Source organism: Camelus ferus, chromosome 6 (genome assembly GCF_009834535.1).
Source record: "Camelus ferus isolate YT-003-E chromosome 6, BCGSAC_Cfer_1.0, whole genome shotgun sequence".
NCBI classification, from domain to species: Eukaryota; Metazoa; Chordata; class Mammalia; order Artiodactyla; family Camelidae; genus Camelus; species Camelus ferus.
The window spans coordinates 55417731-55561909 of NC_045701.1; the positions used below are offsets into that span (position 1 = coordinate 55417731).

At 38.9% G+C, this 144179-nt stretch overlaps 3 protein-coding genes across 4 annotated transcripts; 1 reads left to right on the forward strand and 2 right to left on the reverse strand.

The window, feature by feature from the left end:
- The first annotated feature begins 5036 nt into the window (after nt 1-5036).
- FBXO34 (F-box protein 34) lies at nt 5037-72457 on the forward strand. The gene is given in 4 exon segments (XM_032482084.1): nt 5037-5153; nt 69239-69866; nt 69868-70593; nt 70595-72457. Coding segments are annotated over 3 exon segments (2142 nt in total). The 5' UTR covers nt 5037-5153; nt 69239-69248; the 3' UTR covers nt 71393-72457.
- A 6567-nt stretch (nt 72458-79024) lies between these two features.
- ATG14 (autophagy related 14) lies at nt 79025-113499 on the reverse strand. Of its 2 annotated transcripts, none has more exons than XM_032482086.1 (10): nt 112822-113499; nt 102697-102759; nt 101504-101546; nt 99550-99631; nt 94475-94712; nt 91420-91649; nt 90052-90169; nt 88596-88686; nt 88432-88517; nt 79025-81955 (listed from the first exon to the last, which is right to left on the reverse strand). In XM_032482086.1, exons 1-10 carry the CDS (start codon nt 113094-113096, stop codon nt 81649-81651), a joined length of 1533 nt encoding a protein of 510 aa, XP_032337977.1. In that variant the 5' UTR covers nt 113097-113499; the 3' UTR covers nt 79025-81648. The 2 variants fall into 2 exon arrangements, with proteins under 2 accessions (XP_032337977.1, XP_032337978.1); XM_032482087.1 differs by lacking the exon at nt 79025-81955 and adding an exon at nt 81968-87052 and having other exon boundaries at nt 112822-113073.
- Nucleotides 113500-114920: 1421 nt separating this feature from the next.
- TBPL2 (TATA-box binding protein like 2) lies at nt 114921-137128 on the reverse strand. The gene is made up of 7 exons (XM_032482088.1): nt 136535-137128; nt 133748-134205; nt 133043-133130; nt 130880-130971; nt 127407-127574; nt 122917-123011; nt 114921-115014 (listed from the first exon to the last, which is right to left on the reverse strand). The coding sequence occupies exons 1-7, from the start codon at nt 136586-136588 to the stop codon at nt 114938-114940; spliced, it is 1032 nt and encodes a 343-aa protein (XP_032337979.1). The 5' UTR covers nt 136589-137128; the 3' UTR covers nt 114921-114937.
- Between the last annotated feature and the right edge of the window lie 7051 nt (nt 137129-144179).

The following is a 144179-nucleotide window of genomic DNA, read 5'->3' on the forward strand; positions in this document are numbered from 1 at the left end:
TGTGTGCTAAACACACACTCTAACCCTGAGCTATATCCTCCCCCCTGGACCATCATGTCCCATCTTATTCCATTAGCTGTGGAGAGAACATTTCCTAGGGAAAATCCCACTTGGGAGATTCATCTAGGGGGAGGGAGATCCCTTTATTTTTTCTGCCTCCCTTCAGAAACTTCTTCCACCTCTCATAACTGCAGAATTAAGCCATTCTATAGATCACTGCTCTCCTTGTAGAAGAATCTTTCTAGTATTTAAAAAGAAATCACTGAAGTATTACTTATTGAGTACCTTTTAAGTCTCAGGCACTGGACTTGGCATTGGGCTAGAGCAAGGAATAAAACTCAGTCTCCCCTCCTCTCTTGAAGCTGTCCCTCTATGGGGGGATTATAGTAAACAACTACTGTAATTAGTGTTATGAAGTTTTGTGAAACAATTAGTATGAAAGAGGGTAATTTGGGAGATGTTATCCCAACCCAGTTTTGGCTGCTTGCTGCTCGAAAGCCAGTACTCAAAAGACATTGCTGGTCGGAAAGATTGCTTTATTCAGGAGGCTGGGACCTGGGGAAAAGGTGGACTTCTGTCCAAAAACCGACTCCGAAAATTCTGCTTGATCATGAAAGTTTTTAAAGGGAGACTCTCCATTTGGGGAAGGGGCCAGAGTCTTTGTTATCTTCCACTGTGTGCAGACTTTCTTCTGATTGGTTGGTGGTAACAGGGTGATGTTCCAGGAATCTTGTGCTCAGCCTGAAGTTACCATTCTCCACCTGGGTTGGGGCATAAGTTCCTACAGAAGAACCGAAAGATATTGCTACATATATTTCCTGAGGAGGAACCCGGACCCTACCTAATGACTGCACTATAGTTTCTTGACTGTTCTTCCTTTGTTTCTGCATTCCCTCCCGTCCCTGCTAAGCAACTGTTTGAATCTGCCCTTTGGAACTCAGAGAAGCTCCAGGAGGCTGAATCAAACCTACTTCCCACAAACAAGAAACGGAGGACGTAGAAAGGATTTGTCCCCGGGAGGGCCACGCAGGGTCCTGCTCCTCTTTAGAGAGACTAGATTCCAGGTGTAAAGTGATTACCTTAAACTTTGTAAAATTAACTTTTTTTTTCTTAGCAATTTTCAAACATGCAATATAAACTTTAAAATTTTCAAAGTACTTTCACTTTTTTATTTGAGATTCATAATAATAGTGTTAGTAAGGTAGGGAGAGGCATAATCACACCCAGGAGCCTAGTTCTGCAGCAAGGAGCAGCCTAGGGGCAAAGCCTGGTGGGGCCCACTTCTTACCAGCAGTTAAGTGGTAGGTTCTTAGTTTTTTGTTTTTTGTTTTTTCCTGAGTGGAGAGTCCAAGTGTAATACAAACAAGCCCATTGCACTGGGTTTCAATATAATATGATGTTGGCTGGTTTGAGTTGACCAAGTTCCAGTCATTGATGGAATAACCAGTTACGTACTATATGTACTTATATCGTCTCTGCTGCCCTGCCAATTTCATCTGTTCGGTCAGCACCTTATCAGTCCCATGACCTCACTGTTTCACAACCACGCCCACCCCCACCCTTGAGCTCTCTCCTGGGGCCTGTGGTCTGAGGCATTGCACAGGCTCTCCTGGCTTGTTTCAAGGCTTGCTCCCATTGCACAAATGGAGAAATAGAATCCAAGGAAGGACTTGCTCAAGTGATTTCACTGCCTCTTAGTCTGATCTTTCTCCTAGACCAGTGCTATTCAAAGTGTGGCCACTGGCCTGCTTTAGAACCAGTCCATGATAAGAACAGAAATTGAGGGGAGGAGTTTCAGAAACTTTACTAGCAATTTGACAGAGTAATTTTTTGTGTGCTGAGTCTAATAATCAAGAATTTGGTCTTTTATTTTGTCTTTTAAAAACATTAACTTCATATTTCTACTAGTTTTATTCAGTTTTACTATATTTCACAAAATTATCAGTTCACAATGTATTAAATACTAAAACAAAGAATTCCAACTGGTCCTTAACCAGAGACAGTTTGAGAAACACTGCGTTAGACCACACACAGTAGTGGGACTTTGACAATCAAGATGTGCAAGCCAAATGGAAACCATTGTCATTTCAGTTTGATATTTGTGTTGTTTTGTCATTTCAATGCCTTTAACCCATCTGAAATTCCCAGTAACAATACAATGAGTGATGTGGTAAGAGCTCTGGGGTCTGCTAAGTTTGGCTCTGTACTACCTGTTCAATCTTGCTCAAATAGTTTAACTCTTCAAGCCTGGGTTTCCTCATCTGTATGGAAATTTTATATTCCATATATATATACATATATCCCATACATACCATGTAGAATTTCATATGGCAACTTTAATATTATATTTTGATTAAACTGAAGAATGTTCATAAGCTCTTATTAGGTATACTTAGCTTTAAGTTTATACATTTTAAACCGTAGAGGCAAGGCACAGTACATTTTTTATTCTGCATGGTTAATCCATAAACTATCCCCATTTCTCTTGAGAAACAGTATCATACCTAAAGTACACTTTGATGAACACTGAATTTTAAAACATTATATAGTTGTCCATCAGTATCTGTGGGAAATTGGTTCCAGGACCCCTGGTGGATACCAAGATCTGGGGATACTCAAGTACCCTATATAAAATGGCAAGGTACATTCTGTGGATATGAAGAGCCAACTGTACCTACCTCATAGAGATGTTTTCCTGATTAAATGAAACAATGTATATAAAAGTTAACATGAGTCTGGATCATACATTATAAATGCAATAAATGTTGGATATTGAGGAACTACGGTAAACATTATAAAATGGAGATCATATTCATCTACTGTCATGAGAAAATGCAGATCACTGACATGGTTATTATTATTCATTAAACATTTAAGCAATATCAAGTGCAAAATCCTCTGCGGTGGATACTAGGGTATAATCCTTGTCCTCCAGCAGTTTAGACTCTAGCAGAGGGTATTAAATACACAAATGGAAGATGTCTGTGGAGTAAGGGCCATAAGGGAAGAGGAATCAAGTTTTGATTCCTCTAAATAATCCAGAGGTTTTGAGGACAGTGTTTGAGATGAACCTGAAAGGATGGACTGAACTTTTAGTCAAATATGGTATAAAGAAGTTTCCAATGATATATTGAGCTAATATTGACCAGACATACAATTTGATTCTAATATGTACAATAGGACCCCCTCTCCAATTTTTATTAAAAATATCTATATAGATAAAGGCCTAGATGGAGGTATTAAGTGATTATTTCTTGGTGGTAATATCATGGGAAATATTTCTCTTTATTCTTTTTTTTTTTTAACTTTTTGATATTTAAGATTTTTATAATATAAATTTACAAGAGTAGTTTTATAATTGGGCAAAATGATTTTTTAAAGGGTTGGCTAAAATCAAAGCTGCTGATTTAGATGAAACTTGGCAAGACCTTTTAAAAAGCATTTTGGCAATTTGTATTAGTAACTATACAAGCTCTGATACTCCTTCACCTAGAAATTCTATTTCTGGGCATTTATGTTTAAAAATCTACATTCAAGAAAATGCCCCATGATTTCTTTATAATGGCATAAAAAGAAGGAAATAAGTTATGTCCAATAATAAAGAATTTGGTAAATTTGGTATGCCCACTTAACATAATTTTATGCAGCTTTAAAGTGTTTATGAAGCTTATGTAGAAATATGAAAAAGTTATAGGTGTAAAAAAAAAAAAGCAAACAAAAAAACACAGCCACTAGGGTCCAAAATTGTGTCCACATTATGATCACAACATTGTGAAATAAATATGGGTGGAACAAAAGGTCTAAAATATGCTGAATGTTGAGTGGCTGTATTAGGGTGAGGATTTTTTTTCTTTGTTGTCCTCATGTTTTATGATGTGGTTAAACTTATTTTTACAATGAAAGCAATTATCATTTTAAAGGCTGAGAATAAAAGGTTCCTCACTGGCACTCCGATTTCAAAGTATTAAATTCATAAAGTATTAAAAACCTTTTATAGTCATCATGTACAATCCCTTAAGCTTCTAAAGATCACATTTTGAGACTGTCTATCTCAAAGTTTAGCAACTTGCTGGTAGGTATTCCTGCCATGATTTGCATAGGCAAGAGCTGCAGAAGGTACTCTCTCAACCCCTTCATTTGACAAATGAGAACTCTGAAGCCCAGCCTTCCAAGACAGTAGCAGAACCAACATTTGAACCCAAGTCTACTAGGTTATCTAACAGTAATCTAATACCATTTATAGCTCCACATCCACCTGTAAGTATTAATAGATTCGTCGTGTCTCTTGACTGAACCACTGGCGTTGATACCATTCTGGCTAGCCCGAAGGGTTGATTCCTTTCTCTACAGGTCAAGCTGGAGCTTTCACTCTTCACCACTTGGGGGCCCGAAGATGCCTCACCCGGTTTTCGCTTTTTAAGTCCCCCAGTCTTCCCGTCCCCAGCGTCCGAAGTGCCGCAGAAGCCCGGCAGGGGGCGCTGCGACCCACTGGCTCTGCGGCCCCTCCCCTGGCCAACCGTCGATTGGGCCGGCGCGTGACGTCACGCCGTTTGAGCCAAACAAATGGGTTTCGGGGCGAGCGTTGGGCTCAGCCGCGCCGTGCAGGGCGCTCGGTCTGCTTTAACAGTGGGGAGCGAGCCAGGCCTCCTGCCGCCGCCGCTGTATTGGGGTGTGCAGCCCGGGCCAGGCCCCGGCCGGGGCAGGAGCGCAGGTGGGTCCGGGCCTGGGTGGGGCGTGGCGCGAGAGCAGCGCAGTCGGGGTCCGGCGGCGGCCACCGTGGCCGCTCCCCGCCCCCTCCCGCCGCCCGCCTGCGCTCTCGGGGCGCGGGGCGGGTGGGGGCGGGGGTGCCGCCCGCGGGTCCAGGGCTCGGTTTGGGGCAGAGACCCGGCGGCCCTTACCTTTCCTGGGGGCTGCCTCTGCCTGCACACGGGCCGGGCGCTGAGCGCCCCCGCGGGGCACAGAGGGGCGGGAGCGGGTGCCGGGTCAGGGCTGAAGCTGAGGAGATCCCGGATAGGCCGTGAGGAGGCACCGGACCGGCTCTCCCACCCTCAGGACCCGCGGCCGGTGAGGAAGTCGGTCCCTGGGTGGGGGCCGCCTCGCCTGGTCGCGCCCGCCCGGGCTCGGCCACTCTGTCTTTCCCTGCCCCAGCGCAGGTGAGCTGGCGCCCGTCCTTAACCTTCTTCGGGGACCGGGCAGGACGGGGGTTCGGGAGCTTCTCTAGCTTCCGGGCTGGCGCAGGTCGACTGCGGATACCCCTTAGTCCGCGATGAAGTCATAGTGCTGAGGTCCGCGTGTCTGTGACGTCAGTGGTTTCCAAGAGATGGGTTATGATGTCACTGCAGGCCCGGGCGGGGACCTTGGCGCGCGGAAGGGCCGGGAGGACCAGGAAGGGAGAAAAAGGAAGTTCAGTCTTCTATCAGCGTCTGGAATCGGAGCGGATTTGAATCGAAAGTTGTTCGATATCAGCATTTTATAATTTTCTTGTAGTAGTTGTCAGGTTCTTCAACTTTATTTCAAACAAGCATTGTTAGTACAGTTCAATATGAGACTCATTTGATCTAGAAAAATCTAAATCAGGAGGGTTTTTTGGGGGGAGGTTGGTTGGGTGTTTATGCTTTTCAGGAAGCTAAACTCGTGGTTTGATGTTTGTGATCGGAATTGCTGAGCAGATGAACCAATTTGACTGCTGATTGTTGTTTGTCTTATCTTTTTTGCTAGGCAGTTTTAAGATCGTCTATCTGCCTGTTCGCATTTTTGTTAGAGAGTGGCCTGGAAGAGGGAGAGAGGGGGTCTTACATCAACGTTTTATGTTTTAAAGTGGGAAGGGGGAGGTCTGGATTAATCCAATATTATTCTTAAATAATAACAAGTGAGGATTTAATTTATCCAGGTTGTCTTTGTGCCCTCGATAATTGAGGGTTTCCTACGGTTATGGCTCAGCAACAAGCCTTTTTCTTGCTTTCCTACTAAGTCTGGGCTATAACAGTATAACATATCTCAGGACTGCTTGCCTGGACAAGTAACTAAAATTTTGTAGTGCTTTCAAATATGAAACTGCAGAATTGGAAAAAAAAAATTTTGTCTATGAATACTTGCTTTTCTCTAAAGCTTTCAAAAGTGATCAGGCCAGAAGAGAAGCTACTCATCTGCCATTACTGACTCTTCAAGTATTATAGCAAAAAACTTGCTCATTTCTTCCTCTCTATAAAATCACTTAAGTAGAATGCAATTTGAAAGGTAGATGGCTTAAAATGGAAGTGTAATTACAATTTAGGGTCTTTAGCAGGAAGCTTGGATAGGAGCTCTCAACAGTCCCCACTGACCTTGACTTGTAAATGTTAGGATTTTTTGTTTTTAATACTTCCTTCTCTCATTTGCTCTTTAAAGGTGATTGATAAGGTGTTGTCTCTCTGGATTTTGCTATACCCATTAACATAGGAAATGAAAGCAAACATTTACTCTTGTTAATTACTATTAGATTTGACTGGAAGTTCACAAAACAGGGCATTCCTGTAAATCTCATTTTGATTCTCACCATACTTTGGAAATTTGACAGTATTGCATGTACTACTGAAAAGTGTGTGTGTGTGTGTTTATCTATATATATATATGTTTATGTATATGTATATATTTCTTTTAAGAATGTAGGAATTGTGTGTTGACCATGTTGGTTGAAGGCTCTAAAGACAAAATCTGGATTTTTGGATCCGCAAGACTGATAAGTACCAAATTAACATGAAATTGCTGATACTCAGAGTGTTAATGTACTCTTTAAAATGAAAGGATCATAGCAAGGTATTATGCAATGAACTAGAAGGAGCTACACAGAGGACACTTGCATGTATCTTTTCCAAGGAGCCTTTCTAGGGGAGGCTACAGTGGTTCTATGTAAATTAAATGTACTTGTGTAAGTGGAAAGGGGTGAAAGTCAAACTACATGTGAGTTAAAAAACATATAAATGGTGATAATAAAATAGCTCCTCCTTAGTAGTACATTTTTCTCCTCTTTTCTGTTTAGCAGTTATGAAATTTTTTAAGGAAAATGAGTCAATACATTGAGAATAAATGTTGTGTATTCTGATGTGTCGTGTATTCTGAGGGACAATGACAGGTATAAAAAAAAAAGCCAGCTTTTGTGTGTAGCTGTATAACTAACAAGCCATAACACTCTGAAACATTTTTACAGTTTGTTTCTACTATTGGCAGGATGTTTTTCACCCAGGCCTTGCAGTTTTGGGCCTGGGAAGCAGCTTTTACACTTCTTATAAATGGAAATTTATTTGAGATTGGATGATTATTTTGAAATAGTTTGTCATTTTATCCAGTTACAACATTTGAAGGGACTAAATCAACCAGTCATTAGTGATATAGCATCTTTCTGAAAGATAAAAGCAAATATGAACAATGGAAGTGCTGTATTTTAGAAATTCTTTAGGATGTTTATTGGATCAATTCTGTTAACATAACATGTAGAATTTGAATTCTTATACACATTTTCTACTTTATTTTCTAAGTTTAATTTGCACAGTTTTGATATTCTAGTAAACCCAAACTTGTTTTCATATTTGTTGGGGAGAGAGCATACTAATGGTTAGAGACATCATTCAGTGTTACCTTCCCAAATTTGCAGCTGTTTAGAACCAGATACTTGAGAGAAGCTACTATGGTATAATGAATGCCTTCCTTGTTAGGTCATGTGTGACAAAGGGAAAATTCAGCAAGTGCATAATCTGCAGTCCTTTGGAAGCAACAATAACAAAAGAGCAGATTAACTCCAAATGCATTTAGGTCATCTGGAAATTGAATTCCTGTCGATTCTTATTCTTTGCATAATTTATCGTGTCCTCTTTAGTTCATATTTATGGTACTTTGAAGCTAAAGAACATACTGTATTATCTAGGAAAAGCATTAAAAATTAAAATGTGTTTCTTAATGTCTTTTGAAAGAATTTATCAGCCTTTCGTTTCCAACCCCATCTTCTAGTGAGCTCTTCACAGAAAGAGGATCCAGATCTTCCCTTTTTAAATGTTCAGCTTCAGAAACCTAGCACACACATTTTCAACCCTCAGCATAATGTAGGTATAAATGTGAAACTGAGTGCTTTTTTAATGTATTATGTTATTATCAGGCATGGATTTTATTTATCCAACAAACATTTTTTGATTACCTCTATGCTAGGTCCTCAGCCAGGAACTGACACAAATGAATTACCCTTGTTACAAGAATCCTTGACCTTTGTTTTAACATTCTCCATTCTCTTGCCCTGGAGGGCCATAGGTCTGAAGGGCAAGAATTGGACCAAAAGGTTGAATCATTTATGTTGTGCCAGATTGGCCAGAGGTTTCATCTAAAGGTCAGTCAAGGAGGTGTTAGGCAAAGAAATGAGGAACAGATTATCATAGCCCAAGACAGACAAAAGGTTAGGCTTCACATATTTAGATTGTCTTGGAATGAAAGGAGTTTAGTGAGTAAGCATTTTCTTTCAGGCAAGAAGGAGCACTGAAGGCCAGAACTAGTCTGTGTAGGCAGTCTAGGATTAGAGGTAGAGGGAAGAGGGACAGTCCAGACATCTTGCTCTCAGAGGCATTTATATACCTTCCTTTTTGTCTGTAAGGTTAGTCCTTTTCGTTAATTGACAAACTTCTGAAATACTGTGAGCCTCTCACAACCTCATTCCCACTATGCTTCTTTTTTTCCCCTCTAACATTTTATTATGAAAAATTTCAATCAGAGAAGTTGTAAGAATTGTTTGTACATTGATTACCTAAATATCCACAACCTAGCTTCTGTAATTCTTATTTGTTGTATTTACTTATCCTTTTATTCCTCCATCCTACTGTCTCCCTTTATACATTCATCAATCCTTCTTATATTTTGGTAGTATTTTGAAGTAACTATAGTTTACTGTACCACTTGAGCATGCCTATCATGAACTGTTTGTTAACTTGTTTTTTAGGTAACATTTATGTACAGTAAAATGTACAGATCTCATGTATACCATTCCTGTAGTTTGGACAAGTTCATAAATCCATGTAACCCATAACCCTGTCAAGATATAGGGTATTACCATCCCTACAGAAGGTTTCTTTGTGCACCTTCCAAGTCAATTTAATTAACTTTTTAATCTCCTGCAGTCTTACTTCCACCCTTTTGAAACTACTTATTTGAATGGCCTATTAGCAGCACACTTGAGTGGCATTACACTAGGTGTTCAGAATATAAAAAAATGAAGCCCCTGCTCTCTTTAAGCTTGTAATTTAGTTTTGGATTTTAGTTACTTTGGTTGTCTGATAAATAAATGTTAATGAATTCAGAAGAGGCAACTAGGACTGTCAGAGAAAGCTTCCTAGGTATGGGTCTTGGATTAGGCCTTTATTTTAGGATCCAGAGAAGAGTTTTTTTCAGAAATAGACTGATTAAAAGTTATGTCCAAAGGAATAGTAGCAGACAAGGAGGGAGTTTGAGCATCATTTTTTATCCAGTGACAATCTGAGAAAGGAAGTAATGTGAAAAACAGATGTTTTAGGTAGATTCTTGTCCCATTTGTCATCTTTGATATTTAGTTATGTAGAAGATGTCTTCATTTTTTGAATTCTCTCTTCTTTTGGCTCTTTGCCTATCTCCGATTTCTTCTGATTTGTCAGCTTTGCTGGGCATTCTGTCTCTTCCAGATCCATACTATCTAAAGCTCTGTTCTTTTCTTTCCTCAATTGAAATGTAGATGCTGTACAGTATAAGTTATAGGTGTACAGTATAGTGAGTCACAATTTTTAAAGGTTATACTCCATTTATAGTTATTATAAAATTTTGGCTATATGCTCTGTGTTGTACAGTATATCCTTGTAGCTTAGTTTGTACCTAATAGTTTGTACCTGTTACATCCCTGCTCCTATATTGCCCCTCCCCCCTTTCCTCTCCCTGCTGGTAGTCACTAGTTTGTTCTCTATATCTGTAAGTCTGTCTGAAGCTCTATTCTTGGCTCTTTATTGTGCTCCTTATAATCTAGCTCTTAGCTCTTAGGACTTCTCAATTAAAATGCTTTCCAAATCAAGCCTATATCTGTATCCATAAGCTGTTAACTATTCTTAGGTTTCTAATAGAATGCTGCTTTTTGTTATCCCTCTTTACTTTGTACTTATTGTTCAAGCATTTATAACAAGAACCTTTGCTCTGAGTAGCTGTAGCAATAGAGATTTACTAAGAAGAAGATAAGTAAATGTGGAGTGGGCTGACTAGTAAACAGATTAGACTGAGCTTCTAGGAACAAACCCCACACTGACACTATAGAACTTGCCTGTGAAGGGAGCTACTGCCGTTACGGGCCATGCTGTTGAATGAGAAAGCTAACAGAAGTGTTAACTTCCTTGGGCAGAATCATCATTACATGTTGCTTTCTGCCATCCATATTGAACGTGGTCTGCTTGGCCACACTTAGGTCTTTTGTGAAACCTTAGCTTCAAGGGCATCCGGAAAATATAGTTTTTAGTTGTCCAGCCTCTGTAAAACAAAAAGTCCATGTGATAATAGATTGGAGTGAGCATTGAGTGAGTCTTCAGCACACTCAGTTTGTGAAAAACTAAATTCACTTTCCCCAGGTATTTCCCTCATGGTAGCAGATTCCCTCGTGGTAGCAGAGTTAAGCCTTTTGTAATTTTGCTGTTATGCGAAAAAGGTGGATATTGTTCTGGTTTCCTGAGATAGAAACTGTTGAAATTAACTATACCATTTAATGTTGTGAGTATAACAGAAAACCCGCTTAAATTTATTGACTTGCAATATTGAAAAGACCAAAGGTGAAACTTGATCCACTTTTACTTATGTCTTCAGAACCTCATCTTTCTCTTATTTCCTTTCTTTAATGAGCTCTGTTTCCATGGTGTTGGTCCCTTTGTGGTCACAGTGTGTTTGTCAGCAGCTCGAGCACTACATCCTCATGTTATCAAGTCCAGAGGAGGGGAAGGAGAGTGCTTCTGCAGAATCTGTAGGGCAGGGCTCTTGACCAGTTTTGCTCCATAGACCCCTTTGGCAGTCTGAAGCCTGCAGGATCCCTTTTCTGAGTAACATTTTTGAATTACTTAAGACTACATAGAATACAAAGATGACTACCAGTTATATTAAAATAGTTATTGAAATATTTTTAAAAAATTGTGAGATCACAATATGTGCCTCAGTTAAATAACATGATTTAGTGTGGGTCTAATAATTTCCAAGTGGTGATGAGCATTATCACCATTTGGGGGTGACACCTGTGATTGTGTGATAGGAAAATACTTAGGATTTCTACTAGTGGCAGTGACAGATGTTGGTAATATTGCGGTCTATTGACTGAATTCACAGTAGAAGGAAATGCTAAATTTCAGTTGGAGATCAGTGAAAGTAAAGATAATTTTCCCCTCATCTGAGTTTATAGAAACCCCAAATTCTGTTCTCAAACCCTCTGGTGGAGGGGAATTTGTGGGCCTCAGCTTAAGAACCACTGCTAGAAGAGTTTTCTCTCTCCAGAAGCCCCAGCAAATGGCTTCTTGTACTTCATTGAATTCGTGTTATATTGATGCTTGTGAACCAACCACTAAGGCCAGATAAGGATATGCAAATTGGTTTAGCCAATCTAGACCTACCTCTGGCGCTGGGGGTGGGGTCGTTGCTACCCAAACAGCATGATGGGAGAGGAGTGGATTTCCAAATGAAATGCAGGGCTTGCTGGGTGCTGAGTAGCAAATAGTAGATGTTCAGTATGTTATCTTTAGTGTCTCCCTATATCTCCTCTCCTTTGCTCCCGTAGTCAGTCATCAAATTTTTGTGGCTCGAAATTTCGTTTGGATTTGTCTTTTCCTGATCAGTCTCTATGCTAACATCCTGGGCTTCCAGTGTGGGGTGTTTGTGGGATAGTCCACTGTAGTACAAAAAGAAAAGTATTAGAACTTGTGTTTTTTTTCTTATCCTTTTAGTATTGATTTTGGTGTGTATGTAAAGTATATCAGTACAGTAGTACAGGTATATATGTAAAATTTATAAATATACACATTTATGGATACATGTTAAAAATGTTTTGTAATTTTCAACTATCCAGTAAAACTGGAGGAGGAAGGGGGAAAATATTTTAAATCATGGGAATGGGAAGGTCTGAAAAGTTGAAATAATCATGGAGAAGTGCTATCCAATAGAAATATAATGTGAGCCACACATAATTTAAAATATTCTAGTTAGCCACATTTAAAAAGTAGAAACAGTTGAAAATAATTTTAATAATAATTTAACACAAATATCCCAGTTTCAATATGTAATCAATGTGAAAAATGTTGAGATAGTTTACATTCTTTTTTCAAATAAAGTCTTTGAAATTTGATGTGCATTTTACACTTGAATTTCATCTCAGGCTGGTGATATTTCATGTGCTCATAAGTGACTTGTGGTTATAGTGGTTTCTGTGTTGGATAGCACAGATCTAGACCAGTGATCATTCTGAGTTTAGATTTCTATAATTGTCTCTGTGATAGGTTTTATAAACTTGTTATTTGCTCCCTTCAGTCTTTTTATACAGTTGCCAGGTTAACTGGACAAAATTTCTACTGGGATATTACTCTCCTGCACTAGGTGTCTGTGACATGATGTTTAAAAGTAGCTTTGAAGACTTCCCATAAGATGGTCCCATCCTTCGTCACCTGTCTCTGGGACTGCCTGCAACAAACCTGGTGCTCTGTTAGTTTCCTCAGCCTTGCCTTCTCCTTTGCATTTTACCAAATATAAGCATCCGTTATAAGAAATCTGTTCCCATAAAACTTCTTTGGACTCTCTTGTCCCTCTGCAGTCTTCCCATTTCCCCAATTCCTAGTGTATATTGAGTACTTAGCCACTTAGCATGTCACTGAATACTGTTGTTTATTGCTTTTTGTTTCAGGTGTATTAGTCTTATCTCCCCTACCAAATTCTAAGCTTCATATCTTATATCCCCAAATTGTAGACACATAGTTGAAGGCTTGGCTTTTTTCTCTTATCTTTAAGGACATACTTGGGCTGTTTAAATTTGTACCTTTAAATTTTTAAAAAATTCTGTTTTATTGTCTGCTCTTCTCATTAACTTAGGCACCTTCTAGCAGATTCAACTGTAAGAGTTTGTATATTAAAATGTTCATTTGATTCTTGAAAATTAAAAAAATTAAAAAATTATATATTTTAAATAATAATATTAAAAAAGTCAATTTGAAGCTCTAAAACCACTCTTGGAACTACTGTAGGGAATTGCTGATTAGCTGGAGTTTCAAGATGAAATTTGAGTTTGATAAGGAAGTCTCAAAGAACACATTTGCTCTATTGTCCAGGAACCAGGAGAGGCAAACTTGTTTCCAAAGTAGGGCGAGGGATTTTATTTCAAGTTTAGTCGTCAGGATTATTCTCTGGAGGTTCTTAGTCCTTTCTATACTCCACTCCTGCCCTTGGGGATAGGTTTCTCTGGTTCAGGTAGTCTTCTAGTTGAGGAGCTCTACTATCATCACAGTATTTTAGCTTATTTTGGGGTACGACAAAGAGGACTGTGAAAATGGGTCCTGAAAATAAGTCCAGAGAAGGTCATGTAGTTTTATGCTGTAGGAATCCTGTCTTTTATTTGCCATTTTCTTTGCTTGTGTTTTAGTTGACATCTTATATGGTTAGCTTGATAAAATAGTTATATAACACCATTTTTAACTTGAGGAATTTCAAGGCCTGTGCATTTATTCATTTACTAAAAAAAAAAAGTGTAGTATGTTAATGTATGCCAGGCAGTATGCTCAGTATTTCTTTTTCTCTTAGCATTATTTTACAGATCTATATATTCTTTGGCAAGTGGCAGTCTTTAAGAATTTATTCTTTATTTTATTGTTTATCTTATTGCTTTGTGAGTTTCCCCCATTTGTGGCATGTATCATTAATAAAATTGATTATTAAAATTCAAGTAAATACTGGCTTTTCTGGAAAATTCATTTTTGTTTGTATGAGGTGGTTTTATATCAAAACAAATGTACATTCTAGTTACATAATTTTTTTTGCTGTATTTTGAGTGGGGGAGGTTATTAGGTTGGTTTACTTATTTATTCATTCATTCATTCATTTATTTTACAGACTTAACAGGAATTCCACTGGATTATAAAACTGTGGTTTTATACGCTAGGCTATACCCTCCCTGCCTTTTAAAAATTAAAAAATTTTTTTACTTTGTCTTTTTTAATGGAGGTACTGGGGATTGAACCCAGGACCTCATGCATGCTAAGCACATAGCTTTGCCACTGAGCTGTTACCCTCCCTTAGTTGCATCTTTTTTTAAGTATAGAGAATAACATAGTTTTATACTTAAAAATTACAGTGTAATGTATCTTAGAACTGATTTTTAAAAACTTCATGGTCTTGAAATTTAAGTGAAAACTTTAGCCGTGATAGTTACTGTTTTATTTCTGAATTTAACACATTATTTTCTCCTTTCTTTATTTGATCTAAGGAGCTTAGCTCTGTATTACACATGTTCGCAGTTACCTAAAATATTTTTGTGTATATTACTAAAAAATTACTAGATTTTTACTGTGGTTGTTACCTTGTTTTATTTTGTGAATCTACCTTGTCTATCCTGCTTAAATTTTAATTACTCTATTTTGGTAGAGAATAAGGAGTTGTAAAGCTTCTTTTAAGAATTGTTCCTTTATGAATATGTCAGATTTTCTCTTTTTAAGGGACATGAAAAGAAGGGGAATCTGCCTCTTTAAAAATGTAATTAATTTTGTAGATTAAAATTTGCTTGCCGACTCATTTGTAGGACTACTTAAATATTTTGGTTTCATTTTATTAAAGGTCTTTTCTTGTATTCCCAGTGTTACCAAGCATTTCTTTTAGCAAACACTTGTTGAATCTTCTCTTGTTTAATGGCTCTGATTTAAATACATGTTACCTCTTGACTGTAGTTTTATAATCTGGTGGAATTCCTGTTAATTCTTAAGATTTTGGCTTTTTGAGTAAGTCCCTTAAAACTGGTCTGATAGTTACTAATCTTTGTTTCCTCTAGAATCAAGTAAAAATTTGTTAGAATTGGATTTGAGTAACCCCTGTTCTTGTGTTTATGTTGCTTATTTAGTGCTCTTTGAGAATACTCTGAAATTAATTGATTCATTTTTCTCCCCTCCAAATTGATAATTTAGGAGAATTTAAGAGGAAATTAATGTTTACATTTTCCCTTTCCAATTTTTAAAAAACAAAGAGCATAACTTCCCACCTTTCTGCTTGCAAAGGATGTTAGTCTTGTTGGATTATTAAAGCAATAGTAATACCACTCTTGAAGCTTCATTGTGATTTCACATTTAATGTTCTTGGCATATAGCAAATATAGCTTTTTTTTTTTCCTCCTTTTAAGAAAGAACCATGTCAAGCCTTCATTAGTGAACCCTAGTATAATTACTCAGGTTTTAAGGAATTTTCCTTTTGTATGTTTTTAGTAGATATCTTATTCAGAGAAGTAAAGCCTACTTTTGTTTCCCTCTGCATTGTATTTGTTTCTAAACTGTTAATGTTCAGTTCATTCACCAAATGTTAATTCTTTGCCTACTTTGAGCCTTCTACAGTTGAATGTTCGTTTAGTCTCTTACCGACATCTTTATAGGATAACACGAAGTACTATTTCGGAAAACATAGTCTTTGCCCTCAGAAGCATTTGCTTTGAAGTGCTTAATGGTGATTGTCTGTACTTACCTTTGTTCCTGAGGCCCCAAATGAAACTTCCACACTAGTTACTAGAAATTTCTGAAGGGTTAGTGATTTTGTTGATGACCTTCCAACCCTCTAACAATTTTTATGTTTATAATGTTATCAGCAAGAGGATATAAATGATGTTTCTGGGTTTAAATGTTCATATTTATCATTTAATAGGTTGTTGGTAATTGGAATCATCAGTAAATGGTTAGTGGCCTCTACCCTAGGATCTTAATAGTCATCTTCTGGCACTGAGGCAAGAAATAGAGTTTTTTTTACTGAGTGACCTTTTAAAAATAAAAATCCAAAACTTTATGGATTTTTATAAAGTGAACATTTTTTATTTTATGCAACTTAATATTTGTAGAAATAAGTATGTGAAATCTGCATATAAAATATATACACTAATCATACACAAAAATACATGTATGTATAGGCCAAGACTCGGGCAACTGACATGAAATTAAATGATCTATTTAGGAGTAGTAGATTTTGATTAGTTCTTTTTTATATTGTATATACCATGAAAAGTTAACAGGGTTTATATATATACATTATAAAATAGAGTTGAAAAAAGAAAACTACCTAAGGTCAATTTGGTAAATTTCTGAGAAATCCTCATTTTATTTCAACCTAGGAACTGATCCATAAACTTTAACATTACTATTTGTAACTCTTCGGAATCTGCACTAACAGGAAAGAACCTTTTCCACAACATTGTAAACTGACTATACTTCAATTAAAAAATGTATATATATGAAAGAAAGAACCTCTTCTGTGATTCAGAAGCCTTGTTAGCCTTTTTGATTTAGCGAGCTGCTTTTGTTTATTTTTCACTAAAAGCAGATAATGAGAAATTAAAAGATATATAATATATATTTCCAGCAGTAGAATGATCCCAGTGCTTCTCTTTTTGGTTAAAATATTTTCTTGCCTTTTTCCTCAAAAGAGTTTTCAGCACTCTCCTTCCCTTTTTCCCACTTATAACAATTTTTATTCTTTTGTCATTTTTGTATCTAGTGGTCTTGGTAATTAAATTCATTGTAGGGTCATCTTGAAACTAAAGTCAGTATAAGTCTTCAAATCATTAAAATCTGAACATACTAAAATTTTAAAAAGTTAAATGAAATATTTAATAGGACTAAAGAACATTTATTTTTTGAATGGGAATGTGTTTGTATGGTTCAAAATGCAAAAGGTGCAAAAAGTGAGTAGTTTTCTTCTCCTGTGCCTTGGACATACTTTTCCCTTACTAGGGCAACCATTGGTACTTGTTTCTTGTATATTCTTCTGGTATATATTCTGTCTTCCCTGTGTTTAAAAACATAAATGGTACCATATTCTATGTACTGTTATCTTGCTCTTTTTTCACTTTCAATTTTGTCATTTTTTTATGTATTGGTATATAAAAAGTGTATTAGTGATAGGAAAACTAAACTAGCAGTGGGTTAAACAATGAAGTATTATTTCTTTCTCTTATGAAAGTTAACATAGGCGATCTAGGGCTGGTATAGCACTCATGACATTGCTCTTTTCTCTTTTTGAGGTATAATAAGTACAGTAAAATGCACAGGTAACACATGGGTAGTTCGCTAAGTTTTGACAATTAGAAGTACCTATATAGCAGACACTGCAGTCAAGATAAAGAGCCCTTTAGCAGATCCTCATTCCCCTTGAGGGCCCTCGCTGTCTCCCTTATGATTGCCTGAGTTCTTTCTGTACTATTATGTCTTCACCTTGTGTTGCCCTTGTCCTCATTGACCTAGGTGGATTTCCAGCTATTGCAACCCATTCTAAGCAGCAGGATGCAAGAAGGGGCAGCAGTATACAGGCTAGCCTTCTTACAGCACTTCCAGTCATGCTTCTTTAGCCAGAATTTAGTTCATGGCCACATCTGAATGCAAGAGAGGTTGAGAAATAAGAGTCTTTACTCTTTTTTCCTATTAGAAACAATGTTGCAGCAAACAACTTTCTTTGAAGTTCTTCTTTTGGGATAAATTCCCAGAAGTGGAACTCTGCTGGGTCAAAGAGTATTTGCAGTTTAAAAAAAAAAAAAAAAGAGTATTTGCAATTTGAGAGTACACCTATCTTTTCACATCCTTGCTGACACAGTTTTTTAATATTTGCTAATCTCATTGGTAAATCATGATGGCAAAGGGTAGCTCTAATATGCCTGAAAGGACATTTAAGTAGAGAGAGACAAAGTACTTCTACCCTAGACTTTGATGCCTCAAAAGCATGTACTGCACAGCCAGCTAATATAATGCTAAGTTGGGTGAAGCATATTAAAGCTTGTTACCATTTTATTTAGGCCAGTCATAAGAGGAGACTGATGGTTATGGTTAGAAGAAAAACCCTTCCACCCGTAAATACGCAGGAGTGTTTTTTCAGGAATTGCGCTCTTAAAAACTAGATTAGGACATAAGGTTAAAGTGTTAATTTTTTTGTCTTCTTTTTATTTTCACTCATGTACATTCCCTAATACATAGAAATGTGTTTTCAACTAATCTTAGAGTACTCTTTAACATAACTGGAGACCAAGTAATAAATATATTCCATTTGTTTCTTTTTATATATTTCTTGTTGCAGTTCTCTTAACTTTTCTAGCCTTGCTCTCCAGTTGCTCAGATGAATGATATAAAATATGTTCTGCTAAAATTGTAATTTTTAATAGGATAAGTGTTTGTAAAAATGTTTTCAACTCTGTAAATTCTAGCTTTTGGTTTGGGCTTGAGGGAAAAATTCATAGTATTTTTCTTGGCAGCCAAGTGCTATTATGAGCTATACTTACGTTTGAAGTAGGAAATAGCATAAGAAGGGTTTATAATGCATATGTTTTCCCATACCACAGGATGAGGTCTTGGAGAGACCTTTCACTTAGCTACCTTAGTGCATGGCATAGCACCTTGTACTTAGTAGATGGCATTTTTTTCTCTAATTGAAATGGGTCTTGAGAAAGTGTTAGAAAAATTATTAGACTCCCAGTAGCAATATTTTGGCCTGTTGGGGGCAGGGGAAGAAAATATTAATATAATGTCACTGTTAGTACTTTTGAAATGATCAGCTCTTGAGGTGAAGACACTTAAGGGACCAATATCTATTCTCTATAGAGTGGAGAGTTTTGAGGTACTTTCAGTATAGTATCATCCCACTTTATCTGAAGGACAAATTTCTGTGAATCTCTTCTGTATTTTTTAATAAGCCTATTAAGCCAAATAACTACAAAATACACTTACTGAATGAACTTTGTAGTCAATCTCAGGCCTCTCCCAGAGGTCTTCGTAAATTTGGAATAGAAAGTGTTGCCCATCATACTCTTTTCTCTGTCCTTAGCATGTTTTCTAGTACATGGTTGGTATTCAGTAAATATTTGTTGAATGAATGAGTTGATATTTATAAATTTTTTTGTGGTTTTGCTAGCACAGCTTTTTTGGTGGGGGGAGAAGATGACATTGTTGAGAGAACAGCATTTTTGCTTATTTGTTAGCTGGTGGTGGTGGTGTGAATCAGGTAGGCAAGTGCTTGCCTTGGGCTGTTTCCTGTGCCTAGATAAATCTTCATGTCTAACTTGCTTGCCTCTTCCATATCTCTTCTTAAATATCATCTTCTCAAGGAAGCCTACGCTGACCACCCTGTTCAAAATAGCTAAACCAACACTCTTCCCCTACACTTCCAAGTCCCCTTGCTCTAGTCTATTTTGCCCTTATATTAGTTACTTCCTTGAAACGTACACCGTATAGCTTACTTACCATGATTATTTATCATCTTTCTCTCCACCAGAATATTAGTTCCTTGAGGATTTCGACCGTTTGTTCACTGTATTCCAAGAGCCTCATAGATGCGCAACAAACATTTGTTGAAGGTAGGAAAGAATGTAATGTGAGAAAGTTGGCTATAAAATAATTTACATTAAAAATTATATTAAAAGTATTTTCGTTACTTAGAAAGTTTTGCTTTTGTCCACTACTGTGTTCCATAAGGATACCAAGGCAAGTAACCTGTGCAAAGTTTAAGGACTCTGTCTTTTGGTGGAAGAGGGACTGAGTTTGGCTTGCTGAAATGTGTTACCTGCTTCAAGGTTCTAGCATCTTTTTGGTGAATTTGCTTTTCATAGCCTTCGATAATGATTGAGCTAATAAGAAAGAGTCTCTGGGATTGAGTGTGTTCCATTGTGTGCAGATGGAACATCTTTTTCCTGCTGGAGGTGGCTTTCCATGAAGTGAGGCATGACAATATTAATAACTGTCTTCCTTCCTTTCTTTCTTTTGACTAGGTCTCATGGTAAACATTTTATGTGTATTTTTAAAATAATCTTTATAACAACTCTATAAGGGAAGTATTCTTGTCCCTTTTCTCTTGGAGAAAACTGAGTCTTAGAGGTTATTAAGCAGTTTGCCTAGGCAGGGTGTTGGAACTGGATTTCAAACACAAGCAGTCTGCCCTATAGAGGAACGTCATTACACAAAAAGCCTTCCTAGTGAAGAGCACCCAGAAGTGAAAAAGAAATTAGCAACAACTTAGTGAGACTCTAATGTCACAAAGAGACCTTTATCTTTCATTTGCTCCAGCTTCCCATGACTTAAGTAGATTGAATGAGACCACTGTGATTGAAGCAGTAATGTTATGTTAAGTTAACCAATACTAATTTAAATAAAGTATGATTTAGGTAAAAGCAGAGCTGGCTCCTAATCAGATCCTCTATTACTTAGACTTGTAGTTTAGCTCAAGAACAGTTTAGCTTATCTCTGGGGCAGAATTTGTATGCTCTTCCTTCATCTTCCCTAAAAAGTAGATTCAGCAGGAAGGCAAAATTTACCATGTGGCTGTATAGGAAGTATAATTTAGTGGAGAAGTAGAAGAGTAGACAGTAGGTAGGTTTTGCTGTTCTTCTGGATTTTTAAGGAAAAAAACTTCCCTATAATTTGTATAAAATTATACTAAATGGAAATAACCATCCACCTGCCTACTGTATAAAATAATTTGTAATTTCAAAATTTGATTAGAAAATTCTGATTCTTTAATATGAATTACTTTTTGAACCTTAATTAGCTGTTTTGTCTTTTTTTCCTAGTAGGATCACATATTTCATTCCCTGCCAAAAAAATATTTCTTCTCTGCCCTAGGAAGCCTCAGACTATACCTGGTTATCTCTAGTATCATAAATTAATTTTAACTTCAGTTTTAAAACAATGGTGATTTAGCGGGTAACCTAGAATCTATAATTGCAGGAAGTTATGCTTAAGGATACATATTTATATGCTAAAGCCAGTGATAACGCTTTCCATAGAAGGTGCAGGGGCACTATTGTGTACATAGCTAGTAGAATCATTTTATTTAAAAATAAATTCTCCAAAGAAGACATGAGGTACTTTTTTTTGGAGATGCGTTGAGATTGTTTTGTAGCTCAAGATGATTATTGGTGAAAGAGTCTTTCCCGTCTAGATTTCTAGAACTGTGATGAGAATATCAAACTTAATTAGGTACTTTTCTCAATGCTCTCATCCAATTTTAGTGGGATGAAAGCACTGACAAGTTTTTTTCTTGCACTTTTTTTCCCCTTTAAAGGAACCAGCAAAGGCTTCTTTCTCAAGTACATGTTTGTGGAGGGGGGAAGCATAATGGTTCAGAAGAATTTATGATGACAGTGGTAATCCCGTTGTCCTATGTGTCCCCACCCACATCCCTCCCCAAAGGAACCACTTCAGTTCCTCTGTTTGATTTTTCTAGTGATAATCCCCCATTATTAACATGCTTATACTTCTCTTTCTTGATTTGTCAATTTTATGCATTATCTATTGACTTTCTGGAGTGATAGTCAAGATTTAGATCCCATTTACCATCTGTCAAGAATTATAAAGGATCTGAGAGTTCACTTGAAGCTAGCAAATTAGCCTGCCACAATTTCATGGATGCTGGTAGAAGATACAGACTCCTATTCTGGTAGAAGGCAGAGTCAGAGATGAAGTACAGTTTATTACTCACAGCAATAACAGTAACCAGAGTATCAGCATTCATTTGTGCCAGTGTCACAAACCTCAGTTGCCACAGGGCACTGCAGAGAGACAGCCTGTTCACATAGTGGGTTCTGATACTGGAGAAAAGTCTGAGTTTAGGGATTCCAAATATTTTGTAATGGGCTGTAAGCATGCCTGCCCTTTATTCCAAAGGGAGACAATATGCCTTCTCTTTGCTCTGAAAGAAGACACCTTCCATGTTCTAAGGTTGTTCACTATATGAATATACTTGAAAATATAGTCCAGAGCAAAAAGCAGACAATGCCTTGCTTGCAAGAAAAGAAAGAGACCCTTGAATTATTTCCCAGCACCACTACCCTATTCCCTACCTTCTTTCTGATACAATTATATATCATTATTTTTAGCTCTCTGGTCACCTTAGTAAATACTTTATATCTATCTTATTTTACTAGCAATAGATAGTTTCTTTTGGCTTCCTGCTGTGAAAGAGGAGTATTTTGTTAGGGATGCTTATAAATGTTAGAAAACCAGTTCAATCAGAAAGGAAATTGGTTTTCAGAACTAAGAGTCCAGAAGGATAGAATAGAATTGGAGCCAGGTGCTCAAATGTTGCTTTGAAGATTTGGTCTCTCCCTATCTCCAGCTTCTTTCTTCCTTTAGTTTTGTTTTCAGTACCCTCCTCTTTCACCCTTCTCCCCCATCCGTACTGATTCTAGGCTGTGTGTTTATTTCTGAACAGCTGCTATGACAAGGTGGAGAGAACAGATTAGAGTAGTTAGAGCCTGGTCTCATGCCCAGATGGAGATGGGGATGGACTCAGCCTCATTTGAATCACATGTTTTGGGGTGGGGAGAAGGTAGTTCTGCAAAGATAAAACAGGATGCCATAACCTCTCAATATCAGAGTTCCCAGTTGTATTGGGGGGTGGGTTAACTAGCTTTTATAACTTTCTTAATTTTTTCATTTTCTTAAAGATAATATGAAATTTCTGGTATCTCCCTTTTTCATAGTTACCCCTCTCCTGATGCACTGTATCCTTCTGCTCCAATCTGCTTTATTTAGTACTGCTCAGGTGACATGGTGTGAGTGGCCTTTGTTATATTCCTATTTCACATATATTCCTCTTTATTGCTTTATTGCCTTGTTTTGCTGGGGTACATACTACTGTAAGATGTGTAGGAGGTAAATTTTTAGTAATTCCATGTCTGAAATGTTTTTTTTATTTTATTCTTTAAAATTTTTTTTATTTTTTAATTTAATTTAAAATTTTTATTCTTAAAATGAAATGTTAGTGTGGCTGGGGATAGAATTCTGGGTTGAACATAATTTTCTGTCAGAACTTTATTGCTTCATTGTTTGCTAATGTTCTTCAATATTGATGAGAGAAATCTTAGACCAGTTTGATTCTTTTTTCTTTGCGGATGAGCTGCCTTTTCTCTGAAAGCTTTTACCATCTTTTTTGTCTTTGTTGTCTGAAATTTCCCAGTGATGTGTCTTGGTGTAGTTATTCATTTGAGCACTGAGTGGACCCTGTTAATTGGAAAACTCTGTCTTTTAACTTATTAAATCTTTTAATTGTGGAAAGTTCATATTTCTCTGGAAACTTCCTCTCTTCAATCTTCTTTCCTTTTCATTCTGTATTTTTTGTTAGTTAAATGCTGACCTCCTGGACTTATGTTTGTGTGTCCTTCGGTAATTTCTTGTCTCTGTTTCCTGTTTTTGTCTACTTTCTAGATATTGTGTCCACAATATAAAACCTTATATACTGCCTTTTTTTTTAACTTTAGAAAATCTTTTCTCATACTTTTTTTTGCCTTTTCACAGCCTCCTGTCTTACTTTATAGATGCAACATCTTGACTTTCTGAGGTCTCAATTAGAGAGCTTTTAACAGGTTCTGTTTTGTTTATGAATTGTTTCTTCCTTTGTCATATTTCTTTCAGTTTTTGTTTCCTTGTCTCTTTCATGTAACAGATGTTTGATTCTGATTTAACCAGTCAAATGAAAAAAATGAAGCAATATGATATAAAACTGATTGGGATCTCTGTACCTAGACAGGGTCTATCGATTGGTGAACTTTGCATTAGGATGAGCAGTTAGGGGGTCTTATTATCCTTGGTCAGTGGTGTTAATGCCTATAATAGCTGCCACTAATTCCTTCTAGACTATTTAATTTCATTAAAAAAGAACCTTCTGGGTTTTTTTGGTTTTATTGTTTTCATTTGTTGTTTGTTTATTTTTTAAATAATGTAAAGCCTCAAAGGTAACTAGGAATGCGAGGAGAGTCAATGATCTGGGGTCTAGAAATGTTCAAGTAGTTATCTTTCCTGTGTTTCAGAGTGAAATTTTATGGTACAGGGTAGTATAGCAGAGAGTAGCCCAGATGTTGGAACCAGACTGCTTGGGTTCAAGTCTGATTCTGCCACTCAAGTATATGTAAGTGACTTAACAAGTTACTTAACCTCTTAGTGCCCCACTTTTTTCATCTGTAATTTTTGGACAATAATAGTATCTACCTACCTATTAGAGTTGTTATGAGGATTTAGTTTAAAAAATGCTTATTAAATACCTGGCATTTAGTAAAATCTCAGAAAGTGTTAATTTTCCTTCTCTCCTTACGAATAATAACAATTATGTGATTTAGGTATGGTGGTGGTTGCCCACAGCAGGAATTTTGGTAGGATTAGGTAATTTTAGATTATGTTTTTCTCTTTAAAACCTTAAAGAATACTTGGTATCGTTACTTGAAGTGCTGAAATGTATATGTGCAAATGTTTTCATACGGGTCCTTCAAAGGTCCTCCTCTTCCCCACCACAGAAGGATCTCACTAAAGATAACTTGATAAAGGTAGTCTTGGAGCACAACCAGAAAACTCAGAATGAAGAAATACTATTTTCATGCCCAGAAACTTTATGTACAATCAGAGTCATATGTGCTCAGGATGTTAGGGAAGCTTTGTTCCCATACAAAACACACACTGACATTCCTACTTCTTGAACTTGAGAAACGTTGAAAGTTTCTTTATAAGTGGATATCTAGAACAGGACTGGCAGGAGGAAAATATTTCTTGAAAAAAAAATTTTTTTTTTTGCCTCAAGTGGAACACCATGTGACTTTCCCTACCGTACTCTCTGTTGACTGTTTGTAAAAATCAAGTGAGTTAAATGAGTAAAACTTGTGTAGTGGTTCTTGCCCTCCTCCCCCCAAACTTGGCCCTTTAGTTTAGATTATTTATATTGTTTTTTTTTCCTTCTCACACATAGTGGAAGTCATCCTTGGAATCTATAATTGTTACTTTGTTATTATAATTATTGTTATTTACTTTTAAAAATGGAAACACATTTTTAGTCACTGAGCTGCCATGTATTTACCAGTTAGTTTCAACATTTTGCCATACTTGTTTATTTTTGTTACAATTTTAAAAGTTTTTTAAAATAAATTCTGTACATCAACTTATTTTAACCCTAAATATATCAATACATGTCTTTAAAAAAAGGCATTTTCCCCCATAACCACAATGCCATTATCCTACCTAACAAAGTTAACAGATTGACCTAGCTTCTGAATTTTAATCTCCATCTTAGTATCATCAAATTCCTGTATGTCATCTAAAACCCAGATATATTCAATTTAGTGGTATCTGATCTGGTTTCATTTACATAAAATATATTTTGCAAATGCTTGACTTTCTAACTTGTACGGAAATTTTTAATCACATAAAAGTAGGTGATATTCATTAGTAAACTCCCATGTACCTGTCACCCAGCTTTGGCAGTAATCAACTCTTGCCCAACTTTATTTCATTTATTCCCTTCCCACTTCTTCAAGCTGAATTATTTTCAAGTGAATCACAGATATCATTTCATTTGTAGTCTAGTGTATCTATAAAAGATAAGGACTCTTTAAAAAATAATATAGATGTATGTCATCCCCCTTTAATTCCATAATATCACCAAATATCCAGTGTTCAAACTTCCAGTTGTCCCAAGTGTTTGGATCAGTATCCATGTAAATTTCCTAATTTGCAATTGGTTGGTAATGACGTTTAAGTCCCATTTAATCTAGTGGCTTCCCTCACTGCCACTCTTTTTCTCTTTCTCTTGCAGTCTATTTATTAAAGAAATCAGGTTTTATGTCCTTCAGAGTTTTTCAAAATCTGGAGTTTGATGATTACAGTGGCTTAGCTTAACACGTTCCTGTGTCTTCTTTATCTCTTGTAAATTGGTGATTGAATGTGGAAGCATACTTACTTTCAGAATATATTACACACACACATGTTATAGACTTAAAATGATACAAAAGGGTATATATTGAACAGTCATTTTCCAACACAGTACGTTAGGTATCTTACCCAGAGGAAAGTATTGTGTCTAGAGTGAATGACCTGTTTTTATTAAGCTGTCACATCATTAAGCATACTGAATATTCTAGTAATTCTGAAGATACAAAGGTTATTATTTTGTACATTTTAGAATTTGATTATAAGTATATGACGGCATTTAAGATGCGGCATTTTCGTTCTGGCAAAGCAGAATTTGTAAGTGAGATGATAGCTAATTGGAAATTGTAAGTCAGATTCCTTGGCACTGCAATGGACTACTTTTCACACAATGAACAACATGAACAGTAGCTCTGTTAAGGGAAACATTAAAAAGAGCCTTTATTAGCATTACTCAATATCTGGTACAGTTAGCTTTATTTTCTTAAATATGGAGTTCTATGGTTTTTTCATCCGTAAAAGGAGGGCAGTATTTATATGAATGGCCTTTGGTTGGTCTTGAGTGAGAAAGTACCTAGCACGGTTCCAAGTGTGGTAGAGACACTTGAATGTTAATTTCCTTTTCTATAAGCATGGCCAGAATTAACTATGAGACTTCTTTAAAGTCTTCAGTAGAAAGTTTTAGGTACAAGTTGGGTGGCCAAGGGAAACCATACACAGTTTAAAGGGTTAAGTTGGATCAAGAACCTGTCTGTCAAGAGGGAGCCAGGGTATACAATCTGAGCCACTTGGTCAAGACAGGTTGTGGGACAGCTGGTTAGAACAGGTGAGTTATGCCACATGTATCCATGTGGTTCACTACTGTTTCTTGTGTCAGCACTCCTCTCCGGGTTTGCTCTCTGGCAGATAACTACAGTTCAGAAGATAGGTATTAGATCAATTCTAGGAACATAGGAAGAATGATTATTGGATCACTAGGAAGACAGAGCAGCAGAGGGGGCCATGGGGAGTCAGGGACCAAGCAGGCTGACTGGCCAAAAGATGTAGTTGTAGCTCTAGCATTTTTAGACCTCCTGCCTTCTCTTATAAAGCATAGGCTATTAATTCTTTTGATAAAATTTATGTGTTATCACCATTACACGAGTTGCCCCAGCTGTTGAAAAATGATTATACTAGAGTGAGCACTAATTTGATTTGCTTTGAACAAAGAGACATGACCTATCTGCATAATTATAGTATAAACTGGGTATTGCGCTAAGTGATCTAATCTCTTCGCAACTCTGAAATACCAGACTCAGAAGTAGTGACTTGCCAAGGCCATAGAACTAAGAAATGGTTACTCCTAGAGTGGAATCCAGGCTTTACATAGAAGTGAGGTGATATTTTGCTTAAAAAATGGGGGGAGGTATCCTTGAAGTAAATTACTATATCTAAACTAAGGCCATAATACCGTAATTTACTACGTTTTACCAAATTTCACAAATTAGAATTTGATAGCTGGTACATCCCCCAGCCCCCAACATGTAGGTAAACTAGAATTGGAGTCTGTAGTTTCGTAGGTGTTAGCCTGTGGGGAGCTGTTGGGAAGGGAAGAATTTGGATCCTCTATAGTTGTAAAGTTTCTAGGACTTTTGAAACCTTGGGAACATTTTTTTCCCCCTTATTCCCTTAATTTTCTTCTCCCTCATTTTGCTTCCCACCCCTATTCCCCAAGAAAAGTAATCATATTTGTGAAAGAGAGCTGAGGGTGTTCTGAACCCAGCAGGTTCAGACAAGTGTTAAGTGTGAAGGACAGGGAGCCATGCTTGCTAGGAGCAAGTTACTGCCCTAGAAGAAGTGTGTCCTTATTGGAGAGAGCCTGGGTACAAGGGTAGTAAAGAGAGAGATGATTTCAGTTCATCTTGAAAACTGTCATTCATGTGGATCCTGTGGGTCTAATGTAAAGAGCAGTTGTCTCACTAGACTGCTGGAAGGCCCTCCTTGTTCTGTGTCCAAGTGCGTGAGAGGTATTTTTTTTTTTTGAACTATAGTGAGGGGTCTGTTGAGCACATAGGAGCAGAGTTTAGAGTCTAAGAAATAGTCAAGGATATTGTACATTCATTGCCTGGAGAAGAAGTTACCCACAGTGGCCTGGGTTGTTCTCATACAGTAAAATATAAAAGAACAACAAAAACAAAATGATTCTCAGTTCCCTAAATTTCAGCAGTTTGTTTGGAGATTAATTGATTCATAATTTAGTGGGAGGTAATTAGGTTTATTAATTTATTTTTAGGGGAGGTACTGGGGATTGAACACAGGACCTCTGCATGCTAAGCATGCACTCTACCACTTGAGCTATACCCTCCTACCTTGGAGATCCATATATAATAGTAAATTTGTAAGTGAATTGAATTAGTAACTTTTTGCTTGGTCGGTGTTGCAACTCTCATGGTTCCTTTCCCTACTGGGAATCCAGGTCACCTGACGTGTGTTCACCTGGCATTGGTGATCTGCTGAAAAACACTTGAGATGTATCTCGTAATTCCATGAACTTGGGACCCTGAATATACCAGGGTCTAATACTGTGATGGTGTTAAATAAATAAATTTCATCCTTTTGTGTTTAGGTTTTAAATTTTGAAAAACATGCGATTAGTTCTTTGGCAGTTTTTTTTTTAAGAATTTTTAATGTGTTTAATACTCTGGTGGTATTTGCATACACATTTTAAAAATTAATAGCTAATTTCTAATTCATTTATAACATAAATATACTACTCATTTGTTCAGCTAAAGCAAACAACCATCAGATCAAATAAAAACAACCCTTACCCTTTATTCCAGTTGAAATTTTTGTTAGCTTTTGTTCTTTGGTTTTCTGTCATAGTTCAGGCTATTTGCAGGGTATCCTTTTATGCTAAAGTTATAGTTATAAGAAACTGGCCGTCTTGGGTGAGAGTGGCAGAATTCTACAGCCTTAAATGAACTTACTGACTCACCATCTGCCCTTACTGCTCACCGTTTTCTTTTCAAAAAAAAGTAGACAGATTTGCTAACATCATTGGGCAAGGGGCACAAACATAGCATTATACTTCGGAAGATAGCGGCTGTGTTAAATCCTTCGTCACTCTCTTTTGAAAATACTCAAAATACAAAATAGCCCTAAAGAGGAGAGGTACAAAGGTGCTTTGATATCACTACAGAGTTGAATGTCTCATTTGCAAACACTTTTAAGTAACATTGTATTGTATAATCGGCTTCTCCTATTAGCTTGTTTGGATATATTGGTGTCCCTTTTCTTCCGTTTATGGCTCACCAGTGTCTGTGTGAATGGCTCTGTGAACAATAGACTTTACTCACTGTTTTGTGTTATCTGTTATCCATGGGCCAAATCCATAGTTCAAGTGATAAATCTATTTAACAACTTTTACTCTTCCCTTTATAAATCAACTATAATAATCTGTATACCAAAGGATATTTGGAAAAAGCGGGAATATGAATTTGAACCTAAGTTTTTAAAGTTTACTTTAGGGGGACTCATAAACAGTTTTTCTTTTGTTTTTCTATTTTTGTTTTGATTAATAAAATAACTTAAATGTTGATTCTGATCAGAAACTTCAGAAGAGATCTCAAAAGAGCTGAAATTTGAAGTGTTTACAAAGATAGCTCCCTTCTCTTAAATACTCACGAGCGTATTTGCTAAGCATTTTACATGCATGTGTGTTAAGGACATAGAACAGGATTATTGTTGTATTACTAGACCCATGAATGAGATACTATTTTTAGGCTCCCTGAGAGGTTCTAATATGCAGCTAAGGTTGAGAACAGTTGCTCTAGGAAGACTCACAGATTTCTGGCTTGTTCCTCTGGGTGGATGGTTGTGCATTTTGAAGAGAAAATGTGGAAAGAGGCTTTGTGTGTAAATACACGGTGGGGTTGGTGGTTGGAAATAGGATCTGAGGCCCAGAGACAAAGTCAGTTCTAGAGATGTGGTGTGGGAGAATTATCGGCAGCTAGATGGTACTCAAATTTAGGGGATTGAGTGAAAATACCCTGGGAAAGCTTGCATGATGAAGACAAGACCCAGAATCCTGGGGAACCTTGAAATGTTTTGAGTGGGAGGAAGGAGAGAAACAGAGTAAGTGTTCAAAAAAAAAAAAAAAAAAAAGCAGCCTTAACAAGGGAATGTGTGGTATTTCAGAAGCCAAGGGACAAGATAGGGTCAGGGTACAGGTTGCCTGGCATATGATAGGTGCTCCATAAATTCTTGTTGCAAGTAGAATTTTGTGAATTTTAAGGGATTATAAATTTCCACTGGGTTATCAGTTAGGATGTTGCTGGTGACCTTGGTTAAAACTAATTTAATTGGAGTGGTATTTCTCCTTCCTTACTCTGGGCTCCTCTTAGTCTCCTTTGTAAGTTCCTTATCCTCTATCATTGTTCTGTAGAGCTTTGCTCTAGGCTATTGGTTCTCCAAGTGTGGTTCCCCAGACTACATCAATATCAGTATCACCTGGGAACTTGTTAGAAATGAAAATTCTCAGGCCCCACTCAGAGCTACTGAGTCAGAAGCTCTGGGGATGGGATCCAGCCATCAACGCTCCAGGTGATTGCAGTGCTTACTGAAATTTGAAACCAATGTTTTAAGACCTTTTCACTGTCCATGCTTTCTCCTTAGGTATTTAGTCTGAAATCATGGCTTGAGTTACCATGCTGTATGCCTAGACTTTCAAATTTGCCTCCTTGGTCCAGTTCTTCTGAGGACGAGGTCCACAGATCCAGCTGTCTGTTACTTGTTTTGACCTTGGAGTCTCACAGTCATAGGCACTATCATCCCTGCAGATGTTCACACTAGAAACCTGAGCTTGATCACTTTCCTACACAAATACTGACAAGTTCTAAGCACATTTCACTTTACTGGCTTACACACACAAATGAAATAGTGATAATTTAAAAATGAGTAAATGGCTTCTAAGTTGTATGAAACAAGACATGTTTTTCAGGAAGTCTCAGTTCTCAGAGCTGCCAATGATTCATCAGCCTGTCTTGTTCAGTGTGATTCCAGAGATTAATGGTTAAGTATAGATATTATAAAGCATGGTCTCTAAACCCAAGTTAAGTACTTCATCTGGTGCTCAACTGAAGAAACGTGTGTAAATGTATAACGTATCTGGTTACTGTACAGGATTGAATATACCAAACTATGTCATAATTTATTGATAGGCAATTTCCAAGAAAGGGTGGGTGGTGAAGAGTGTGGAGGACTCTGGGGCCAGAATGCTTTCGTTCAAGTCATAGTAGCACCGCTTGCTGTGACCTTGGGCAAGTTACTTTTCTCCACTATGCCTCACTTTTCCTTATCTGTACCTCAGTGAGGCTAATAACCATCTATACCTCAAAGAGCTATTAGGATTAAATACAAAAATTAAGGGTTTGGTGTAAGTGGTGCCTAGCACACAGGTAAAGATTCAATAAATGTAAGCTACATTATTACTGTCTCTTCTGCTTCACTCTATTCCAGCCATTTTTGAATTCTCTTAGCTACTAGTAGCTATTCAGACATGCCATGTGCTTTTGTTTTAAAATACTTAGGCATCCAGGTCTTCTCTAAAGTCTCCTCTGAGTCCCCAGATTAGGTTACCTTTCCTTTTATGTTTCCTAATACCCTCTGCTTCTTCACAGTGCTTTGTAAACTTTTTTTTTAAGCAACAGCTTTATTGAAATTTATGTGTTATTTATTCACATACCACACAATTAACCCATTTAAAGTGTGCAGTTCAGTGCTATTCACAGAGTTGTTCAACCATTGCCAAAATCAATTTTAGAACATTTGATTCAAGTCATGAGAGTATCACTTGCTATTATGAAGATACCAAAAGGAATCTCTATACTCATTAGCAGTCACTCTATATTTCCTCCATCCCTCCCAGCTACTGGTAACCACTAAGTCTGCTTTCTGTCTCTCTAGGTTTGCTTATTCTGGAAATTTCTTATAAATGGAATCATACATTATGTGGTCTTTTGTGTTTGGCTTCTTTCACTTAGCATAATGTTTCCAAGGTTCATCCATGTAGCACATATCAGTACTTCATTCCTTTTTAATGGCTGAATAGTAAAGTATTTCATCATATGGATATACACTGTTCATAAATTGATGGACATTTAGGTTGTTTCTACTTTTTGGCTATTATGAATACTGCTATTATGAACATCTACATACAAGTTTTTGTGTGAATGTATGTTTCCATTTCTCTAGAGGACATACCTAGGAGTGGAATTGCTGAAGCATATGGTAACTGTAGGTTTAATCTTTTGAAAAACTGCCAAACTGTTTCCCATAGCTCCTGCGTATTTTACATTTCTAACACCAGTGTATGACGGTTCCAATTTATCCATACTCTTGCCAACATTTATTATCTCTTTTTGATTCTAGCTATCCTAAATGGGTGTGAAGTGGTTTTGATTTGTGTTTCCCTGGTGGGTAATGATGTTGAGCATCTTTCCGTGTGTTTACTGGCCATTAGTATATCTTCTTGGGAGAAATGTCTATTCATATTCTTTTCCCATTTTTTAATTGAGTTATTTCTTCGTATTATTGAGTTACAAGAACTCACTATGTATTCTAGATACAAATCCTTTATATAACAGATACATGATTTGCAAATATTTCTTCCATTCTGGTAGATTGTATTTTTCACTGTCTTGATAGTTAAAGTTAAAAGTTTTAAATTTTGGTGGAGTCTGCTTTTTCTTCTGTTGCTTGTACTTTTGGTGTCATGTCTAAGAAACCGTCTCCTATTCCAGGGTCAGGAAGATTTACACCTATGTTTCTTCTAAAAGTTTTATGGTTTTAGCTTTTAAATGTTATATAACTATTTTTCTGTCTTCCTTGTTAGAATGTCAGCACCATGGGAGGGCTGGGATGGTGTTTATCTAATTTATTTGTTCTTTGGGCCTCACTTAAGGCTTGGAAAATGCTAAGTGTTTGATAGTAATTGTTAAAGTTTTGGAAAGACAGACTTTAAGGAGCTATTATCAAATACATTAAAACATGTAACTCAGTCCCCCTATACTCTCCCACCACTTTATTTTATTGTGAACTTGAATAATTTTATGTTTCCGTAAGATTTTTTTTTTGATCCATAGCATTGTTAATTGCAAAACAAAAGCATAAAACAAAATACCCCAAACCTGAAGCTTCCACAAATGCCAAGTGATTAGTAGAGTTTCTATACTTCAAAGCAGTGAGAGTGAGGTGAGGTTTGATTGAAATGAATTATTTATTAGTCTTCTATGTTGTGTTCAGTTAAGCTGTTTTTTTATTTTGACCTTTACCTAGGCTCCAAATACATACAACAGATTGAATTTTCTTATTTATATATATATTTTTTATTTTAAACATACTTCATTTATAATAATAGTTTAGGAAAGATTTGCAGCATTTTCTTGTTTTGGGCAGTTTTTTTTGGAATGCCATTTGAAGACATGAGCTGAATCTCTGTTTTGGCTTTTTACAGTGCTTTGGGCAAAGTGCTAAACTTCTTGCTTCATTCTCACTGGATTTGCCAGATAGGTTTAAAAGTATGGTCTCAGTCTTAATGATAATGATTTTGCCTGAAGTCACTGTAAATAGTGAATAGTTTAGGTGGCCAGCCTGTTTTTATTGTGATCATTTTTCTAGGTTTGGAGTTCTGGGTGAGGCTGGTTTTCAGTATACATATATTTATAAAAGATTTATTAAAAATGTGGGTTTTACCTACTTTGGTTTTGTGATTTTTGAGCAGAAATTGTAAATGGTTCCTATCATTAGAGCAAATTAGGGCAGTAGGTGCTGAATCTACTGAGAAACTGCTCAAGAAGAGCTTAAATGCTTTGGGGTTCTTTAAAAAACAGCCTGAGAATATACTCAGCTTTCAGTTTAGAGTGAGCAATGGATTTCTCTCATACTAGGTCTTAACCTAAAATACAAGTTCTAATTAATGAGTTAGAATTGTATCTGGAAATAATGTCTCAAAAATATGAGTCTTAAAAGCAAGCTATTAAAGTTGTTTTATTAACGTTTTTCACTGAATCAGTTCAATAGTGAGATTTCTCCCAAGACCTGAATTTTATCCTCCATTTCCCCTCCATTTTACTGCTGATAGTACTACATCTGTTTGTAAGGCTTCATTTATGTGATTGTAGTCATGTCATTGTTTGAGCTCCTTTTTGCTCCTCTTCTGATTTTTGCCTTGAAGCCAGTTAACAGAGCATTAACTCATGCAATTAATTTAGGCTGAATACATTGAATAAAATATTGACATGCCACAATGACACATAAAGTGCTGCGTTTTAACCTGTGTAGTTTAGTGGTAGAGTAGCTTTCATTTTATCAAATGATTATTACATTCCAGATGAAAGGCCTACTTAAATGCGTGTGCTTGTATATAATACATATTCTCTTCCCAGTCAATCATTTAAAAAACAATTAGTTTATTGTCTTCTTGAAAGTGAGCCATGAGTTGAGTTTTATGAATACCAAACTTTCAAAAACAATTGCTTAATATTTTGGACTTCATTATGATTAGAAAAATGGAATCAGGAAAACCATATGGGAGAACAATTTGTTTCCTGAGGAATAAGAGCAGTAGAATAACCACAATAAACCAAGTGTTAGGCTTTATACTGTTACTTATTTTCTTTATGAAGTTTCTACTTTTATTAAATGTGAAACACCTGGGTTTCTCTAGCGTTCCAGTGCCTATATTTAAAGGTTTCCACTATAGTTGTTTCTACATAGCCTCCTTCTGAAAATTGTATGTCAAATCTAATATCTATTGCATATATAATCTGCAGATTATACAAGGAGATACTAAGCATCTTTGTGCTTAAAACAGGTCATATATAGATCTTAGTAAACAGAAACCTTCTTCGACTAGTGCTTTTCAAATAGAAAAATTTTTTATTGTGTAAAGGAGGAGGAAACTTAGCATCTGCATTAGGATCATTTTTTCCCATATCCTATTCGCTAATTTGAAGATTGTTTAGTATGGTATCCACCCATTTCATTTGGCTGCAACCTTTGCTCTTATGAAAGTAAGACTGATTGTTCTGAATTGCTGTGTATATGTGCTTTGGCAAAGCATGAAGGTACCCTTAATAACACTGCCATTGTCTTTAAAACAGCTTGCAGTTATGACTACAAATAAAGAGGGATGTGACAGGAGGGCATGACAGATAATGGTTCTTTTTTCCACCCCTAGTGTTTAATAAATCTGCTTTGGACTGTGAGCCTTTTGTGTTCTCTGGACTACCTACTGTATTTTCTATATGTTGTTCCTAGTCAACTTAAATGTTTGCATATAACTTTAACATGTCTACAGTCGACCACTTTATTTTGTGGAGGCAAGCAAAACAGTGTGTGGGGAGAAGTTGAGTGGCCTTGCCTCTATTGGCCTTTTTTCCCCACTTGCACACTTAAATACTTACGTACTCAAATTATTTTGTGTAAGTATTGTCCTGCAAATGTTTGTTTACTTCTGTCTGGTTTAGAAATTTGGGAATGGCCTTCGGTTTTAATTGACTTCCTTTTTCAATGCACAGTAATACTGTGTAATTTGTTTTTGAACAAATAGTTTCTGTGGAAAAAAATTGCTGGCCATTTGGGTGGCTCTGTTTTAGATTCCGGAGAGATTCTGTACTGACCGTGAAGTAAGGATATTATTTGTGCCATACTTTATTCTATTTTAAATAACTTTGTCAAGTGATAGGGGAGAAAGTAAATGTCCATAATGCAGAAGTCAGAAAAACTTTCATACTGCTTTACACAGTTATCTTTGAATCATATATTCCTCATTGACTCTTTTAAGAAAAGGGACTGACATTTAATTATGGCAACCTCTTATGTTGTTAGCATTTATTCCTATTTTACTGATTCAGAAATGGAGGATCAGAGAAAACAAGCATTTTGCATAGAGTTCCAGGCACCTATCTTGTAACAGTCTGACTCCAAAGCCAATACTTTCTGTTCTAAACATATCATTTTCTACTTCAAGTGGTTTATTTCTAGGGTCAGCTTGTCCTTTGGGAGATCTCCTTGGTAGCATGAAATATTTAATGTAGTGAAGAAATCAGAACTTGGTATTTAAGGTATGCCAAGGGACAGGAATAATGTGCCTTTGACTTCTCATGGAGTTGGTTGATAACCAGCCTCACTATTGAAGGTATTGCTATAGTACTTTAATGTGGATTTTTAAATTTGATTTTTACATGAAGGTTATTCCATAGTTGGGTTATTATCTTCATTTTACAGATGATCAAACAGAGGTGCAGATTAAATATGCCTATATGTGAGGTTCAGATTTTTAGAAGAAAACAGTGGTTTACTTTAAAAAGAACTCAGTGATTTGAAATGAAGATACTTCAAGCAGTATCATGTGTTCCTCCTTAGTTCCCTTATCTTTAAAATGAAGAGGTTGAACCAAGTGATCTCTAAATGCCTTCTTATATGTTCCAGAATGATTATGCTTCAGAAGCCTCAGGGGTCCATGAACCTGAGTGAGAAAATGTTAGGTACTTGTTTTCACTAATTAGATACTTGTTTTCACTCATCTCTAACTGAAATTTACCATTTCCTTCAAAACCACAGCAGGTTAGCAGTCCTTATGATATTGTCATCAATTGGGAGTCTCACATATTTTTACAATCACACTGCAGTTGTTGTAGATATCTTGAAAATATCATTTATGTTGGTCGTAATTTGGAAATTATGGTAGTTGATAGATTTGCCATTAGAGCTTATTTTGTGTACTAAATAGGAAATAAGTGTATTGAATATTATATGTTTTAAATACTTTGATAACTGTATTCTAATGTAATTGGCTTTCTTCGTGTGTGTATTTTTGCTTTAAAAAATTTTCTGGAGTCTATAGTCTTTGCATACTGCCCGAGGAGTTTATGGCACTAAAAGGGTTACATACTCCTGAGCTATGTATTCTTTGCAGTGACTACAAAATGGCCCAGGTTGATTCTGGTTGATGTGAAAAAACTTGGTGGACACTTTTTTTGGAGAGCTGTTTGTGGATGGGGGAATTATCTCTGTATTACTCTCTCAGGTTTCCAGAATGATGGACCCTGATTATGTGACTTTCCACTAATACTGAGCAAGCTAGATGCAAACAAAATGGTGATGATAGAAGTAAATTTATGATCATCTCTATTTTGGATGTCCTTTTTGCAAGAATTAAGTTTCTAAGTAGTTGTTGCATTTGAGAGATATAGAGAAAGATCTCTCATTTTAGGTTATCTGCTGTTTTCCAAGCCAGGAGAGGACTAGCTTGCCAAGAACAAAAGTTACCCACACAACACATGTGCTGCACAAAATATTTCTGAAACAGAAGATAAGTTGGAAGGCTGTATAACCTTAAAAACTTGAGGGTATTTGCTGCTGAGTTTTTGTGTTGTGTGTGTGGTGATTTTTCTTTTAACCTTTTTTCTTTTGTGCTTGCTTGGCTCTTAGTAATTTACGTATTAATGAGGAAGGAAATAGTAAATTCTTCATATTAGTAAGAATTAGGATTACATACAAAATTCAGTAGCTTAATTGGAACACAAAGACTGCTCCAGTTCTGTCCTGTGGTGAGTCTTTTATTCCATTTGTAACGCATTTATCTTTAGATTGGGTAGGGTGGGATTTGCATTCCCAAAGTTACAATGAGTTTCCAGATTCTTATCAGTCAGCGTTAGGAGTGACTGTTTTTAATAGTGATAATGAGGCTGCTATTCCCAGGAGGAGACTTAGTCACTGGCAGAATTGTCAGAACCCTGAAATAGTTTGGGAAAACTCAGAATGGAAAAAGCAAACTGTTTCAAAAACAAAACATAACAAGAAAGCTGCTTTTTGGCGGAGGGTTAGATGGGGTTGGATGGAGGTGGCAAGAAATGAGATGAACTTTCCTAAGGCTTTGAGCTGTCTAGAAGCCGGAAGAGATTAGTATTATTTACCTAAAGTAGTCTAGTGTGAACATGACTTTTTGAGTGTCCTAAGATTAAGTTGGTTAACAGCCACTAATCTGAGAGTAGGTTCTCTGTGTACATTGGCAAAGTTTAATTCGACTTTGAGAAAAAACAAAACCCTTCTGGTAGCAGCTTGTTTTTGTTGCCAGTTTGAGAAAAATTTAAGTTTTTTTTTTTTAATGCCAAAGGCATATTTTACTGACATTGGGGTGTGTGAAGAGTGTTCATGATCCTACATTACCATGATCGAGTTTACTAATAATGAAGACAAAATAATCTTTGCCATGATTAGGCAGAATGAAGATGAGAAATGTAGACCATGCCTTAGGTATGTCTGTCCCACCTCAATTCTAAGTACAAAAGGAATCCTTTTTAGATTAGGGTTTCTTCATGGCTGCCTGCCTGCCAACATAACAAGCTGTAAAACCTTGTTTAGTTTTCCTTAAATCCAGAAATGATTCTATACCAAATCCAAACAAATCAAATCGCTCTTAAAGGAGTAAGTGAAAACATGTGTAGCTGCTTTGGCTGGGCTACATCTGTCTGCAGTTTGGCTCAGTTCTCTCTGCTTAAGCAGATTCCCCCTTAAACATCCTATGAGGGCTGTGACCATCATCATCATTCAATCTGGAGGTTCACAGAGGATGTGACAGTATTTACTTACCTGAACTGTGTTTTGTAAACTGACTGTAATAACTTTACTAGCTCAATAAGATTCAACCTGATAGCTATATAAAGAAAGAATAAAGACAAGTGCCATCCAATTGCGTTAAAATAATGTATTGTACATTGTAATTTATATGTACTGAAAGCTTTTAATTTAGAAAGAACTTGAATTTGTTGCCCCTTAAACATACATTCTAGAGTTTGTTGTGTTTATTCTTTGAATTTTTCACAGGGTTAAGTGGAAAGTCTCTTTATAGTGTTCTGAAAGAATGTAAGCTTGCAGAGGGAAACCCACTGTGAGATAGGGGGTCACAGCCAAACTGCTGTGGTAATCACCTTTTCCTGAGCTGGGCCAGATTAGGTATCCTATGATATAGGAATACCCTTACATAGTAGTTGGAGTTATAGATAATTCTGAATATCAGACAGAAGTAAGATGATTACTAGATTTTTATTATATGAGTAATAAATTGTAGAAAAACTGGAAATACAAAAAATGAAAGGAGAAAAATTTCTTGAGAAAACTTGTAATCTGAAAAAGAAATCCTGAACTAAATCAATCTGAGCTTCTGCTAGTTTTTCTCATATTTTTATTTTTTATTTTTTCTGTCAGAGAGTTAAATGTGCGTAGTTTAAAGATTCAATAGCTCTGTAAGATTTGTTTTGGAAAGCAGCAGTTCTCCTTCCATTTCATCCCTCACTTCTCCCTCCCTAGAAGCAAAAACTAATTTCTTATAGCTAAGTCTTACCTTTGTGTTCTTGTAGGGGATTTTCCTACTACCCTCCTAGGTTCTCCAGCTAGGGCCCTGTAAATTGGACTGACAAAAGACACGCTAATAAGAGAAAAGCATACATATTTATTTAATATAGGTTTTGTGTGACATGGGAACCTTCATAAGGAAATGAAGACCTGAAGATGTGGTTAATCCTGAGCATTTTATACTAGGTTTGAAAGAATAGGGAGTCATGGAAGAATATGAGCTAAGGGTAGTAAACTGGGGAAACTTAACAGGGCCAGTTCCTTTGGATTTCTGTCTCTGTCCTTCCATTTTCACATGTAAGGATGTCCCCTTCCTCCAGGTATAGGGAGAACATTTATTACATGAGGATCTTAGGACCTGCTTCAGGGTGGAAGAGGTCAGAGAATCCTTCTTGCATCTGCCATTACTCAGATTTCTTCAGCTTAAAATATTTAGTATGTCAAGGCACCATATTTGCAGGGTAGTGAGTTCTGAACCCTGTCATTCTCAACAGCATTCTTGTATGCTGATTTCTTGATTTCTCAGTTTCAGATATCTCTTGATTTTCCATTATGGAAGATGAGGATTTAGTTTTTTTCCCCACACCCCCAGGTTCCCTTTTTGTTTCCCATCCTGTATAGGTGTTCATAACTTTGCTTAGCTCAGTATTCAGTGTTTACACAGTTAAGGCTGAATGTGCTATTCACAGTTAGGCCATGTAGTAATCTGTGAACATTTTTACTATTCTGTACAACTTTTGATTTCCCCTGAAATTTATATTTTTCTTTGTTGTTATTTACTTTTATATTAGCTTTTTACTAGTATAGTTCAAACTGCAACTTGTCCAGATTTCCTTTCAGGAAATTTGTACACTTTAGGCATTCTATTAGCTTCTCATATTCCTGAAGATGTGCTCCCATCTGGACTGGTTGCCCACTGTTTTTATGCACATTTCTTAACCTGGGGCTTACCTTTACTAGCATCTTAGGGTTACTCTTTGCCTCTTTCTATTGGATTTCTTGTTTTCTAGATATCTCATGTCTTCCTGTTTCTTATTTTGTCAGAGTGTATTCTCCAGTAGCTGCCCAAGAAGGAGGTTCATGGGATTTAAACCTTGAATGACTGAAAATGTCTTATTCTGTCCTTATTCTTAAATTGATTGTTTGTCTGGGTATAGAATTCTAACTTGCAGATTTTCCTTTTAAATTTTCAATGCATGTCTTTATTGTCTTCTGGTTCCCTCCAGGCTTACTGCATTGCTCTTAAAGCCCAAAGCCATTAGGTTCCTGATTAATTTATGCTATCAGTTCTTTTCTCAGTGTTTGAAATTGTACAACAATGCACCTTCGTGTGAGTTTGGTTCCATCTATTGTGCTGAGCACTTGATGAACCCTTTCAATCAGAGAATGATTTTGTTGATGACTTTCTTCCCTCCTTTTCCTTTTTAGCCCCTTTTGAACTCTTGTTATTCAGATATTGGACACCCGGGACTGATCTTCCAGTGTTATTATGCTATTCTATGAGTTTTTCATTTCAGTTATTACATTTTTAATTACCAAGAAGGCATGCTTATGATCATGCTTACTTTCTGACTCTCTTTCTTTCTTTCTGTTTTTTTTTTAGCATACTTTTCTTGTTTCGTGTTTGTAATATTTTCTTTTATGTTTCTGAAAATATTCATGGTATCTTTCTCCCCAGAGTTTTCTTCTGCCTGCATAGTCTGTCAGGGCTAGTTATATAATTTGCAGGGCTGAGTACACAATGAAAATGGGAGATCCCTTGTTCAACATTAATCAATTCCAAGACAGCAAAGCAGAATAGTAAACCTAACATGGAGCTCTTCCAAGTACAGGGCGCTGTGTGACTGCCCAGGTCACAGGCCTATGAAGCTGACCCTGGTCTCTCTTACAACTTGCTTTTTCTGTTTCCATTTCTATCTTTTATACTAGAGATGTCTAACAACTTGGCTTTTTGCTAATATTTAAGAGTGGGATCCTAAGAAGCTGACTGGAAACTCTGAACATGCAAGTGGGACTTACCAGTTTTGGGTTTTGAAGGAGGATGATCTGGCTGATCAAATTTAGTTTGTAAACTTATCATTATCTTTACATTTGTCGTTGTGAACGAATTGCTGGTCAGATTCCCCAGAGAAGTCTCTTCTAATCTCCACTGCTTAGAAGTAAAGGCCTGACTGTCAGCTTTTTGGGAAAGGTATTGATAAAGGGGCCTGGGGTTAGTGGCTAGTACTGGCACATCAGAGACAGTTAAATTTTTAGAAACTTTTCAAGTGAGTTGCTAAATACAACAATTATTAAAGATTATGCAGACTTTATTAAAATCGAATACTAAAACCTCATCACTTCCTGTTTACTTTATTACATCTTGTTATTGTGGATGCTCTTGAGATTGTGTATATTCTATCTATATGATAGGAATACTGTGAATTAATAGGCTACTGTGCGTCTCTTCTGAACTCCACATTCAGTGACATCATTTGGTAGCTTGAAGCAGTTGTGGAGTCAGCAAATATTACAAATAGCTACCCTTGTCTCCCCCGATGCCTCCCTCCCCAACCCCCAGCCAGTTGTTAAATATTAACACACCATAGGCTGGGATCTAGTACATATGTTAACTTAAACTGCCTTCACATTACCCTGGTGATCCCTAGTCCCTTTAAACCTCTGTTTATTCATAAGCCTCCTTAGATTACCTTCAGCCTTTTGCAAGGGTGAGGGAAGGGCATTTTTCTGCCTGCCTGAGAGTGTGGATCTGTGAATGGCATTTCAAAAAGATTTTCTGTTAATTCTTCTCATTTTATTCCTGCTGAGCCTTTTGGGGGAGTATTCCCTGATGCTTACTTGAGGATTCAGTTTGCTTGTGCCTTTGAGTCCTTTACTTCTTACCCATTTATCTCCCAGCTTTCAAAAATTTGTGGCTGTAATCTATAGTTCTTTTCATCTGTATGGGTTTATATCTTTTCTGGTAGGCTCCAGTCTTTTTTTTTAAATTGAAGTATAGTCTGTTTACACTGTTGTGTCAGTTGGTTCCAGTCTTTTTTATGATTAGTTCTTCTGTAGTTATTTTGGTGTGTTTATGAGAGGAGGTGAGCTCTAGCTCCTTCTACTCTGCCATCTTGGCCTGCATCCTTATCCAGAAGTCTGGGATCTGATTCTTGGAAAAAAAAAAAAGAAGGTAAACAGACTCAACAATTTAAGGGAATTCTTAGCAGGGTTAGCCAGTCTCCTGTTGGTTTGCAAATCATATATAAATGCAGTCATGAAAAAGTTTTACTTATTCTAGAATATTTTTTATTTCCAGAAAGGAAGAAGTAGCCATCTATAAGTAGGTGTTGAACCAGGTGATCCATTGTTAGTTTTTCTGTTGGATGTGTGGGGACATAAACACATAAAACAGAACAATATCAGGTTACATAGTTTGGTCTTGCAGAGAATTGGAACGATTGAACCTAATTTTCTTAGATTCTGTAGCAATTCCAGTTGCCTGTCAGTGGCTAGATCTGAAGACCTGGTCAGCTCATCCACTCTGCAGCAGGCGTTTATTACTCCATCATCTAGTGAATCTTGTGACTTTGTCTTCACACTTCACCAAAGAGTATTCAAATTCAGTGTCCTCCTCCCCCTGTTAGATTTGATGTGTTTGGGTTGATTAGTCTCTCCTACCAGACCACCTCATAGTTCACTAAATTCTCCTTGGTCTATTCATTGATGGTTCCTTTTAGATAAGGCCAGAGTAGAAAGGTATATTAGGATACCATTGTAGCAGCTGAGGTGGAAGAAATTGCCTGTAATCTCTGAGAAGGGGAATGTGGGCCTCTCAGGCACTTTTCCTAGATTCCTCTATTGAAGAATGTATATATTTACATATATTTGAAAAAAAGATTTTTGTCGCTTAAGACAGTGACAGTTGTGGCTAAAAGGAATAAATATCTGATAGGCTGTGAAAGGAATAAATATTTGACACTGTGCATGTGAAATTAGATGTCCAGGTGAGCCTTCTTGTTCAAAACTGAAGATGTTAATAATTTCTAAAGTGTACAGCAGTATCCAATTGCTAAATTAAATTTTTCTACTAAAAGGTCTTTTGGCAATTGCTGCTTATTGCCCCATTTCTCAGTCTTAAGTCTTTTCTACTGCCTTCACCATCTTTTGTGTTTTAACTGGAGGGTTTTTTTCCCATCTGTTTATGAGATCCAGGTCAGACTCTTTGTATGTGCTAATGGCAGTTTTAAAATTTTTGTTTGTTTGTCTTTTGGTTATTTGTTTGTTTTTGTTTTTTAAAATCTTTTGTAATTTCTGGTGATCTCCTGTCTGGGAAGAAATGCTTCTCTTTCTCAGGATTGCTAGAGCGGATTAGCCGAAGCTTTTTCCTAAGATTAAACGCTCAGGACCAAAATTCTACAGAATCTGAAAAGATTTTTTTCTGGGTTTTGACATTTATTTGTGTTGAAAAATCTTTCATGAGTATGACTATTAAATCATCTTGAATAACACATTTAACAAATCACCTTACATGAAAACAATAAAATACTATGAAGTTGGGACTGTCTGAGGGTATGTAGGTCTTGTGACTGTCATGCTTGCCGTAAGCTCTTTCTTAGAAACTGACCTTCATTTTCCTTGGCATTGCCCACAGCATGCATTTGAAATAGAAATTCTAAAATGGTTTGGGGAGAATTATGGTGGTGTCATGGCAGGTTTAAGTAAAGCTCATTCAAGCAGTTGACTTTGTCAAGGTGATAGTGATTGCCTGCTTGACCAGCAAACCTCAGAGGAGCTCCTTTCCTCAGTCCTAGATGATAAAGCAGTTAGCCCTAAGGTAGTGGTATATCCAGGAGCTACTGCCACACCCTTCACATTTTTAAAATGCCCTAAGCTAGATGGCAGGGTCAGTTGTTTGCCAAAGTTATCAGCAGATTTTTTTTCCCCTACCTCCCTTTACTTAGTGGATACTTTTTTAAAAAGTGGATTTTAAGGTGAGAAAGTTTAAAAATTAAAAATTATGTGCAGTCGTGGTCTTTAACTTTTGTTAAAACTGGCTTGCTGTTGAAAGAGCAGATGGCTGTGATAAAATGGGAACATGTCAAGTGTAAAAAGAAACCAGTGCATATTAAATCACAATTAAAAATATCTCTAATATGATTCACTAAAATATTGTTCCTTTAGGTTAACTTAATATTGTGTCCTCTTCATAGTCATCTTTTGACAAAACCAAGGGATGAGAAAAAAAAAACAAAAACGGACACAGAGAAAATGACCTTGATGGCTTTGAAATTCCTTCAAAGATTTTTGGGACCCGGACTTTCCAAAGTCAGAGAATCTTAAAATAGGACAATTACTTGTAAGAACAAGGCTGATACAGGCTTTGTGCTTTTTCTTTCAAGTGAGTTGTCAAAAATGGGTTATGCTTATCAGTAATATCTGGTCCTCTTGTAATATAAAGAGTATCAGAAGGATATTATCCACAGATGACTTAAAAGTGACAAGGGCTTTATCTATATCCTCACATTCCCTCACTTAAAAAACAAAAAAAATTGTCTTCCCTTCCCTGAAGCCCCTTGCACCAGTGCCCACAGTATTATACACCTTGTATACATGACCTTTGGGTATATACCTAGTGTACATGACTTTTTGCTGAGACAACTTGCAACATTTCTAACTGGTCCCTATGCTTAGCTCAGTGCCAAGCCCCAGCAGGTGTTAAGCATTTGTTGAATAAAGAAATAAATCAATACCTGTTTCCAAACTGGTGCCTCTCATATCCATTTTTTGTGAAGCTGCTTCAGGGATCTGTCAAAAATACTAATCCAACCATGCTAGTTCCCTTTTAAAAATACTTCAGTGGCCCTCAGCTACTTAAAGTTTGCTTCTCAGACTTTTTTCCTTCTAAAATTGTTTTTGATATTATAAAATTAACATATTATGGTCAGAAATTCAAACAACATTGAAAATAGATGCAAAAAAAGATATGTCCCTAACTCACCTCCTCAAATATCCAATTTGCTGAGCATTTTATATTTTTCTATGTATCTGCAAACTATACATAGTCTCCTCAGTTTTGTTTGTTTTACACCAATAGTATTATGCTGAAATTTTGACACTCCACCTTCCCTACTGGCTGGGGAGAACTATTTCATGTCATGGAAATTAATCTTTTGTGTATTATCACAAATATTATTCTTCCAGTCTTTTGTTTGTTTTTTAGCTTTATGGTGTCTTTTCCCTAAACAGATGTTTAAAATTTATATTTAGTCAGATATGTCAATATTTTTTGTCTTTTGCTTAGGAAAAAGTTACTTACAAGAAAGATTTTAAAATCATTTTCTCATGATTAACATTATTCAATTTTACATTTTACTCAATCTGGCACTTTTAAGTTTTGATGGTGTAGTAGGTATCTACCTTTTCACTCAGATATCCAATTTTCTCAATTTATTCAAATATCTTATTCTCCCCACTTACTATGCATCTTTAATCATTTAGGATGCTATTTTCTTGAATTACTTACCTGTTTTCTGCTCTACTGCCATACTGTTATGGTCACTGTAATTTTAACATATGTTTTGGAGTTTTAATGTTTTTCCCAACTCAAATCTTACTGACAGTTTTCTTCCATTTACTTTTAAAATTTAGTTATGAATCACATACCATAAGATTCACCTTTTTTAAGTATACAGTTCTGCTGTTTAGTATAGTCACAAAGTTGTGCAGCCATCACGTCTATTTCTAGGACATTTTCATCACCCCCAAAAGAAACTCTATACCCATTAGCAGTCATTTCCCATCTCTGCTCTCTCTCCCCTCCATCCCTCCCCACTCCCAACCAGCCCTAGGCAACCACTAATACTTTGTCTCTATAGATTTGCATATTCTGAACATTTTCTACAGTGAAATCATATAATATGTGACCTTTTGTATTTGGATTCTTAGCATAATGTTTTCAGGATTCATCCATGTTGTAGTATATGTATCAGTACTTCATTTCTTTTTATAGCTAATTAATGATACATTTTATATATAGACCCCAATTTATTTATCCATTTATCTAGTGATGGAAATCTGGGTTGGCTGTTTTTAATAGTAGAGCCATAAACTAGTGTACAAGTATTTGTTTACCTATTTTTAGTTCTTTTAGGTATATACTGAAGAGTAGAATTGCTGGATCATGTTGTAATTCTGTTTAAAATGTTTTTTGTTTTAATTTTGATCTTTTATCTGGTAAGTTTCTGTACTATTAAACCAAGTAATTTTTAATTTGATTATTTAACTTGAAAGCCCCATAACATGTAGTTTGCAAATAATGACAGATATTTTGTCTCTTCCCTAAATATTTTAATTTTTTTTAATAACATGACAGCTGGCATCTTTGTTTTATTCTTGGTTCTAGGATGGGTATGTTTTCAATAGTTTGCTATTGTGTGTGCTATTTTCAGTAAATTTCTGGTAGATTTCTTTTATTAAGGCAAAATCTTACTCTATACCTAGTTTGCTAAGAACTTTAAAAAATCAAGAATAGGTGCTGAATATTATTTCTTTTCAAGAATTTATCATACGGCATCCCTCTTTTACACTGTGGGTGTTTCAGGAGCACTGGGCTTGCACTACTGTTTGCCTTGGTTGATCCCAGGTTACCTCAATGGGTTTTTCTTCCCATCCAGACCAGTCTGCCAACCAATCTGAGAACTTCTGTTCTGGAAAATCTGTAGTGCCGAGTTCAGTGATGGTGTAGAGCTGTACATGTTAGAATATTGTTCAACATGTTTATTTTCTTCAGTCCTCATATTCCGTTCATTTTTCTTGAAAACTGAACAATTTAAAATCTTGTTATTCAGGGTTAAGAAACACACTGCTTTACATGTTTATAAATATACTCCATAATTGGTTCTGCAGCTCCTCCTTTGTCATTCCTGATAAAAAACAAAGCTACTGAATGCTTTGAATTTTCAGTGAAGTGCGCAAATTATCTCTGTTCCTAGGCCCTCATCACCATAGTAACAAGGAGCCAACTCATTCTTGAAGATGGGACAGGAGGCTGGTCCATTACTTTTCAGAAGGACTTAAGACAATCCAAATATCTTTTTGTAGATTAGACAGCAGGCCAACTAAATGTGTGTCTAAACATTCTCAGCGTATGCAAAATACAACTGAGATAGTTTGTAGAGGAAGTAAAATCCCCTGAGTTGTGGTCCAGACGGGCTTACTTTCTGCCTGAGGATAATCAAGTAGCTTCCTGTTAAGGCTCATTAACATGACCACCTCATGACCAGTCCACATTGAAGATAACTTTTGTAGAGAAGGTCTGGGGGACCAGAGAATCAAATGAGGCAAAGGTAAGAAAAGTGATTGTTAGATTTGGGCCAAATTGTGTTAGGTGAAGGCCACAGGTACATCTTTGTTTAAATATGTTGCAGTTAGATTTATTTTGGAGTGTCTTGTCTTGGTTCTTGCTAAGGGACAACATTGTTTGGGGCCTAAATCTTAGAGATTTTCCTTGACAGTTGTGTTTAAAACTAAAATTTGGGGAGAGGGTCTGTGGGGAGAAAAAAAAATAGATCATGATTTGAGATTTGCCACCTGAAACATCTACCCTGATTTTTTTTCTAATCATTGAGTTTGTGAATAGAATTAAAGAGTTTAGGAAAATCAAAGTATAATTCATGTTGGAATAGCCAAATAATTTTCTGTATGGATATTGATGACTAAAAACCCCATAAATTTAATTATTATCAGGAAAACAGGAGAGTTTGAGATGCAGGATAGAAAAACTCCCAATGATACAAGCTCTATGTGTATTCTGATATTAATTAAAATATCAAAGACCTCCTAAATCAATTGGTATAATTTTTATTCAACAGTATTGGGTGTCTGTAACATACTGTTTGGGGCTTGGTAGATACAGCAGTGAACAAAACTACATCTTCTCCTAGAGCTGTTCAGGCAGACAGAGGAAGATGCATCAACATGGACACATGTCACGAGGGAAAGAGGAAGTGCTGCAAATAATACAGAGAAGGAATAAAGGGAATAGGGAATGCAGGGAGTAGTACTCCTTTATGTGGGTGGTCAAGGAGAGCAGAGACATGGAAGAAGTCAGAATGACACAGATAAATATCTGGGGGAAGAAGCAGAGGGAACAACAGCACAAGTCTAAATGCTCTGAGGTGAGAATGTGCTTTACATTTTTGGTGAAGAGCAAGAAGGCCAGTCTCGTTGGAGCAGAATAAGCAAATGGGAGACAGACAAGTAGGAAAGGAGAAATAGTGGGGGGCATCTTACGTGAAACCATTGATGGGTATGGCATAGAAAACGATATGGTCAAATGTCCCTTTTCCTTATAAGATCACTCTGGCTGCTGAGTTTGAGAGTATGGGGAGCAAGAGTAGAAATGGAAGAGACCACAGGGAGACTAACGCAGGCAAGAAACACTGGTGGCTTAGAACACAGGGTAGTAGCACTGGAGGTGGTGAATGGTAGTTGGATTTTGATTATATTTTGATGGTAGTGGCAATGAGATTTGCTGATATGGTTGTAAGAGGGAAAAGGGGGTCAAGGATGACTCAGGTTTTTGGCTTTTAGCAGTTATAAAAACAGGATTGCTCTTTACTAAAATGGGGAAGATTTTGGGAGGGTAGAGGGGACGTTACTGAACTAAACTTGGGTCTACTTGTCTGTGTGCAGTAAAACCAATCTACTGACATCAGGTTTTGGTGAAGGAAAGTGTAGCCTTTATTATAAGTGAAGGTGCCAATACAAGGAGAAGGGGTGGTTCGTGCTCTAAAATCCCGACCTCCTCAAAGGGTTTCAGCAAAGCATTTTTAAAGGCCAGGTGATGAGGAATGGGAGTTGCAGGCTGAATGATCAGCTGGTGCACAATGCTCTGATTGGTTGATGCTTAGGTAACAGGGTGGTACCACAAGGGTTAACATGATCAGTCCTTAGGCTCCAGTAGGTAAAACTGTAAAACAACTCAGGAATACGCACCAAATATTATTATATGGATATTTCAGAGAGGAGCCAAAAGAGGATATGGGGGAGGGGTCTGCCCTTGGAAGGCTCCATGGGGTCCGGCCCAGTTACAGTGGATTGTGCACAGGGAATCAGGATTTTATTTTGGATATGTTGAGTTTGAGATGCTTGTTACATATCCAAGTGGAGATTTTGAATAGTCAGCTTACGGATCTGGAGTCCTGGAGAGAGGTTTTGGCTGGCCACTTTGCACGACATGTAGGTTGTATTTAGAACCATTAGAGTGGGGGTGAGGCACTTAGGGTACCAGTTCCCAAACTGAGGATTCCTGAGGCATCACAGCAAACCTGGGTTGCTACAGGATATTTTCAGATTTCTAGGAAAACAGTACAGACGGTGCATGTGTTTGACATGCGTTTTAAAAAAGTTTTTAAGTTGAGATGTGTACCTGTGTGTCCTGTACTGCTGGGATCAGTTGTGTGCAGTTTTGTATGTGCACTTGGTGTTTTATCAGTCAGCCCCACATAGCAGAACTGACTGTGCTAAGTTAGAAGTTTCTGGAGGGTGTGGTTGAGAATCTGCCCTGAAAGATAGAGAACCACTACTTGGAGGGCCAGGAAAGGGCTGAGGAAAATTTGTGCAGAATGTCTTTAAAAAGCAGTTTATTTCTAAGATTCTTGCATACTTTGAATTCTTTCTGTAATATATTATCCCATTCTTTAAAAAAACCTTAAAAATGTTTAAAATTAATTTCATGAAATAACATTTGTTGCAAGAAAGAATGGTGAAGTAGGCTCTTTAAAGTGAGTATACTCGATGGGGAGGGTATAGCTGGGTGGAAGGGTGCATGCCTAGCATGCATGAGGTGCTGGGTTCAATCCCCAGTACCTCCATTAAATAAATTAATAAACCTAATTACCACCCCCTCCCAAATAAAAAAAAATACAAAGACTAATATACTATTCAATTCTGAGATAAGATGACTCAGAAAATTAGGGAGAGTTGGGTAGTTTTGGATGCACTCAGACATCTTTAGAAGGAATATAATCTAGTAAATGAGCAGTTAGATAGATTTAGAACAGTCAATGGAATTAGTTGAAACTCAGAAGAGTATGAACACCTGGGAAGTTAAAATTCATTTAATTATATCAGTGAAGAAAGTTGTTGGGTCAAAAACTGACTATAACTTGGTTGAATTCTACCTTCGATTTTTCTTTTCTTTGCTTTTTTTCATGTGTAACCCAAACCTTCTGGTTTAATACTTTTGGTATCACGAAGAGGGGACAGTGTGAGTGGAGGACTCAGGTATTCCAGTTTCTGAAGTTGGAATTTTGATCCCCATTATGACTTAAGAAATGACACAAATTTATAGTATATGAACTAGCCTTGGAAGCCTTGTCAACTCAGAATGCAATGATAAAAGTGGATTTCTGGTCCTGCATCAGTATGTGAAGTCATGACTAGGTGGTCATCTCGTGCGTGATTCCTTTATGATACTCAGGGTTTATAATTCTAACAGGAAGGAGGTGTCCTATTCAGTAAACCAAATAAATATCACATGTTTTTTGAGTATGAAATAAAAGGATTCCATGATGTTTAACCAAGTTTTATGTGTCTTGATACTTCTGAATCATTCTATTTCTAATTTTGTATTGAGTATTGTTTCGAAGAGTCACTGAATTTTCTTTGTTTCTGGGATTTGTGGGATGTGGTTAGAAATGTGATTGCAGGATAAAATTAAAATACCTGTATAACTTTTCTTAAAGAGGCATTTTGGTATTAAAGTCCTTTTTTAAGACCAAAAATAAAATATGCCTGATAAAATATGCCTGTTTTTTAATGTGTATGTATATATATATATATTTTTTAATTGAAGTATAGTCAGTGTACAATGTTGTGTCAATTTCTGGTGTATAGCATAATGCTTCAGTCATATATGAACATACATATATTCCTTTTCATATTCTTTTTCACCATAAGTTACTACAAGATACTGAATATAGTTCCCTGTACTATACAGTATAAACTTATTGTTTATCTATTTTATATATATATTAGTATCTCCAAATCTTGAACTCCCAATCTATTTCTTCCCATCTGCTTCCCCTCCCCTGGTAACCATAGGTTTATTTTCTGTGTCTGTGAGTCTATTTCTGTTTTGTATATAAGTTCATTTTTTTTTTTTTTTGAGTCCACATATAAATGATATAATATGGTATTTTTCTTTCTCTTTCTGGCTTACTTCACTTAGAATGACATTCTCCAGGTCCATCCATGTTGCTGCAAATGACATTATTTTATTATTTTTCATAGCTGAGTAGTATTCAAATTTTTAAGGAGATTTTCTCTTAGTCCTCTTGAGCCTTCTCATTTCTTCTATTCCTAGTTCCATGCTAGGAAAAATGTTAATTTCAGTGCTGTTTTTCTTTACCTTATGGCTTTGTTTTCATGTTAAGTTTAAAGATCATTTTTTCCTGTTTGATTTGCCTGTCTTTTGTTTCTTTAACTACTTATGATCCTCCCTCACCTTCCCCATCTTCCCATATAAAAGCGTGTGAAATACACTTATCTGTAGTTTTGATTTGTGTTTTCTGTAATAATGTAAGAAGTTTAGAGCTGAGTGGCATCAGATAGCCATGATGTCACTTTCTTCCTTCCATCCAAATTAGTTTTAATATTGAAAACTTAGGAAATATTATTTGCTTATACTAACAGTGAGTGACCTACAGAATATTCTACCTTTTCTTGTATTATCTCAGCCTCTCTTTTAAGTTGTGTGTGTGTGTCCATAAATATTCTTCTAAAGTTAGTTTCAGATCTGGAGTATTTAAGTAATGGTTTGAACGCACCCCAGGATCAGATTCATTTCCAAAAAGATCTGTTTGTGCCGTTTTGTTTCCGTGTGTTGTTCTGATGTTCTCATCTCATTTCTGGATTTGTTATGTAAGTGGGCACTCATATTCTTTCTAATGGGCTTTTATTTATTAAATTTGTTGCTTCATGATACAGTGACTGTAATATAACTTTCTGAAATCTTATGCCTAAATATATCCTTTGTGTATATGACACATACACTCCTTGCTTCCTTTTCCTTCCATAGATACCTCTGATGTACCATCTGCTTTATTAGTCTGTCTCCCAACTAGAACATAGGTTTAATGAGAATGAGGATTTTTGCATTTGCTTGCTGCTGTATCCCCAATCCCTGGGAGAGTTCCTGGTATATTGTAGATGCTCAGTAATAGTGAGTTAATGAAAGATCTGTTCAGTAACTTAGTTCCCAAACTATGAGATTTGAATAGAAAGAAAAATGATTGCTTCAATGTTCAAATTAGAGACTAGAAATTGTTTTAAACCTGTGATGTAAAATGGAAGAAACTTGAGCAAGGTTTAGGATGGGTGAAAATTCCCAGTTAAGGGGTCCAATCTCTTTAGGCCCCACAAGACAGTCGCAGCTTGAGTGCAGCACTAGTGTTGCAGATCTGCATGAGGGTGGGCCTGCCTTTTTTGGTAGTTTTAATCAAATCTCTAATACAAGTGATATACACTTACATTATAATATCTTAATAGTTTTTCTTGTGTCTCATCCTCTCTTTCACTGAGTAACTTCTAGTCTTGGAGCAGTATTTTGTAAATTTGAGGAACATTATGAATCCTATCCAAAGGAAGAAATTTATTGAGGCCCTTCAATATGAATAGACATAAATTTTTTTTTTACATTACATTATAATGTAGTTAAATACATATGAACAAAACCAGTAAATCTTGTACGCTTTTAGATCTTATGCAACTATAAAGAGAAAATAAATACGTAATATGAACAGTACTTCAATGATTTTGATGTTTGAATAAAGTTTGAAAAACTAAATTGATGCATGCAATATAAACTGTGCTGGCATGCAGTCTGCAGACTATTTTGTGTTTGTCATGTTTTAAAGATGCTGTGATAACTCACGCTCTCTACTTTTTCTCCATTTGAACTGGTGCTGAAACCTTTGTTCACACATTGGCTTTCATTTTGCCCAAATTAAGTTTGGGTTTCAAGCACATTGGAGCATATCTGTAGGTATTAAGCCATTATTTTCCAAGTGAATTCAGGGCCTGGAGAATATCCTATGTGGTTATCCTTTGGTGTTTAATATTTTTTTGACCTATAGATTCCACTCACAGTAGAAATAAGAACTATAGTGAATGTTACTCTCCTTGAGGGTGCTGTTATGTGCAAGACTGAATGGATTGATTTAAAGGGTCTATTTATGTGTGAACTTAGGTCTAGCTCTGTACCTCTCCAGAAGATCCCAGCTAATCCAGGTTAGCTTCTGGTTTGCCTCTCGGTAATTTTTAGTTCTTTGCTAATCACTGTAGAAGATTTTTTTGGGTTCAGAGGTCTTTGTTGGGTTGTCTTTTACTTTGCTGTCTAAAGCTGGAAGGGAAATGTTTAATATAAAACGGGACTGAGTGTCAGTTCCTGAAGTTAAGACATATCACAGAATGTTTTCATAAGGAGAACTTGGTGTACCTCTTTACCTATTTAAATATTTTATAACTTAAAATGTGGTTTAAAATTTACATTTACATTTTTAGTGTATCAGAAAATGTTGACCTCTGAAGTAATGTCTGCAACACTACTGTGGTCTTGAGCAAGTTTCAGTATCTGAGCTTTTATCTCCTTCTTGGCACAGTGGTTGCATACTGTAGGCTACAAACTGTTGAGGAATATTAAGTTTGTGGTGGCTTGAGGACCACAAGGGGATATGTATGCAGAGATTGAGAAGAAAGAGAAGAAGCAGCTGGTTCAAAGGCCCCAAGATGCAAATGAGCTGAGGAACAGAAAGGGGGCCAGTGAGATGTTGTGAAAGTGCTTTGTAGATACAGAACATTCCTTACAGCTCAGGTACCCTTAGTTTAGGGAAGATGTTTTCTTTTTCCAGTGGGCTATGGTTTGTTAGCTCCAGGGCTACTTTGCCTAGGAAGTGCGATCCTTCTTTGAGGATGGAAAGGAGGAGTTGGACCCAGCAGTTTATGAATTATGTTACTATTACTTATTTGTACTGATAGTCTTTTTCTATAAGATTGGGCAGTAGGACAGAGAGGCATAGGCTTATTACTAGAAATTTTGGATGAGGGAGTTTTGCGTCATTTCTAACTCCCTACCATGTTTGGCTTTGCTGTTTGGTATGTATAGTTCGGCATCTATTAACCCAGCCCTGAAATCTGATCTTGGGTATCAGTTTTTCCTTTGTGGTTTGGTTTGTTAATTGAAGTACTGGGTTCTGGGTGTGAACTATGCGTATTCAGAATTAATTTAGAACCAGGGAAGTTAGGGTTTTCTATTGAAGTAATTAATAAAGCCTATACATGTAAATAACTTATACAGAAATAATCAAAGCATGATAATAGGACAATAGTTTGTTTTTATATCCCTTAAAGATGAAGTTTTACAAAATTTCTGGGTATCCTCTTCCTTTCTAGTTTGGGTGTATAGGAGTCTTTATCAGAAATTTTGTTAGTGCTGATGTTGGTTTGGCTTTTTAAAAATATGTAAACATGACCCTAGACAGCTAAGTTTAATATGGTAAAGAATCATGGGGAGACTTTATAGTGTTTCTTGTTGGGACTTAGTGTCTGTGTATTTTAGTATTTAAAGGATGTGGTTTGGGGCTTGAAAATGAGAGCGAGGTTGCCTAACTGAATACCTGAATACCTGCATGTCTAGATTATTCTGTCCTGGAGATTACTAGTAACATAAAAGTTGTTTTCTTTTAGCTAAAGTGTTATTATTAAGTTAAATAGCTTTATTGTGGAAGTGTGTGTTTGTGCATGGCTAGTGAGTAGGATTTTCTTTAAAATCTGATACTGCACAGGAATGTTTTAGGTAACTAGAGTTACTTAGTGTGGGGGAAAAGCTGCTGCTCAAGCTTAACTACTTTTTGCTTTAGAGAAAAGTAACCAAGATTAAAAGTTACTATGGCCTGGGGATCCTCTGTGTCTCCACCTCATGCACCTCATCTCTGAGAGAGCAGGGTGCTAGATCAGGAAATGATGGGTGGAGTTGCTTAATTGCATCAACTTCCTGGGCTGCTTAAGCATTGTTAGCCAGACACTAGTGTTATTTAAGAGATTCTTGCTGATTGGTTTCTTTTAAGTCCTTAGGTTTGACATTGATTCATGCTTAATGAACGTTTGCCATGGGCTAGGCACTTTGCTGCATGCTCTATGAGAGATACAGAAAGGAGTAAGATTACTCATACCTTTCAGGAGCTTACAGTAGGGAGATGAAGACAAGATAGACCATGGTAAGTATCCCAAGGGAGGCACTCAAACTAGGCTTATAGTACCATTGATGAGTGGGGATGGGGCTGTAGATGAGACTTGGGCAGGGAGGGGACCAGTTGAGGGATTGGTTTTAGTAGCTCCTGTGGGTAAAGAGTAATAAAGATGTTGATAGGTAGGGAAGAAAAGTCAAATGGCCACTGTGATGTAAAGGGCAAAGTAGAAGGTACTAAAGCAAGAGCTATTAATCAGATGCCCTGAGATTTCCCCAAAATTCTGTGCCAAGTTGTTTATGTATGTAACCTGGTTTTTTTCTGGGGCAGAGAACTCACACCTTTTCTAAGATTCTGAAAAGGATCCAGGGTCCAAAAAAGATTTTGAGAACCTTTATCAACTTTAGACAACTGAGAGGGTACCCAGATTGATGAAGATGTGGGAGATTAGGATGCTGTTGTAGAATAGTTCCTGGCATTTGCTTTTCATGGAGCTCCTCTGGTGTGTAAAGTATTCTTGCTTGATCCTATGGGGGATTTGTAAAATATCAGACAGGGGTCTGCCCTTAAGGAGCTGATGGTATGTAATGCTTTCCTTTGGCTTTTTGTTCAGCTTGGATCTTTGTATGTCCTGTTGTCTTTGGGTCTTTGACCATTTCCTGGGCAAAGAGAAACATTTCTGTTAAAATGAACTTAAAGTGACTTTGGTCCATGACTTTTATTTTTCCTTTAAAAGAATGGAGAACCACTGGAATTTGAGGGTTGAATGATAGGCATGTATATGCTACTTTTCCCCTTCCTTCTCATATACTATATCCAGAATAGGCACATCCAAGAGACAGAAAGTATATATGTGGTTGCCTAGGGCTAGAGAAGTTGGGGACAAATCAGGAGTGACTGCTAATGGGCACAGGGTTTCTTTCTGGGATTATAAAAGTGTTCTAAAATTGTAGTAATGGTTGCACAACTCTGAAGGTACTAAAAGCCATTGAATTGTGCTCTTTAAATGGGTGAGTTGTATGGCATGTGAGTTATGACTCAATAAAGATGTCATTAAAAAAATACAGGTGGTAGGGTGGGGGGAAGTGGGAAGTGTTAAAAAAATAAATATACTGTGCTTGTAATTAGAAACTGCTGTACAGCTGCTTTAGTGAATTCTGGACAAATCATTTGACTCTTCTGTTAATTGTTATGTAAATGTGTGTGTGTGTACCCACACACTGGCCTCATTTAAAATACTATGAAGCATTTTCAAAAAATGACCTAGCACTTAGTAGTATTTATTACACTTTAATTGCTCAGCTTCACATTTGTGAAATGGGAATTAATAATAACAACAACAACAATAATAATAATAATAATAATTCTGTGTATCTCATAGAGTTGTCCTAAAGGTGAAATTAAATAATACATATACATATGTAATCAAGCTCTTTAGAATAGTGTACAGATTAAGTGCTCAATGAATATCAATGGCTACATTATTATTAATAATATTAATATTTTAATGTTAATTCTGTCATTTCCACCTTCCCAGTGGGTGAGTGTGAGGGGGTGACTATTGTTATAAAAGGATTTATAAGAAGGTATCTTTAAATAGCAAAATTTCCTGTGTGTTTATTTAAATATTTTTATTTATCTTTAAAGTTGTGAAAGTTAAGTGCCCTTACACAGGGCAAACTCAGGTATTAAGCCATTCATTTAGGTTACAGAATGAGAAATTGAAAGCCGGATCTGTTTAATTAAAAAAATGGATTGATTGGTCTTGACTACCATTGTCTTCCAGATCTTTTTAATTTGATTGTGTGTTTGTCTCCCTTTTCTTATCTTTTTTGTTGCTTTCTGGGTTTATTTCCTGTTCAGTTTTCAGTAGAGGGTGTGGAGTAGGGCAAGAACGTTGGTTGGTGCCCCTTGACTGAACCAGGAAGGAGTGATGCATCAGACAGCCTGGGGCTTAGTGGGGAGGGACTTAAAATGAGCCCTGCAGAGCTGCCCTGCCCAGAGAACCTGTGAATTCCTCAGTTTTCTCACTCCAAATGGTATGCAGTTCCAACTGTGTGTGCATAATGAACATTTCTGGGTTCATTCATCCATTGTTTCCAAATGCAGTCCAATTTTTATTTCTCCTTTTTAAAAACCAGTAATTATGGGAAAATTTAGTTATGTAGAAAAATGAAGAAGTAATAAAATGATAAATCCCCACTTTGCCATTTCCCAGCTTCAAAAGTTTATCATCTCAGTGGCCAGTCTTGCTTGATATATTCTAGGAACCACGTCTCCCCCAAAATGTTTTGAAGGAAATCTTGGACATTGTTATCATATCAGCTAAAAGTATTATAGGATCTATATCCAAGAGATGACAACTTAAAAATACATACATACATACATACACATATTTTAATTTTTATGGTATGTCTGACTCAAGATCTACATATTAGATTGATTAGTTTGTTAAGTATCTTAATTTACCTCTCTCTCTCCCTCCCTCCCTCTCTCTCCCCCCTCCCTCTCCCTCTCTCTCTCCTTTCTCCACCCTTTTACCCCCTCCCCTTATCCCATCTTGGAATTTGCTTGAAGAAATCACTTACTCTGTTCTTCAGTTTCCCCACAATCTAGGTTTTGATATTTATTATTCTTCAGATTTTTAGCACATTTCTCAATCTCCTGTATTTTATGTAGGTTGATAGCTGGCTCTAAAGCATTGACCAGATTAGAATCAATTTTTTATAAGTTTTTTTTCCCCCATCAAGAGCATGTAACGTCTAGTTGTGTTTCAGTTTGTGATGTTAGCAGCTACTGATGATCAGTGCTTACTTAGATCCATTAATTCAGTAAAATTTGGAAAATAGTGATATCTATTTCTATCATTCTTTCTATTTATTTTGAATCAAAACTGTCAGGAAATAATCATTTTATTTAAGGCATTTAATGGCTTTAAGTATATTTTATTTTGAATATTCTCTCTTTGACTTTGTTGCGATGATTGAAATGTAGTACATGATTTGTGTTGAGATGTGCAGTATGCAATTTGGGTAGCTGATTACTTTAGAGACTTCGTATCCTCACAGTTCATCTAGTTAGGAAATTTGTCTTGGAGTGCTTCCTGGTGGTTATTTCCCAACTCGAAATAATTATTAGGGGTAAATATGCTTCTAATTAGTGTATACTTCCCTGCTTGTATAGTATTATTAATTGCTATTTTAAAGGCTTACCTGCTTATGTAAGTTATTATTTCTTTTAATAAGCTTATGCACTTAAATTTTCTAAAAATCATTCCTAGGCTTGATTTGGAATGAGGAGCGGTAAAGTCTAAATTGTGTCTGCTTAGTATAGTCCCGTGGGCCCTGAGGAGCTTCAGGGATGTGTGGTTTGTAAATCTCCAAAGCAGTAATGCCAAACTGTAGATAAGTGCCCTTTACTCAGGAGGGGCCAATTTGCTTTCATCAGAATTTCAAAGGACTAAGACTGCAAAAAGATTAATAACCACTGTATTCTGTATAAATGAGATTTTAATTAATAAGAATACTAACACTTTCCCCCTCCAGAGATAATTTGTAAAAAGTTAGAAAATTCTTGTCATTTTTTTCTTGTTGTTTTTCTTTTATGTCTTCTTGAAACATCGAACTTTAACCTGTGAGTTCTTACATTAGCCCCGTTGTTATGGGCTGAATTGTGCCCCTCTCCCACCTTCATATTTTGAAATCTAACCCTCACCTCACCCCCCAGTACCTCCCTCAGTACCTCTTAATGTGACAAAATTTGGAGAGGGGGCTTTTAAAGAGATACTTAAGATAAAATGAGGTAGATAGGGAGGCCCTAATCTAACTGGTGCCCTTAGAAGACGAGGAAATTGGAACACAAAAGAGACACCAAGGGCATGTGTACACAGTGAAACATCCATGTGAGGACATAGGGAGAAAGTGGCCATTTGCAAGCCATGATCTTGGACTCCTCGCCTCCAGGACTGTGAGGAGTAACTGTTCTGTTGTTTAAGCCGCCCAGTCTGTGGTATTTTGTATGGTAGCCCTAGTGAGTGACAGCATAAAGTATAGCAAGGCCACTATTTCTCTTTGCTTCAGTGGTTTTTTGGGGAACTGAAGTGTCGTATATAGCTTCACATCAGCTAGTTTCTGAAAGAGATGGTAGAACCTACAAAATCTAGATAGAACATATTAATTCCTATTATTGGTCTTATTTTTTATTGATTTGTTTTATTGTTTCACAGTTTCCCATTTGTCTGTGGTTATATTTATATGTCTCTTTTGTTCTCTAGCAGTTTTCATTTTATGGAACTAATTTTTGTAAATAAGTCTATTTTAAATCAATACCAGAACAGTATCTGTGTGTATTCTGTGTGTGCTGTATAGTCATTCCAGCCCAGCCTTATTCGCGAGTAATGTCATCTTTCCTTAAGCCTCTGTTCCAGGCTGCTATACTTATATTCAATTTTTGAAGTATCTCTTTGCCAAAAATAAAATTTAAATATTTCTAATGATGCCTGCTTCTGTTGCTAACTTGTTCAGTACATTGGAAACTTAGATTTGGAAATGAATGAAAGGCCAAGGAATCAATTTTTGTGCCTCACATTTGCCATGAGGGCAGGAATTCCATCAGTTTTGTTTAGGCTGAAGCCCTATGGTCTAGCACAACACCTGACTTCAAGAGAAGTTAAATATTTTATAAATGAATAGATTAATTTTAAGTAAGGTAAGTATCAAACTCAAGATATCCAAAATTGAACCCATAGCTCAAATTCTGCTTCCTTTCACAGTTAAACTTGTCAGTCTTCATGCATGACATTTAGAATAAGCTTGCTAAGAAGTTCCCATGCCATCCAGGTGGTACTCGTCTGCTCCCTTCCTCACCGCACAATGTGGTAGGTAGGAGCTAGCCTTTGGAGCCTGTGTGCATGTTCAGGCTCCTTGATGTTCTAGTTGTGTGTTCTTGGCAAGTTCCTTAACTTTCCTCTGCTTTTGTTTCTTTATCAACAATTGGTGATAATAAGAGTATACAATTCTTATGTTTTTTAGGTGGTGATTATGAGCTTAGAACAATGCCTGGCACACAGTAAACATTTTAGAGCTGTTAGAGCTATTATTATCCCAGAGTGAGAACAGATTGTTCTAGTTTCACTTGTTTGTATCTTTTATCTCTAGTTCTACACTGGTTTCTTTCCTTAGGCATAAAAACAATGCCCAGAGTTTACCCTGAAATTGTTCTGTATACCTTGTTGTAAACCATTACCTTTCTTCCTATTTGGCTTTAGAAGTTCCAGGTTTAGTTACATTCTACAGAGTGGGATTGGCTACAGAGTTAAAGATGAAGACAGACCTACTGTGTACTCAAGGATTAGTTTTATATGAGAAGTCTTATACAAGTAAATAAAACCCAGTATGTGATTTTTGTCCAATTACATGACAGTTTGAGCTCCTTAGTGCCTAATGTTTGGTTTTCTGTAGTGTAGATTTCTCACATTTACTCCTGGGAAATACTCATTTTTAACTTCAATATTTAGACTGGCTTTGCTAAGCTCTAAAAACAACTCCAAAGCAACAACTTTTTCAGATTTCTGTTGAACATAAACTTCATTTCTTTACGAGTGGTAATTCTTAACAAAGGGAACCTTAACCACTGAGTGCAGACTGCTACTTTAGTCTTGGTTCAACAGATTCCAGAGGAATGTAGTAGAATGGAGAGTAGTTACTAAGCAGCTGGGCACAGTCAAGACTGTAATTTAGGATTTATTTCTTTGATAAACACCGTGGTTCTATTTCTGAAGTAATCTCCCACCTCTTCCACTCCTGCCCAGGATTGCTGACAAAAATCTTAACTTGCCAGCTCATTTGTCTGCATTGATAATGCAAATAAACTATTTTGTTTGGTGCTTTAATATTTGTTACCTTGAATTTTTACTTTTTTACCTTTTTTTTCCTTCCTGAGGGACAAGCCATTTTAAAATTTAGTTGTCTCTAATGGTGTGAATGGGCCAGCTTGTGCCCAGTGGGCTGTGTTAGGTGCTTGGCTAAGATCGAGGCCCAACCCGGTGGTGTGAGTACATTGGCAGACAGCACGGTGTGGGGTTGCGTTTACATCCTAGAATTAGTAGCTGTTCTCTTATTTTTCATATCAGATGTTATCTGGCACCTAGTGGATTTTTGAACTGTGTTGATGGCTGGCCTCAAAATCTTTAACATTTATTCCCTAAAGGGTATGACATCTTAATGTCCGAGTTACATTTTGGTGGAATAGGGCATATGTTAAAGCTCTGATTAGTTCTTTGAAGGTACTGTACTGCATGTGCAAAAATGTTAAATATATGTATATATATCCATTTATATAAAAGCATATATGGAAGAATGGTTTCAAAATTTAAAAAAAAAAGCATCAACTCAAGGAAATAACAGTTGTCTTTGAAAGAGTAGATTTTCTTTTCCTTTGTTTTCTGTAAGAAATACTAGAATAGGAAAAATAAGTGTAAACTAAGAATGCTGCTGCCATTCCCCTTCTACAAGATCAAGCCGCTAGCCACTGCAGTGCACCCTGAGGGGAATTAAGGTTAGAGAATAACAGGAAGCATTCTGTGCTTTGGATGCATGGCCCTGGATAGTCAGTGAACACAGATTCTTACATCTTCCCATACACAGAAAAGCACTGAAATCATTAACTTGAGATGTCTTTTCTTTGGGATTAGCAGTAATCTTTGGAAGTTCAACTGTGCATTTGTTTTTTTCCAGCAGAAAATCTTACACACACACACACACACACACACACACACACACACACACACACAGAGGAAGCAAAATTTTCTTGGTAACACTCAGTGTACTTTATTTAAAATTTAACAAAACCTAATACTTCAATTTGTCTATGTTCCCAACTGTTATTTAATAATTTATAACAGTTTGAGCAAATGTTCTTTCCTCCCTACCCTAAGAAAAGTGGGGAGGAGTCCCATGTAAACTTGAATAATATCACTAATGCAGCATTTTGCAGTACTGTTAAATTGTGTGAGGTGTTGCTTCTGTTGCGATCTTAGTAGAAGAGCGAACTAGCAGCTGCCCTTCCTGACTTGTAATACTCCTTTTCAGGATGTCTTAGGTACTTTGTTGTCCCCTCAAGCTGTCACAAACCTGTATTATAGATAACTATAAAGCAGGTATGTCCAATATTTAAATACTGTTGTGGATTCTAAGGTTGATGAAAGCTGTGAGCAGTGAGTTCTTGAAAACCATGCATATGTGTTTCCAAAGGCTATTCTCTGTATTCAGTATCCGTTAATGGACAGTAAAGGATTTTTCCATTAAATTGTGCATCACTAACTGTCCAACCCTCCTGAGGCAAAGTTCAAAGTTCCCATGAAATGGTTTTGGATATTCCTCTAAAAAAGGAGTGAACTCCCTCCAGAAAAAAGCTAGTCCCCAATATTTTGGAGCTGTTTGAAAAATACCATCTTTTCTGGCTTGGTTTGTTCTGTTCTATTGTTAAGGCACTTTGGAGTTGGATGTAGTCTGTCAGTGCTTAGAGGCTTATAAGATTCATTTCTTATGCCTCTGCCTATATTCACAGCCTCCTGGTCTTAGTGTTTTTTTTTTTTTCTCTTACTTTAATAGCCATAGAAACAGTTTCTACATACTTTTAGATTAGTGCGACTTCTTACATGGTATGTTATGTCTGCTTTAATTCACCACAGTTCTGTGTAGAAGTTTTATGTAGCACTGAAGAAAAACTGACCCAATTTGAAAGATAAAAGCTCTTTGAATAGATGCTGTCAGAATTATTTAATTTTATTTGTGTCATAATTGAACCTAGAATTTTTACATGCTTTCCTCCCCTTTTTTTGAAGTAAGGAAAATATAGATCCAGGAGAGCTTATTTAATTCTGCTCTTAATTCTATCACTGTCTACCTGTGGGGCTTCAAAAGTCATTTTAGCTCTGCCACCTCACTTGCAAAAAACAAGTATTTCATTATATTTATGTGCAGTACTTTGCTGAAATTTCTGTAATGGTCCAGTGAAGAAGGCGGTCATAAGATGTGCTTCGGAAGCTTTACATTTTTAAAGAAACAGTGAATTTTTATTTGCTGTATACTTTTTTCCTCCCTCTGAGGTATCAACTGATGAGTCTTTCAGGGACTTTTCTATTTTTATTCCTCTGACCTTTTGTAAATAAAGAGTAGCTCCTGTTCTGGCAATAAAATACTTCTCTTTGAAAAGCATTCCTGTACCTTTAATACAGCAGAAAAAAACAGGACAAACCTTATCTTCTAACCTGTTTGGACAGGACAGGCCATAGTTGAAGAGTGACAAGTTAGAAAACAGGCATCTGCCTTTGATGTTGGGCTGCCTTTTTAGCACCATGCCTATTAGCACTAGAAGACTCGTCCTCTCCCCTAGTCTAACCCCTATTGCCATTTGAGTCCTCATTGAACAGGTTCACTCCTCCGTAGACTAAAGTTAGTATGACTCTTTAGATTTAAGGATTTATCCAAGCCCTGTTTTCTCCCCCTAAGCAAAGTTAAATTCTCTTCCATGGTTTCACTTGGGGATTGTACAGTATATTTAGAGTTTTTCCAGCTTTTTTAAGCCAAAATCAGAAGTTAAGTGTCAAAAAAAGAATACTGGAATTATTTGCAAGCAAGATTTTGTCCTTTACTGGTGGAAAGTTGTTCAAATTTTAATTGATTCACTGTTGTATCTCACCTTATTCCTGGGGAGGATTTAAGATGACAGACAGGTACAGACTTCCTCATTTACAGCCACACTTCATTTGCTCAGGTTCACTTTTTTCAACTTCCATTCACCCCTAAACCATGAATTTTTGGCTCTGCCCTACTCACACACTGCAGTTCTCACAGCAGAGTCGCCAGGCGTCTCCATCACTAACTGGACCTTGTTGTAGGGTATAAAAATGATTGCTCCTTACTTTTATATAAGTTTTCCTGATTATAATAGTAATATATGCAATATATGTTCATTGTGAAAAATTTGGGAAAAGACATCTGTAATCTCAGTCCAGAAAACTTTTTTCTCATTGAATTTCTGTCCCAGCTATCTTGTTCCTTTCCTCTTATTTCTCTTGGCCAGCCTTGTGTCAGTCTGCATACTAGATATCTCTGTCTTGCATGCAGCATTTCTTAAAACTGACCTTACGTCTTCTTCCTCTGCTCTACATCTGCTTAGCTTCCTTTGTCACCATCTCACTAAAAGGTACCACTTCTTCATGTTGCTGCAGCCATGAGGACCCATTCTTGACGACTCTCCCTCAACTTTAAAAATCAGTAGCTAAAATCCTGTCTATTCTTCCTTACTAATCCGTTTACTTGTCTGTTCACCTTAGCTGGGACTTTGATTAAATCGTATACTTTTGAACCTCTTAAGTCTTTGTTTATCTTCCTTCAGGGCTTTTCTGACCTATTTCTATACCCTCAAGATTAATCTTGGTGCTGGTGGTCCCCTCTCCTCCCTTCACACACGCCTTCCTTTCCTGTCCCATCCCGCCCACCTGCTCCCCTCATGGACTCTCCCAGCACCTGTACTATCCTTATAGCTATCCTTATACATCCTTTAATTTTCTGTCTACTTAAGGGCAGCAACTATGTCTTATTCATAATTGCACTGGTAATATCCAGCCCAGTGTTTAGTAAAGTTCGCATAATAAATGGGTAGGAAGAAATGGGTGGCAGTATGAAAGAAATGTGAATCTATTTTGTTAGTTTTATGGTTCTGACTGCCTTATAATTTATATCTTAAGTCATATGATTGGCCTTCATCTACCTAGTCCTGTGGTATTAGTTGTGAACAAGTTTCCAAATGAATTATGGTAGTATGGCAGGAGTAAAGCTGATAGGTTGGCTGAGGTGGGCTCCATGAACTCGCCTCTCATTGATAAAGAGGTTAGGCTTTCCTGTAGGTAACAACAGTGTAGCAGAGATAAGATGTGGCTGCTTAAACTGGAGAGGTTGTGCTCGGGATGAACAGGATGAGGAAGCCAGCCATTTTGGTGACTTGGTGATTGGATGATGGGGGTCAGGGAGGAGGCATCGAAGTGACTCGACTTTCTGACTTGATTGACTAGGTACTTGATGCTGTCATTAACTAGTCATGTTGTTTTTTGGGATCCTTTTTGACATCTAGGCTATAGGATGTGTGGATGTGTCTGTCAGGCAGGCTGTAGGATGTGAAGTTTGAGAGAGCACACTGTCAACTGAAAAAAAATGCACAACCTAAAAGTCGAGAGTTACGTTTTATTCAGGTGGATTTTCTGAGGACTTCAAGCCAGGGAGGTAGACTCTCAGATCTCTCTAAGAGACAGTTCTGAAGAGGTCGGGGAGAAGCTGGGACATAGGAGTCTTTGCAGCAAAGACTAGGTAGTTGAAACATCAAAAGATTACTGCTGTTAATTAAAGAAAACCAGATATCTCAAGTTAAGGAATTTAGCGGTTTTCTATGTATGGGAAGGTGCAAAAGTCTGGGCTCATTGAAATCGTTCCTTTGATATGCACTTTAGCTATCTAGGGCCAGTATCTTGTTCTTCCCCATCCTGAGTCCCCTCTGAATGCACCCCTAGGGGTGGCTGTAGAGGCTGAGGACTTGGCAGTGGGCAGCCTGCTTGTCTCCGTCCTGAGTTCCTCCGGCTCACCGCTGGTAGTGGCTGATGACTTGGTGGCTGCAACGTCCTTTGTTTACTGTTAGGGCAGGGACATTTTTTTTCCTTTACAACACCACTGCAGAGTCATCAGTGTGTGGATCGTTCCAGCTATGGATCACTTAGATATATCGCTCAAGAGTAATAATGGTCTAGAAAAAGGAAGAACTCTGAGGAACACAGCAGTGTTTCAGAGCTGGGGAAGAAGAGAAGAGAGCTAGAAAATCAGTGTCAGAGAAACTGAGGAGTTAGTTGGAGTTGAAGAGGAAACTTAGCAATAAAATGGTTATTGATTTTTATTTATTTTTTTTTTTGGTGTGTATTTTAAAGAGAATAACACATAAGAAAATGGGTCTGTCTTTACCCAGCTGTTAAAGAGTAGATGCTTCAGTGTGGACGATGTGCTTGGCTTTTTGTTGGGCAGTTCCTCCTCACCCCTGTCCAGAGCTCAGTGCCCCAGCCCATATCCAGAACCCTACAGACACTTACGAGAGGTCTAACACGTGAGCTTTAAAAGCCCTTTCCAAATTGAATCTAAGGTTCAAACAGATTCTTGGCCCATCCCAGAAATTCTGATTCAGTGGGCCCAGGGATCTTGATTTTTTTTTAAAGGAGATTTTTGAGCCATCTAATGAACACTCATGTGTGGGTAGGTGCTATAACCCTGCATTTTATTTAATTGCAAAGAAGTAGGACTTTATTATTGTGAACTTTTAAAATACAATTGTGAGAAGAGATTGGCAACCATGGAAACCTGGCTGGAGCCTTCTGCAGTGCCTGTGTGAGGGACTGAGGGGGCAGTTGGGGGGGGGGTGAGGAGGGTGAGGAAAAGTACCACCATGTAGTGTAATCTGTTAGAGATGTGAAGTTTTTTATTTTATGGATTTCTGTAGTAGATGCTCCTGATGCTCTGCGTCATGTCTTCCTGGTCCACTACTGATTTCAACCAAAACTCAGATTTTTGCAATGTCTCTAAGTGTTGCCGGCACTTTTCTATTTTCTGTCTCAGGGCCTTTAAGCCCAGCAAAGGAAGGGAAGAGAGGGTAATATCCCAGGCATGCTTCAACCAGCGGGTTATGCGAGTCTGCCTAGAGGTTCTGCTTTCTTCAGGGCCTGCCTCCACAGTCACCCTGGTTGTATCAAATGACCTTACTGGCTTTTTTCCTTCCCTCTTGTATCCTTCCTCACTTCTGTTCCTTGGGATCATCTATTTTAATCCTGCTAAAACCTTGTCTATTAGTAATGTGTCAGTTGAGCTTACTTTACAGGTTAATAAAAGCAAACAAAAGCTTTCTGTAATCACATTAGTTTCTTCCTAATGCCCCTGTCTATCAATAATAGCACCTAAAATAATGTGTTGGGGAGGAAGGTGAAGAGAACATATTGTGCAATGCAGAATGGCACACACATTGCTAAAGTTTAAATTTATTCACAGACATTCTGTTATGAGATCATTATGTGAGAATTAATTGGATTTTTCAACAGCCTCCATTTCTTACATTTCACTTAGAGAAGGGTTGAAGGGATATGAAAAACCCCGAAAATCATCGACACAGACAGCACTGGATGTGTCTCTTTTATTCATTTATTCGTTTATTTTAGCCATATACCTCCATCTTGTTCTTGAAGAAATCTGGGTGGCTCTTTTTGTAAGATTGAATTATAGAATGTATGATTCTGTATTGTGTAGAATATAAAGCTATTAAAAATGCTATAGTGCAGAAAGGGGGAAGATCTCTAAAGATTAAGGATATAAATCACCAAAGATCAGAAACAAATCAGTCTGACCTATTTCAGAGTTATCTTCTTAAAGATACTTGGTGTGCCTTAAAAGTAAGATTTCGCTTTACCTAGCTAGAAGGTATTCGTATCCATATTTCTCCTTTTAGCTGAGACTGGACTCTAGGAATTAAAAGTTGAAATGAAAGGTAAATTTGTTACGGATAATTACTTTCACTCTTGGTGATTAAAACTGATACCTGAAAGCAGTTACTGCATACCATGCAGGCTGCCACAGTGTGCAGGCACTGGGTAAATGCTATGGAGCGAATGAAAAGGGAATGTGCTGGATTGCCCAGTGTGTGTGTTTTAGACTGTGTCACCAGGAGCCAAGAGTAGGTGGAGCCCATGGGCTTAGACCTGTGAAAGCTCTTGCTTTTCCTTACTCCCACTAATCTGTGACTGTAGATGTTTATTTTGGTCTGTAGGTTTATTTTGTAGACCAGGCATCTCTACAAAACACTTTTTCCTCAGTCTGGGGTGTTCTGTGTAGCAGTGAGATATTTTGACAAAATCATTAGGTAATAGTATTCCAACCCCTCTGTTAACATTTCATCTCAGACCCAGAGAGGAAGTGACTTGTCCAAGGTAAAAATCACCATGTCTAGCTGATGAGTGATACTGTGGTTTCTGTATTTGATTTAAGATATTTGCAGAAAAAAAGATATTTGCAGAAAATTTGACAGCTAAGAGCATATACAAGTAGATTGGTTAGAAAATGAAGGCTAATAGATGGGCAAAGTACATAAGTAGATAATGAGAATTGTAAACATCTAAATATTCAACAGTATGGGAATAACTTGGAAAGCACTATAACAATTTTGATAGACTGTTTTGAGATCAATAAAATGCTAGTTGTGATGACTTAGAAATAGTGTTAACCTACTAGGGATTCTGGATGGGTTCCTCTTATATTTTCATTTCTTCTATACTGTGCCTTGTACTGACTGGAATGTTTTCAGTGAGTTCAAATTTCTTCACATTTAATGGACAGATTTTATGTATAGAATGTTAACTAATAATCAGTTTCTAAAATTCACTTGGTCTAGTCAGTTTGAAATTCACCTATTTATCTTCTAGCCTGTACTCCATGGAAAGAGGTTATTTTGCTTTTGTTATGCTTGATCTATATACATTAAAACTAGCTGAAATGAGAGTTGTTAAAGATTTAGGGAACTGGTAGAAAATGTTTCTGTTATTTCCTAGAATCATGAGAATGTAAGTTTAAAAAAAAACTTTTCTAAAAAATGAAATCAGTATCTTAATCAAATGTGTATTTCCTTCCTTAGAACCTCTGTTATGCACCTAAAGCCATATTGGAAACTGCAGAAGCAAGTGCGACCTCTGGAAATCAGCACGGAAACTCTGAGAACTCCTATGAGCCACCAGGAGGCTATACATGATGAAAAACTCAAAGCTAGCTGCATGAAACCAAGTGTCTTTGCTTCAGCCTCTCTTGGTAAAGCATCATCTCGAGAGCCTTTTGGGGTCCTATCTCCAAATGTTCTGTGCAGTATGAGTGGGAAGAGTCCCGTAGAGAGCAGCGTGAGTGTTAAAACCAAGAAGAATGCACCATCTGCAACAATCCACCAGGGCGAAGAAGGGGAAGGGCCACTTGATATCTGGGCTGTTGTGAAACCAGGAAATACCAAGGAGAAGATCGCATTCTTTGCAGCCCACCAGTGTAGCAATAGAATAGGATCTATGAAAATAAAAAGCTCCTGGGATATTGATGGGAGAGCTACTAAAAGAAGGAAAAAATCAGGGGATCTTAAAAAAGCCAAGATACAGTTGGAAAGGATGAAGGAAGTCAACAGCAGGTGCTACCAGCCTGAGCCTTTTGCGTGTGGCATTGAGCACTGTTCTGTGCATTATGTAAGTGACAGCGGGGACAGTGTCTATGCCGGGAGGCCTCTAGTCAGTCATCCAGATGGTTGCCTTCCTCGAGCAAAGAGCCAGTGCTCTGCTAGCCAGTTGTGCGAAAAACTGCACTAACTCAGCTGCCGTGGTGAGGTTTTCTGGCCAATCCAGGGGTGTGCCCCCAGCCTCTGAGCCCTTTTCTGCTCTAGGGGCATGTGAAGAACCCACGGAAAGGAGGAATCCTGAGGTTGGTGAACCACAGAGCGAGCCGGTCCGCGTCCTCGACATGGTGGCCAGGCTGGAGTCCGAGTGCTTGAAGCAACAGAGCCAGCGGGAGCCCGGGAGCCTCTCGAGGAATAACAGCTTCCGTCGCAGCGTAGGCCGCATGCTGCTTGTGAGTGGCACTCAGGCTGATGAAAGCAGAGCAAACAAAGGCGCCTTGGAGGTGCCTGACACTCAGGCGAATCCTGTGGGGTCTGTGTCTGTGGACTGTGGCCCCTTGAGAGCTGACCGTTGCTCTCCTCAGGGGGACCAGGCCTGGGACGGCGCTCCTCGGGGCTGTGCCCCACTGCCTGCAGATGTGAGTTTCCACACGGACAGTGCAGGATTGCAGCCAGATCAGCAGACTGCCGGGAAAAGCAGCAATAGATACGACGTGGAAATGACAGAGGAACCTGTCGGGTCACTGTTTCCTCCTCGCACCTCTCCCCAAGCCATTGAATTGCCCACAGATGCTGTTGATTGTATGAGTCAAGAGCTTGTGCCACTTACTAACCAAAATCCTTGGTCAGAGAAGAAAAGAATCTTTGTGTATTAGCATCACTGTGTCCAAGGTAGAGAAAGAGCAGGCTTCTAGTTTAAAATCCTGCGAAGACCCACTTCCAGGGATGTTGTTTTTTTTGACTCCTGGTCAGCACCAGTCGGGCTGTTCCCAGTTGAGCGAAAGCACAACAGAAGAGCCTTCTGGGGCCAGTCAGCTTGAAGATGCTGCTGAGGGTGACAGTGCGTCTGGGGAAAAAAGGCTTTCAGCGGATTCATTTGTCCCCCCGGCCTCTCCTGTGGAAAGTACGTTACCAGTGCTCGAGGCGTCCAGTTGGAAGAAGCAGGTGTCACATGACTTTCTGGAGACCAGATTTAAAATCCAGCAGCTTTTGGAGCCTCAGCAGTACATGGCGTTTCTGCCCCACCACATTATGGTGAAAATCTTCAGGTTACTTCCCACTAAGAGTTTAGTGGCTCTTAAATGTACCTGCTGCTATTTCAAGTTTATCATTGAATATTACAATATCAGGCCAGCAGATTCTCGCTGGGTTCGGGATCCACGCTATAGAGAGGACCCGTGCAAGCAGTGCAAGAAGAAGTATGTGAAAGGGGATGTGTCCCTGTGCCGGTGGCACCCTAAGCCCTATTGCCAGGCGTTGCCCTACGGGCCAGGATACTGGATGTGCTGCCACCGGTCTCAGAAGGGCTTCCCTGGCTGTAAGCTGGGGCTTCATGACAATCACTGGGTCCCGGCTTGCCACAGCTTCAATCGGGCAATCCACAAGAAATCAAAAGGGACTGAAGCCGAAGAGGAGTACTAGAGTCCGTGTGTGAGGTGATGGGCTGGTTTTTAAAGCTGCAAGACACCGCCCATTGCAGTGGGTGCTGCCTGTCTGAGCCCCACTCCAGGAGCCTCCGCTCGCCCCATCTGGACGGCCGCCGCTCAGGTGTCTGACGAGCTGTGCGGGAGCATCACTCTCGTCGTTTTACAGCAGTGCCGCGTGTTTGGTCCAGGGGGTAGCCCGCAGTGTGAGTCACTGGGCTGTGAATAACTATGCTGATTTCCCAGATCACATCCTTCCTCAGAGGGTGAGGACTTGCCACCGTCCAGAATGTTCAGAAGAGTTCATTGCTGAATATGCAGGCAGTCCCCCAGAAGGGGTTCCAGGAATGTTCTGAGCACTGTCATCGTGTTTGAAATAAGTGAACAGTGTCCTGTGAGAAGAACAGCAGTACTCTTGGATGAGAAGTGTGCTTACAGAGGAAGTCGGGCACCTTAACTTGGACCTTGTGTGCGTGATTTGTGAGATTGATATTTGTGGTTGGAGGTGGATTTCATGCCCTGTGGTGTTTACAGTGTATATAATGGTTGTGTTTTCATAGGGCTATGAAAGTGCACATTAAACCCGAGCGCCTTTACTTTAGATGAGTGCTTTTGGCCCCTCTGTAAATAACACTATTAAAATCCAGTTGTAAATAGTGGACGGCTGACTGAACAACATAATCACCACAATGCAGCTAGGATAGTGTTGCAGCTACAGTTGTGTGGTTTTTGTTTTCTTGTCTCGTCTTAAATTTGTATATCCTGCGTAAGATATGAATGTTTCCCAAATAAACTATGAATGTTTTCTGTATAATATATGAATGTTTCTGAGAAGAAACTCTAAATAGTTAAGAGGTTAACCTGTTGAAAGGATACCAAATAATGGTTTAACTGGACAACCTTAAAATTAGCATAGAGAACAATCCTTGGTTATATTTTAGTGATCTACCAAGAATGAGAGAATATTATATAGTCAGAATATAACATTCTTGCCTATTTTATTCTTCCTGTCTGGTTACAATTTTTTTTTAACTTCAATAAAAACATGCATCTTAAAATGGGACCTGAGTTTTGCAGATTTGTTTTCCTTTTTGAGGTAATATTGAAGGAGGATGTTGTGAATTGAGTCCTAAGAATTAAAAAAATTTTTTTGAGTTGTTGAAGGGAGAAGAGAATTCTTTTCTGCCACTGAAAAGAGACCATCTTCGCTTAACGTTATGATCTCATGTTTTTGCAACCCTTTAACGCATTTTGAATCTGTTGTCTGCTCAGCTCCCACTGTATTTCCTGTTGGATGAGGTATTACCTAGGCATAATTGTTCAGAAGTCATTGAGGATATATTTAGGCCTGTGGTCTTGTAACGCTTGGTGGGGCTGGAAGGTAGCAGACCCCAGAAAGCTGCTGTGGAGGACCTAAAAACTAGGTTGGCTTGAAGTTGAGTACCCACCCAAAGAGCCTTGCAGCCGCATCAGCTGTGTGGGCTGTGGAGAAGCACTGGTCAGTGCTCTAGGGGAGGGGCTGGGGGGGGAGTGCTGAGTGAGGAAGGCTGGGATGGTCCCACAGGAGAAAGATGTAAACGGCTGAGGAGGCTTTTGGCCAAGTCTGCTCGGTAGAGTGGGGCAGGGCCGGAGTCAGGTGGAGCCAGGGTCACCTGTAGCCGAGGCCTTGTGTGGCCACAGAGCAGCTTCAAACTGCACTCCGCCTGGGCTGCTCCTGCCCCCATCTTAAGCAGTAGGTGTCCCTCCATGAAGAGAGGGGACTGAAACTGGGAAGTGTCTCTGGGTGCTGAACAAGTCTGCCTGGCAGGCCCACGGTGGTGGTACCGCTGCCGTGCTTGGCGGGAGCCCGCAGGCTGGTGGATTCGTCTGGGACCCAGGATGGAGAAGAAGCTGCGAAGGCTGAGGCGTTCTTCATCGTGACTCACCCTGGCCGAGGTATGTGGGAATGCTGTCCGTCCGTCCTCTGGGCTCCAGCTTCCAAGGCTTGTCCTCCTCCCCTGTGGTTTGCTCCAAACTGGTGATCTCCGTATATCTTCCTGGTAGGTTTGTTGTGACTCGTAACTTAGGATTGAAGGATATGTATGCGTGCGGGACTTAGAAAAGTGTGGTGTGTGGAAAGTGCTGGTGAATGTTAGCTTTCATCATCAGTGGCTTGGCTCTCCATTTGCCCAGGGTGGGCACACTGGATAAACAACTCTCTTGATTTTCCCAAGTCAGCCGTTCTGGGTCTGGGTTTTGTATGGGACACAAAGCTGGGAGTCTGAGGGCCTGAACTGACCAAGAGCAGAGGACACAGGAAGAATGCCCCAACCCCATCTTGGCGTGCAGTTCTTGGGGTCCTCAGAAATCCCTAAAGTCCCTTTTTGAACTACGTGGCAGGACCCAGTTCCCAGGGTTGTCTGAATGATAAAGGATTTTAACAGGTGGCGTCAGAGGGCACTCCTCCCCTTCCCTGGTCTTCATTTCTAGACAAGCGTAGCTATTCCCCTTCGGAGAAAGATGCTGTGCTTCGGAGCCCCCTAGTGCCAAGCTGGGGAAACCAGTTTACTTTTAATTTCCTGCAGCAGTGCGGTGCTGCCTGCCTGCATCGCTGTGTAATCCTTAACTCCTAAGAACTGTGGGCACAGAGGACCCTAGGCTCACCCCTACCCGGCTCCAGTGGGGACCCAAATAAAGAAAACTTCCCCTTCAGCTTTTGCTCTGAGGCTCTGATATGCTTGGCCTAGTCTCTCTCTCCCACCCCTCACTTCACCATTTGAAAGAAAAACCAGAGAAAATGTGGAGGAGTCAGCAGCTCCTCGCCCCGTCCCATTGCTGGGGCAGCTTGGCTTTGTCCCTTGCTCAGTGGATGAGACCAGATGTCCAAGGCAGGGACGAATTGGAAATGGGAAAAAGGCCAAGATTAAAACTTTCCGTGAGCCTTGTCAAAATGACTGGCATTAAAGCGGCCATGTAAAAGGACTGTTCAGTTGACCACCTCCCCTGCCCTCCTACGCTGGTAGCTCTGTGCTCAGGAGGCACCTCCTTTGGGGCCCCCACCCTTCCTGCATACCCTGTTTGGCTGGATGCCTTTTCGGTACCTTGTGCACATCTACCGCCACTGCCCCTTTTGTGTATGAGGCTTGCACTCCACTCCACTCTGGGCTCAAGGAGGGCAGCTCGGTCATGCCATCCCTTCAGTACCTTCTTCACAGTGCACGCTCCATACGATGTTTGTATTCCTCTCTAGTGATCATCTTGACGTGAGTGGTGCTGGCAGGTTCTGATTGCTCTGGGCTCTGCTGTAAATTTTCCATCTAGTGTGAGAAATGTGAAGAGGGGATGAAGGGACCTGAGATGATCTTTTCCTCTGGCCACAGCTGGTCCCATGGGAGCTTTCTTGGTTAGGGTCGCTCCCACAGCAGCCCAGTTTTGCTGGGTAACTGTCAGTTGTGCGTTTGATGTCATCTGGGCTGTCTATGCCGGTGGCTTCCCTGGCAGCAGGCTGTTCTGCGCTTTCTCACTGCAGAAAGGCTGCAGGGGCTGTGAGCTGATGGCTACACATGATCTAGGAGGTCTCTTCCTGCACTCTGGCCACCACCCTTGTAACCTGCACTTGTCAAGGCCTCCCTGCCAACCTTTACAGACCCCTGGGGCACTGTTTTTCTTATGTGGGTCTTCCAGGGTGTTTTCCATGGCTAATAGCCCTCATTCTTTCTTTACTCAGCAGACTGGCTATTCCTCCTCTCTTGCATCCCACATCTGGCCTCAAAAAAAAAAAAAAAAAAAAGAATAAAGCCAGTCTGCGCCGAAGTCCCGCCAGACACCGCACACTGCGTCAGTAGCGAGAGCTGATGTTATCTGTCAGGTACGTGCTGCATTTACATAAAGTGTTCACTGCTGTGAACAGCATCTAGCACTTGGGGAATCTAACAGTTTCTCTCCTGGCTTTTCCTTTGGGTTCAAACAAGCTAGTGTTGCAATCTCCATGACTTGGTGAAAGTACCTTTGTGGGAAATGTGCAGTCCCTTCTATCGATACACACTTCAGTTTGTGGCCATAGCTGGTGTTTGCATAACCTCATGGGAAGAGCAAACATCATTGTGGTTATGAAACCTTGGGGGACTTCCAGTGTATTTACACCTAATTGATTTAAGCCAAACCACAGTTAAGACAGCAGCCCTATTCTAGGTGGTTTGTTTGACTGTGTTATTTTGGAGGAGCAGAGCCACTGGAGTTGGTAGTTGGGAAGGGAGTGGGAGCAGAGAGATGGCTCTTGCACTGCAGCAACCCTGGTGAGAGGTGGTGTTCCTGTTTAAAAAGTAAAATGAAACTCTTCCCCTCAAAGCCCCCCCCACCCAATCCTCTCTATAGTTATCAGAGAACAGGCCTCAGAACAGTTAGTTTTGGGACCCTTTGTCTCAAATTCTTGGATTTAAGATTCTTTCTGAGCTATAAAAAATTTAAAATTAGAAAACTCTACTAAATGTTTTGCTTTTCTCTTTGGAATGATACAAGCACAACAGGAATTAGTTTCTAAAGTTAGCATTTAGGGGGAAAATGGCCTACAGTTGCAATGACTCTTGATGTCCTACATGTCCATCACCCATCCACTAGAGAATGATACACGTGGTGTCGAGTGGTGGGAAATGCTAAGTCCTGTAAGAGGACGTGCTCTTGCTGAGTGATGAGCACTGTGCAGAAACTAAGACTTGGGGAACAACAGATCCCAGCTCCCAGCTGATTGGGGCAGACTCATTGTGCTATTTAAATTATTTCCCTTTCTGTCCACTCCCTACCCCCAAAAATCAGAGACTAAGACGGTTGCTTTACAAACTGGTATTTTCAGATGTCTATTAAGTAATCTGAAAAGGTCAATGCACCTTTTCAAAAACCGGACTCAAATTCAATTAGCTGCTGGTCAGTAAAATGTAGAGCAAGGTTGTATCTAACTGTGTTAGTCCCCTATCCATCATGAGGGGAAATGGCCCATTGGTATAACTGAGTGTTTGCAGTCCAGTGGAGCCAGGCCTGGCCTGCCCAGCTTCCCTATTCTGGGACTGAACTGTTGGCCTCCTGTGTGGGCAGCCAAGCACGATTCAGTGTGCATGACCTGCCATGAACAATCCTCCTTCCACCCCAGCCCTGATGGACTCTTCTTTCTAAGCAGAGATGGTGTCCTGGCTGCCCTGGCATCCAACCTGGGACCCCTCTCGCATGACCTTTTCCATTTCCAAGGCCAGTAGTCTTGGTTTCAGGCCCTTCAACTTGCTTCCAGTGTGTGCTCTGCAGAGGCTCTTTATTACACACCTACTCAGCAGGAAACTGCTGACACACTCCAAAAGAGCAAATTCAAGGAGGGTTTATTTAAAGGGTGTAGATACAGAGGCAAGCCCTCCCCAGTATGTTTGTGGCCCAGGGCAAGAATACAACTAGAACCCTCCTGCAGCCCCTTCCCCCCAACTTTATACTTTACTTATTGATTACATGTGAAATATTATTTTGGGGTATCGAGTTAAAATATAAAAATATACTTTACCCATTTTCTTTTACCTCTTTAATGAGACTACCGGAAAGTTTACAATGACATGGGTGGGTTAAATAACTACATTGAACAGCACTGCTATAGATCAATGCTTTAAAAATGTTAATATACATATGAATTATTGGAATGATTATGACCCAGTGTGTCAAAGATGGCACCCAAGAGCCTGCATTTCTGACAAGCTCTCGGGTGATGCCAGTGCTGCAGGATCAGGGACCACACCATGAGTAGTCGCAAGGCTCCAGAGAAATTTAGGAGCTAATGGGTCTTGGGCATGGTGTACCAGAGACAACGCGGGAGCTTTCCAGCTCTTAGCACGCTTTTCCTCAAAGACTATCAAAATGGTAGCTGAACTCGCAACTTAAACCAGTATCAATGCCCTTCAACCAGAAAATAAGGGGTATTTCCCCCTGTGGGTGGGTGTTAGATGTGGTTCTACTCTGAAGGCAACTATATTAAGTTGTTAACATGGAAGGTAATACCCCGTCTATGTTAATCAACCTTGGATTGGGCGGTGTGTCTCTCCCACCTACTACTTCCAAACCACGTGGCACTTTCTTTCTGAAATCAAGAGTCATGTACTTATACTCTAGAAATGTTTTCCTGATAATGTTTTAAATTTAGGGAATAAGTTGCTGGGAAAGGTAGGAGAGCCTTTTCCTCAAAATCCAGGTGTCTTCTGAAGTCACACAGTAAATGCTAAAAAGCCACACCCAAAGGGGGAGATAATGAACAATCTGATATGGACCTGGAGGTACCAGTGCCCTCATGACTGAGCTGCTTCCACTCCTCTGGCTGCTGCCCATCTTTCCACACTTACCCAATGCTGTCAGATACCTTCCTGCCTGTTTCTCACTTTTTAAAGGGACCAAACTGTCCATCAGATTTTCTCCCCACCACAGACTACCCCACCCCTCACTCTCTCCTATAAAAAGCACAACAAAAAAGTCACTGATGTGGCCCTTGCTGTTTTACCATCCCTTTTCTTCTAGACAAAATGGTCCCACTGGTGGTTTCTGGTTTAAAAAAAAAATTCCACTTCATCTATGTAACTCTAGGCAGATGGTAAACCCTTTTCCAGGATATTTTTTCACCATCTCCTTGGAATGGGGTGTTGATAGCTTTCTCTCATTTAATGTTTCATGTCTGAAGTTCAGATGACTTACCCAAAAGTCAAATTTCCTGGTCCATTTTGTTGAAGCAATTTTCAAGTGACCTCCCAACCACTAAGCACAAACTGATCATTAGTTCTTCCATCTGCTTCAACCTGATTCCTGCATCAATCGTGAAGTAACTCTGAGCGCTGGGAACCTGTGTGCATACACTAGACAGGAGCATGTTTTTAACTGTTACCCAGGGAGACTGAAGGACTCAACGAGAGGCACACGCCCTGTTTGGAAACCCTTCAGTTCCCTGGCCTGTTCTGCTGCTGCTGGCTGGTCTCCTCCTGCAGGTGAAGGAGCAGGACGACCACGGCAACAGCTTCTTGGCATTTCTCGGCGTTGTCTTGGAGGGCCCACAGTAATAACCACTCTTAGTACCCCCATCCACCTGCATGTGGCTCCTCCCCATCATCATCTAGCCTGAAAGGTACAGATTATCCACCTTTGGGGAGACAAAAAGAAAACAAAAAGGAAAAGGAAAAAAGGGAGGGATTCTCTAAAGCTGCTCTGTTCTCCTTTCAGTTTGACAGATCCCCTCTAACATTTCCCTTTCTTGTCCTGAAGAAAGTCTAGGCAGATTCCATATGGTCAACCCAGAGGCCACACCCCTCTCTCAAAGGGCTGTTGCAAGACAACAGAAGTCACTGTTGGACACCAGCATCACATGATGGCTACAAAAGGAAAATGCATCTTTAGAGAAAGTAACTGGTAAGCAGCTGGTTTTTGGCTTACTTAAGATGGACCTGTAAGTTTTAATACACCCATGATCTATAATTTTAAAAAGAGTGTTAACAGGCATTTTTTATTACCTGGCCAAAAAAAAAAAATTGTCAAAAAAATTATTCTATAAGTTGTATAAAATACTCCATAGTTAGATCTTATTCTTGCTATCCTCAGTTTATCAGTAGAAATGAGTAATCGGAGCTTGAAAAAGACATACATATTTGCAAAGTACTGTTAAAAGATTTATTGCAATAATACAATAAAAGTTTAGAAAACATTTTTATAACTCAAACTGGTTTGGAAGTTGCAGAGCAATGGGGGCTCCCTGCAACATGGCCCAGCAGAGAGATTCTTGGACACTGTAGTTCTTTTAACAGCATGCCACCAAACGTTCTTCCCCAAATCATCACTACAAGAATCCTGAAATGAATCCTGTCCGCTACTCAATGCTGACACTGTTTTCTCCCTTAAGTTACAGATGTGCAAAACTTTTAATTAATTATCTTCTATTACAAAAAAAAAAAAAGTCTTTAACAGACTATTTTAAGCAGCCTATTTGGTGCCTATGAATTTTTTTTTAGTATTACCTTGTTTCAACAAATCATTTTATTATGGAGAACACAACCAAGTTCTATGGCTTTTTGTTTAAAAAAAAATACCAGCTTCAATTTATTAAAAAGCTGTTTACATATGGTTCTGGCACCTACATGAAAGATTTTAATGAGCAGCAAAGAGAATAGAAAAAACAGTGGTTGAAATGTATATTTAAGAATATTTACAGGGTGGATCCAGTGCAAAATAATGAAAACCAAACTATCTCAGCAGTGTAAGCCAGTATGTTGGTGTTCAAAACCACTGAAGGTTTGATTTAACCCTAAGTAAAGTGCCTCTAGTTGATATTAACAAAATATACCCTATCAGTCCCTACATTTCCCATGTCCTCGTGAGTTTTGTTGAATTACTCTAGTCTGTGATGTCTGGGTTTGCTCTTCAGCTTCATCTCACATTCATGGTTTCGTAAGAGGCTTGGGAAAAACCACGACTGTCGGGCATCTTTCAGCTTAAGTCATCCTCTACCCACAAGCCCCAAATCCCAGTCTTCCAACTCTTGAATCTAAGCTCTTCTTTCTGAGGGTTTGAAGTGCCTAAGTCCCTCTTATCTCCTGGGATTTTAAATTCATTTGGTATTTATTTGTTCAAGTCCACCACAGCCACTGTCTATGAACTACACTACAGACTTGGGCGGGACAATGAAACCCAGCAGTCATGAAGTGAGTACTTAAAGCTGATATCGGCTGTGTGAGAACCCACGAGGGGAAAAGCCTGCTTCCTCCAAAGTGAAAAATTCATAAAGTCAGGGAACTTGGGACTCCTGGATAGGAGTAGACACCCTTCTTCTGCAATTCTACCAAACACTAACTATCCAATAGCAAGAGCTATAGCACCTCGGATTTGGAGGCAAAGTATCAAGTCTAATTACAAGGAGAAAAGAAGCGAGGGCAGGGCAAACCTCCAAGTGATTCATCTGAGGTACTAACATGCTAATCACACTAACAAGATATGATAATAATGCCTGTTAGGAATTTTTCATAGGATTTCTTTTTGTAGTTGTTACATAGGACTTTCTCTGCAGTTATTAAAAATAAAAACTACTTACATATTTGTACATAATGCCTCTCTACAGTTTTCTTATAAGATTGTCACTAAGAGAATGAGAAGACACATCAGCTGAAAATGATCTCTTGGTGAGGGAAAATTCTTCCCATCGGAGATTTCCCAGGACAGAGGAGAGCAGTATCAGCCTCAGTGAATTGCTCTGCACATCTAAGCAAAGGTAGTGTCCACAGAGCAACAGAGACCTCTAGGAAACAAACAAGCAGGGCAGTTTTCCCTGGAAAAACCTGCCACCTACTAAAGGCTTCAGAAAGAAACTGGACACCAGAAGAATGACCAGAGGCCATTTAAGTGGCTTTTAACCAGTGCCCAGGCAGGCATTTAGCTTCCATAAGGGAACAACCTTAATGACTTATTTGCCACTAATGGAAAACAAGTTCAATTTCAAAATACACATAGTGTGGATGGTAGGAATTCAACAGTCTAGGTAAGAAAATTTAAAGAACATTGTTTTAAAATCTCTAGGACATTATTGCAGCCAGGATTTTTTCTGTTCACGGATGTGGGTCCTAAAGAAAAAAAGATCTTGGTTTCTTTGGTGTGTGGGGAGAAAGAAAACAGGAATGTCCGACGGGCCATGACAGCAGCACAAGTGAAATCATTTGTAAACTACGTTTCCCCCGCCAAGAAAAATCACACCTTCCAGACAAAACAAAAGCCCTTGACCTAAAAAACGAACGTGACCAAATCATAAAGAAATCAAGTGTTTCAAATTGCCTGTGGTTCTCTGTACAGAAAATAATGGCATAAAAACAAACTCATAACAGTTTTCTATCTTTCAAGTCCTAATGATCAAGAATCACTTCCTCGTGATTCAACCTCTAAAACAAAGTCTCGGCTTCACCGGGACCAACATGTCAGCCATGTCTGTGGGGCCCATGGCCTGTGATCAGAGGAGCCCAAGTGCATTTCTGCCTCAACACAACTGGCCACACTGGTCTGGAAAGGACCTGGGACCCCTCTGTCCTGTTAATTACCATCAGCACCCCGGTCACCACCGTTGGCCATTTGACAAAGGGAAATGCTTGTTTCCCTGCTTTAAAAAACCCAAAAGTATAACAACCTCTTTTTGTTCCAGGCACTATCTTAACTAAACACGTAACATTTCCTAGGGCGTAGTGGAGGAAGAACCTTCTCGATGCAGATCTGGTGTGTCTTGGTCCCTGCTTATTAACGGTGTCCAGTGTAAGCTTTAAACCAGGAGGTGACGGAGGCCGCGGCTGAGGAGATCATCCCGCCGGCACTGCTGCTTGCGATGGGTGGGGACGCCTGGGTGCTCTGGCTCTGGGAGACCTCCACGGGCTGGGAAGGGATGTCACAGAACCGGGGGCTTGGCAGGTTCTCCCAGTCTGTGCCCAGGTCAGTTTCCTCATCACTTACATGCTCGTCTCCACTCTCGTCTGATTCTCCAGCAACTCCTGGATCCACAAACTCCATGGACTCCTCTAGGTCTGCTCGTACTTCAAAGGGTCCTGACCTGCGTTCAGACAGTGAAGGCCCCTTTAGGACAAGCACCACTCTCAGGACACAAGACAAGATGCTATGGGATGGACACAAGAGACCCAGAGCGGTCACTGCACTCACTGCTGGTCTAGAATTGAGTTTTTCTTTACATAAACAATAACAGCATCCAAGTAATGAATAAAACCACCATACTTTTCCTCAATTCAACCCTATCTATTTGTGAACACGCTGGATGGAAAAAAACCATCCACTGAAACTGCATGCTGGTCCAACATATGATTTCCTGCTTCAAACAACTGCAGTATCTATTTATTCCAATGAGAGATTTCTGACAAAAACAGCCACCTGATGTATATACACTGGTATATTAGTGTAACATAAAACTGTACAGGTGTTCTCTGCCTTATGGAAACCCTCAATTATTAAACTCTTAAGACTCAAAGGGGCTAAATGATAGGGGTTGTAAGCATGTTAGCAAAGCTTCCTTGGACTGGTGTCAACAGCAGGCTCCTGCACACATTTTAAGGTACCATTACATAATCTTCTAAGGACACATTGCCACCGTGGAACCCTGGTCAGCAAACCCCACACGGCCCTCACTGCCTCTCCCTCGCTCCCTTTCAAAGGCCCATCAGCTCCTGCCTGTAGGCAGGCAGGCTGCATTTGCTTCCAGTGGGCAGTCGCCCCCTCCTCCGCCCCGACGGCCCCTCCAGGGGGTTTCCCTGCAGCAGCTGTATGGTGGGAGCAGGTCACTCCAGCAGCCTCCCTCTCTCCCCTGTTGTCCCAAAATTAAGGGCACAATACCTTGGTTCATTTAAGAGTTTCACTGATAGTTCCTTTGGCAAAAATGACAGACGTTAGCAAAAATTAAATAAGACACGAGAAATTACTAAGAACTGTAAGCTTGCCATTCCAGTCTATGGTCCAAAATTCTCTGCAGCTTTTATAGCAATAAAAGCCTAATGCTGGCCTCCAATGCATCTCACCAGATCCATGCCTTCTGACACTTTTTACAGGGTCAAGCAACCTTCATTCCTCCAAGATAACCCTGCTTCCTGGCTAAAAGACAGCAACAGTAATAGCTAACATTTCTGTTCCAGGCATTGTTTTTAGGCCTTTACAAGTATTAACTGGAAGAAGCACCACAGAAAGGTTTCCCTTTGATCTGCAGTGAGCAGTTTACATTTCAAAGAGCCTCTCAGACCAGCGGCTCGCAAGTTTACCAGGCCTCTACCCTGCCCAGAAGTCCTTAATTTGCAAGAGGTGAAGGGAACAAGAACTGGGCCCGAGGGGTCTCCCCAACAATCTTCCAGCCTCTTCTGACACTTTCTCAAGCAGACGAATAACCACTGCACCCAGTATCTTTGCTCTCAGTATCCCTTTCCTGTTTCCTGAAAAGGTTCTCCTTGTAAGTTCTTTTCTCCTTCCCTTTTTCTTTTCCTTGACAAACAAGGTTGACTCCAAAAACATTCTTTTAGATTCTTCTCCTTCTAGCTCCGCTCCCAAATACCCTCCAGCCTGCCAGAGTCTCCGTCTGATGGTTGCTAACTTAGACATCTTCTCAGACAGCTGAGCCAACCAGTCTCAAAACACAAGCCAGCTGGGACTCCTCCCCTCCTCTCTCATGCTCCTGTCAGATATCACCAAACAAGCCCCCTTTCCATCCTCACTGTGTCCCCCCAGCTCAGGGCCTCACTGCAGTCAGACCCCCACTCCTCACCAGGGTCCCACCTCCAGTCAGCCTCCCTCCATCCTCTCAGCTTCGGACTCTATTCTGTTCAGCCTCGCTGTCCAGGGGCCTCGGCACCTACTACATGGTTACGTCTCCAAACCCCCAAGACTCCTTCACAGGCCCAGGTCAGCTCTCTACAGCAGTGACTTCCTGTTAGTGAAGAGGCACAGACTGTTTTTGGTTCATCTTTCAGGCTGACACATCTGCTCTTGGGGTCCCTCTTGGCGTGAGGCTGCTATTGTCCCCGGACCCCCTCTTTGAGACCTTTCCCAGGAAAGGGGCAGGAGTGATACAAGAGGGGAAAATGGCACTTCCTCCAGGCAGCACTCCCTGCCGGAAGCCACCTGAACTCCAGCTCTCTGCTTGGAATTCCACAGGGCAGAGTCCACTGGGCCTGGAGAAGGTGCCCAATTAAGTACTTCAAGTGAAAAAGAAACAAGTAGATGATTCCCAAAGCAGCCAGTCAGAAAATTTCAGTTTCCAAGAGTACCCTACATTGTTGAGAACCGGCAGGAGAAGATGTTTTTCCACTCAGCCTCTCTCCCAACAGATATCTATTATCTGCCCAACATACCCCAAGCCACACACACAATTACACAGCAGAAGAATTAAGTCTTTTTTGCTTAATGTCTTTGGGGAATAAAGATTATAAAGTCATTCCTCCAGTTTTCAGTTTAGCTGAGTAACTGATATCCTGTTCTTCAAAGGCCCTGAAGCAAGAATACTCATTTTCTCATGATGCTGCAGGGAGTTACTCTTACCGATTAAGGCGACAAAATGATCTTTTTGGCTTTTAAAGTCTCTTTTGCAAAGCACTTCAAAAATCTTATCTGAAAGAACATACAGCCTCAAGAGTAAACCCTAATGTAAACTAAGGACTCTGGATGAAAATGATGTATAAAGACTTGGATTGGGTAAGAAAAATCAATCGATACTAAATCTAGGGGGAAATTCTGATCAGGATAACTACATGGCCTCAAAGTGTCTCCCAACTGCTTACTAGCTGCAAGGAAGGAAAAATATAGGAATTGTACAGAGGAGAAGCTGGAAAGCATCTTGACTGGGTGATCAAACTAACATCATCAATAAGGGAAAGATAGCTACTGTGGGCCTCTGGATGTGATGTCCAGGAGACACTCCGCCTATGCAGCAGTCCAGCCTAGAATGTAATTTGACCTGATGTCATTTCGAGGAAACATCAAACTCAAAATGAAAGTTCTATTTTAAAAAAGGAAAAAAATGGTTACATCATAAAAGACAAGGTAGGCTGTGAAAATGTTCCAAATTTAAAGGTGTTTAAAGAGACACAGCAACTAAACACATCACCCAACTCAAGACTGGACCCTACATTGGGGGGAGGTGCTATAAAGGACATTATCTGGTCCACTGATGACACGTGCACATGGGCAGTAGAGTACTGTACCAATGTTAAATTTGCTGATGTTGGTAACTGTGTTGTGCTTAAAAGCAAGAAAATATTCCTATTTTTAAGAAATACACATTGAAGTATTTAGGGATCAAGAGCCACGTTGTATGTAACTTATCCTCACAGGGTTCAGAAAAAAAGTTCTTGTGTACATGTGTGTGTTTCTGAAGACAGACTGCAGAAGTGATCCAGCAAATGCAGTGAAATACTAACAACGGTTAATCTGGGTAAAGGGTAAATCTGTCTTTGTACTATTCTTATTTTTTGAAACTTTTCCTGTAAGTTTGAATTTATTTCAAAGAAAAAAAGTGTATGTTAGATTCAGGATGGGCTCCTCAGTTCAGCTGGTCTCAGTGGAAGCAGGAGTCCCTCCCAGGTTCTGTTAACAACCTCTCTAAAGCCTTGATTTTGACTGAGACAGGGGTGAGAGGGGACTTTGAAGCCTTACCTCCTGGCTGGCAGACACAAGCTCGGCTGTGCCAGCAGCCTGCCGTGCACGTGTCCTTCTGTCAGACAGAGCCCTCCACATGGAGAGCTGACTCGAGGGCAGACCACAGAAAACTTCAGGCCCTCCAAAGAAATCCAGTCCTAGAAGAAGGGGATCTGTTTTCCTGAACAACCAGCAGTACTGGGTGTCATCAGTCGTCTCCTTTTTTGCCAAACTGATGGTTGAAAACTAGAAAGCTGTTCTGAATTGCATTTCTTTACTCTTGATTGAGGCTCAAGATTTTTTTCATTTGAATACTGACAACTTGCATTTCTTTTGTGTGAAATGCATGCCTGAATCCTAAGTCTATCTTCCTATTAGATTTCTTTCTTTTATTAATTTGAAAGATTTCTTTTTAGAATTCTAGATTTTAATCTATTGTTTATTATAAAGGTTAAAACATATCTTTTGCTTGTCTTTCAACTTTGTTTATGGTATCTTTTGTCAGAAACATTCAGTTTTGACACAGTAAAATGTGTAACTCCTTTCCTTTATGGTTTTTGGGTTTTGTGGCTTGCCTGGGAATTCCCTCCCCACCCTATGATTTTAAGATTATCTTTTCTCCTAGCTATTTTATAGCTTTTTTTTTTTTTAAATAAGATCTTTTATATCATCTGGAATTTATTTTTACATATGGAATGTAGCATGAATCCAACTTTCCCCACATAAACACCCAACTGGCCCACCCCACTGAGCTGCTCGTACTGATTCAACGTGCCACCTACCATCTACTACATTCCCGCATACACAGGGACTCTGTATTCTCTTCTTCCAACTGCTCCACCTATTTGCACTCCAACAGCACCCTGTTTTAATTACCTTTATACTATGTTTTAAAAGGAGCCAAGCCCATCCCTTTTAATTCTTTTTCAAAATTTCCTGTCAGACTGTGCTTCTACTTGAACTTTAGAATCAGCCTGTCAAAGTTCCATGAAATATCTTGAAATTCTGACCAGGTTTCCTTTTGGGCAGAAGTGGCATTTTTACCACACTGAGTCTTCCCTTCCTAGAAAATCCTTTGCTGCCCCAGGCTTGCTTTCATTCAGTCTCACACCTCATACAGTGCCTGGCAATGAAGGACATGTTGAATACTTTTTAAGTTTCATATTTTCTTTATATAGGTTTGCATATATTTTGTAAGGATTATTCTTATATAATTTATGTTTTTGCTGCTACAGTAAAAGGGACCTTTTTCCCACTGCATATTCTAACTAGTTGTTGTCGGCATCTAAGAAAGCGATTGCTCTCTGCACGCTGATCTTGTATCTAGCCACCATACTGAACTACCATTTCTAATAGTCTCTTAGTTCTCTTGGACATCCAGTTTAATTATCACACCATCTGTAATGCCAGCTTTCTTTCCAGTACAAACACACTTGACTTCTTCATAAAAATGTTTTGCCTTGGCTAGGCCTCCACAGCAGTGTTAACACAGCAGTGACAGTAGGCATCCTGGTCTTCCTGACTGTAAAGGAAAGCTTCTATTAAATATCTCTGTACATAACATGTCATTACATGTAGTAGTTTTTGCTGTAGGTTGGTAGTAAATATTCTTTATTAATAATCTATTTTAAGTTGCTAATAGTTTCCCTTTAATTATTAATGGGAACTGAATTTTATTCACTGCTTTTCTGCCATCTATCAGGTTGATCTTATGTAGGTAAAGTAGTTGGCCCAGTGTCAGTAAATGTTAGCTCTTATTATTAAGGATAAATTTCCTAATGTAGAACCCTTCACAACTAATGTACAGAGAGGACAGCAAGCAAATCCACAGGAATCAACCACTAAAGATGGGATGGATTTCTAAAAGGTTGCTGTGATTCATAAACTAATGAATGGAATTTGGGGTAAGGGGCATAAACTCCCTTTAAAATGGCATAAAATTCTAGGTGTGTGTGGAATTTCCAGGAGAGAGTTCACAGCTTTTCCCAGAGGGGTCTATGTCCCAGAAAAGTTAACCCCTATTTTAGGTGGGGGGAGGGCTGAGGAAGAGAGGAAAACAAGACAAGGTAAGAGCAGATTGCCATGGAAGTTCACTGCAACTTGAAGGGAGCCAGGCACCCTGGTCAGTGGAGGGTCCAGTGTCAAACCAAATGAATGACAGGGAAGGAAGTCCCACCTTTTATTTTCCTTTGTTCTCTTTCAAAAATTCAAATACATTAACCAAGCTACATCTGCAGAAATGTATGGACAGACTTCTCAGAGCAAGGGAAAAGATCAGCACCCAGAGAAGGGGTGCTCGGATGGTCCCAAAGATAAGCCTCATCTATAGTATGCTTTTGTGGGCTGAGAGTAAAAAGATCCCACAGACCAGTCCTGGTTGGTCTTTTTGTTCCTGACTCCTGTTTTTAAGATAATGGATTTCAAACTAGTTCATCTCATAAACTTCTAATACTCTTTATCTCCAACAAATGGTGGCCAAATGGACTCAGTGACAAAAAGTTGTAAGAACTGTTACGATGAGAAAAATCAGCAGGCGCAAAAGAAAATACAGAACTAGGGGGAGACAGTAGGCAGAGCTAAAGAAGAAACAGGTGTGGATTCAAACAAATGGCTTTTGGTCTTCAGAGACAGCACCAGAAGTCCCCACTCTAGGAATAGAAGGGTTCTATTCTGCTTTAGGTATTAAAAACGTTTGCTATTAATTTCCTCTGAGAAATGACTATATAAGGACCATAAGGGTTCAAATATGATTAGCCACTGTCTCCTTCCATACAGGACTGGGTCATCTTTGTCCTTTCTGGAGAGTGTAAGGCTGGGCCCTGTACTCTGCCCACACGTACAGCAACTTGACAGTAGTCACACCACCAACGCTTAGAGAAAAGCAACAAACATGATTCTTACCTGCCTAGGTGTTCAGAGTTCGGACTGACCAGGTACATTAGATTCCTGAGAGTATGCAGTGGTTGTAATTGATCTAAATTTACATGCTAGAAAAAGCAAAACACTGATTAATATTTTCAACCATGTAACAAATTAAAAATTAGCTTATAGCACATTTTCCGTACCTGGGAAAAGCATAGGTAAAGAATATTTGCATTTAGTTTCTTCACTGCTCGAGTAAATTTCTGTCTGCTGAGGTTCTCCCCACAAAATTCACTGTAAAATAAACAATATAGTTTGTAAAGTTGTAATTTTTGAGGAAATTCTGTATTAAAATGTTCATTTTGAAGAGTATGCTTTACACTACAATTCTGCACAAACCATAGCCCACGTCCTTTGCCTCTTAATAAGCTGTACTTAACAGAAACTTTCTAAGAATGAACTACTGCCTTCATGGAGAGTAATTTCACTGCATCCATAAAAATTACAAATAAATGCATGTACCCTTTGACCAAGCAAAACTTCTGAAAACCTATTCTACACAAATACTTGCACATTAGTGAAACAACGAATGTGTAAGATTATTCCCTCAAGTATAAATAAGGGGCATAGGGGACTGGTAAAATCTTGGCAAGTCTGTACAAAGGAAAACTTTGCAACTGGCCACATTAAGCAGAGTGACACTGAAGGCCCACAATGGTCCCACAATGCCACCGGTGCTACAGCCTTGTCCCCGCTGCCCTGTTCTCTCGCTCTCCCCAGGCTCTGCACCTGCCCTTCCCCTTGCTGGCAGCCTTCGTCCCCAGGGATCCCCGTGGCTTGCTCCTGGCCTCCTGCAGGCTCACACATGATCACACACCTGCCCACTCAGACATGATAAGCCCCTACTTGCCCCCGCATTCCCTCTCTTTCACCTGCTCTAGTGTTCTCCCCAGCACTCAGCAACACCTGACATACTGTCTGTTTTTCTATGTGTCTCTCCATTACAATTAAGTGCCAAGAGGGCAGGGATTATCTTATCATCACTGTTCCCCCTCAGTGCCTAGAACAGGGCCTGGCACATAGCAAGTGCTTAATAAATCTTTGTTAAATAAATACTTAAAAAGCAAGGTGCAAAACACCTTAGTTTAACCTGATACCTTTTGTGTTTAGGGAGAGGGGGTGGAGAATAATAATACATATTTATATTTACTTGAAATGCAAGGATAACAGGAGTGGGTAGCAAGGTCTTAGCAGGAACTGGGTGGACTATAAACCTTTACAACTTTTAAAGAATTTTGAACCACATGTTTTTTATTTAAAAAAAATTTTTTTAAATTCAAGTGTTACAATTTACCCAGTTATTACACATAAGCAAACCTTCAGAATACCCTGTTTTTCCTTCAGTTATCTTTTCACATGGGAGAATTCTGTGGTCTTCTCAAAGACTTCAAGTGCAATTTTAAGATAATGACACATTTGCACATTAGACTTTTGAAATCAATGAGGCTTATGAAATCATTCTCAGTATTTCATGGTCAGACTTTTTCCACCTTGATAATACTTAAATTCTTGTTTTTGGTTTAATTAGAATAAGTAAGAACACAACAGAAACATGAGAGAACCATGAGAAAGATCACATCACCACCTTTAATTACTTGCCTGTTGCACAGCTTTTTGGGAAGATTTACGTCGAGTATATGAGACAAAATATTGACCAGCTGAGTCGCATAGCACAATGCAGCACTGATTGTGTAAGCAGGGTTGTTATGCTCCATGTCTAAAGTATAAGAACAACAGCCATGCACAAAACTTTAATTTCAATAAAAATATTCATGAACCTAGACTTTTTATGATTTGTGGTTTTATCAATACATTATCGATAACTATGTTTTACTCTTTACTAATAAAAGGTCCATGCCAGACATTAATGTTTCATCATTTATGACTTTTGCTGAGTGGAATTAACCTAAGCAAGCAGGCCTAAATGGACCCAACATAAATGAAACTGAAGTCTGAACTGCTTGGACCTAATAATGTATTATTTATTAGAACAACTGATGCCCTATTTAAATGTCACCTCCTCAGAGAAACCTCCCCTGACTACCCCATGGAAAAGTAGTCCCTTCCTCTGTAGCCCTGTCCCATGATGGTGCTGCTTCTGTCCACAGCCCACACTCAGCACATGACGCCTTTGGTCATTACTTGTTTGTTTTCCTCTCCACAGAAAAGCAAAGAGCTACACCTGTCTTGGTGACATCACCTCTGTATCATCAGCTCCCAGCACTGCGCATGACAGTAGGCACATACTGAATACTTGCTAGATGACTAAATGAATAATCTTTCTCTATCAAAGAGAAGCTACCAGGGCTTTAAAGGGTTTTTGTACTGGGGTATTTCAAGCTCCATTTAGGACTGCTACAAGAAGTTCTTTACCAAATTAGAAACTATATAAGTGAGACCCAATGGGCTAAATACACTTCTTTAAACAGTGAGATCTTTTTATACAAATAAAACAATATTGATCTCAAAAGGTGAAACAGCTTAAAAACAAAACAAAAACAAAACATGTTTTCAGTCCATCCACTGATGGATAAACAAAATGTGGCAAATATTTGCAATGGAGTATTATTCAGTCGTAAGGAGAATGAAATGCTGATACATGCTACAATGTGAGCGAACCTTAAAAACATTATGCTAAGTGAAAAAACCAGACACAAAAGGCTACGTAGTGTATGATCCCATTCATATGAAATATCCAGAACACACACATCTATAGAAACAGAAAGCAGATCAGTGGCTGACGAGGGCTGGGAGGAGAGGGGGATGGGCAATGACTGCTTTAAGCCCCATAGTTTCCATCTGAGGTGATGAAAGTGCTTTGAACTAGACAGAGATGATGTTGCACAACACTGTGAATGTACTAAAGACTACTGAATTACTCACTTTAAAACTGTTCATTACATAAATTCTGCCTCAATTAAAAAACATGTATTTATAAAAATGTTCAAAGATTATTTTGCCTCTCACCAGGCCCCTGCGTGGTTTTCTTCTCTTCCACCCAGCTGTAGTACGCAGAGTAGTCCCCGTTGCTGGGAAGGCTAATCCAAGGCCCTGTGATGCTAATGCTGGTGTCTCCATTGTGATCGTCACAGACCCATCTCCCCGACAGGTAAGTCGTCCTCCGGGCTTCTGCCAGCTTGCTCACGGTGCTGGAGGTCATGGCGCTGTCACTCTCTGAAGACACATCTGCGGGGTCTCTAAAAACCAAAGAGGCATATAGATGTCAAGGGACTGGGTTTTAAAGAGAATGCAGTTACTTGGCAGATAGGGAGAACCTTGGCAAGATGCATGCGGGGACAGGAACTTAACTGGAATATACAGAGATAAGCAACTCCATCAGAGATGAGGATCACACCAGCAGAGGCGACACAGAAGCCACGGCAGTGTGAGGAGACAGCACCACAAACGAGGGACTCATGTTTTAGGTTCTCAAACTATTTGGTCTCAAGACGCCTTAATGTGCCTAAAATTTTTTTAAGGATCTGAAGAATTTTTTTGTAGGTGGGTTAGATCTAATATCTACTGTATCAGAAATCTGAGGAAAATTCTAAATGATTAATTCATTTGAAAATAATAAACTCATTACATGTAATGAGCATATTTTTATGAAACAACAACCTGCGTGTTTCAAAACAAGAAAATTAGTAATCCAACAAATAAAGCTTTTTAAACTCTTAAAAAAAATTAGTGAAGTGACATTATTTGTTGACCAGCTGAGTCACACAGCACCGTGCAGCACTGGTGAATTTTGAAAATCTCTTTAATACCCAAGTCTTTCAGTTGCTTTTTCAAGTAGATCTTGTGTCCTGTGGGAAAAACCAACTAGTTCTGCCTGCAGCTCACTCATGGGCTGTTCCTTGAGCCACTGCGGCACCTCCGCGTGCAGCCAACTAGCCTTCCGCAGACTTCCCATCTCGCCGTACGGCACAGTTGAAAGATGTACATGTAGAAGTCAATTAATAATTTCTACTGCCTTATCAGTAACATTCTTAATGTGAAACTGGCTGGTTTTTTATACTGCAAAGACACGGCAAACATGACTATGACTACAGTTTGGTATCACTGCCTTGAAATCTGCCAAGACACTAGAGCTTCTGCCCACTATGGCTTTGGGGCCGCCCGTGCAAATGTCAACACAGTGAGAAAGGAAAATAAAGTGTTAGTATCATTATAAAAATAGTTTTGACTGCACAGACTCTCCGAAAGGGTCTCAGGGACCCCCAGAGGTCCACAGACCACACTCTGAGACCTGCTAGCCTAAAGAGTGGAACGCGAATGAGAAGTCACGGCAGGTCCCACACAAGGCAGGGAGAGAACATGTGTGTCTGGGGAGCAGAGAGGATCAGTGTGGCTGCACGGAGGCATGAGAAAGTGCTGGAAGATGGTGTTGGAAGAGTGGGACAGACTGGGAAGGGTCTTCTGTGTTATGCTGAGTTTAGATTCTGTTTTCTTGGCCAGTGGCTCTCAATGCTTCTTCCTTCTGCCACAAGTACACATAAGGTAACTCCTACTGGCTGTCATGGGTAAGACTGGAGGGAGGGAACTATGCCCAGTGCTGAGCTATACCTCTACTTCTTCCTTCCTCCACTCAAGGAAGTTTGAGAAATATGAATGAGCAAGAAATCCTATTACAGGGGTAACTTGAAAACTATCAGCTTAAAAAAATGGTTTATAATAATACATACTAATATATAAGATTTAAACAGCCCAGGTATGGAAGAGAGTTTTTCTCTTCTTTGACTTTGTGTTCAGTTGTCAGTTTCCTTACTGGAACAGCTATGTTTACTGTAATGTGCTTTAACATCAACATCAAAATGTATTTTGACATGATGTCTCTGTTTTGTCAGCTTTTTTCTCCCCAAAGGCATGGCCAGCTGTCTTTATAAACCAATTTTTGGATAATCCAATTTTTCCCCACTGATCCAAATGCCACCTTAGGGTCTATTTCTGAACTTTCAACCCTACTCTATTTTGAATCTGCCTTTTTATTTTTATATTTGCCAACTATTACTAATGACAAATTACATGGTAAGAGTCAGAGAGCAGGTTTTCAAGCCAGAAGCAACAACCAGACCTTTAGGCTTTCAGGAAGCTAACTCTGGCCATAGATAAAGGGACAAGTAGGGGCAGCAAATAGTTAAGTCCCAAGTAGCAACAGTCCACTGACTGCCCAATTCCAGGGAAAGGTGCCAGAAAGCGAGGGCAACCAGAAGAGACAGGAAAGTCTTTAACTGGAACAGCCTGATGGTTAGTGAGAAAGCAAGTGAAACTCTTCAGGGGTAGCTTCTGCACCTGGATGGTCATCAGCACCATCTGGGGAAGTTAAAAAAAATAAAAGTATAAAAGAGATGGACTGGGAGGCTGAAGGTATTTCTCTGGAACCTTTTCCTGAAGTTCCTGAGTGACTCTGATGAACAGTCAGGTAGGCGCCACTGTCTGGTTCATCCCACTGACCCCTAAGGGTATCCACGCACGACAGCCCAAGACCCAACTCTGAGTATCCAGTGCCTGACGTGCTAGCCACCAGGAAGAGGCTGAGTCAGCGTGTCTTGCCCACCAAGTAAGAGACCCCGAGGTGTTTTCTTCCATCTTAGCTCATGCTTTCTCTGTGAAGTAGGCATTTATCATTCCCGTCTAACAGACAAGGAAGTAAGACTTCAAGGCTCAAGAACCTGCCTCACAGCATTTAACGAACAGATAAACAGCCAACTGGCACTGCAGCTGACATCAGCCAGACGTTCCTGATGAGTGTGAGTCTGCACCTCATCTGGATGCTCTGAGAGTACACAGGCTCGGGTCCCACTTCTCTGAGGGCCACCGCCCTTCACCCTGCCCACCCCCCACCCTCCCAACTTCATGCAGTGTGCACTGTTTGCTGAAGCAGGTAAGACTTAAAGTTTCATTACCAGGAAAACCAATGAGCTCAGAACAGTGCCCAATAAATGAGGTGTTGACATGCTTAAAAGATACTTGATCTTTGGAACTGGAGTTTTCCTTGAGTCAAAAGGCTAGCTTACTGTACCTCACGCCAGTCTTTACTTCCTCAATTGGAAAAATGACAGAGGTGAGCTCTAGTATGTGAGATCGCCGAAGGTTTGCCAGACGCTCGTAATGACTTTTTAAGTCAGTGGTTTTTCTTTCTACCAGGTCACCAAGTTTTCGATTGTGCCTCTGAATCTTCTCCTTTTTCTCTTGATGCCGTTGTGCTCGAGTATAAAGCTTCTGATTCTTTTCCTTGGTTTTGAGGAGGCCTTCAGAATCTAAAATAAATAAATCACACCCAACAATTATCTCTACAAACAGTTCCTGGGTACTGCAGACTGCCCCCTAAGCATCAGTGCCTTCCTGCAGTCTAAACTGAAAGTAAAACCTCAATAAAATTAACTGGATGATGTTCACTAAGTGGAAACTGAGAGTTTCGTTCAAGTAGGTATTACACATAGAGCAAAAGGAATGGCCACTAAAATGACTCTGGGTCTTCATTTGTAATCAACACCAGTGAGCATCACTCAACAACTATCAAGTTTAAGTTTAGCACCGGAAGCACCTTTATTATAGTAAGCAACAAAGAACAGCCATGTTGGGCAGAAAAGAGATGTAATTCTAACTCTGAAAAACTTACTGGCTATCTGATTTTCCTTAGAAATCTCTTAAGTGTGTCCTGGGCTACATCCAGAGAACCCAGTAGGTGGTTACACAGCAAAGAAACAGACCAAGGGCTCTGAAAAGTTACAGTGGAGTTCAGCCCCCCACAGGGTAGGAGCACCTACCATACGCCAGCATTTTAAGCACTGCAAGGGCAGCTAGAACCTTGGTCTACACAACCAAGAAAACAGACACTCATCCTGCCCAATGTATGTTCTTTTGATGGAGCTCCTTCAGGTTCTAGGTCCTAAGACCTGCTACCAGTATCAGGTTGTGGCTAAACTCCTCTAGAGTAGCAACAGGTTGTGAAATCTCAGACAGATACCTTGGGACAACTTAGGAGACTCAAACAAGTTCAAAATCAAGCTCATTCTTTTTCCAGGAAACTTTCCTCTTGACACATTTTAAGCTAGGTTCCCTACTTCATACTTATTTTTGACCTGTCTGCTGTCCAAATCAACCCCTCGAGGGCCCATTCCATGAGTGGTCCTATAGTTCCTTACATCAAGACCTTTCTTTTCATTCCCACTATCACAATCCTAGTTAACTCTCACCAAAACTCTGCCTATCTCCAGGTGGCTCCATTCCGTACCTTCAAGCCCCCTTTCCCTGGCTCAGTCTTCATGAGCCATTAGTTCTCCACTGCTGTTAAAAATACATGTCATTTATTTCGTCCCTGATTGCCTTTTAGTGCAGTAGAGCACCCTCTGCATGCACTGAAGAAGAGACTTCACTTCTTGCTTTTGAAAACAGCATGAGAAATATGTTTTTCATCCTTCCTCCTCAGCTTTGGTGTGTAAAAATTTTCCATCGGGGGAAAGCCTTCTGATTCAGATTTAAAGATAAGATTTAGCAAAGTGACTAAAATGTATTAAATAATGCATTACTTTATCAGCATTTACAGAAGTCTGGGGGCGAAAAGGTATATAACAAGAGGAAGTTGGAAGGTCATCGGAACCACCCAGAACAGTGCTATGCAAAGTATGGCCTGTGGATCTGGGCCCATCTACAACCCTTACCAGGCACGAGAAGTACAGAAATACAGAGTCGGTTCAGGCTACTTGGCACTGCCATGCTATCCAAGTGTGCCATCATTTTTCTAGTAATTTATTTTATTTTACAAAAATATTGGTTTGAGTTTTTACACATAGGAAGCGAAACAGAAAAAAGTGGTCTTTCACTACAGATAGTTTAAGAACCACTGACCCAGTCCTGTCCCCATGCATGAGATTTTAATTTACTAAGTCCGGAGTAGGTCCCATGATTCTCTCTATAGATTTTTAAAAGGTTACCAGGTGACTACCAAAGATTTGCTAGGGATGGAAACCACTATTTTGGGTCTACTAATTTAGAACCGTATCTTTTATTTTCTATGGTTGAGGCTTTCGTATTTTGGAGTTAGGAACCTATTAAAAAGAGCTGATCAACATAACACTGTAATGGGGAGTAGTAGAACCAAGAGCTCACCTCCTCTCACGACTACAACAAAACTGTAACTGACTGCTAAACAACCATCAAAAAAAAAAAAAAGACTGGAACCTAACAAAAAAGATCTTCAACTGGAAACATAAAGAAGGAACCACAGTGAGATGGCACACAGGGTGTGCTTGTGATGTAACTGGGCCCCATGCCCCCCTGGTGGGCAACCCACAAGCTGGAGAAAAACTACATTGCAGAGGCGTCCCCACAGGAGGGAGAGTTCTGAGCCCCATATCAGGCTCCCCAGCCTGGGGTTTATGCATTGGGAGTAGGAGGAGACCCCAGAACATCTGGTTCTGAAGGCCAGCGGGACTTAATTGCAGGAGCTCCATGGACTAGGGGAAACAGAGACTTCATTCTCTTGGGAAATGTACACAGAATCTCACGTGTACCAGGTCCAAGGGCAGAGGCAGTGATTTCATAGGAACCTGGGCCAGACCTGCCTGCTGGTTTTGGAAGGTCTCCTGGGGAGGTAGGGGGCAGCTGTGGCTCACCCAGTGGACATAAAGGCTGGTGTCAGACATGCGGGGAGTGTTCAACTACATGAGCTTTCCTGGAGGCTGACATCTTGCTTGGGTCATTAGCACTAAGACCTAGCCCCACCCAACAAATTGTAGGCTTAAGTGCTGGGAAACCTCAGGCCAAACAACATACTAGGTGGGAACACAACTCCACCCATCAGCAGATTTCCCGAACCCACAGCCTCTAGACACACCTCTAGACAAGACCCTGCCTACCAGAGGACCAGGACCAAGCTCCATTCAGCAGTGGGCAGGCACCAACCCCTCTTGCCAGGAAACCTGCACAAGCCTCTAGTCCAGCCTCCACCCATCAGGGGGCATATACCAGAAGTAAAAAAACAACCACCCCACAGCCTGCGGAAGGAGTCTGCTAACGCAGGCCAGAATTTACCCTGGGACCAGCTGGACTCCGGCCCTTGGGTGACAAAAGGGGAGTGTACTGCTGGGATGCACAAGACATCTCCTACAGAGGGCCATCTCTCCAAGGTGGAGAAACAAAACTAACCTACATAAAAATACAAATAGAAATTTAGACAAAATGAGGCAGCAGAGGAATATGTTCCAGGCAAAGGCATAAGATAAAACCCCTGAAGAAGAAATAAGTAATGAGGAGCTAGGCTATCTACCTGAGAAAGAGTTTAGAGTAGTGATTGTGGAAATGATCAGAGAACTGCAAGTGAAGTTTTTAGTAAAGAGTTAGAAAATATAAAGAATACCCAAACAGAGCTGAAGAAAACAATTACTGAAATGAATAATACACTAGAGGGAACTAAGAATAGACTAAATGAGGCAGAAGAACGGATCAGTAAGTTGGAACACAGAGTAGTGGAAATCACTACTGCAGAACAGAAAAAAAGAAAAAAGAATGAAAAGAAATGAGGATAGTTTCAGAGAACTCTGGGACAACATGAAGTGCACTAATATTCACATTATAGGGGTCCCAGAAAGCGAAGAGAGAAAGGACCTGAGAAAATTTTTGAAAAAATAATAGGTGAAAAGTTCCCTAACCTGGGAAAGGAAACAGTCACTCAAGTCCAGGAAGTGCAGAGAGTTCCACACAGGATCAACCCAAAGAGGAAAACACCACGGCACATAGTCATCAAATTGACAAAAATTAAGGATAAGGAGAAAAAATTAAAATAAGCAAGAGAAAAGCAACAAATAACATACAAGAGAACTTCCATAAGATTATCAGCTGATTTTTCAGCAGGAACTCTACAGGCCAGAAGGGAGTGGCATGATATATTTAAAGTGATGGCAGAATCACTTTAAATACAACCAGAATACTCTATCCAGCAGGGCTCTCGTTCAGATTTGATGGAGAAATCAAAAACTTCACAGATAAGCAAAAGCTAAAAGAATTCAGCACCATCAATCCAGCTTTACAGCAAACATTAAAGGAACTTCTCTAGTCATCAAACCGTAAAAATGTTGGGAGTATTTGACAGGAAGTTGCATTGGATCTGTAGATCGCTTTGGGTAGTATGGCCATTTTGATAATGCTGATTCTTCCAATCCAAGAGCACAAGGTATCTTTCCATTTCTTTGTACCATCTTCAATTTCCTTCATCAATGTTTTGCAATTTTCAGAATATAGGTAACCTCCTTGGTTAAGTTTATTTCTAGGTATTTTGTTGTTTTTGACGCAATGGAAATGTTTATGCCAGTTATAAAATTCTGGTTTTTGAAGTGAGAAAAAAAAAGTGAATGAAGGGCTGCAAATAGCAAAATATCCTTCTTTTTTGGAGGTGAGTTGTATTCCATTGCATATATACGCTACAACTTCTTTATCCATTTATCTATTGATGTGCACTTAAGATGCTACCATATCTTGGCAATTATAAATAATGCTGTTGTTAATAGCGGGTTGTATGTATCTTTTTGAATTAATGTTTTTGTTTTTCTTGGATATACGCCCAGGAGTGGAACTTCTATTTTTAGGTTTTTGAGAAACCTCCATATTGTTTTCCATATGCACCAATTTACATCCCCACCAATAGTGTACAAGGGTTCCCTTTTCTCCACATCCTTGCCAATATGTGTTATTTGTGTTCTTTTTGATGATGACCATTCTGATAGGTGTGCGATGATACCTCATTGCGATTTTAATGTGCATTTCCCTGATATTAGTGATGCTGAGCAACTTTTCAAGTTCCTGTTGGCCATTTGCATTTCCTCTTTTGGAAAAAGTCTATTCAGTTCTTCTGCCCATATTTTAAATGGATTGGTTGGTTGTTTGCTTTTTAATTGAAGTACGGTTGATTTAAAATGTTAAAAAAAAAAAATTCCTTACACAAATGTTTTACAAAGAGAAAGGCAAGCAGTAAACTTTTCCCGGTTGCTGTTGCCCCCCACTTCCTCTCTCTCTAGTTTCTCTCTCTAGTTTATTAATCCCACAAAATACCACATGAGCCCCTTATTAGGTCTGGAGAGAGGGGGACAAATTACTTACTTTTCTTCATTTCTTCATTTCCTTTACATATAGTTTGTTTCAGCTGTTCAATTCTCATCTTGCAGGACATTATTTTCCATCTCTTAAAAAAGGAATGCAATAAATATCACAAACGTTGATCTCTTATAATTAATATGATTATCCACCTAAGGCCACTACATATATAGAGGTATATCTTAGAAAATGTAATGAAGAAAAGACCAATATAACTGTATTTATTACAGGTTTTATAACTGGCGAATTACAAAGAAGAAAAAATGTTATTATGGCTCAGTGCAGAGGCTGCTAGGAAATTAAGAGAGAGAAATTCGCATAGTTCTTTTATATGTTAATGAACACACAGGAAAATGTTAAAGGATATTCTCACAACATGCTCTGTCCAATATACAGCTACTGGTCCCGTGTGGCTATTTAAAAATCTATTAGAATTACATATAATTTAAAAATCCAGTGCCTACTCCCCCTACCCAAGTGGTATATGTCAACCCTCCACTGTGGCTAACGGCTACCATACCAGGGTAGTGTGGCATAGAGAACACCTGCATTATCAGAGAGTTGTACTGATGAGCTGCTCTAAACCCTTAGTGCTGGTTACTGAGGAGACCATCAATTGTATTATCTCACTGATACAATAAGCTAATATTACTTAAATTCCAGTGGGGTGAGAGAAACATCTGAGAACAGATTCATGGGGACTGAAGGATTCAGGAATGAACTAGCAATGAGATGTCTTCACTTTTAAGAGCTATTAGTCTTTAAGAATCAATATTCAAGCTTGTGATAAAAAAAACTAGAAAACAGAACAGGGAACTTTGAAAAATTTAGGATGGGATTCTTTATAAATAGTCTTTTATAATCTTTTTCCATATAACAAACACACTTTGTTTATATAACATTCAGAGCATATGCAGAATTCACTTACATTACATTTAAATATTATTTAAAAATTATAATGCTTATTAGTATGAAAAAAATTAAGTATCACGAAGGAGAAGAAAGTGATTAGCCTAATTCCTTCCTATTCTTCAGGAGTGATCTCAATTACAGGTTGACAATTTTTTTTCAGGATTTTTTTTTAGAGTATACATATATTTAAAACACATACATAAATGGAATCATACTTTACCCTAGTGTACCTTTTTTTATTAAAAAATCTATCTTGGACATCATTTCACACCAATACATGTAGACTGACCATATTCTTTAATTATCTCATTCTGTTTGATGAGTATTTAGTACTATCAGTGATGCGGGCAATCAGCTTCTTTACCCTTAAGTCTCTGTATTCACGTGCATTTTCTTAGGAGGAAAATTGCCAGATATACTACATGCATTTTAAAAAAACCCAAACCACCACCAAATTGTCCCCCAAACGAATATGTTAATATATATTCCCACCAACAGTGAATAAAAGTGCAATCAATCAAACTCCTTATCTTCATATGCTGTATTCATTTTTTCCCAGTTTAAATTCATTTTGCTAGGGACTTTAACATATAGAACTTTTAAACTTTTATGTAGTCTGTCAAAATGTTTTCCTTTATGCTTATAAAGATCTGCTCACCCCCAGATTATAGAAATACTCTCCCATATTTTCTTTTAATATTTTTTAGTTTACTCTTCACATTCAACCATTAATCCATCTATAAAGTGTGTGGTTATGATGAGTAAGTGATTTCAAAAATGACACCCCTCACTGTTCTTGTATTTCTATGCCAATACCAGACTCCATAATTATTCCTTACGGTGGTTCCACAATTAATTGCCAATACCCCATTTTTGGTATCTAGATGAAATATCTGAGAAGCCCACACTACAAATATATTCACAGAGGACTGCCAAAAAATGATCAAAAATAAATTTAAATTCAAAATGATTTTTTTAAGCTCTACCAACTTAAAAACATGTAACTTCAAGTATAAAGAATATTACTTAAATACATCTGAAAGCTTACCAACTGATCTGTTATCCATTTTCCTTCCATAGCTTTTAACACTCTGTATGGAGAAGAGACATAGGAAATAAGCTCTTAAGATAATAAATGTTGTGAAGCTCAAAAATGCAAAATCAACACCTTTTTAAAATAAGGCCTTAGAAACAGGTGGAAATACCAAAGTGGGATGTAAGCATTTAAAAATGTTTTCCAAATTCCCTGTTCTCTGCATTTTTTTCCTCACCTCCTTCCTTTTGCACTTTTAACACTGCCCAGAGTCTTTCTATAAAGTTTCATAATAAACTTCCATAACAGCCATAGCCTTTGTCTTCCATCATAGTCAGTAATTTCCATCAGTCATAATTAATAATAATGACAGTTACAAGATAATTCACTATCCAAAATGCTATTGTCAAGTTCCCCGCAAAAATGGCACAAGGCAGCTTTGGCAAAAATCTGTTCTATGAAATGAAGTGTTCTATGGGAAAAAAAAATAGAAGTTTCTGTGAGAGAGTAAGTTAGAAGAAATGACTGAATTATATAAATCCAAGTAGGTTTCTCTGATGCAGGGCATCTCAGAAGATTTAATCTGCTTATAAATATGTTAATCAGACTTGGGGATGTGTAGAGAACAGTGACTAGATCAGTTTGGGACATAAGGTTCTACAGGACAGTTCTCAAATCCAGAGGATGAGAGATTCATCAGGGGTGCTTATTAATACTCAGATTCCGGGGCCTCCCCACAGACCCACTGAATCAGAACACCTGAGAACAGGATTCCAAGAAGCTGCATGTTTAACCATTACCCAAGTTAATGGACTCTTCTCATGTAGATAATCTGCAGACCACACTCTGCAAAACCCTGATACAGAAGAATAAAGGTAAAGAGAAGCAATAACGTCCTATAAGAGCCGCCACTACTGATTTAAGTCTAATATGCCTTCTGTCCTGGACCCACTTACCACACATCAATTATCAGGGCCAGGGGTTTGATTCATCTACCCCATCACTGCCTGCTGTGAACCAGGTACCTAGTGTTTCCTAAAAACTTGATAATCTCTATTATCTTGCTTCTCCTAGATGCACTGCTCTTCACACTTTGTATCCTAAATTCAATGAATTGGTAACCCACATGACTGCATACCACAGCACTGAATTAAATCATGTGGTAACTGGATAACCTCCACAAATTAAAAAGTAAAATGAAAACTCACTCTTTTTGAAATTCTTCTTGCTTGCTCTTAAGCTGGCTTAACCTTTCCTTCTTGTCTATAAACCTATAAGAAAAAATTCAAGTGTTTTATTTAAACTTTCACTCTTTTCAGTCGAATGAGATTATGCAAATTCCTGAGAGCCAATCATTTCTGCAGTCTCCTCCAGAAATGTCACCATCCTGAACACATCTTCTCCATGGGATGCACACAGCTGCTTACCATTTGGTTATTTAAAACTACTAAGTTCAAATTCTCAGCTTTAGAACTCCTTCATGGGTTTAAAAAATGTGCCTATAGGTTTTTTTCACCCCTAAATTAAACTGTCTTCCAAAACAGGACACATCAGAACACTAAAGTGAATCTGAATTCAAGGAAACTGAGGCTTCTATTATAAAAATAATTTTAATTAAGCTTAATTTAACCCTGTTCTAACCTATAAATTGGTTCCTTGTAAGTATTAAAGTAAAATTTTTTTTCTCACTGATGTTATTGCTAGTCATTATGGGCTAACAAGTTACTTAATAAAAGTTATCAAAAGGAGGGAATATCACATTGCAGTTCATTTTTCTGTTTGTTGGTATTCTATCCTTATCCTGATTTTCTTCCTGCTTATTTGGGATTTAGTTTCCTTATTTTTACTTTTTGCAGTTTAAGGCAGAAACTTAGATCATCGATTTTAAGCCTGCTTCTCCCTTTTTAATATAACCATATAAACTTATAAACTTCCCCCCCAAATATTGCTTAAGCTAAACCCTAAAAATTCTGATACAGTATATTTTATCATTTAATTTGAAATTTCTAATTTTCCATAAAATTCCCTCTTTGCACCATAAATTATTTAGAAGTGTGTTGCTTAATTTTCAGATACATGGGCTTTATTAGGTAACTCACTGTTACTGCTTTCTGCTTTAACTCTGATGTGGTCACAGAATGTACTCTATGAGATTTCAATCTTGTGATTTGAGACTGTCTTATGGCCTTGCATATGGTGTGCCTTGGTGAAAATTACATGTGCACCTGGAAAAATGTGTATTCTACAATTGCTGGGTACAGAGTTCTATCAATGTCAACCAGATGAAGTTGGCTCAGTGATATTCAGATTTTCTAGATCTGTGCTGTTCAATATGGTAGCCATCAGTCACATGTGGCTACTGAGTACCTAAAATGTGGCTTGTTGTTTAATAAAAATTTGGGTAAAACGGGGAGGAAAATAGCTTGGTGGCAGGGAGCATGCTTGGCATGTATGAGGTCCTGCGTTCAATCCCCAGTGCCTCCGCTAAGGTGGGGAGTCGGGGGAAATGAATTTGAATAAAAAAAATTGTACAACTAACATCATGCAACTGATTTTGAATTGAGCTAACCGTGGCTCACTATTTTCAAAGAGACAAAGGTAATGCCACATGCTACAGTAACATGGTAAGGAGTCCAAGATTAGGCTTTTGGCTATCTCCTAAATTTCTAGCCTAAATGAAAACAATTTAACAGAACCGTAACAGCCCCAAGAATCTCTTCCTTAAAATAATTCAGATATAGAAGTCTCTAATATACATTTCTATAATTCCACATTTTAAAATGTACCCAGATATCTACTTCTAAATGGAAGGTATAAAATGGTCTGATTATAACCCTACCATTAGCAGTCAATCACTAAAAATGTACTATATTAAACAAAAAAGCCAATCAGGCAACATTATATGTGACAGAATTATATACTTATGTGACTAAAATAAAATAAAATAAAAAATTCAGTTTCTCAGCTTCACTACTCACATTTGAATAACCACATATGGCTGATGGCTTACTGGACAGCACAGATATGGCAAATCCTTGCACAAAGGTCTACTAGGTAGCACCATAATGTCCAGTAGTAGATTCACCAATTAATTTATCAGGCATTACTTTGTGCCTGCAACTTATAACAAAGCATCTTCCAGAATGTTAAGAAATCTAATCATATATTCTTATCAACTGGCTGTGTACTGAACATGTTACTTGTTATATGCTGTCATTTTCTTGTATCAAAAATGAGAAACTAATGTGGCATTTACTTCCACCTCACTGAGGCAATGTAGTGATTCATGCTCTGATAACGTGACAGAGATGACAAGCTCACAAGACTCATCAAACTGTGCAAATGGGTGACATGGGGGATAAAATCCTGTTTTCAGAGGCTATAAAAGTGCTCCTTTCCAATCTGTTATAAAAACATCACTTTGCACTGAAACAAACTGGGATGATAACACAGTCCAGCTTTGTATCAAGCCGGTTAGTTCTCCTGGGATTTGTTAAAACAACAACACAACAACAAACTTACAACATAAATACACAGATGAGAGAGGGAATAATAAACAGAAGATAACAATTCTTACTGTATCAAAACTTCATGAGTAATGTCATTATTCACAAGGAAAATTAAAAGTAAGTGGTGTTAACAAAGCTAAACAGCAGACTGATGTCAAGGAATGTGGCTGGTCAGCATTTCCATTGCTCATCAGCGCACTCGTCTATTCTCTGCATTCCCCACCCCAGTACTCATGGAGATAGATTAAAAAAGGTGGGGTGAAGGGTTCAAGCTGGGTTTATCACATAAAATGTTTAGTATTTTTTTCCACGTCATAACATATAGCTCTATCACATTCTTGAAAAAGCACATGGAATTTCACCAAATGAACCAAGTTTATTTATATAAGCTCCTATTGATGAGCATTGCCATGGCTTCCAAATTTTTGCTATTATCAGTAATGCTATAAATGAATATCCCAGTGCACAAATCTTTACAAGCTTCTAGGTTTCTCTGTGAGAAATTCTTATAAATTAACCGCTGGGTCAAAAATTTACATGCAAAATTCTGGCAGTTAACCTTTAAATTTCCTGTGAATCACTTCATATCACCTGACCAACCTGTTTTCTTGCTCCCTCCCCAAACATTGCACATTTTAGTCTTTGCCAACCTGACTGGCCCCCAACTCCTTTCCTTCAAAGATTGAAAGGCCAAAAAAACCCAAAAAACAAAAACACCTCAAAACTAAATCCTTTCAGATATGCAACTCAGGGCCTTAAAAACTATTAAACCCTTTGAACAAGTTACAGCAGTTCAAGGGAAACAGATCAGAGATGAAGAAGACTTATGTCTGAAGGCACCAATCATGAAACTAGTCATAAGCAAAAATTGGAAACTTTATAATGTCCAAGGGGAGAATGACTATCAAATGATACCATATTGCCATGAAGGATATTATAATATTTTTTGTAGACAGACATGAGTATGTGTTTATGAGATGCTGGGTTAAAGAAAACAAAACATTAGAGCATCAAATTATATACACATGGTTCCAGAAACGAGGCTAGAAGTAAATATAACAAAATATTAACAGAGTTGTAATAATATGGGCAAAATCTATTTCCTTCTTTAGGTATTTTTGTACTTTACAAGTTTTCTACAATTATCATGTATACTTTTCTAATCAGAAAAAAAAGAATCCATTCCATCAATTAAAATTTCTCATGCTCTTCCTTGGAGGATCACATCCACTATAGAAACAAATATGCAATCCCTTAAAGTATCTAAAGTCCTTAGGTCTCTTGACACAGATTATATTCTTTGGCTTCCTTAAATCTAAGGGGGGAAAATGAGCATTAACAGTTTTAAGGTCAGTGGTGGGGAACCTTCCCCATCTCTGATTTGGGCACAGATTTGGTGAAGAGTTAATAACGATTCTGGCTCTACAAATAAGGCAGCAATGCTTCTGAGGGAGCATGGGGCCTGGAAAAGAGCACAGCAACCTCCCTTATTTAAGCGGAAATGGTGAAAGAACTGAGTATTTCTTGAACTAAGATACTAACACAGCAAAGATTACTAGCCATCATATTTTTTCTCCCTTAAATTCTTTAGGTATACAAAGGTATTGTGTTTATGGACAAATACCATATGAAAAAACACAGTCCATATCAGGATGGTTCTTCTATCTTATGTAAGAAAATTTACTAAAGTATGAGAAAATGCGCAGCTGATTCTTGAACAAAGTGAGTTTGAACTGCCTGGTCCACTTAAATGTAGACATTTTTCAACGGTAAACACTACAGTACTGCATGGTCCAGAGTTGGCTGAATCCGTGGACATGGAGGAACCGTGAATACAGAGGGCTGACTAAATCATAGCGAATTAACCCCATTGTTCGAGAGTCAACTATAGTAAAAACACACTCCACTGGCAGGAACGAAGGTTGAATCATTAGCAACAAGTAGAAACAAAGAACTGTTTAGTTTCCTCACTTGTAAAATGGGAATAATTCTTATCCTGCTTGGTTATAGGGGTTAAATAAGATAAAAGTGAAAGCATCAGGTACAGGCACTCAGCACATAATATAGGCTAGTTTGCCTTTTCTTCACTGCAATGAGTGATTTTGCACTTCAGCTTACTAACATATTAAATTGAATATATATATTATATATATATTTCAGATCTGGAAGTAAATGTAAGAATTAGCATAGCCGAGCATAACTCCTCTGAGTTTCCTCATTTTAAAAGCAGGTTAATAACTCGTGGTTTTGTGGTAAGGAACAAATGAGATAATAAATGCAAAAGCCTTTTATAAATTCTAAAAGGTATGTATAATGGTAACAGTTGCCAGTAATACTGATTGAAAACAAAAGTTATATTTTCTTAGCAGATTTCCAAGTATTGGTATAAATACAGTAATAAGCTGCGTGGGATGGGAGTTGTGACCCTTCCTGAAAAACATAATCAAACAGCAGTAAGGCTGATAAACTCTTGGCTAGAGATGGGGAGTTCAGTTACCTACAGAGCTTCTGTTCTGCTGAGTGGGTTATACAAATGCGAGTCCAGAACTGAACTCTCATGACAATAGATTTTTATAGGCTCTGGTGACTGACAACCGAAAAGATACTGGAGGGAGACCAGAAATATCCAAAGGACAGTTTTTTGGATATTGGTTGTATCTTCCCCTTGAAATCTTTAGTAACATCTAAATTTCTCACTGGGACTTTATCCCATCTCTCAATTTGTTCAGTGCCCATATTTCTGTTTCCTGGTAAAAGTGTATTCATATATTCTTAAAACTCATCAGTGAAGGTAATGCTGTGTTATTCCTGAAAGTGTACTTGCAAAAGCAATATCCATATGCTCATAAAATGTGCCTTTCTTTTTGATCCATAGTTTAAAATAACTGGTTCCTAAACCAGCAAGATGATTTTCCTTGGTGCTACAGCCTCTGGGTATCCTCAGATTATGTCCTGTCTCACTACTACACCTATCATAAACTGGTAACCAGTTTCTTTCCAGTTTTGAGCACAAAGATTACTTCAACTTGTCAGTTATCTATTGGGTAACAGTGTTATTTCTGGTGTCAGATAAATGTATAATTCAGAAAATTATGTTCCTGTTAAAAGACTTAAAATTTTAGAATATTCACCAGTACGAGATCCAAAGAAGATTCTGTTGAGAGAACTTCTTAATTACTCCTCTTCATCTCTTAAAGAAGCACACAAGTTAAAACGCCAATGAAAAAGCAGAGAAGAAAGTGGGCACTGTTTCAGGACTGGGGCCGCAGTGCGAGATGAGGAAAGGATAGTGCTGGTGAGGACACCAAGGTTATAAGGAAGTGTTCCCACTGAACAGTAACAAAAAAGTCATGAGTTTAGATGTTTTTCAATCTAACTGCCAAACTCACAGTGTCCACAAAATTATACAAAGACACATGTTCCCTTTTTAGGAGTCAAAGGAACTAATTTTGGGGAGATACATTTGTTCTTTAATATCTAATTTTTCTTGAACTGATATACCATTAGAACATGTATATTCAGTGAGTCTATTAATGAAACCTGAAAAAAATACATTTACATTTACAAGAACTTTGATAGGCATATCACATTCAAGACCCATGTAGGCACAGCTAATGTGGCTACTTTACTGTAAAGAATCAGAGGTTAAACAAAGGTTTTAAAATTGTGTTGTAAGATTCCATATTTTATTTCCAAGTGGTTTCCCACAGCTAGTGAGGAGGTCTTCATAAAGCAGAAGGAAAAATAGACTGAAAGCAGAACACAGAATACAAAATTTTTCATAAGTTCTGAAGACAGTAGAATACTTCACAATCAACATCTGGCCCACACAATTTAAGGCTTATCCGTAGTCAGTGTAAATCCTTGAGAGCAGAGACCTGCCTTTCTCTTCTGTAACTGCCAGAATATTTTATGCAGATAACTACACACAGTGAGAGCTCAGTAAAAGTGATCTGGTCACCAGGACAGTGGTTCTGGGTCTCAAGAGATTCTTAGAGTCTACTAGATACTGGGCACTGTTCTGGGAACAAAGGAAAACAAACCAGCAAACTCTTCTCCCTTAGGAACACACAGTTCCAAACAGGGAGTGATGGAAAGTGAAGTGAAGCTACCTGAGCAGTCCTGTTACCCCTCAACCCAAAAGTTTCTTTTTCATTTCTGATTTTGGAATGGTTCTGGTATCTGCTCTTCATTTTTCTGCTTAGTTGTGTTTTTTTTTTTAATTTTATTTTATTGAGTATAGTCAGTTTACAATGTTGTGTCAATTTTCAGTGCAGAGCCCAATTTTTCAGTTCTACATGAACATACATATATTCATTGTCACATTCTTTTTCACCGTGAGCTACTACAAGATCTTGTATATATTTCCCTGTGCTATACAGTATAATCTTGTTTATCTATTCTACATATACCTGTCAGTATCTACAAACTTCGAATTCCTGGTCTGTCCCTTCCCACCCACCCCCCTTTTCTGCTTAGTTATAAAAAGAAACCCACTAGAACACATCCCTCTTCTGAAAATAATTTGTACTGCAGTGTTTAAAGTTGTCTTGCCTTTGCCATTTCTTCAACAATTTGCCTATGACGTGCTACCCGCTGACGCTGCTCTAAGCACTGGGGATCGAACTGAACAAAACCAGAATTCATGCCTGCATGGAACTACATTTGGGATGCAATTACCCTCCTCAAATAAATACACCAATTACCATGCTCAACACCAGGGAAGAACTGAGTATTGTGACAGAAAATAACAGTGAGGGAGATGGAAGTAGGGACCTACCTTAGTGAAGGTCAGGGAAGGCCTCTCCAGGGAAATGACCTCTAAGCTGAGACCCTAAAGTCAAGGTACCAATCAGGAGGAAAAGTCTTCCGGGCAGAGGGAACAGCAAGGAAAAGGGCCCAGGGGTAGAAAAGTTTCACAGTGTTTGAGGATCTGAGAGAAGGCCCCTGACCAAGGAGCTGTGAACATGAGGGAACAAGGCATGAGTTTATTCTATGAGTGCTTAATACATACCAGATGTCATGCTAAATACCTCAGTGCATACTCTTATGTAATCACTACCAGAAACCTATGACGTTAGATACCCCACCATTTTCAAAACGAATTAAGCACATGAGAGGCTAAGAAACTTGCTCAAAATCACATAACAAGTGGTGGAGCTTGGATGCAATTCAGTGCAGTTTGAATCCAAAGATCACATTTTAAACTCAACCTTACAGCCAAAGTTAGAAGGCAGAAGCCAAATCACATGGGGCTCAATATGCCACAGTCAGGAGTTTGAATTTTATTTTAAACAAAGTAGAAAGCTTTAAGCAAAACAGTGACATCATCTGATTTACATTTCTACTGTTGCTGCTGTGCAGGGGGCCAGAGGGGGGCTGGTGGGGATCAGCATATATAAAAGAAAGGAAACCAATAAGTAGCCAGGAGAGAAATGATAGTGGTCTCGACTAGAAGTAGACAGATTCAAGATCTACTCTGGAGCAGATCAAAGTAGACTTGTCAATGATTTGGACACACAGAATAAAAAAAAAAAAGGAAAAGCTAGGATAACTCTCAGGTTTCTGGCTTTAGTAACAAATGGGTCATGATAGATAATAATGAAGTGGTTCAGGATCAGACTGAGTTTGAGAAGGAAGCGTAGATTCATTCAACAAATCTTTATTAAGCTTCTACTATGTGGGGATACAGCAGAATACAAAACTGTCTTGTCCTCACAGAGCTTACATCATTTGAGTGGAGAGCAGTTAGACAAATTAACATGTAAGCCATAAAATGGTAATAAGTGCTATACAAACAATAAAGAAGGTTAAGTGGGAAAGAAGTTTACTATTTTAACTGAAAGGTCACAGAAAGTTTCTCTCATGTATAAGCAGAGACCTAAAGGAAACAAAGGAAGCAGCCCTGAAGACTTCTGGGAGAAGAGTTTCTGGCAGTCTGAATAAGACTGCAATGGTCCTGAAGCAGGTGTGTTCTTGGTACGTTTGAGGACCGGCAAGAAGGCCAGGGTGGTACTACAGAGTAGGTAAGGGAAAAAGCAACAGGAGATCAGAGGAGGAACAGGCAATATGTAACTTTGCTTAAGGACTCTTGCTTTTTTCACTTTGGGTAAAATAGGAACCCTCCAGAAGATGTGAACAGAGGACTGGAAGAGTGGTGTTACTCAGGCTGCAACATGGAAACAAGGGAGCAAGGGTGGAAACAGATTCAAGAGGCAATAATCCTCTGGTGGATCAGACCAGGAGGTGGTAAAAGGGTCTGATTTAGGACAGGTTTTGAAGGGCTGATAGGATTTGTTGAAGGGATTAGATACGGTGGCATTAAGAGAGGAGTCAAGGAAGACTGGAAGATTTTTTTGGCTTGTGCCAAAGAATGAGGTTACCATTTACTGGGATGATATGAGTGTGAGAGAAAGAGATTTATGTTGGAAAACTATGAATTCACTTTGCCATATTAAGATGTATATTCATTACAGATTTAAATACACAGTAGACAGTTATTTTCTGGATTTCACAAAAGCCTCAGTTGGAGATACAAGTCTTCGGAATACTGATGATATTTAAACCATGGGAATGGATCTAGGAAAAAGTAAATAGAGAATAGGGTCCAGAACTGAACCCCTGATAAACTCCATTAAATATTTCTATTTCCTACCTAGTAACCTTATAATAAAACTGTTCTCATTTTTAAAGCTGTTACTTATTACATCAGCAGTTTCTAAAGTCATCATCAATGGGACACAGCGATAAACTAAAAAGATTATACCATGCAAATCTCAAAAGAAAAAGAAAAAAATGAACACCACTCATGATCAGACTATCAGGTATTCAAAAAACAATTCCAACTATACATGCTATACAAGTCAGTGATTAAATACATGGCACATGGGTTCAGGCTGCCTAGATTTTAATTCTGGTCCCCACACTTATTATTTATGTGACCCAGGGCAAGGTACTGGGCCACTTTCCTTGGCAGTAAGTTGAGGATAACGACTTGTTGGATTGTTGTAAATGAATTAATACCTGAACTTTTGCACTCAAAAAATGAGCTGTCTTACTATCATTGACACTAAGTTATTTAAACAAAAGTTGGGAGTGAGAAACCTTGCAGCTAATCACACTAATTTTTCAATTATCTTAACCAAAGACTTGTGGGTCTGTTTAAATTTCAAAACAAGGCCAAAACGTGTTCCTAAATTCAATCCTCTTCACTAAGGGCTTGCAGCTCCTAGTCTGGATTTTAAAACAAAGCCACAATACACCCCCAAATTCCTTAGCATCCAAAGCAATCTTTGGAGGCAGAGGGGAAAAGGGAGGAACCAGATAGTCGACCTCACACATTAGAGTAAGTACGTCTGATAACAAGGTCCATCTGTGACACAGGTTACCAGGGCCCGAATCCCTCTTAACCAGTTATTTGATTCCCTTCTGGCCTCTCCTCTAGAGGATGAATGTGCTTTCGAAGATACATGTTAAACAAAGCTTTTGAATGGAAGTGCAGCGAAGTACATAGAATCCATCTCTATGGCAGTTAATAGGGAAAGACCTCTCCACAGTCACAATCTATCCCTTTTCCCTAGGACCCAGGTGCACCGTGAGTCAGACTCCTCTCTAGTGGGTTACCGGAAAACGGCGACCTTCCCTTATCTGGCCTCCACCCCCGGCTCTGTCCCCTGGAGCAAAGAGCCGGCGCAAAGCAGCTACCCTCCCTACCTCGCCTTCCTCTCGCCGGACTCCGGGGCCCACACTCGGGCCCAGGTTACAGCCTCCCAGCCGGCGGAGACACCCAGGGAAGAAACAATAGGGCCGTGGCGGCTGCCGTACCTTTCACGGTCGCGGCCGTCGAAGTAGACGAAATCGCCGCTCTGGACACACTTGGCGCAGGTCAGCCGCCGGCGAGTGGTGTTGCACAGCGGGCACCGCTCGACCGCCACGTAGAGCCCTTCTGCGTCGTCCACAGAATCCACCAGGTCCGGGGCGAGCGGCTGGGGCCCGCAGCCAGGAGCCTCTGGCGCCCGGGCTCCCTTCCCACTGGGAGACGCCATGATGGCCCGAGAACAGAGCCAGTCACGTGGGATTTTGTTTTCAACCCGGTGCATCCTGGGCGAGGAGGAGGGGCCTGGGAGGAGCCTGGGGGAGGCGCCGGGAGCGCGGCTGGGGTCGCACCAACCCTCTCCCAGCCTGACCCAGCCTTCGGCTGCCCGAGGCCGGAGGGGCTGACGATTTTCCTGACCGTTCAAGGGCTGCGGTCCCGAAGCAGGAAGAATTATGTTACAGGGGCGAATCCGCCCAACAAAATGTCATCAGTGGCTCCATCCTGCCCAGGCTACAAGTTAACGCCTCAAACTTATGCAAGAAATAGTAATACGATGCCCTAAGGATTCTGGGGAAACGGATTGGGACCGCAGTAAGGGGATTTCTGCAATTCGCTATGAAGGCTTTTAAATTTGGCTAAAACTACAGCAGAGTTGGGAGAGGGAGCTGGGTCTTGGAGCGAGGTTGAGTTTTTTGGCTCACCCACCTTAAGTGTGGGATTCGGGGCTAATTCCTCATCTCTCTGTGCGTGTGTTCTTACCTGTTAAAATGGAGAGAATTACAGTACCTACCTAACGTCTGATTAATAAGTAAATTCGTTTAATAGTAATGTGATAAGTACTTAACCGATAATAGCTAACCAGTGGAAACAACCATAATGAACGTGGAAATCAAAGTTCTGTCTTTCTGAAAAATAAATTTTAATGTCCAGCATTTGGCCCCTACTCTGGGCCGTGCATGCCCTGAGAAAGAAACTAAACTGAGTAGAATTTAACATAGATTATTCCAAAAATCTTTCTGTGGAGGTAAATAGGGTGGATCGGAGGATTATATCGGAGTAACTAGTGTATGAATATGCCTCTAAACTACAGAAGGAAAAAAAAATTGGGCTCAGAGGTCAAATGATCTAGATCAGTGATTCTCAAGGATTATTTTGGTAGGTTGTAAATTGATGACTGCCTTAAATTCTCTCTCCCACTAGGGCTTCTCTCCCAAGTTCCATATCCCCAAATTCATAACTGTCTACATTAGGCTTAAAGTAATGTACTGTGACCACCACAAGCTCAGCAATTCAAAAACTGAACTGAACTCTCCCTCCCCAAAATGTTTCCTTATCTTAGTGAAAGACAGAACCACTGACCTTTTGGGAACAAGATCCATGACTCATGTTAGCCCAGCCCTCCCTGTTAACCTCCATATCTCCATCAAATAAGGATGGTTCCACAACCTAATAAGGTCTCGAATCTGAAAGCTTTGCTCCAGCCTCTTAGTCTTATCCCATCTATTTTAATATAATTAGATAGAATTATAAAAGTACCCAAAAAAGCACAAAATCCCTAAACTGTTTTCAAAATAGAGCTTACACTAAACCTAAAAGGTTCCTGAAAGTTTAAGATTTATTTTTAAGGGAGAGAATTTTCTCTGACCATTTCAAACAAAAGGATATTTAATTATTTAATTTTTCAGACTCTCATGTTTCATTTGTATTCTGACAGGATCCTTCACAAAGTCTGTACCTAATGGCCAGGATCATCTACTCAATATTTAAAAAGGCAAAAACCAGGCAATTTCTATCCTGCTATTTTGTGCAGTTACTTGAAATGTCTATATATTGCTATGTATTTTCAGAGAGCACATGTTAAGGTACTACATCTTTTAACAGGAGCAGAGCATTAAGTTTTAATGTTGCAATACCATTCTAGCAAAGCTGTAAATCTTTCAAATTCTGAAATAAGTTTACTTGTTAACATGTGAGAATTATTTTGAAAAAAAGTTTTTTCATTTCTTAACCACACTTTAATAACTAAAGTCAAAATGTGCATGGAACATCTACAATCCAGCTGTTTCTGTGCTGGGCATATGCACATATTCAAACCAATATACTATGAGATGTTGAATGACATACTCAGGTTTTTTTAAAACCCTTTAGAATAGGATAGATGTTTTCAAATGCTTCATAGATCTCAGAACGTTCTTTGGCACCTATAAAGAAATCCAAGTTTACATAGTCTTTAATATAAAAACAATACAAAAATTTTCTTAAAACTAAAATTTCATTGTCATCTCCAATTATTTTTTAATACAATGACGTCTCTTTTGGCATACCTGAGAAGTGGCATTTATTCCTGGTAAAGACAAAAGGATTTCGTGACTATAGCCACTTTCCCACAAATACATACCCTAGAGCAGAGTTTTCTAGTACTTCTGCTATGTGGGCATATCAGTATGTCTTCAGCCTGGTAGGGCACAGTATGAAATGGGGATGTTATCTCTCAGTGTGTCATGAACGTGACCACAGAACATGACCTTCATCAGCACCTGTGGGCCCTTAGCTGCCAGCAAAAGGGACTTCCTTTGATTCACTCATCTCTAGTTCTCTAGTTAACATCCTGATGCCTAGGTTGACTAACAGAGTGAGACAAATGGAACTAAAGTTTTAAATTTTCAGTATATGGGATGGGATTATTAGAGGGAAAAATTGTACCATTGTTACCCTTAGAGATAAGTTTCAAGGTATCTTTAATTATAACAGTTCAAGGAGTTAAGATGGATAAAAATAAGAGTTAGACACTGTCCCCACCCTTGAGAGAGATGATCAGTCCAGCACTACTCATATTTCTCACCGCCACCAACCAGTACTAACTACTTTCCACTTCAAAGCGATGCAGGCACATTGTGTTAAGGTTTAAGGACTGGTAGCACTTGTGTTTATATGAAACTGTCAGCTAATCAGGAAACTATTATCTGATATTATTGGGCAGCAGGCAAGTAGATTAATGAAAAGAATATAAAAACCGTTAGCATGAAGAAAAATGGAAAATAGATTAAGGTGATACCTACTCATTCTTGAGTGCTATAAACTTAGAGAGGAGGAAGGCTCAGTGAGAGCAGAAATAACCTGTGAAAGGTGGTTATCTGGCTTAACGATGGGACTAATGAGTGGGAATTACCAAAAGGAGGATCGCCAGATTTGAGAAATAGGTAGAAATAAGGATTCAGAATCAAGGATGAGCTATAATAATTAAAAAAAAAAAAGGAAAATGGCAAGTGTTGGCAAAGAGACTGAGAAACTGGAACCTTCACACGTTGCTGGTGGGAACGTAAAATGGTTCAGCTACTAAGGAAAACAGTTTGCCAGTTCCGCAAAAATGTTAAAGTAAGAATTACCATGTGACCCAGCAACTCCACTCCTGGGTATCTGGGTATACACCCCCCAGATTGAAAACAAGTACTCAAACAAATAACACGCAAGAAGATACATATTCATTGTAGCACCATGCATAATACCCCCAAAGTAGAAACCCAAATGTCTATCAACAGATGACTGTATAAACATATTGTGATATATACATACAGTGGAATATTATTCCACCATAAAAAGGAGTGAAGCACTGACGCATACTGCAAGGTGGATGAACCTCAAAAACAGTATGCTAAGTGAAAGAAGCCAGAGATGAAAGGTCACATATTGTAAAATTCCATTTATATGAAATCTCCAGAAGAGGTAAATTCACAGGGACAGAATGAAGATTGGTAGTTGCCAGGGGCTAGGGAGAGGGAGGAATGGGGAGGAACTGCCTAATGATACAGAATTTTATTTTGGAGCAGTGGAAGTGTTTTGGTACCAGATAGAGGTGGTGGTTGCATGACATTGTGAATGAACTAAATGTGCTTGAATTGTTCATTTTTAAATGGTTAGGTTTATGCTGAGTGAATTTCATCTCAATCAATTAAAAATTTTTTTAAGAATCAAAGATAAAGTACTTATAAGCTTAAAATTTGTGGAGGGAAGGTAAGGGCAAACGATTACTTATTCATTGCCAAGGAGTTTATTCTCTGAGTCTCTACCCTCAAAGATGTGGGGTGAGGAGGAGGGTGAGTTATTGACATGGATAACAGAAACTTGGTACCTTTGAGGTAGGAAAAATCCCTAAGTCTCAGCAGATTTTAGTAACAGCACTAACATTTTAGTTTCTAAAGAGACTAGTTTTGTAGAAAGCACACAGTGAGTTGGAAGAGTAAGTACAACACCATTATAAAGAGACTCCCTGCCTCTGGTCTGGTGGACTTTTTCAGCTTCTGGGTATATCTGAATGGAACAGCCTTCTTAACTGGGAGACAGGGAAGTACAGTAGGTATAGCAAACTCACACACATTCACCTAGTGCCCCTTTCCCCCAAACTAAGGTTCTTTTTATATTTAATTGAGTAACAAGAGTGTCTAGGTCCAGCATTTGGTTAACTATGTACTTAAGTTTTATCATAACACTTTTTAAAAAAATTACATTCGAGCTCAGAAGAGTGTAGCATTCTGGCAGCCCTTAGAGGGTAAAAAATACCCAGCACCCAAGAGGGACCAGACATTGAGAGTGATCATTATTTTATATCATAGAAAAACAACTTTAGACACAAAGGGCTTTCAGGAGATTATCTAGTACAATTTCTTAATTTCCTGTGTGGGAAAATGAGGTCCAAAAAGTTGAAGTTTCCCTGAATCATGAGTAGCAACTATGGAAGAAGACCTCTTGTACCCAGTGTTCCTTCACTTACACCGAAAGGCATCAAATAAACATTGCCAGAAATTGTAACTGAGTATTACAATGAGGGGATTTGGTCAATTTAATCAATTATTTCCTCGTTGAAATATTGGCATCAAAATTTTAAGGGAATCTAAATTGGCCCCATAATTCTACTAATAATCAATCTACAACCAAACATCCCAATTTGTGGCACCAGACTCTGATTAGATGACCCTTGCCTTTTAAGCAAAACCTACCAGTCCTTTCCTTCAGGTAATGATGAACACCACTTTGGGGGATAAACACCATTTCTAACCACAGTGACTGAGATGGAAGATCTGTGGCTGGTGCATTGGAGAAAGGATCGACTTGAGATCAAACTACATGGGCTTAAATGCCCGCTCTACCACTAATTAGGTTTGAAATCACAGGTAGGTTGTTTAACTTCTGAGTTTCTGTTTCCTTACCCATAAAATAAGGACAACAACCTTCTCACAGGGTTGCTATAAGGGCTAAATGAGCAAATGTTTGTAAAAATCCCTTTGCAAACCATAACATTTTACAAGTTCTAAGCCATTTTTATTATCCTAGAAGAACATACTTCAGGATTAGGGATGTTGGGATGGCTGGTCCAAGTTATACATGGCTTACTTATTATTTGGTTCTGTAAGAGCCAGTATTGCATAATTTGTCTGTCTCCTTCACCAGGGCTGGATTTTTGCCAGATGAAGAGTATGTTAAATTTGCTTTTGCACCCTCAGCACCTAAAACAGTACGTGCACCTGGTAGGCATGCAAAGTATATTAAATATCTATCACTGTCGACAATGTTTGTACACTCATCCCTACCCCTTAGCCTGCCCAAATACCAATTTCCAATACTACTTGGATTTTCCAGTTCTGTTCTTACACCAAGTCACAACTACACATCTTATTTTCTCAAGTGATACCATATGTGTATGCCCATAAGTGAAAATCTTACAAATTTAAAAAAAAAAAACAGGATTAAACCCCTCAAAATACACATTTTACAGTACATACTAAGCGCTATTAGTGGTGGATTACCAGTAACAATTGATGAGGATATTCTGTTATCTCTCTGACCCACTCACTAGTAAGTCTTGCTGTTTTTATGCTGCCCTCTGACCTACCCATTTCCAAGAACCACTGACATACAGCTGAGTAACAGTGACCCTCAGTAATAGAGACCCAGCTGCTTCATCCTAAGCTGGAAGGACATAAGTAAATGTGATCCATTTTACTAAAGCCTCTTTAAATTTCATATTCCTATCATCTGGGCAAGGCATGAGAGCAAAATTTTGTCTTTTTCAATGCCAGGGTGAAAACAAGAATAGTGGGCTTTCATGGAGGTGATAATAGCTAATATTTATACCATGTTTACTATATGCCAGGCATTGTTTTTCTGCCTCCTCACAATGCTTAGCACGTAGCTTCTATGACTACCTGCCTTCTACATATGTGGAAATCAAGGTGAAGAACTTCAACTTCCCAAGGTCACACAGCCAATAAATGGTAAAGCCTGGATTCAAATAGATGATTGGTTTTCAGCGTCCTGCCTCTTAGCCACCATACCTGCTGCCTCTCACCACTAAGAATATTTTTCATTCCTTCAGCTGACAAGGAGGATTGGGGGAAGTTGCCCAAAAGACCACACAGGTGCTTTCATAGATACCTACAGAGGAGGAAGGACAGGGCGAGTATGTGAAGACGGCGGTATGGAGCCAGGCTGCTTCAGTGCTCACGCGTGCTGCGGGACATGCAGCTGTTCGACATTGTTGAGGTTAGTTAACCTCTCCATTGTCCCCATTTCACAGGGGAGGAGACCGAGGGATTAAGTACAACCTCACAGAGTTAGGTAGAACCCACATAAAAGCCCTTACTTATCACAGTGCCTGGCACATTGAGTGCTCAACAAATGTTAACTCTATTATGTCTCATCTTAGATGTGAAAGCTGATATATTTGCTGTTCATTTCATATGGTCCCAGCAGATCCTAGCTCTACTATTCATTTTGCTGTGGTTTGAGAAAAATGGATCCTAAATGCCATGTCAGCCATGGAGAAGCAGCATGGACCTGGGAAAGCAACGGTAGGCGTGACACAGGTCCCTTTGCTGTCAGGGACTGTGACAAAGTAGGGCAGTAGGGCCTCTTTGTCCTCAGCTCACTTAACTATAATTACAACATTCAGATGCAGCCTTGGACATGGTGGCTGAAGTTTTTGGCACCTCAGGGAGTAAGACAATTTTACATGGATAAGTTATTTTCAAAGACCCTGCCAATAGTGTGTGATAAAAATAGGTGGCAATTTGAAACCTTTGTATTATGTGCATTGGTGTTCTATAGTTTCTAACTAGGGAAGAGCTGGGATCCATTATTTAATACAGTGAAATTCAAAGTGCATTTGAAATTTCAATACTCTTAATATTTTCTAGGCAAAAGGTATTCACCCTTGTTGGGACCTTACTTTCAAAATAGCTCTGCAGGGTCTTGCCATGTTGGACTAGACCACAGGAGCTTCTAGGACTCCACTGGATGCTCTACATGACTGCCCCCCACTGAAGTTCTAGAGCCAAGGCTAAAGGAGGCCTCCTTGGTCCCTTTCCCCAGGTTTTCACCCAAAATTGGGCACTTGAGTTTTTAATCCCTTTGCAGGTGAAGAGTCTAGGTAAGTTAACAATAAGAAATAAGGAGCATTTGTCTCTAAGTTTGGAGCAAAAGTAACCTAAACCATGTAGTTCTAGGTTAAGTACTAAGACAATACGGCATAAAGAGGGAAAAATCCCAACAGATAGTAATTACTCATATTTCAGTAGTAAGACATTGACCGGCTATTACTTCACAATACATATAAGCAGAAATTTGGATTTCAGTTAATACATCTCATTCCCTGTCTCCAAAAAAGTGATGATCTATGACTTCCAAGAATGAAATTTAGCTTTGCCTGCTCTTTGGCCTGAATGCAGTAACAAATTTTAAGAGAAGTGTATTGTACAATCTTCAGTACGGTGTGTTGACTATCCTTTACTTTTGTGATTTGAAACTTCTGGCAAATGTGTGCATGAAAGTTTTTTTTTTTTCTTTTTAATTTGAGATAAGTAGGAAAGTTGGTCTGAATTAAGGATATTTAAAGTAATTTGTTCTTGTGTACCTATAATAGGTACTTGGCCTGTACTTGGCAATTTGCACTTTTAATTAGACAGATTCATAATGATACATAGTACATAGATGAAAGCATCCTTCCAAAGGTCTTAAAAAATTTGTTCCCTTGAGTAGGGCACATATTTGCCTCCAATATCTACACTATTCAATTTACTTGGCAGGCTTTTTCCCCTTCCTTTAGGACATACAGAGGTCAACTTTATGTCAGTCACTGGTAGGTCTTAATTACTCTGGACACTAAATTGGTGGCATCTGAGGAACTATAGCTTTGTTGTATTCAAAAGATTCTTGAATTACAAACAGGCCTTCCCCACTTTGAAGACACATTAGTTATTTCTTAGAGGAAAACAAACTGTAAAACTTACAAGGGAAGGGAAAAAAAAAACCTTACTGAGAGTCCTATAAGAAGACTTAAAACAGACATTCCATGTTTTTGGATGCTGAGTGATGGTAACTTTAACGATGTTTCTCAAATTAATTCTGCTAATGCAGAAATCTGGTTTTAGGTGGGGCAAGATGTTATAAAATTTTAAAGTTTGTTTGGAAGACTAAATATTTAAGAGGAGCTAATAAAAAGAGAAGCAATGAGGGGAAACTTGTCCTATCAGACAGACCACTAGAATTAAAGCACATTTATGCCACAATATAGTATAAGTACAATAGGATTATCACAGTATGTTTCTGGAGCAAAGGCAGAACTGGAGGAGAGACCCATACATAAAAATAAAAGTCAAAAGGAGTCATCACAAATAAATAATGAGAAGAATATGTAGTTTTCAGATGGCTGGCTAGCTAGCTATTTGGGGGTAAGGTATAATCAATTTGGCTCATGCCATACGAATCTGGTATTCATCTTGGAAGAGGAGAGTGAAATATGTAAAAAGTCAGGCAAAACAAGACAGAAATAGCAACCTTTAGAACAATAGTACAGAAAAGAGTCTCAACTATTTACTTCAAGAATTTTTAAAACCTTTATGTAAAAATAAGTCAATTGGAAAAAGTCACAAAACAAAGGGTAATCATTCAATATTATGTTGAACTCATACAAATTCTTAGGGGTTAGTTTGTAAAACTAGTAAGAACTGAATAGTAAAACTATTAAGAACTGAATAGACAAACAGAATTAGTTATGTACATACTATTTATGGAAGATACTGGATATGTTGAAAAGCGATCTATTTCTGATAATTAGTGAGGTTAAATCAGTGAGATCATCCTCACTTATACAGGTAAAGTTTTCTTTGGTATAATTTTGTTCTGAATGCTGCTGAGGGTTTATAAAAGGTATTTAGATACACTGCTGGTAGGAATGTATGATATAGGAGAACTGTATTATACATCCCTTTATAAAACAATTTTGTAATTTGTACTAAGAACCTCAAAAATGATTCTGTCTTTATCCAACATTCCATTTCTGAGCATTTAAACTAACAAAATGATTCTCCACACATAAATATAGCCAAATGTTTGTGCCACTTATAAGCAGCCGAGAAGGAACATTTAAACACCTGACAATGGGAGAGTAAGTTTGATGCAATCGTATGTTAGAACAGAATTGGGAAACTTGGGCCTGCTGGCCAAACCTCGTCTGCTGCTTGTGCGGCCTGAATAGCCTGTCAGCCAAGGGTGATTTTTATATTTTAAATATTTGGGGGGCGGGAATCAAAAGAAGAGAAGAGTACATGACACATGTAAATTATATGAATTATATTCACATTTCAGAGTCCTTTCTTTTATGTGATGTTTATAGCTACCTTCACACTACAATGTCAGGGTTCAGTTGTTGTGATAGAGACGCTATGGCTCACAAGCTTAAAACATTTAGAATTTAGCCCTTTGCAGAAAAAGGTTTGCTGACCCCTATAAAAGTCAGAACATTGTCCAGCCTTTGAAAGTCTTCATGAAGGTTTGTAACAACGAGTTAAGCTATGTATGTTACAACGGTTAATAAAAAGGCAGGCTGTAAAGATGAATATATGTATCAAAATGACATAAAAACATGGAAAAAAGTTGCATTGTTTTGGGTACTGGGACTGATAAGTAATGTTATATTCCTTTCCATTTTTCTTTTTTTTTCATATATTCTATAATAGCATGAATTACTGTATAATGGTGAATAAAGCTACTTAAAGCAAAGCACATGCACAGCTACTGAATTTTATGAAAGTCAGAATCTTAGTACTTACCCGTCAACACAACTTTTCCAGATACAAAGATAAGCAACACAATCCGTGGTTTCACCATTCTATAAATGAGGCCAGGAAATAGTTCAGGTTCATAACTGTTAAGATATAAAAGGAAAAAGTTAGAAGTACCACTCACTATACAACTACTTTTCCATAATATTCAAGACCCAAAATACTAAAGCAGTTTTAAAAAGCTATTTTACCAAAAACCTTTTGGCCATCTTGATAAAAGTAGTCTTGGGTGTCCTAGGTAATTTCTGTGACAGTCAAGAACAGAACTCATTTTTCGTCATATTTTTCCAAATGCAAGTCACCCTAAGCTATTAGAAATGAAGGTAACTTAGGACATCAGATTTCACATTTTAAGATCTTGTTGGTTAAATGTTCTCCATCTTTCAAAAAAAGTCTATCAATAAAAATATATAAACATGTCTTCTAAATTTACCAAGTTCCCCAATAATGAGTACAGTTTGTATCTACTTACAAACTAATTGCTAAAGTTAACATTTTTAGCAGATAGAATGTAAAAAAAATTTCTAGACTGCTGTTATTTGTCTTTGGACAGATGCTGTATAGAGAAAGAAAACTTAAACTGTCTCAAGTTCTAAAAACTCAGGATTTGTTCCTATAGATAATAATACATTCATATTTACTACTAAATGTAAGCTGATTTCTCCAAGGAACAAGGGATAATTGAATAAGGAATTGCTTCTCCACATGCCAGCCATAGAAAAGAGTTGTTGAGATTCCTAGAAAGGCTTGAGGAGCCTACAAAAAAAGAGGTCAAGAGTTAAGAGGAAGTTGATGAAATAAAACTATTCTCAAAACAATGACTAATGGAGTATAAGAAAAAGAAGAAATCTGAGAAATGGAACACTATAATACACATGAATCTTTGCACTTAAAGGGTGAATCCAGACCACAAAGAAAAACTCCATTCCATTTGACAGTGAGTAAGAGCCATACCACAGGAGACGTGAAACCACTTACGGGCACCAAAAAGAGGTACCACAGTGGTCAGGCTACCCATCTGAAGTATATGGAGGTCATTAAGGGTGGGGCATCACTCTACTTCCTTGCAGAAAGCCTGTCAAGACTTCTGCCCACAAACAACTTACAGACACTAGGGAGACAATGATGCTAGCTGAAGCCCTTAAAAATCTCTATGAGAACTGTGAGGTTTGAGCCCAGAAAGTGAAGACTTCCACAGAAAAAAATGTTTCCATTTGATTTCCAACAAAATCTTAGGACACTCAAAGGAAAAAGAGAAAACAAAAGACTTTGGTATGTAAATAGCTGAAAAATTCCCTAACCTAGGAAAGGAAGTGTACAACCAGGTCCAGGAAGCACAGACAGTCCCAAATGGGATTAATCCAAAGAGAATGAAACCAAGACACATTGCAATTAAAATGGAAAAAATTAAAGATAAAGAGATAATATTAAATACAGCAAGGAAAAGCAACAAGTTATGTACAAGGGAACTCCCACAAGCCTATCAGCTGACTTTTCAGGAGAAACTCTGCAAGTCAGAAGGTAGTGGTATGATATATTTAAAGTGATGAAAGGGAAAAATCTACAACCAAGAATACTCTACCCAGCAAGGCTTTCATTCAGATTTGATGGAGAGAGGAAGAGTTTTAGGGACAGGCAAAAGCTAAAAGAATTCAGCCCCACCAAGCCAGCCTCACAAGAAATGTTAAAGGCATCTAAGCAAAAAAGAAAAGGCTACAACTAGAAACATGAAAATCATCAAAGGAAAAAGCTCATTGGAAAAGGCAAATATGCAGTAAAGGTAGTAGATCAGCCATGCACAAAGCTAGCAGGAAGGTTGAAGGACAAGGTAGCAAAATCATCTATATTTATTCTCTGTCTCATTTCAAAAGAAGGTTGAGGCAGGAAAAAAAGAGGCTTTAGTTAGGGATGGGGAACATTTCATGAGGATGGAGAACCACAAACAGCTGCCAATCTCTTGGGCAACCCAACTTCAACTCATTGTTCAAGTCTCAGCTTAAATGTCACTTCCCTTAAGAAGTCTTCCTTGAGCTTCATACCTCTCCATCACGTTAAGTTCCCTGCCTGATGGCACCGTAACACTCCAAGGGGTGTTCGCCTTCATAGTTACATTTCATTATTATCTTTAGTGTCTCTGTTTTCCCTTTTAGGCAGTGGTTCCATAAGGGCAAGGGACCATGGCTGTATTGATTGTCACTACCACCATAGCATCTGCTACACAGTGGCCACCCAGATTTTACTCATTTAAGAAATACTTGTTATTAGACTGTCTTTGATTTAAAAATTGAAGGGGAGGTACCAGAAATTGACACAACATTGTAAACTGACTATAACACAATAAAGAAAAAAAAGAAAAAAATCTACAGCTAATAACAAAAAAAAAATTGAAGGGAAGGGAGAAAAGTGCACAGGGATAACTGAAACAATTATGACATAGAAAGACTGATGGAGAAGATGCCTAGTAACAAGGGAGATACTTGTATTTTCAGATGCTGATATACATATTTGTAGAATCAGGGGAATTAAATGCATTTGAGGTTTTAACAGAAAGCAAACTTGACCTGATAATTAAAACTGATATGTGCCATGGTTCCCCACAGGGCTTCAGGCAATTAAAGAGAGTCCTCATTTTAAAGACACAAACCTGCTGAGAAAGAGGTGTTTTAATGGCCCAATGTCGCAAATACACACACTGGAGTCAAAATCTAACCTAAGGATGCAGAACATTTGGAAGAGGCAAGAATGAGACTAGAAAGAGATAGCTGCAGAAATACAAAGCAAGCTTCCGGGTCAAATTTTTTTAAAAAGATGGTTGAGATCATAAAACTGGCTCAGGACGAAGACAGAACAGTGATGGGCCTACTCCACTGGCTAAAAGCAGTGCATCTGATAAATTCTCATCTGGCCCTACAGGCAATTTTATCGTTCAGAGGCAGAAGTAGTGACAAGGGGCACTCCCACTGCAGACTTAAATCTGATCTACAAAGAAGACAATCTTCGTGAGAAAGAAATGAAATTTGGGAGGAATTGCACACATCATTTTAGAGCCCTAAATGTCCAGAAAGGGGGAACTAATATATTAATGTACCTTAGAATTGGGGCAGAGATCGTTCATAGGTTCAGAGAAAGACTAGAGGCCCAACGTTGAGAACCTGGAAGATAAGATGACAAGTTTGTGTTGAGAGATTCTTAAAATGAAAGTTTTACTATGAATCTTCAAATTACCCCAAGATTGAAAAAAGGAAAGGATATCTAGAGAGGCAATATGTCTTGCATGGGGAGCTTTCCAGTGAACTCAATGGGTGCCTCAGTAAGCGTACAATGGAAAAAAATCAACGCAGAAGGAAAAAGAAATTATAATCAAGGGGAAAATAAACATTGCCTGAAGAGTATCATGAAAGCTAAATCTCAGAAAGAACAGTTTTTTTTTTTAATGTTAGGAAGAAACAAATCAATTTTAAACTCTGTTCAGGTCACGTCTCAAAGGAAAGCTAACAAATGTTAGAGAAAGACAAGCTATCTGATCCTCTCCATTCTGTTTAAACAGAATGATTGCTCAAAGGCAAAGGGAAGGAAAAGCAGAGTGAAAGGACTTCAGTTCAAGCTAGTTCAAGAGAATTTAAGAGCATCTGTGATTCTAAGCCAGTTTAAGCACCCTGCCCCAAGTGTATATCCCACCGGTGGTGGGATTCGGTGTTGACCAGTGAACCCCCATCATCACTCTCTGAGGGCCTGAGCAGGCTGGGAGAAACACCCAAGCAGCTGAGGGAAGAGGAGGAAGAGGAGCATTTGCTGTTGAGATGGGAAGTTACATATGAAGAAGCCAGGCAGGCTACAGATACTCCCCAAGGAATATGATTTCATGAAAGAAGAAACTGTGGTGGGGGCTCCAGCTATACACAGAAAAAGAAAACCCTTGAGCGAAATCAACAGGACAAAAACTAGATAAGATTGCCTTCATAGAATGTCCTATGGCCATTCTTTTTTTCTTTTTTTTTTAAATCTCTCCAACCCTTTCTCCCCTCACCAGCTGTCAGCCCTTTCTACTTATCTAATCCATGTCATAACCTTCTTTCCCCACCAGTCCCACCACCCCCCAGCCAGGTGTGCCTGTTTTAGAAATCTCTGTATCAGGAGTCTCAACGTGTGGACCTCTGGCCAGCAGCACTGGCATCACCTGTGAGCTTGTTAGAACATGCAGCTTCAAGCAGAATCTCTGGAAACACCAGCCCAGGCAGGAATGTGTTTTGATATGCTGTCCAGGTGATTACCATGCAACTTAATTTTGAGAACCACTGTTTCAGAAGACTGAACACATATGGTAGTCAACTAGGACTTAGGCATAGCATCTTTACCCTTTCACCTATTGTGGCTTTTTAAAAAATTACATTTTCTCTGAAAGATACATTATATAAGCAGCCCATAATACAACTTTAATATCTTGGTAAACCCAAAGTTAAGTTATGCAACAATCATACCTACTGAACTGCTGATGGGTTAGCACCAAACCTTCCAGCCTAATAGGAAATCTCACATCACAGCTTCCAACCATGTTCTGAATTTTAAAATCGAGGAATCTGGCAGGAAATCCCAGCTTCTGCACCACACGAGCATACTTTCTGGCTGCAAGTCGAGACTGCTCTTCACTTGTGTGGAGGGGAGGGGTGGTGGTGGTGGAGAGACAGACATAATGAAAGACGCCTTAATCACTGTGACCGCTTTACTGCTTGGACTATATTGACGCATGTCTCTGCTTGTACTTTTAGCATTTGTGCCATGTTTATCTTTCAGTATATACTATGAACCTGTAGACTTTGAGGACAAGGACCCACCTCCCCTACATTTGTTCCTCGCACCTAGAGAAAGTTATGGCACAATGTTGTTGTGTTCCGTTGTTGAACTGAATCATAAACAGATTGTTGTCTTCAATTGTCACTTTTCACATGGAAGGTAATTGTTTATTTTGCTTGTTTTAAGTGTTGTTAGAGAAAATTAACTCTTCCACTGGTTCTCAAAGTGTGGCCTCAGACCAGCAGCAGCATTACTACCTGAGAACTTGCTAGAAATGGAAAGTCCTACATCCCACCTCAGATGTGCAGACACTCTGGGGAGGTGAGGGGTGGGCAGAAGTGTATGTTTTAACAAGCCCTCCAGTGATTGTGATGCTAAGGTTTTAGAACCATCCTCTGGTCTAAAAGTGTGTGCCATTTAGATGGGAACAACAGCAACAAAAATAAGGACACATGCACGTGGAAACTCAACATGAGGAAGTGAGCTATGTGCCAAATGAGGCAGGACGTCAGAACCTGGGTCTTTATGGGACAAATTACATACTTAAAATACCTCAAAACCTGCCCAGCTTTGCTCAGACTTTCTCACACCATTGACATTCAACTCATACCCAATATGAGGAAGAAAGAAACTCATCCACCTCTGTGGCTATGTTCTTCAGTTTGTCCTACTCCACCTCTAAATCCCTGTCAGAGAATGTGAAATCCTGGGATTTGGGGCTTTTTGTTACATACTTTTCAGTGGTCACTACCAAAACAAAACAATGAGTAGCAAGGGGTTCCCAAACAGGGGCAACACCCGGTGGGTGAATCCTATGAATTCTACCCTCTCTTATGAGGTATCCCTGTCTTTAGTTGAAAATCAGATGCACCTTAAAGAAAAGCCAGACTGAGCTTGCTCGCCTGGACCAAGGGGAGCGGTAGTGTCTCTTTTCTACCTAGAGCCATCGCAACACTCTCCTTTCATCTTGATTCTCCTCATCCATTTCTAACTTCTGAAATGTCCTTGGCAAGGCTGTGTCCCCAAGTTAGCAGTGAAATAAATGGTTTCCACGTTGAAAAACCACATTTCGCCTAACTGACCTATTACATTTCCCACAGGGCTAATGTTTATAAGGCAAATTTCAAGGTCAAATTTCATAGCCCTGTAGTTTTCTGGATCACACAGAAATTCCCATTCAAACAACTCACAGTTAATGTTTACACACATGCTCTTGTACAAACACTAGAAAACAGACTAAGAACCTTAAAATTTCACCACCAGTGGTCAGAACCACTGATAAATTTGGCCCCTCTACACCTTTCCTATGCAAACACAGGTATCCCTCACTAAGCAAACTATGGTTATTACAAACTAAAGAGAACAGGTTTGGATAAATTTTTGGAGATAATTCTGATATCTCATACTACACAAACTTTCACAACTCTCTATCCAAAACTCAAGAACCAAATATATTTGGATAACAAATATCTCTTATTTATCTGAACTTACCATCCAAGCCTACACTATCAGATTTTAGGAACCAAATAAATTCAGATGGGGAAAAATGCTCATGAAGTGTGTATATGTGTGCTCCCCTCCCCCAAGTTAACATCCTTCCAACTCCATATATATGGCTAATCATAATTTTATGATCTAATCAAAACCATGTTATTAGATATGGTTCCTCCTTGCTCCTGTTTTAAACAATGTCTAAATGAATGTCCTTGCAGATCTCTTGCAGAGTTGTCCAATAATGGAGACTTAACAATGGAGATTTCTAGGTCAAAGGATACACAGATCAACAGAAGAGAAAGCTCAGAAACTTACTCAGACACAGGTAAGGAACTTAACATGTAAAAACAGGTTGGGAGAAAATAGATTAAAATGGATTCTTTAATAAATACACTGAGACACTGTCCATTTGAGAAAAAATTATCATATATTGAAATAAAATTCTAGACTTGCTCTGCCCAACATGGTAGCCACTAACCACATGTGGCTCTTTAAATTAAAATTAAATAAAAAGCTCAGTTCCTCTGTGGTATTAGCTATATTTCAATTGCTCAATAGCCGCATGTCACTAGAGGTTACCACACTGGACAGCACAGATACAGAATATTTCCATCATCCAGAGAAAGCTCTAGATGAATCAAAACCTTAACTTCCTTTCTTTAATACAAAGCAGGATCTGAGAAAGCCAGAAAAATACATAGAGGTCAATACTTATATCATGTGTACATGGGGAGTGCCTTCCTAAGAAATGAAGCCAAATACTGAAAACATAAGGAAAAAAATTGGATAGACTATACACACAAAAAATTAAAATGTGTTTTTAAAAAACCATAAAACACCATCAACATTAATATGGGAGAATATTTACAGTATAAGATGATGAAAATACTTAAATACTAAAAGACAAACCTCCCCCTAGAATATTGGGCAAAAGATACAGTAGGCAGTTTGTGCTTACGAAAAGTCAGTCTCATTACTAAATTAAAAAATGTAATTAAAATAACAACTTTTTGCCAATCAACTTGGCAAATCTAAGAAAAGATATTAACACCCAGCATTCATCAGAGACAGTGAACACTAGGTACAGCTTTCGAGCGAGGAGAAATTGGTGCAACCTTTCAGGAGGACAATTTACTGCTCATCTCCTCACACTTAGAGGGAAGAGCCTCTCTCCTACTAGTTTTATGGTGAAAGGGTCTCCATCAGCACAGGGCTACCTCTGCATGAGATCCAGGAAAGACGAGCCTTCTAAGAGATGCCTCCTGAGCGAATGTGCAAGCTAATGGTCAAGAAATGTCTAACCTCCCTCCTTTAAAAAGTTCTATCCATTTATCTGCCTGCCATGAGGAAAATACACAAGAATGACTCCCCCGGGTTTATAACAGGCTTTACCACTCCCATAGCTTTTTTCTTTTTTTAAAATATACCTTAGAAACAAATTGTAACCCCCTAATGAAGCCCCTTTCACTATGGGGGACTGTAAAGTGGAATATGAGGCAGTATTATGAGGCTGAATGTTTTTAACCCAAAATTTGGCATTTCATGAATTTCACTCTTCAGTGAAGTGTTTTGCTTCTACTCTGTGTTCTAGGACATGAATGCCATCCTTCCATGTTTTACATTTTGAATGAGTTGTCTGGTAGTGGTGGAGGGTGGCTCCTCATACCTTTTGGCTCCTGTGCAGACCATCTTCCCAGAGCTAAATATGAGGGCTGTTGTCCTGGGCTCTCGGATCCTCATTATGACAGCAGCAAACCTCTACACACAGAAGCCAAAAGGACAATTAGCCTCTGCTAGCAGTTAACACTATTCCAGTTGAAAAGCTGAGCTGCGCATGAAAACACTCTTGAATAAACTGAAATTTAATGGGAAAACTGAAAAATGGCTAGGTCTATTCTCCCCCACATTAAGGTTAAGAAAATTATCATGATTCTAAAATGTGCTTAGAAAGAACAGGTAAGAGTAATAACAGTAAAGCTAAAATTTGTGTGTTATGTTTCAGAACTTATGCTTAGAGCTGTACAGGTTTTATCCTCATGACAGGACAAAGTTGAGTCCATTATAATTCCCATTTAGTGCACAGGGAAAGTAAGTGGTTACTTAACTTCCACGATTACACAGGAAATAGTAGAGTAGAGATTTAAAACCATGACAAATCAGACTTCATGCTTTTTGCTTTGAAGCATTTTTCTTTCAAAGAATTTTTGAGAAAAAAGAAAGAGTATGAAGTATGTTACAGGTTTACCAAGACTCTAGAATGTACTAAAAAGGAGCCAAAATATAAAACAGAAAAAATACACATATATATACATGGGCATTTCAAAAGATGAATGACAGTTATTTGTCAGGTTCTTGCCTGCCATAATTCTCAGTGTGGTCCCCAGGCCGGTAGCATCTATAAGTCCTGGTGCTGATGCAGGGGAGGGCTGAGAATGACTGGCCTGCCACACTGACTGGTTGCGAAATGACCTGCTCCTCCTGGTTATACACAGACTCTCGTCATGCCCTCCCGCCCTCCCCATTAAGCTGGGAAGGAAACTGGAGTGAGTACCATGCAAGACTAAAGTTCCCATAGGTCAGAACCACTCCACCATAGGACCATAGATCCCTCCAAGGCTGGACCAGCAATTTCAGATTTGACATGTTCACAGACAGTAAAATGAACCCTGAGTCAGCACTACACAGAGCCGATCAAGTCCTATTAATGTTTTCCAGGTGTTTATTGAAAAGGTAGCACTCTCACCTGGTATTCATTTTGTTAAATTCTAAAGCACCTTTAAGGGCTAAGCCAGAATTTCTTTGGCTGTCAAGTCCCAGTTTGGACAGATCCTGTACACTGAAATAAAACGATGGGAGAGCTGAGGATGGTGGAGAATAAAATATGCTTAAAATGTTGATTGCTCAGTAGTGTGGTTAATCATAGCTGCAGCCATAAAAATCCCAGCTCATTACTAGGTTTCTGTCCCTATCATAGCCAGCTACATGAAATATGAACAGAAAAGCTGCCTTGCATTTGGGCAACATTTAAATTCAGATGTCAGCAACAACACTACTATAACAGGAAAAACAAATACTTAATCTGTAAATAGTTGATGCTCACAAAGTCCTCTGGGTTCCCACTAATAAGGCCTTTTTCATCTAACTCCATAAATCCTCCACCCTCCAAGGCAGTAAACTTTTCCCTAGAAGGGACTAGGTCTTACTCATCTTTGTACTCCTAAGTACAGAGCCCATCAAATAGTTAAATGTTGATGGAATTAACAAATCCACTTCCTAGGTAAATAGACCATTTGAAAATGGGGTACCTAGTCTTGGAAGGACACAAGAAAGAACAAATTTTATTAAACTTTGAGGGGAAAAAAATCCTCGAATTTTACAGTAGTAAGAAGAGGCTTGAACTCTACACTTTAAACAATTGAGCTTTCTCAAGTAAGAGAAACTTTAAATGGAGAAACACAAAAGTGTCAGCTAGAAATAACAACACTTAGAAAAAATTATTTCCAGAAATATGGTGACATTGTAAGAAACTTAGCATCTCCACAGTCAGGCTGGAAATAGTTATGCTAAAAGGTTCTTCTGAATGACAAGGGAAAGATCTTAACTTTTAGGAACAGTTCAATCATTACTGTATCCAGCATAGAAAATGAGATTATTTTTTGTAAGTTCAAATCAGAGAATGAGACAATTAACCTTTTGAGTTGCCCAAGGCTTTTCACTAACAAATTTTTCTGTTAAAAATAAAAACAGAGGAATGTGTTAATGCCATGATCATATGAAAGAAATAAAACCTAAATAGAAGCTAACTGTTGGAAAAATTGAGCAATCTTACCTTTGGGTTATATTCTGCATTTTTTGCATGCAAAGCTATTTTCTTCAGATCCAATTGACAGGCCAGGTTTACAGTGGAAACTATATTCCTAAAGAAATAAGTCAACCTAAGTTATACCAGATATCAAAAGTAAAAATTAATTACAACATATTAACCTTCTCATTTCGTAGGCTTATATTAGGTGACTTCCTAGGGGGAGAATTATTCTAAACATGAGGTATATAGTAACACAGTCCCTAGTAAAATGTAAAAATCCTAAAGTACTAAAATAGCTTTTTCTAAAATTTCATGACTAGCTAACTAAAGTTTTAGATATATTTTTTAAACTGCTTCAAAATAGAAAGCGTAATATCAAATCAACTTGCAGATCAAATTCAATTTTACATCTTTATATCCTTTGTGTTTATCCAAACCCAACCACAATTTTCAGCAACTACTGTGCTTTAGTATAAACAATATAATCCTTCAAGACTGTGTATACTAACCCTGAGTTCCCTCATAGGAGATCAAGAGTTAGTGCTTGACTTTACAGATAACCAAACTAAAGCCAAATCCACTAAGAATAAATGGGGGAAAAGTCCGTTTATTCTTTGATAAAACAAAGAATAATAAAATCTGAAATTCTCTTCCTTACACTAACATCACATTTAGGAAAACAAAATGTGTACTCAGAAGCATCACCCATTTGAAAAAACAACTACTTACTGTAGTTGAGGCACAATTCCAGGACATTCTGAAACAGGGGTCATTGGTGTCATGGGAGTTATGGACACCAGAGGCAAGGAGTATGGTTTCTCAGAAGAGGGCTGGACTGAGTCAGCATCACCAGGGTGCAGATGGGAATTTGACTTTGACCCACTGCTGCTGCTAAAGGCCAGGCCAACGTCCTGTTGGCTGGGTGATGGCAACCTACTTTGCCGACTTTGAGTTTTACAATTTTCTTCAGTTTCATTCTTGCTTCTAATGACAGTCTGGTCTCTACTTTCTTGTGTAAGCTCATCTGGCAGGAAGCTAAGATCCACAGATGAGAAACTGTCAGAAATTTCTTTGACTTCTTCAAGCTGTGAATTAAATGCAGTCTCTGGATTGGATGAATTAGGTATGTGCACATCACAAGGCACAACTGGGCTGAGCAGGAGTGACCTGGGTGGGGAAAGGTCATCCTAGGCCGTTCCCAAAACAGACAAACAAAACAGAACAAACAGAACATCATGTCACACCAAAGGGATGCCACCATGGCCAGCGGGCAATTCATTCAGACGAGGCAGTTCAGGATAGCTTATGTTCATGCCCTGCACTTTCCACAAAGTTATAGAATTACAACACACTTAATGAAAACAGGAAAGTATATCTTAAAAAGCAGAAAAAGCATTTTTCATAAAATGCTTTTCTTACTTTGGTTAGATCCTTAATAAACTGCCACTCTAAATCCAATTTTGTAACTAAGACAATTGAGCAACCATGCTCTAAATTGTGGGTACTTTGAAGAGTACGGATTTTATCTTTCTTTCTTTCTTTTCTTTTTCTTTCTTTTCTTTCTTTCACAGGAGGAGGAGGTACTTAGGTTATTTATTTATTTTTTAATGGAGGTACTGGGGCTTGAACCTAGGACCTCGAGCATGCGCAGCACGCACTCTACCACTGAGCTATACCCTCCCTTAAAGAGTACAGATTTTCTATACTCAAGGTGATTATAAATCTTAGCTGATTTAAAGATTATTTTGAGTTTTAAATTCATATTTTAAAGAGAAGAGCAATAAGTGAAGGAAGTTTAAGACATAGCCTTATGTGCTAATCAAGCCATCACTAAGGACCCATCTTTATTCCTTCTAGCCAAAGGAGAGATAAGAAACTATTCCATATTCTTTTTCACCATAGGTTACTACAAGATTTTGAATTAGTTCCCTGTGCTATACAGTATGAACTTGTTTTATCTATTTTATATATATTAGTTAGTATCTGCAAATCTCAAACTCCCAATTTACACCAGAAATTGACACAACATTGTAAACTGACTATATTTCAATAAAAAAAAATATATATATATATATACAGGGAAAAAAAAGAAGTCATTCCAGTTATGTGAATGTACAATAGGAAGAAAGTTATTGAAATGTAAATGGTAAGTCTAGTTTAAATCAATGTATTGTATTTCCAGTCCAGGGAAGGCTGCTCAACTTCCATTACCAACAACTGAGGGAATGAGGTGTGCCTCTGAGGGAAGTAGCTAACGCAAAATTCATGGCCTTTGTTACGGAAAAAAGTCGATGACCTCGGTACATATATTACCACCCACTTTACCCAAGTTGCAGGCCTGGATTCTAGATTTTGAGCACTGCTGGCAGGATAATCTCATGCCTTAGAAGATCTTACTTCTGACAACTGAACAGTCACAAATGTCTTGTGTTGCATCTTCTCAATGACAAAGCTACCTAAGCTAAGCTAATACATCTGTCTAGATCCTATTGAGTTGTCCTATTACTTCAAGTCCAGCAGATGGCAGGGGTGACTAATTGTTTGAAGAAAATGCTTGGAAGAATGCAGTCACTCTCTTGAAATACGATTTTTGACTTTATTTCATTTTGAATTATGTTATTAGCTCCTATCTCCACTCCCACCCCACTGATTGGCCCTAAAAAAGTGAGGTGGGGGCAATGGCCCAGATTCCTCTCCATTATTTCCCTGGCCTGTTCTGTCCTACTCTGAAAAGATCTCATCAGCCAATTTACACTAAAGCACTAATATTTGCAAAAATCAGTGTCTCCCCACCATCTTCCCATTATGGCATTTTAGCAGGGACGAAGCTCTCACCCAAAGAACTAAATTTCAACAAGGAATTTAAGGCAATGGCAACAAGATATTGAAGATGGATGTTTTATAACAATGGAACTCTGACAGCCTCCTTTACCTGTAGTTTAGCTTCAGGAACACACCTCAGAGAATATACCTAGAGTATTCCCTGCATCCTTGGCCCTATATCTGAAGAAACTTTTTGTTAAACTGTCTTTGCAGAGCCTTTAACTTATCCTTCCCAGAACCTTCCCAGCGTGGGCTCTCCTTTGCGATGTTAAACAATACACTATGGGATTTCACTATTTCTACCTTTTGCCTACTTAAAAATCCACCCCCGACCCCCACCCTAAGTTGCTCTCTTGCTTTTCTTTTGGAAGACTCCCTCCTCTCTTTTCTACACTTCTTAAATTAAAAAGCAAAAACAAGCAAAAAAAAAAAAGGGTAAGAATCACAAACTGAAAGAAGCCACAGGTGCCTCCAATTTGGTTCACACTAGACCAGGTTCGAGTTCAGTCGGCAGCCTTAGGTAAGTTATTTCACTTCTCTATGCTTCAGTTTTTACAACTGGGACAATCAAGCCCACCTCCTAAGGTCACCAGGAGTTTTATGAGCTTGACCCGGCGCAGGACCCGGCGCTCAGCGATAGGGCAGAGACGCGGACCCTGACTCTGGGACAGTTGCGGCGGCTTCCAGGCTCACCTGGGCGGCGCATCGGTCCAGGTAGAGCTCCAGGTACGTCTCCTCCTCCTCCATGGGCGGAGGGCTCACTGTGGGGGTGGGGGGTGTTGTGGATGGGGGAAACGCCAGCGCGAGCTGAGCCGCGGCGAAGTCGGATGATGCTCGGCGGGCTCAGAGGCCATTTATCCGCCCCGGCAGCACGGGGCGAGGCGGGGCCTCCGGGGATCCGGCGGGGGCTGCGGGTCCCTGGTCCCGGGCTAGCCCTGGCCACACTTTTGCAGACGTGAGTGAATGGATAATGAGCCAGGGAGGGGGATGCAGAACTCAGCACCCGGCCCACGGGTCTTGAGGAAGGCAAGGAGGGCTGAGGGTGGGGCTGGCTAAGGAAGGGGCTCCACGCCAAGGTGCAATTACCGCACTCCGCCCACAGCTGAGAAGCAACTTAGCCTGCAAATCTGGAGATTTTCTTTGGTACCTTCAAATGCTGCCTTTGCCTCCTGGAGGAAAAAAGGTCTCGGTGTAGGTAGCATAAAAGGTGAATGGGCTGAAGAGAAAATAAATAATTTTTAAAAGAAAAAAATTTTTTTTCTGTCTCTTGAGCAGAGCAAGTGGAACTTGAGGCACCTTACCCAGTCAGGTGTTGCACTTTTATGTCATGATTACTTCTCACCTTTAAACCACAAGTGGATTTTTCTCAATCTCAGAGAATTCAGTCTAAAGCCACATACAAAAGAATGTGTTACTGCATAGGTAGGGTTAATGCAGCTCAAGAAGGTAATGTAAAATCAAACAATCAGGGTTTTCCTCTTTCTTGAAATTACTATTTTAATTTTAAGTACCTTAGCTTTCATAAGAACTTACATGTACAGAATGGTTCTGTAAATATAATTGACACTTTTTATGTAACATATTTCAAAATGTACATGGAGACACACACATAAAATGTCTTTCCTTCTAGCCTATACTCTCTGAGAGCAGGAATTTTGATTACTCATCTTTGTGCCTCTGTACCAAGCTCACAGATGACGGATAAAATTTAATCAGTGAATGAAACTGTCCTCAGAATGAAGCACAGTACAGACAGAGAACTCTAAGAATCAAATCAATAAAAATTTTATAGAATTTCTAATCAAGAATATAGGAAATATTTTGATAAAGCTGGAGTTTTTTATAATGGTTATGATGATGTACAATTTAATCTAATGATTTATGTTAAATGAGATAGCCTACCAAAAATGTTAAGCACAGTACCTGCCTAGCAGCTCAAATATTAGCCCTTAGTCTTGCTGTTAGACTGATATGGACCAAATTGTGTCTTCCCCCTCAACACACACAAATTCATATGCTGAAGCCCCAATCCAGTATCACTCGTGTCCTTATAAGAAGAGAGAGACACCAGGGCTGCATATGCACAGAGAAAAAGGCCATGTGAGGACACAGTAAGAAGATGGCCATGTGCAAGCCAAGGAGGAGGGCCCCAGGAGAAAACAAACCTGCTGACACCTTGATCTGGGACTTCCAACCTCCAGAACTGTGAGAAAATTAATTTCTGTTGTTTAAGCCATTCAGTCTGTGGTATTTTGCTATGGCAGCCCTAGCAGACTAAAACAGAGGCTTATAAAGTGCCTCTTTATATGTGGTAGGTGGAATTCTGAGATGCCCCCCCCCCCAAATTCCCACCTTCTCCCAGTTATTCAAACACTAATCTAGGTACTTCTGTGAAGGGATGTTGCAGGTCCCAAATCAGTCAGCTTTAAGAAAAAGAGACAGATTATCCTAGCTGAGCCTGACCTCACTGGGCAAGCCCTAAGAGGAACTGGGCTCTTCCTTGGGAGAAAGATTCAAAGCTTGAAAAGAATTACCATAAGGGAGATTCTCCATTGCTGCTTAGGAGATAGATGGGGTCATTTGCAAGGAAGGTGAGTGACCTAAAGGAGCTGTGAGTGGCCCACAGTTGACAGTCAGCAAGGAAATGGAAAGCTCAGTCCTATAGCTGCAAGGAACTGAATCTGGCCGACAACAAAGAAAGGAGTCCCAGAAAGGAGCTCAGCCTGGCCAATCCCTTCATTTCAGCCTTGTGAGCCCTGAGCAGGGAACCCAGTCACGTTGTGCTCAGACTTCTGACTGATACAACTATGATCTTATAAATAGGTGTTGTTTTAAGTCACCAAATTTAATTTGTTACTCAGAAATAGAAAATGAACACATCATAAATTATGATTAAGAAGTGGGAACACAGATTTGCAGTGATCTGCAGGGCAAATGAAAAAGCAAATGAATAAAATGTTAACAATTCAAAGTTTGAAATCATTTGCAAATAAAAATTTTCAATACAAAAGATGAGTGACTGTTTTGTGTATGTTTTCAGTTTTGATAAGAGTTAATTTATTCAAAATCTTAAATTGATGTATTTCTGAGAATCGAAGATTTGTATGGTTTGGTTCAATAATAATTTCTGGTATTCACTAAACTCTTACTATGGGCCACACACTGCTATAAGTATTTAATTTATACAAACTCACTTAAACATCACAACAATCCTGTGAGGTAAATATTCTTTTATCCTCATTTTACAGTTGAGGATACTGAGGCACAGAGAGATTAAGTAACTTCTCCCAGGTCACACAGCTCCTATTCAGAATATCTGACTCTGGAGCCACATGCTATGTATTGTCCCCCATCAAAGTCTACATATGCCATTTCAAATTAGTGGTTTGTTTTCATTTGAACTGCACTTGTTAATCTGTTTTGATTCTGATAGTTTTGTTTGTTTTTGCGTCAGAATTTGTAATATTTTGTACTTTGGCAAAAAAAAAAAAAAAAAAAAAAGAAAAGAGAGAGAGAGAAAGAGAGAAACCCAAAACCCACCATATCCAAAAATTTTAATTCATCATTTCTTAATTTACTATTATAAAGATAAATGAGGTGAATGGGACTATGTGTAAACTTTTACCAAGCACTTTGCACATATAAAGTATTGTTTTTAATGTCTTTAAGAGAGTAATTAGTTAACACTTTGATGAACCATGTCAATGATCAAGAGTCTTTAAGAAAGGTCAACTCTATGAAAAATAAATAGGCTTTTAACTATTTTTTAAGAGGTTCTGTCTGTCATCATAGAAAATATTAAAATGAACCCACATCATACATTAAGTGTAATGTATATATAACTATTTAAAAATTGAATTGCTGTGATTAGTTGATATGTCATATTTTGTAGACATTTAATCAAACATTAATTTGAGCTTTAGAATTTAAAAAACTTTGAAGCCAACAGATTTTTCTCAGCTCTCAAACAATTTTATTGGCCCTTGAAAAGTTTGGAGGCCCTAGGCATGGGGCCTTAGCCTCTAAAATGCACCCACACTGCTGTGGAATGGAGATGGAGCTGCACCACTGAAGGAATATTGGGAAATATTGTTTCACTAGGGGGTGCTGTTTCCCCTCCATGAAGGGAATTTCCTTTTGTTTGGGGAACAGCTTTTGGAGCCAGAGTACAAAGCGGTCTGTGGATCCCCTAGATGTTAAAATAAAAAGTGAATATTTCTCTGTGTCAAAAGATCAGGGGGTACTACCAAAAATAAATAGGATCAGTCTGTACCAACTGATACAAATATATTGGTATATTTTTATACAAGGAGATACAATTTTTTCCAGTGGTTAAACCAATTGAAAATGCTTGAAGAGTAATCTGCATTCATGCCTTGATGGGTGTTAATGTGAGAGGCAATATTGCTGCCTAGGAAAAAGCTGAAAACCAAGAATTTTCATAAATGTGATTAGGTTTCTTGAGGCCACACTAGGCGAGAACATTTTTTAGTCTGGTGGCAATTTTGCTGGATGCAGCCTTCTCTCCCTCTTAAGAGCCTTGGACATTTCACTGTGATGAATCTCTGTAGTCAGCTGCCAATTCTCCTCACACGGATTTTATACCCAAGAATGTGGAGGTGGATTTGAGCATTGCTTGAAGGTCTTGTCTAGATCAAATTTTGATGCATTCTTGTCCTTTCAGCAATCATTTGAAATAAAAATATCCCACAATAACTCATCCTTCTCCTTCACAGTGGATATGGAGCATAAACGTCTGCATCTGGGAAGGAGCCTATATCATGACTTAATTGAGGAGGCTCTGATGCACTGTTGTCACAAATAATCTTCTTAGTCACCATAGCCTTGGCTCACCAATCTCAGTCCGTTGAAAATCCTCAACAGTAAAGGCAGCACAGTGCTTCCCCGTTAATGCTACAGCTTTCCTTCCCTGGTGGTACCACACTCTGGATGTAGAGAAGACTTGCTGTATTTTAATTTTCCCAGGAAAATGGCTCAATTTCATGCAAAATTAGAGACAAAAGTTGAAATTTCACAAGTGCTTTTTTTTTTTCTCTTTTTGATTAATCCCTATTATTTTCTCTCTGTATGGACATCTGCTATCAGACAGTTTCTACAAAAAAAAAGTATTCTTTACAGTATTTTCATTGTATTTTTTGTACATTACTTTTTAAAGCATATAAATAGTTAGTGTTATTTACGAGCAGGGTTTTAGCAGTTGTTACGTGGAAACAGAACCGAATCAACCAGCACTGATTCTGGGCAGGAGAGAGATGCTTTATGGTTTCCCAGTCACAACACATTCAGGGATGCCTGATCCTAGCTACCTGCCCCCTGCCATGCACAGATTAGGTTTTACAATGTTTGCTTGGGAAAGTGCATATAAGAATTTCAGCTTCTGCCTTCTCATTGAACTCCACTTTGTACACACCTCGATAAAATATGAATCTACACGCCTGCGCTTGCATGCTGTATAATTAGAGTCAAGTTGGGAATGACTCTCCAGTACCACCTTCCCCCTCAAGAGTTAACATTTAAAAATTTAATTCTGATAGATGTCTCCGGAAACTTGAAACATTTCCTATGCAAAATCAGGTAAACTTCTGAGATTATAGCTGTTTACCTATCTGTTAAGGGTCTGTCTCATATTTCTAACCTGGGAAGCGCAAGAAGAAGGTTGTTATTTTCATTCCCAGCTTCTTTGATATCACATGGACCTCCTTTCTGCAGTGGTGGAGAGCGAAAATCTGCCTTTCTCTTTGGAAATAGGTGAATGCATATTGGGGAGTGGTGGTGTCCAGTGGTTAAGAGCCCGAACTTGGGAGTTAGAGCTCAGTTGGAATCTTTGCCTAATCACACATAAGGATTGTGACTTTAGGCAAGTGACTTAATATCTGTAAGCCTTAAATTTCTCCCCTGTGAAATGGAGCTAGTCATAGGACTCTCCTCGGGCGGTGGTAGGATTACAGGGGGTCATCGGTAATGCACTCAGTACAGTGTCTGGCACTTGCCAAGCAGCTAGTCAGTGGTTGTAGGGTTGCTGGGACTATTTTCTGCAGCCAGGTAGGAGCAACTACCACCCTCACTTCTAATAGTGAACATCTTTTAGAAAACTGGAGTATTCTAAAACAAAAGACAGAACCATTCATCAAGAGCCTTGGCCCTTTAGAAGGCAACCTTACAAATTAACCCATGGGAGTACATGGGGGAGAGTATGGTGTGTACAGAGAAGAACTAGCAGTGCCCTAAAGGTTTCCACACCCCCAAGAGGACCTTGAGGGGAGCCACCTTTGGGAAGAGGCCCGAGGCCGAGGTGAGTCAACACACCGACCCAGTTCCTGAGAGAAGGCTCCCTAGGGCCGATGAGTCACTCTTCCCTTAAATCAGGAGTCAGCCCCTCCCCTTCCCTTTTTTTCCTTTCTATTTCAGAGTCATGTCAGTGTTAAAAGTTACAATGAGAATAATAAAATATAATTACCATGATGACAAATCCACAGATGACACTCTTAATGAAAATGATTTCTCCTCTGGATATGCTGTGCTTACTCAGAAGAGCCACTGAGTGGCACATCTCCCACTTGGGCTTCTTGTAAGTCAAAGGGAGTAACTATTGACAGAAATGTCCTAGGAGTGACCAAGGAGAGACTCTCTACATTTGGGGAAGACCTGAGCACTTCACTGTGATGGAGAGTTGGGTTAGAGAGCTCAATCCCTTCATAACATCTCCAAACATGTCTCCCTTTACAATTTTACTTCAAGACAGTTTATCTGTCATCTTCCCCCCACATGGTCACTCATCCATTACCCTGTGCAAGTCACTCCTTAGATACTGCAGAGGACACAGTGATGCCTGTCTTTCAGGAACTTACAATATAGTAGGAAGATGATGACAACCACAATAACAATAAAGATAATGGTATTAATGGCTTACTATGTCCAGGCACTGCTTTAAGTCCCTTAAAACTTCTTTTTATCAAAACAATGCTGTAAGTAGATGTAATTATCATCTCAGTTTCAAAGATGAGGAAACTGAGGTCTGTGGAAGTTTGGCAATTCACCCAAACATAAGTCCTGTGTACAAATATGCAATAACACCAAGTAGAATTCAGGTAAATGTCCTGGCAGTTTATAGGAGGGAGAGATTACTTCTTGTGGATTGGCATCAGATCATACTTCACAGAGGAGACAGCGACAGAGCAAAGTCTTGCAGAACAAGGTGGGTTGAACTGTAGCCCCTCCAAAAGACATGACCTCCCAAAACATGTGAATATGACCTTATTTGGCAAAAGGGTTACTGCAGATGTAATTACATTAAGGAGCTAGAGATGAGATCATCCTGGATTTAGGGCCCACCCTAAATGGTGCCCTTCTAAGAGAAAAGCAGAGGGAGATTTGAGACATGCAGAGAGAAGAGGGCTATGGGAAGATGAAGGCAGAGATTGGCAGCCCTACACCAAGGAATGTCAAGGATGCCGGCAGCCACCAGAAGCTAGGAGAGAGGCATGGAACAGATTTCCCTCCCAGCCTCCTGAAAGAAGCAACCCTGCCAATACCTTGATTTTGGACTTGTGGCTTCCAGGACTGTGAGAGAATAAACTTCTCTTGTTTTAAGCCACCCAGTTTGTAGTAATTTGTTGTGGCAGCCCTGGGAAAGGAATACAAAGGATAAAAGAGACTCGCTGGGAAACAACAGCTCAAACGTAATCACTGAAATGGAAAAATACAGAGATTTGAGTGTGTGTCTATTTTGGTTTGGCTTGAAGCATAAGGATCTGGAAAGGGAACAGGCTGTTTAAGATGGAGGTCATGTCATATGATGGGGGGCTTTGAATATCATGTTAGGAAATCTAGATTTTATTTGCTGAGCAACGAGGAATTTGATGAGAGTTGTATATTTAGAAAATCAAGGTATTTCTGAGCTGGTGGGAGGTAATAGAGGCCTGAATCAGGGCAAGGGCAGTGGGAATGAAGAAGAGGGATGGAGGGAAAGGATCCTGTAGGGATCCAACAGACTTGGCAATCGATAGATTCTCCGTCTGACTTGCTTAGTAGCTTGATTCATATTTTACCTGCTATTATTTTTGTGCTTTTGTCTTCTAGGCTGCCTCACACCCACGTGTTAAATGAGCTACCCTGAGTCTTTTGGCTGCCTGTCAAGTCAGATTATTAACTGGTTCTGCCTTCCTGACATTTGAGCTGCACTCTACTTTGAGGACTTTTCTTTTCCTGAATCTTAGGAGTGTTGATTTGGCTTTCTCTGCCCCTGCTCCTCCTACGTGAGCTGAACCTTCAGAAGCTGTTTTGGTACCCTCAGTTCCCTCTTCTTCACTCCCATCCT

Excerpts from the sequence above, each read along its gene's own strand:
- TBPL2 (XM_032482088.1), bottom strand. The coding sequence starts at position 136,588 with ATGGAGGAGGAGGAGACGTACCTGGAGCTCTACCTGGACCGATGCGCC. Across the intron at positions 127,575-130,879 it reads GTCTGCACAGGAGCCAAAAG|TGAAGAGCAGTCTCGACTTG; the intron begins GTATGAGGAGCC and ends CCTCCACACAAG. Across the intron at positions 115,015-122,916 it reads TGGAAAAGTTGTGTTGACGG|GTGCCAAAGAACGTTCTGAG; the intron begins GTAAGTACTAAG and ends ATTTCTTTATAG.
- ATG14 (XM_032482086.1), bottom strand. The coding sequence starts at position 113,096 with ATGCACCGGGTTGAAAACAAAATCCCACGTGACTGGCTCTGTTCTCGG. Across the intron at positions 90,170-91,419 it reads GAAAACCACGCAGGGGCCTG|ACATGGAGCATAACAACCCT; the intron begins GTGAGAGGCAAA and ends CTTATACTTTAG. Across the intron at positions 81,956-88,431 it reads AACTCTGAACACCTAGGCAG|GTCAGGACCCTTTGAAGTAC; the intron begins GTAAGAATCATG and ends GTCTGAACGCAG.